Source organism: Boleophthalmus pectinirostris, unplaced genomic scaffold (genome assembly GCF_026225935.1).
Source record: "Boleophthalmus pectinirostris isolate CB_2022bp ecotype Guang Dong unplaced genomic scaffold, ASM2622593v1 HiC_scaffold_4, whole genome shotgun sequence".
In the NCBI taxonomy this organism is placed as follows: Eukaryota; Metazoa; Chordata; class Actinopteri; order Gobiiformes; family Gobiidae; genus Boleophthalmus; species Boleophthalmus pectinirostris.
Window position 1 is genome coordinate 37,756,590 of NW_026571353.1, and position 142,441 is coordinate 37,899,030.

A 142,441-nucleotide genomic window follows, 5' to 3' on the forward strand; every position below is an offset into this window, starting at 1 on the left:
GCTAATGTCATACTAATATTTGATTATCATTTAATTATGGATGTTTCATTATATTTTAATCCAGGCAAACTATGGCCCGTGGGCCAAATGCGGCCCTCAGGCTTCCAGGTGACTTGGCCCAAATGACCTGCATCAATTAAAAATGTACTTTTTACTGAAAGTTTTTTGAAAATCTACCTTGATAAAGCCAATATTTAATATTTAGTGTGTGGTTTTAAGGATCTTAGCGTGAATAAAGACTGACGGATCATTCTAACGTGTTAAACATGCACATATTTAAATTATTCCCTGTGTTGAGCACCAGTCTTCAGCCCTCGATCGGCCCTCTGCTTTGTCTGTGTTTAGATACATGTCCCTTGAAAAAAAAAAAGTTTGGACACCCCTGTTTTAATCCACTTTAGTGTTAGGTGTTTAAATGTTTGTTTTTTTTTATGCACAGCAATAATGTTCAGTTTTTAATGTATTCATAAGGTGGAAGCTTTAATATTACGCTCTTTTGTTTTTTTTTTAATACCTCTTACAGCACCTACTTTATCTAGTGTTTTGTTTTTGTGTGTGTGTGTGTGTTATGTTACACGTGCAAAATACATTAATGATAAAAAAATGTGTGCTGAAAATTTCCACCCTAGAGATATATGTAGAACACCCAGAAAATGATTCTTCTACCACCCAGAAACACAACACAGTAAAGGAAATAAACAGTATATAAAAATAAAAAGACATAAAACAGATCAAGGTTCCAACTGCTCAGAACTTTTATTTGGAGGGCAATGAAAGTTTAAAATTAAATTAAAATATTAACTTTAGATCAACGGGGCCGTTTAAAGGGGAGGGCACAGAAACTCTCCAGGTAAGGAACGTGGAACTAGAAAATGAAGTGTGGGGTTGTCACGTGGGTCGTATAAAAAAGAAAAAAGGGGGAGATGCAGTTAGTTTTTCGACCCCCACCCCCTTCGAAGTGTCCTCATACTCAGTGCTGGCTCTCTCTCGCCGCCCTGCTGGACGTTTGGGCTAATTTCACACAAGCGTCGCCATTCTGTCGTAATGTAACAATCTTTCCTGCAGTTTTTGAAAAAGTAAACAAAAATCCTTCAAAAATAAAATGTCGCAACCACATTTAATATTCTACTATTACATATACAGTATATATATATAAATACATAAATATCTTACATGTACAACCAATTTCAAAAGGGGCAAAGGGAGAACCCAAAAGACTTATGAGGACTGGGGGTGGGGGGAGAGGCCGCGGTGAAGGAGCAGCCTCTTTGGTGGAGGAGAGAGGTGAACTCCGTGGCGATGCTCAGTTGGTCCAGTAGGGGGAGTTAGCGTAGCTGGACTTGCTGCCTTGGGATTTCTGTTGCATGCTGCCGGACTGACTGCGCTGTCCTGGACCCCCCTGAAAACACACAACAGCAGAACGGCGTTACAACTAAATTAAACTAAACACTTTGAGCTTTGGAGATGTAGACAGACTAAATAAATAAGGACTTCTCAAAAATGTGTGAATGATACAAAACTCAGAATGTTTTTCAGGAGGTAACAACACTTAACATGGCTTAAAGCTCAGCTCAGTTTTGCATAATATGAGACCTTTATGGGTGCACCATGTACATTTTTTGTTGGAGGGTCCGCAAAACTTGGGTCTCGATGGAGATGTTTTTACCTGGAATGTTCCACAGTATGGCATTTTGGCATTATGGCAACTTAAAGAAGTTTCTGTTGCCAGCCGTGAAAACTTACTGTGAGCAGGATCACCCCATGGATCTATTAAAAAAAAAAACTGGAGGGTGTTGCTGCTTGTTGCTGCCTCCAGTTGATGCAGTGACACTCACTGGAACTTCAGCGAAAAAAAAAATCTCCTGGGCTGAGACAGGGCAATGTAAACACAACCTGCTCGTGTTCGGCTGACAGGGCACCTACAACTTTCAAAAATGTAAAATTTGTTGGAGATTTTTACATCATAAACTTTTTCTCTGCTCATAATCCTTCAGTTGTCTTAAAAAAACACTTTATAATCGTTTGCTCCGGCTCCGCTCTATCTCCTCTCACTCTGATTAGTCAAAGAAGAGCAATACTGCACATGCTCAATCAGCCCAGAGCCACCTGAAGAACCTCGCCGGGCTAAAGGTGAATCTGGACTCATGCGCCGTCGAGCTCGACCACTGATTGACTGGGCGCACATTTTGAAACCCCAGGGCTTGGATCACCCTGGTCACATCACTTTGTCTCCATTGAGATAGACAACTTTAAAGTCATACTGCGGAATATTCCAGGCAAAGCAAGAACATCTCCATGGAATCTCCACCAGAAAATTTACACTGTGCACATTTAATATTTGGTATTGGGGAAAAAAAAACAAAAACAAACAAACTGCATAGGGATTTGTAAGACCTGATTTCAATGGTCTAGAACAGACCTAGAACAGGCAATGTCCAGCTCCTGGGCCACATACGGCCCGTTTAAGATCATTTGTAATTACAAAATAAACATTTTATAATTTTACCTCATACATGGACTAAAGCTGCATTGCTTTTATTTTAGAGGTGTTTTTTTAAATGACATTTTTTGTAAAGCATCCTCACTTTTTCATCGTTTAGTCATAACAAACTCCCACCAGTCTGACCAGCTTGTCAAAACAATGATATTTACTGCTTTTTTTTTTTTTTAATAAAGAAATACAATTAATATTACACCGAATTGAGTTAAGCATTTTGGCCCGACCTTCCACAATATTTTCTGTTTCTCATGTGGCCCCATGGAAAAAATGATTTCTCACCCCTGGTCTAGTGAATTAAAACACTGCAAGATTTATCTTTAATATTCTTCTTCTCATATGACTCTACAGTCTGATATTTGACATGAAGTAGTAGTCAGTAGTAACAGTATCAGATGAACAGTGTTCCTGAGCTCTACAGACTGTGGTGTGAGTGAGCAGAAAGCGTCACCTGTCCGTCCTGGGCGAGGTGGTGGTGCAGCAGCTGGGAGTGTGGCTGTTGATGAGGGGGGAGGATGTGGAGGAAGGGGGCCGGGGCGTAACCGGGGGCACCGCCCGGGTTCAGGGGCCCAGTGCCCCCCAGAGCAGAGGGCAGGCTGAAGGGAGGGGGCGTGCCCGTGTGGAAGCCCTGCTTGTCAAAAGACTGCACAGGAAAAGAACAATTATTAGAAAAATACAGACATTAAAGCGAGAAGTATGTTACAGTTTTGATTCATGGCCTGAGCCTGATGCTGCGCTCCAGTCAGGTCGGAAAAACAATGACTAGTATTTAGTATTTATTATTTGTTATTATTATTATTTGTTATTATTATTATTATTATTATTATTATTATTATTTTAAGATTGGGAGTGAGGAACACAATTTCAGTTCTTCATGTTTCATATGAAAACTAAGAAACTTTTTTAATTTAGTATTTTACAATAACCATTTCAAACTAATGCTAAGAATCAAGTCAGTCAATATAAAACAAACAGGTAATAAATTAACAGAGATAATTTTAATGTGATCTACAGTTAAAGCAACGTCTGAGTGTCTTTTTTTTGTTTTGTTTTGGTCGTCATTAGTGTTGTGTAACCATTAGCACAACACAATTAAATGGGGAAAATGAAATGAGTAAAACAAGTATTTTTGCTGTTCTCAAAGCATCAGCACCAAACAAGTAGAAATCCCAAGATGGAAGTTCAAACCCAGTTCGAATTTCAGAACCAGAAAAATGCGACATTCAAGAACAACAACTGGGACGCACCATGAAAACTGATGAACCCAAATTTCCCTGTGTGTCGTCAGGCTCATCGGCTCAAAGTGCTTTTGTACTTTAATCAGACATAATGGTGTATTTTTATTCACTGTTGACTGTAGTCACCTGTGTTTTGCTGTAGATGGACCCTCCCATGTCAGGGACTCCCGCACTGGACCCTGAGGCGGAGAGACCTGGAGCTGCTGAGGGGAAAGCGGGAACGAGAGGGGGGGTGGAAACAGAGAAAGAACATATAAAATGTACTCTGGATTTAACAACAAAGATCTCACAATGACAGTGAAAATACAGCTACACACATTTTCAAGCTTCTGTAAATGCATTTTTGAAGCAGCATAGCGGGAACTACACTGACCATGATGCTTTGCTCTGTTTCTGTGCAGTCAACATGAGGAAATTACTCTCTGTACACAGAGACTTTTGACATTATTTAAACTAAATCCTAATCCTTTCCACTGCAGGTTTGTCTTAAAAAAAACCTACAATTTTACAGTTTTGACTCAATATTACACATTCTCGTCATGATTCGGGTTCAGTTACACCCCTAAAATGCGGCGTGTCACCACAGATTTATAGATTTATACTTCAGCACCGTTTGTTGATATGCAGTTAGTAATGTGCAGCCACAGAAAAGCAGATGCAGAGCTCCGCCCCACACACACATGCACGACACAGCGGCTCTTCTGAGGATCTGAGAGAGAGTGGACGTGTGCTGGGCCTGACTCCGTGGTTCGACATTTTTCAGCTTCAGTGTTCGTCGTAATTTACCTTTTATTTGCACTAGTGGGGAATCTGAAGTGTTGAGGACCGAAACGTTTTACTTTTACCATTTATTTCAAGCTTAAAGGGCCCGTATTACGCCATTTTCTGAAAACGTACCTGGAGTCGTGTTGCGTTTTGTTTCATTCACACATTTTTAACGCTCTGGAACTGCTCATCTCGTCACATTTTGAGCTTTGGAGATGGAAACAGACTAAAAAATAAAATGTGTGAATGAAATAAAACAACTCCAGGTTTGTTTTTGAGGCGATAACGACATTAAAACACGTCTTAAATCCTGCAAGAGTCAATTTTGCGTAATATATGATATTTAAATTTACAATATGATTTATTTTTAAAAAAAGAGTTCACTGGGAATTTCCTGATGTAGAGTTACTGTGTGACAGATGAACATTACTCCAGTCTGTAAGCAGATTTATAAATGAAAGGATAGAGAGATGAAATAATTAAACGGGCACTATGTACATTCTTAAGTAAAGGGTCTAAAATCTTTTCGTCTGCATGTTTTTGCCTGGAATGTTTCACAAAATGTCATTCCCTGTAATCTCTAGAGACAAGTAGGTGACGAAATTGAAAGCTTTTTGGCAATACAACCATTTGGAAGTTGATAAGTGACTGAAAAAAAAAAAAGACTGTCCGAAAAACTCCCTAGATCCAGATACAGTTCAATAAAAATAAAGTTTAAATCATGTGTGTGATACTAAAAGTCTTTGTTAAACCACTTCTTGTGCAAATTTCATATGAAACACAAACATTTTAATCCTCAAAACAGTGAAAATGTCAAATGCGAAGTTTTCTTCCTCTGAACAAACAAAATAATTTAGTAAAATATACCAAAAAATACTCTTGGTCATATATCGATACAGCAGCCCACAATATCGATACTGTATCATCACATTAAGAGATACGATATATCGATATTTCAATATTTTTGCACACCCCTACTGCTCAGTACTTTTCGGGAAATTTTGAGTGCACATTATCACTCATAGGACATTCGGACACTGCTAAAAATGGTTAAAGTAGCGCCCAAAAGGAGGGATTAGTGTTGACATTCGGACAAATTCATACCACACTGCGCAACATTCCAGGCAAAAGACAAGCAGACGACAGACCCTCCACGAGAAAAGCTACATATCGCACCTTTAATCTTTAAAAACTAAACAAAAAAAAGCCCTGAATGCCCTTGTTCTCCGGGTGGTGTCAGAGTGTGGGGGTGAGTGTGGGTACCTTTGCCTGGACCGCTGCCCGCTGCCTTGGCCTGTGTCTGGGCAGAGCCTCCGTACCCTCCCTTACTGTAGTCCCCAGCGTGGGCTTGGGACAGGTCGTCAAAGGCTGGAGGAGGCAGAGGCGATGGGGGGGCAGAGCGGGCACAGAGAGGGGTGAAGAGGAGGAGGAGGAGGAAGAGGAGGAGGAAGAGGAAGAGGAGGAGAGGCAGTGAGGTCACCTGTCTAAAGATGGAGGGCGCCTGTACACTGAGCAGGGGACCGGAGCCTGAGAAGCGTCACAAACCCAGAACACGCATGCCCCAATCCACATGCAACTCGTGTGCAAACGCCCCAACCGCAAACCATCAGAAACACACAAGGCAGTGGCCAAAATCACCCAGTCTAATAATAAAAAGTGTTTACGTGGATATTTAAGAGTATTTTCGACATAAAGCAGTGGCACTATTTGATTGTGGGGAAAAAAAAACTGGCCCAGAATCTCTTATGCATCATGTTTTAACTTTACTTTTTATGGAGGCAGTTTTGTTTCCATGGAATAAAAACTATAACAGTAACTAATAATAAATAAAAACAAAATATAATAACAAAAAAAATTAATCTGTGGATCTTTTTTTTTTTAATTGTTGATATGAGAAAAAATGATCTGACGAAGGCTTTTTGGCCGAAACGTTATTTAAAAATGAAAAAATCTTTGTGTGCTATGCATTTTTACACTTTTATTTTACCGTTCGTTTGTATTTGCAGTTCTACAAGAACCTTGGAGTACGTTTTCTGTTTCATTTAATATATGTTTTCTAACACTGCCCCACCCATTCCCAGGTCCGGAAGCAAATTTTCAATTAATTTTCCCCACAGACTTTCCAAAAAAAATAATTAGAACTTTGAAAGCTTATATTAAGTTTATGCAGGTCATGGTTTAAAAAATAAATCATGTTAAAATGTATTTGGTTCTTAAAAATATTTCGCAGAATATCAAGTGAATATCAAGAAATCATTGATTATCATGTGTATAGCAAATTATCGGGTTGTGAGCAATGAATCGTACTAAATTGGATTGTCTTCAGGGACCCTGTGATTCTCTAGTCAGGCAGGCGCCACCTAGTGCCTCCAATCAATTTCATTTCTCTTCAGCAACTAGGTCAGGAATCAGAATACACTAGCCGGTTCGCAAAAACCCTGGAAGTGTGAGTTCAGGCACCAGCCAATCAGCGAAGAGCCATATATTCTGTGTTGTCAACAATTCCCGAGACTGAGGATTTAAAGATGGAACAAAGAGAATGTTTGGTGAATTTTATCAAGGGGAAAGACGTTATTGTCCTTCTTCCTACGGGATTTGGGAAAAACTTAATATATCAGTTAGCTCCATTAGAGGCGCATTACATACGTCACGACCAAATAGCAGCGATTGGTCAAATAAAAACAGTACCTGCCTACTGTCGAGCGAACAAAATCTACGAAACCGGCGGATGAATCAGGCTAGTGACTCTCAGCCCTGTCAGCCAGAAAAGAGTGCACTAATCTAATAAAAATTATTTCTCTGATGCATTTTTGCTTCATTTTGTGATTCTCGGCCCTGTTCTACAACATTATATGACACATTTCAATTTTTTTTTATAGGGAAACAGGCCAAAACTATCATTTTCCAACAGGGGCATAAGGAGTGATTTCAGACAGAGCCCATGTCACTGAGCAGAGACAGCTGTGCCCACATTAGTTTAGCAATCTTCACACCGATGACACTCTAAATGCTGTGAGCTTCTATAAAACACATAGTGTATAATGCAGTGTGGAGGTGGTGGGGTCTTACCGGTGCCATAGGCGTGCTGCCCGTAGCCGCCCTGGTGCTGCTGGTGGTACTGGCTGGAGGGAGTGGCCAGGCCCAGAGCGGGCTGTTTGGCTGAAGCCGGGGGCACGAACACTGTGGGGCCGTACTGGAACGCAGAGGGCACACCGGGCATGCCAGCGTAGTACGGCAGACCTGAGGAAGAGGAAGGGGCACAGGGATATACGGGTGGGTTTGACGTCACAGCAGTTTTCAGGGCTAAATTGTTAAAGAAACTGTATGTATGTAATCTCTACTCTTCAGTTTTAAAAAGGGGACAAAAGCACAAAGCTCAAGCTCAGACAGGACACAAGGACAGCGGACACAAGCTCAGAACCTCCAGAATTGACTGTGACGTTCAGAGGCTGCACTAGCACTGATTTATGATTGGCTGCAGGCGATGAGGTTTTGAGTCCTTTCAGGTTTAACCCAACTGGATCAGCACTGAAACTGGCAACCCAAATGAAAGGCTCATTCTGCTTTGTGATTGTTATAATCTGGTGCTGTGGTTCTCAGAAAAAAAATATCCAAACATGGCAATTATGCTCAATGTGGTTGCAATTAAAAATAAAACAACATTACAGTTGTTATCAGCAAGAGCTATATTTGCTTTAAACATGTTCACCTTGTGTCTGGGGAGTTAGGTCATGTTTGTGTAATTTAAAAATAAAATCTTTTCTTGTAATCAGAGATAAGGCGTACATTGTGACAAGTAAAATGATGTCATGGCAGGTTCCCTCTGTGTGTGACTGCGCTGTACAGATATAAGGCTCCTGTACCTGTGTATCCGTAGCCTGGAGGCAGAGGAGGGTTCAGGAAGGCCTGGTTCTGTCCCTGTTGGCTCTGGGCCTGTCCTTGGCTCTGGCTCTGGGGCTGTGGAGGCTGCTGAGGCTGAGACTGGACTCCCCCAGAGGAGAGGCTGGTGGGAGGGGCCGGGGAAGATGAGTCATTACGCCCGAACTTTGTAGCTTCACCTGCAAAAGAAAATATGAGTTCAATATTCTATGTATACTATGCATATAATAGTATGGAATCATTCAGGGAAAATATATATTTTTGTTTTATAGTTATAGATAATATAGCTATCAATCAATATCACTTTGTTTGTCAATGAGGGGCAATTTGTGTGGCCTGATTTATCAGTCAGTTTCAACTCGTGGAAACAGTCTGACCTCGCAACATTAGAATTCATTCGCTCGACAGTAGGCAGGTACTTTTTCATTTAACCAATCGTGACGTATGTAATGAACCGTTAACGAGGCTAACTGGTATATTAAGCTTTTATCAAATCCCGTAGGAAGAAGGGAAATAACGTCTTTCCCCTTGATAAAATTCACCAAACATTCTTTGTTCTGCATTTAAATCCTCGATCTCGGGAATCATTGTCAACACAGAATGTCTGTCTTTGTCTACATCCATCTCGACGCTTTGTTTACTGTTGTGTTGTACCACAAAAGGGACCTACAGTAGTCATGGCTTCACAGCTCTTCTCTGATTGGCCAGTGTGCAGTCTACAACTTCCGGGGTTTTTGCAGTCTAGTGTATTCTGATTCCTGACCTAGCTGCTGGAGAGAAATGAAGTTGAGAGGAGGCAGTAGGTGGCGCCAGCCTGGCTACAATTTAAGCACACTGAGCAATAAAACACTATAGAAAAGCTCAAACTAAAGCCTGAGTGCAGCTGAACAGACAGGATCATGAGATCTAGGGTCAGTGCAGTTTGAAGCGAAGGACAAAAGAGTCCTGATTGTAATTATATTTGTGTTTCAAGCCAAATCACTGCAGCCCACCATGAATACTCAGACTGATTACCAGAGTATGGGTTGTTGGCCAGGCCGTCTCTTCCAGGCATCGTGGCTGTTGTGCCGGGGAATGTTACACCATAGTAGTCCTAAAGAAGAGGAGGACAGGGATTAAAATTACATAAAAAATAGCATTTACACATATGGCCATAAATTAACTCACCATAGGAAGACGAGACTGCAGCATCTGCAGGTCCTCATATCCATAGATCTGCTGTTGGGACAAGTGTGAGGGTCATGTCTCAATCCAAAACAAACTGGACTTGGGGTTTAGAGTAATAACAGAAACTCTTAATGTAAATGTAACAAGTTTAATACAATTATACTGGGGGTAAAACCAGATCTGACTGGTTAAATATAATTTTTATCTGTGCCAATGTGTACGGCTCTCGTGTTTTTCCATTTTCCTTTTCCTTTTGGACATGTTTTAATGAAAGCACCACCTAAAGAAATAGGGTAAACGGATTCTCGCCCTTATCCACAACTGGGAATATGATATCAAATGACAAAACTTTATAAAGCGTAGTTACCGGGTAAGCTGGGAGCAAGCCACCAGGGCCCATAATGTACTGATTGGCCAGAAGAGGTGGAACTCCCTGGGCCAGGTTTGGAGGAGCTTTTCCTGAAATGACAAAATACAGCGTTTAATGACGACTGACACCTGCCTTTAACACGAGAACTGGTGTAAAACAGTTGGTACCGGAGGAGGTGGTGAGCAGGGGGGCGGTGCGGCTGCCTGCAGCAGACAGAGAGGTGTTTGTGGGGGCGGTGGAGGGCCCGTTGGGGGTGAGTCCTGGAGCTCCAGAGGGATGCAGGCCGTTGGAGCTTGTGGCCAGAGGAACAGAGGCACTGCTGGGGGCGACTGGACCAGAGGACGAGGGGAAGGAGTGGAGACTGCTACTGCTCTCATCACTGCTCATCTGAGGAAACACCACAACATTTAGGTCACCTTTTATTGTTTGGAAAATGCTACATGCTTTTCACTGTTCAGATTTATTGTAAAAGCAGCTCTTAGCAGGGGCGCTGTCTGCATCTAATTTTAAAGAGTTTATCATTCAGGGACCAGGAAGTGCACGTTAGCATGCTTTTGTACTTTACTGTGATGGCAAAACTCCATTCTGGTCGCTCAAAGTTGGGTAAAGTGCTTATAAACTCATCTAGGTGGACAATTAGTTGTGATGACGACATTTATGGCGACCTCAGCTCTCACTGGACACTGCCGTTTTCTAAGTCTGTGCACTTGTTTCTTTTATTACCATAGTTTGTGTATTTTTTGGAAGTCTCACTTTTTTCATGGTTTGGGTGTTTCCTTGACTTATACTCTGGTTCAACTTATGTATTAAAATTTTCTCACTGAAGCAGTGAGAGGCTCTAGTCTTGTGTGTCAGTATCTGCTGCTCCTGTTCCTCCTGTAACTCTGTCACTTGGCTCTAATGCGCATGTCTCCTGCAGAAAGAGCCTCTCTCCTGCTGCAAGTCGTGAAATATTCAGCCGAAAACAAACGGGCAGCAGAAAGAAAGTGTGGAGTGAGAGAGAAACTTGTGACACTGGGAGGATGCACCATGAAACTTTCCTGAAGTCACTGGATGGATGGACAAAGTCTGGACTTCAGTGACACCGAAACCATCCTGTCGGGATTCAGAAAGACCGGAATAATTCTAACTGGAACTGATGCTGAGTCTGACAACAGCGACCCAGAAGATCAAGCGGCGCTCTGTTTACCTCCGGAGGTCGTGGAGTTGCTTAAAAGTCACACCAGTGATGAAGAATTGAATGGATTTAGTGATTTAGAGTGAGATGGAGAGTTTGGTAAACTTGTTCTGTTGTTTGTGTTATAGAATCTGAAGAACTGTTCATGTGACGTTAAAATACCAGACGCCTATTCAGTCTGTTGTTCTCTTTTACATGGTTATTAATATAGCTTGCCTTTCAAGATGAATGTCGTCTCTGAAATAAATTTCCCTCAAAAAGTGTGCCTTACAATCCGGTGTGACATATGTTTTTTCCTTGTTCATTATGCATTTTTTGGCTAGTGAGACTTATAGTCCGGAAAATACACTAAGTTGTTTTTCAATATTTTGACTTAAAATGAGCAACTTATAATACCTGACACAGATTTGAACTTGAGAGCAGACACGAGCACAATATGCCTTTAAAACAAGCGTTAAACTGGACGTACCGTGACAGAGTTTGTGCTGAGTGCAGATCCAGATGAGTGAGAGCTGGTCACGTGACTGAAACAAAACATGATCACATGAAACCATCTGCGCTCTACAGGTCACAGGAGACACTGGTACAGACACTGATTCAGTCTGTGTGTGTCCACACGTGAAGATTGAGACATGTGCTTGTAACCATCATAATCATAAACATATTTGGATATTGATACTTTGCAGCTGATCAACATTCTCTGGGAGAAGTGGAGCTAAACAGATTCACTGCTGTTTGAGGCTCCGATAGTGTTAAATAATGTTCAGATCGAAGTGTCTCTGACCACAAAGAACTGACTTAGCTGGAACTACAACAGGTGAGCTGATTTGTACTATTAATCAAGTTTCTCACACATAACATTACAGCCTTTAGTCACAGGACCATGAGGGCTCACATTGACCACAAGCTTCTGAAAGTGCTGTTTAAATCCATTTTGAGTCAGACTATCTAAAAACTTATTAGGCTGTGTGCTAATATGTGCAACCATTGTAAGTGCTGAACACTGCAGAACCTCCCAGCATGATGTCACTGCAAAGTATCAATAAGTTTCACATTAAAAGGGGGAGGATCTTACCTGCTGAGGGAGGAGATGGGGGTGGAGTGAGAGGGCGTGACCGAGGGGGAGGGCGTGGTGCGAGGGGCCACTGTCGCTGCTCAGGACCGGAGAATCGGGTTTGGATGTTCTTGATGACGCTGAAAAAAGAAAATTGTTAAAAAGAGGTATTTTAATTCTATGAGGTATTAAGTATTTGAGTTTCCCGTCTAGTGATGGGCCAAAAGCGTTGATGCGTCAACACATGTGTCAAGTTCAGCAAGTGACACCTGCCGAGCTGCGTCGCTGTGTATCACTTTAAAACCCTCACACTCTCCTCAGGGTCACATTGACCTGAAGATATATTTTTTTTTCCTTCCCGCTCTCTTGGGTGGGTCAATCAGACCCAAAGCTTTATTTTCTCACCTGGCGAGAAGTTATTTGAAAATAAAGTTTTGGTCTAAAAAAAATTTTTCTTCGGGTCAATGTGTCCCCGAGAAGAGCGTGAGGGTTAAGAAAAATCACGTGACAGATACATCTACTGTATGGTTTGGTGTTGCTTGTGTCGGGAGCACTGAGTGCGTGGGGCTCAAATCCATCGCTGTGTTTCAGTTCGTCACCCCAGAACCACAGAGAAATAGAAGACAGGCCTGTTCAGACTCAGAGTGGGCTCAGTTTGATCAGTCCCAAGTTCTACAGATTTCCTGAAATAGTTACATTATTTTACTATCATTTTCACAGCTATTCACCTCGTCATTTGCCTACTTTATTGTACAGTCACCTGTGATTTGTTTTAATGACATGACATTACTTTTTTGGTCAGTTCTTTCATTTGTTGGACATCAGAGCATCTAAGACAAATGAGCGTTCACGTGTCTGAATGAACGAGCCCTGCGCTCTGTCAGCGCTTCTGTATAGGAGGCAGTTCACTTTTTAAACCACCAGATGGCGATATAGAACGCACCAACACAGTGTTGGAAATATGTTAGAACCTTGAGGTCACTCCCCCTTCGGAGAACAATCACAACATAATCGGCGTGCATCCCGCTAATGAAACTACCGCACATCGCATCAGTTTTGTCAAGTTGTTGTGTACAGTTTTGTATCATGTTTTTCAATATTTATGGAGGATTGTCGTGTGAGAGCTTGTGGGCAAAGTCTTGGACAGGTTCATTCTGCTAAGGAGGGTTCAAATAGGGCCTAGGGGAGCATGGATTTATTCATTTATTTAATGAGACTGGGACAGTGCACAATTTACATTAACTTGAACAGGAGAGATGCACTGTACCAGGTTATAGCACCAGTGCCAATTTCCACCTGTCGTCCCTGGGCAGGTTCATTGATTTATTGTATAAATTGACCTATCTATCACCTGGATGACATCTAAAACCACTTCAGACACGTTTTCAATGAGGGAACAATGTTAGAACATGGTAGAAACCACTGAAAAGTCTATTTGTGGGCATAATAAGTTCTTTAAGTTCACCCTAAATTTAAAAGCTGTGCCACGTAACTAGTGTCACCAGCCTGTCTTCATGGAGATGCTATTACTTTGGAATGTTCCATAGACTGGCATTACGTCTCTGGGGACCAGCGATGATGTCAAGTTAAAGGTCAGATCTATGGAGAGACGACCCTGGCTCATGGTAAGAATAATGTATGCTTTTCAAGGTCAGTAAATTAATACATCCAACGCCATACTGCCAGGTTACGCCATGGCATCTCCTCCACCAGAAAAGTTACATAGTGCACCTTTAAATATTTCAGAAGACTTCCATATTCAGTACAATATTTTATTTTAAATGCACTTGCTGCAAAGAGCGTTTTCTTTAATTAAACTTATAAATAAAAATCACTTCTCAAAAGGGAAAATCTAACTAAAAGTGCTTTTTTTTTTTGCAATTTTAAGGCAAAACTAGCCTGTAAATTGCATGGGATTCTTGTATTAGTTTTAGCATATTTCAGTCTTCTCTCAAATGTCAAATTTCTTAGTCATGTTTGAAAAGTGAGTTGTGAACTAAATCAGATCAAATACTTACTATCGGCTGTGCTTTGTGTCTTCATGTTGCTGTATCCATTCTACAAATAAAAACAGTAACAGTAAGTCAACAACGTCCCGAACTAAAACTAGACTTAAGTAAATGTACTCTGTGGAGATGAGGCACGTACTGTGAGAGCTCCGGAGGTGGAGGAGGGCAGGTCTTTGCTCTGAGAGAAGCCCAGATGAGGAGGCAGGGCTCGGGGGCCGGTGCTGGTCTCTCCCCTGCTCACGGCGGGGCTGGAGGTGGAAGGGGGCTGGCTCAGTCCGCTGGGGAGAGCCATGGAGGGGGAGGCCGTGGCGCTCGGTAAGCCCAGAGACGGAGAGGGGAAGGCGGACTCCGACACGGACGATGGCAGGGTGGCCAGGCTGCTCATGTGCTCACTGGACACAAGGAAAGAAGGAGACAGTCAGGCTACGTTCAAACTCTGAATCAAGATTTTTTTGCCCCTATGCTCCTGTATCTGATCTTCTAATGATAGTCTGAACGAGACAGATCAGATTTTTTCAGTGTGACCCAGGCCACTTGGATATGTGCTCCTAAAGCCGATACATATCTGATCTTTTCACATGTGACTTCAGTCTGAACGACCAGGTCACATTCATTCACCTACACGTCAGGCTCAGAGTCTAGTCAATGGCGGGAAAGTGAAGTTAGTGAATTAATTAATATTTGGGGGGGATTGCTGTATTCAGGCCAAATTGGAGGAGTCTTATCAGAATTGGGCGGTTTTTGAAACGATTGCTAAAGAAATACAGACGGTCTTGGCTCCAATGTAAAAAAAATAAATAAAAGAGCCTGCGAGCCAAATACAAGGAGGATAAAGACTCAAACATACAAAGCGGCCGTGGAAGTGTAACCATTTTAAAAAGAACTGGACTGTATTTTGGGAGACAAGGTCAGTGTTTAGGTGACTTCTATAAACACTGATGTCATCGTGTCCTTCAATGCACATGTGGGACACTTTTGGGATGTTTAAAGTTCACACTGGAGATCACATACAAGTCGCATTTAATTGGAAATGTGAACGACCTCACAAAAAAATTGGATATCACAAATAAATCCGAATTGTGCATTAAGCCCTACAGTCCAAGTATGTTGAGAAACTAATATTTCCCTCCCTCCATTTTCCAAAATAACATTGCACACAGCATCGTTTTCAGAAAAGTTTTCGTTTACATCAATCCGCATAAATACCCCGTCGTATGAGCGACACCTGCTTTAGATTCAAACCTGTAGCATTTATTTTATTACAGTTGTAAGTTTTACTATAAAATACCTTGAAAAACGTGCATTACTGAGCGGGCTCGCCTCTCCACAGATCTGTTAATGAAGTGGCAAAATCACTGACCTCCGAGCTCATTTGTCGCTGGTCATAGACATGAAACATGAGCTGTGTGTGCAAATGAAACATATGGAAAGTGTTTGCAGCAGAAGAAATGCGACTGCTGCTCTCAATTCTTCCATGATAATCATCAGAGCAAAAGAGAAACATTGCTCACACTTTTGGCACATCAGCTCCTAAAACTCTGTTTACACACAAACACCAAACCGTAGTTTTCCAGAATCTCCAGTCTAGCCGGAGTTTTTAGAAAGATATAAGGAGAACACACAAAGGGAAATGTCTCCGTTTTTAAAAATACCTGTGTACATGTAAACAGGGCCTGAATGTACCCTTAGAGATTCAGACAGTTTGAATACTGCAGTCAGTCCTTTCTAATAGCTGCTAATTTGTGAATATTCTAGTATCTTTCAAGAAAGTATCTAACTTTTACTTCAGATAAGACACTACTTTATTGCGTGGACTGTTGTATATATATTGTTTTTTTTCCTTCAAAGGCTCAGCTGAGTGTCGCGTTCTGAAAATCTGTCATCCCTGATAGTTACCTGACTGCACTGGGCTTGGAGAAGAGACTGCTCTGCTGCTGCGTCTGGACCGAGGACGGGGCGGGCATGGACGTGGGCATGGAAGAGGGCATAGAGGAGGGCATGGGGGCGGACAGGGGGGCGGGTGCCTGGTCCCTGGTCCTCTCCGGCTGGGGGGGCATGTCCACTGTAGCTGCGGCCTCAGAGGCAAAGTCCAGAGCTCCAAACTGAACGTTCAGCCCAGAGACGTCTGTGGATCCAGGCATCTCCACGGCCGACGACGGGATCTGGGACAAAAGAAAGAGCGTACATGTGTGTTATTATGATGTATGAGCCACAGACTGTTTATATAACTGATCACAGCTAGACCATTAGTCGACGCATTCCAAATACTACGTGGGCATGGGTGCAATTCGGTGCCATCGAGAAGCTCCAATTCACTTTCTACTGAAAAAGCATGGCCCCTTTCGGTAACTGCTGCTGTAATTTTGCTCTTTAAATGTTTGGATTAACCTGCTCTACTTGGTCCTGGTGTCTTTAGTTCACCATTATTTTTATCTTTAATCAAGATATGAGCATTAATAACAATGATGATACACGTGCTCTGATTTCCAAATATAGTTCCAGGCTGTAGATAAGTCACTATAACTGCTCACCACCATTTACTTCATTTGGCTGGAGCTGAAAGTGTCATGCTCCCTCACTCCTCACTCCATGTATGGAAGATGGGATAGAACTATTATGCATAAATATTATAGTGCTTTCAGATCTTTATTTTCATGTTCACATGCATTCCAGACTGGTGGCGTTTACCTTTGAGGGGGGTGGGACACGGCGTCTGGGGGCTCTCATCTGTCTCTGAGGAGCTTCTGAGGTCTGACCCTCCAGGCCAGACAGCTTCACTCCAGGAGATGCTCCATCACGGGCAGAAGACACCTCATGACCTGCACAGCACCACAACGTCAGAATAAGACAGCTTTGGGTTTTATACATACACTTAAAGAATATATAGAATTATATATGTGTTCTAATGGAGCCATATTTAAAACATTTTAATAAGATTTTAATACATTAGCTACATCAAATGGCCAAGCACCAGTGGAGTAAAATGCTGCAGTCGTACCTGGAGGTGTGGGGACTTGGGGCGCGTGAGGCTGCGTCAGCCCTAAAGACTCAGAGGAGAGGAGCGAGTGCGTCTGCCTCTGGGTCAGCTGACTCAGCACCGCGGACGGCTCCGGCTGAGGCTTCATCTCCACTGCAACACAAACATAGAGACTTTATAAACTGTTCTAAAGGAGATGCTCACACATGTGTATTACAGCAGCACAGGGCCGATACTCACTACAGCAGAAACAAGAGCCCAGTGCAGGGGTAACACTTACAGTGATGAGCGGACAGGGGACCGTTCTCCAGCCGCGGCGCTTTGCTCTCTGCCACTGGGGCAGGCGCAGACAGGGCAGGTGCAGACATGGCAGGCGCAGGTGCAGCCGGGCTGGGCATGTGCCCTGGTCCATTGGTGACTGCAGGACTGTGGCTGCTCCTCTGACTCTGCCGAGGTCCGGGCAGAGGCTCCAGAGGCTTCGACGTGTTCAAGGAGCCAAACCCAGAGCCCAGCACCGACGACTGAGGGACACAAAGAGATTTAGAGACAAAGACAGGACAAGAGAACACACTGCACACGCCCAGCTGCAGTGATGGGGCAGTTTTGTTGTGCTGTGACCCCCACACAGTTATTCTGTTGTAGTCTCCACCTTTGAAGCTGCATGCACCAGACCACCTGTTCATGCCATTTGAGAAAAGGCTTGTGGTTGGCTCCGGCGTCTGGTCAGAATAGACTTCTACAGACTTATCTGAATACCTGTGGCCTCAGCCCTGGAGCTGTGCTGTGTGCAGCCTGAGCTCTGCAACAGCTGAGTGCACTCTGATCAGGCAGATAACAAAAAGCCTATTTTAATTTGTGGCATGAGTACAGTTTAATATGGAAGTCTTTTTCATCTACCCGGACTTCAAACTCAGCGTGTTGCTGTGGGATGCTTTTGTGCCAGTGGAACCACAGAAAAAATAATAATACTAATTCATTTAATATGTAAATGGGTCCCAGTTCACTTAGTGTTGGGCGCTGGGGTAGAAAAGATTAAGAGTTCCTGCTCTGTGTCATGGGAATTTCAGATCAAATAAATGAAATGGTCCTCACCAGTGCGGCGTGTGCGTAGGACGTGGCGGCGTAGCTGGCGGTGCCCGAGGCCGCGTGGGCGTAGCTGTTGGCGGTGGCGTGTGCGTAGCTCTGTGTAGCAGTGCGTCCATTATGATGCGAGTTCGTGAAGACCAGACTCTGACCCAGCTCTTCAGCCGAGGGCCCGTCCACGATCCCCCCCAGGTCTGAGTCCACCGCAGCAGCTCCGGTCTTAGGCAGGAGCTGAGCCAGATCCACACTGAGCACAAGAGACGTATGAGAGGATTTAACCAACACACAGATATCATATGCTTTGTCAGGAGTGCAGTATGAAATAATAAAACATACTAGATGAGCATTATTATCATGTGCAGAATGTAAAATGATGAATTATAGAAATGGGTCTAAGGAAAATCAGAAGCAATGTGGAATTTCAAGGACATGAATCACTAATTACTAATGAGGCCACACCATTATAGCAGGTTTAAAAGCTCATAAAACTATTTTTAATTAATGTCTCCTTGAAGTGGAGCACTTACTTTTGCCCAGGGGACAGGTGGTTCACAGGAGCAGAGGAGGCTGTGAACACTTTGGTCTCAGACAGCTACAAGAGAAGACAAATATTTATCATAAACACACATAACATTAAAAAACATTCTTAAAAGTGCTGAAGGATTTGGGGAAAATATCAAAACATGTTCTGACATTTCAGAACATGTTTTGTGCAGATCTAAACTACAGAGTCAGTAGATTTTGTGCAGAAGACGGGAGATGTTTTTGTTTGTGGAGAAAATCACAGCTCTTAAAGTACAACAAAAATGTCATCCTTTACGATTTGCCGATTGTGTTAATTCAAATTGCCATTTCAATTTGAATGAGATTAATCTTGCAGCCCCATTTCTTAAAATGCATAATTTTACAAGAAAACGCTCTTACATCTTCAGACCAGTCCTCAGAAGTCCAGTCTTCCATGTTGCCTCCCCAGGGTCCTGAGGGACAAGAGCGGCCACGTTAGACTTAAACTTAAAGGGAAATTACTTAAAGGAAAATTTGAACAGAGTCGCTCACAGATACAATATATTATAATAACAAAGAGAAACAATATAAATGGTAATAATAAACTCTAAATAAGTAGCACAAAAGCAAGAGACAGTTCAAATAAAGCATAATTATACAAATGTGTGAGTACAACTAAAAACAGTATTAAAAACTTATCTCATCTATATACAAAGAGGTCATAACGAAAAGTGCAAAGATGATAAAATAACTGACAGGATGTTGAGTCTTTCTAGAGGAAATCATGACTCATGTCACTGTACCTTCTGCAGGTCCGTTGCAGTCTTCCCATGTTTCCCCGCGACCTCCAGAGTTAGCCGTGTAATCAGCAGGATTAAACGTCCTACAGAAACAAAAACAATCACATTATAAAGTAGAAGGACAAACTTTGTGTTAAATCATGCCCTCACTGAACCAGAGGGGTCAGTGTGTGTCCGAGTCTTACCCCATTCCCTGTGAGGAAAACCTGTTTCCAACAGCTGCCCGACCGCGACCACGACCACCTGCTCCTGTGAGAGAACACAACGCTCACATCTGCCCTCTACTGTTCACAACACGTCACTGCAGACTCCTCTTTATACAAGACAATCTGGTCAAGATCCTAGTCCAAATGTGAGTAAAAGGGCAGTACTTTAATGTCTTTAACGACTCAAAAGAACAGACTTCTGCAGAACAAATGTGCGAAGTACTAAAAGCTGTTAAACTGAAGAAAAAGAAATTATATGTTTAAATCTGACTGAAATGAGGCATGAACTACAAATAAACAGCTGTGATTGATCTAAAAACATGATTTGCTGTGTCTGGTCCCAGATGAAAATGGAAGAGGCCGGATAGCCGGGCTAATAGGACCAATAATAGGATAAGCTCTGCTCATAACTCGTTTCATGGCTGGTGCACTCAGGGTTTGGTCTCTGCTCTTCCAGTTTATCTACAGGGTATTATTTGTCATGTAAAATGTCTAAAATACGATCAGAACATCAGATCTGGGAACAAACTTAACTGAGTGAGTTCTCTACGTAACATGTGCTTTGGAAATAAACAACAGGAAATGATACAATATTTAAGCTTTTAGTGCTAGAAAGAAATATTCTCCTATGGACCCATCATTTCTGTGAGGAGAAAGTTAATACTGCAGCACATTCCACTTGACTTTTTGAGATGTCTATTTCACGCCAAGACTCATGTTTTACTACATAAGGAAATCCTACCTGGACTATTCTGAGGAAAATGTGTCCTCCATTTTATCCTGAGCTTTTGTCAATCATTATTAAGTGTTTGTATTTATTTATTTTAAAATTAATGCATTTTTTATGTCTTTATTTGATGATAAAGTGATGGTACTTTGCCTGTGTGAGAATATTTTAAAACTGTAGTATTGCTGAGTGTTAGGGGTGTGCAAAAATATTAAAATAATGATATATCGTATCGTTTAATGTGATGATACAGTATCGATATATCACCAACAGTATTTTTTATTAAATTATTTTGTTACAGTGCTACAATTTTCTTGCTTGTTTAGAGGAAGGAAACAGACATTTTTACTGTTTTGATGATTAAAATGTTTGTGTTTTATATGAACTTTGCACAAGAAGTGGTTTAACAAAGTATTTTAGTATCACAGACCAGATTTAGCCTTTATTTTTTATCAAATCGAATTGAAATATGTCATATTGAATCGAATCGTGAGCTCACTGTATCGAGATATGTATGGTATCGTGGCCTAACGTATCGAGGTATGTATCGTATCGGCAACTTCTTAATTTGAGCTGGTTATCATTAATAAGTTGCCGATTCAATAAATACCTCGATGCATAGGCCACGATAAGATGCATATCTTGATACAGTATATTTCAAATCAATTCAATACGGTTCAATAAAAAAAAATAAAGGTTAAATCGTGGCTCTGATAATAAAAGTCTGTGTTTCATATTCACTTTGCACAAGATGTAGTTAAACAAAAACATTTTAAGTCTTCAAAACAGAGAAAATGTCAAATGTGTTGCATAAACGAGCTTCCTTCCTCTTAACAAGCAACAAAACTATAGCTCTAACAAAATAATTGAGTAAAATATACCAAAAAAAAAATACTCCTGGCGATTTATCGATACTTTCCTCACATTAAACGATACGATATTAATATTTTTGCACACCCCTATTCTTAATGATGCTCAGCCCTAATAAGTGTGTTTTGTTGTTTTAAGAGAAATATTATATACAAGAAAAAAATAAATATACATGACAAAAATAACACCATCACCGTGAGTGCTTACCTCTGCCCCGCCCCCTGCGCCCACGGTCTCCGCCCCTCTCTCCTGGAGCCACATCAAAGCCATTCTCCTCCACTCGACCTGGAACCAAAACAAACCCATGAACATCATTTGAAATCACGCCTGAGCACACGTGAGTCCAGCGTCTAATGTGAACGAGGCACACCTTCCCGGCCCCGGCTGATCCCTCTTCCTCTGCGGTTGGACGCTCCTCTTCCTCGGCTCGGCTCTCGCTCTCCTTTTTTCTCCTTTGTTTCTGGGGCAGATCCGTCTTTTCCGGGGCTCTTCTTCTTCCCCACAGTCTCCCAAGAGTTCTGCTGCAGGTCAAAACACACGCACAGGGGTTATACAAGAAGGAAGTCATGGCATTTATATAAGAGCACAATGTGGATTTTAACAGCATCTTTTCTTGTTGATATTAAACTTCTGATGCATTTCATTACATTCATCTGTTGTACTTTGTGATTAATTACAGTAGTTTCAGTGGTGTTTTTGAAGCTCTGAGCCCCACCTGCATTTGCTCCACGAACTAAGTCACTCCCTCTACAGAGCGCTATCACAACACAATCAGTGTGCGTCCCGCTAATGAAGCTACTGCAAGTCTTTGAAATAATAGATCCTGCTGTAAGATCTAACCGTAAAGAGGGTTTGAATAGGGCCCAAACATGCATGAAAGACATAAAATAAAATCACTTCAGGCAGGCATGTCCAAAGTGCGGCCCTCAGACAAATTTTTCTTGACCCTCAGACTTCCAGGTGAATTGGCCCAAATTATCTTGCATCAATTAAAAACTTTTTACTGCAAGTTTTTTGAAAAGCTACCTTGATAAAGCTCATATTTAATATTTAGTGTGTGGTTTTAAGGATCTTGGCATGAATAAAAGTCCATTTTAATGTGTTAAAAATTTACATATTTTAATTATTCAGTGTATTCAGCACTAGTCTACGGCCCTCGATCGGCCCTCTGCTTCGTCTGTGTTTAGATGTGTGGCCCTTGATGAAAAAAGTTTGGACACCCCTGACTTAAGACATGTTTTTGATCAAGGAACCAGCTTCAAAAAATCTATTTTGCATAATACTGACCTTAAAGTACAGCTGCTCAAAGATATGCATTTAATCTATTCGGGCATGTGCTAATTATAAAGACCATAGACTGTTTATATAAATGGACGTAACTAACCCGCTACGTTCCAAATAGGAAGTATTCATGGGGACACTTCCAGCTCCATCGACTTGGGCTCCAATTGATTTTACATTGAAAAAAGTCACTTCCCTCTAACTGCTGCAATGCGCCTCGTCATTCTGGTCTTAAATGCTCGTATTAACCCTTTCTACATGATCCTGGCATTTTTATTCCAGTCCTTTGTCCGTAAATTCCTATCCTAATACGAAACTCTGCTGCAAACTCACCCCTATAACTGCCACCCTCATTGAACTTCATTTGACTGAAGCTGAACGCTGCGGGTGACGTCACACTCCCTTATGGTAAAGACTGAGCGTAAACATGTGCGCAGTTTTGTAGCATTAAATCTGAGATCTCGTCCCATCACTACCTTCAAATACAGCTAAATAAAGTTCTGCGATTCGCTTGCAATTTTAAATAAACATTACATAGCACAATATGTATTCCTGTATTAAAATAAACTGAAACGTATCCGTACTGTGTCAGAGGGGCTGTCGAGCAGGAAGAGGATGGCTCTGTTTACGTCTCCATTGCAGTCGTGCAGCGCCACCAAGCACTCGTCCTGGGTCTTTCCTGTCACCTCCATCAGCTGAAACAAACAAACACATGTTAAAATTGGAAAAAGTCATTTAAATAAACACATTACATTTAAAAAGGGAAATAAACGTGTACCTGTTGGACCTTGGCTTCAAAGTCTGGATCATTTTTGTCGTAGATCATCTGAGCTAAACGCATCTGTTCTGCTGTGGGCTGAAAAACAAAGATTTACATCAAAACACAAGACAAAAATTTGAGAGTATACAACTATATTCCTGTACTTGTGGGTCATCTTAGTTGTTTCCTAACTGTCTGATAATGAAAAATATTGGATTGATATATCACCTGAATAACATTAGAGGGGTAATCCATAACAAGATTCATTAATTTTGTTTACTTATTTCATTGCATTGATACATAGTGTACCACAGTCTGGGGCCCTTACACTCACCTGTATCTGTTTCTGTGGCTGTGGGGTGTGTGTGTTTGTGGGCAGGGCCTTGTCCCGAGTCCCTCGGGTCTGACTGACCACTGAAGTCATCATATACAGTATATACAAAAATGTATGTACAAAATAGAAAAATCTACAAAGGAAAGAAGAGAACAACTGTTAGAACAGACAAAAGAGCTCCATCATTAGAGCTGCATGATACACTTACTAAACTTACTATTAACCTTTATGGTAATATTCAAAAGGAGCAGTATGTAACATTATTGATGCAGGTTACACCACCCGCTTGTCACCAAAGAGATGTGACTGCTTTGAAAAAAATGCTCCACAGTATGGCATTAAATTTAGCGTACATTTATTCAGTTTCTTGTTTATGAAAAAAGTTACCCAAGTGTCTCCATGGAGATAGATTGGAGGCAAACCAGTGGACACAGGCGGGTGTTGGAGAAAACCGTCAAAAAAGTTACATACTGCCCATTAAAATGTACTTTTTGAGAAACAAAATTTAGTTAAATGAAAACAAAAATATAAATGAAGTCTCATATCATGGCTGAGTAAAAAATAAAAATCATACTATATATCTGTAAGTTTATTTTTAGTTACCTTACTTTAATGCACAACCTTAGTTTTATAGTTATAGTTTTTATAGTTATTTATATAGTTTATATCTTATCTATTATTAGACTTATCCTTAGACAAACTTTATTGATCCACAAGGGAAATTATTTGGACACAGTAGCTCACTCATCACAATATAATATAATAAAATATAAGAAAGAAAAAATATAAATGGTAAATTCTCAGCTTTATACAAGAGGTCATAGGAAGAACATGCACCAATGATGTGATTATTGACAGGACATAAGGTTATCTAAACTATACTGTATACCTGTAAGTCTATTTTTATGGTATCACAGTTTATATCTTATCTGTTATTATGGTTATATGATGCGCCGTAATGTCAAAGCAAGTTCCAAGTTTGTTCAGCAACAATGCAAATAAAACGGATTGTGACTTGATTATTTTAGTGATTTATAACGCAATTCCCGTAGTTTTAAGTTCTACAGTGTTTACTTAGTGCAGAAATAACGTAAACACATGCGTTTGGAGAGCCTGCTGTTGTGAGGCATGCCATGTAAGACCCTCAACCCATCTGTCGCCCCCATCTCACGGTTATATTTAGCGGCGAGGGGCAGTCCGGGTGTCCGCTTACACCCCCCAAGACTCCCACTCGAATACCCAAATGTGTCCGAATACACGCCTATATATGCACGGATTAAAAACACGCTGATCTAACGCGACAACAATGCTTTAAAAAGTGTACGTACCCGGCTTTAAACCTGCGAGAGCCCGTGTGCGTTTTAAAACAGAGCCGTGGTCATGGAAATGTTATGCAAGTGTACGCTCCAAGGTGGATTGGGTTACGCGCGGAGAGCTTGTTGTTGTCATTAGATTTAGCCCGAGTCTTTTCAGGGCAACTGCAAATAAGGCTCGTAAAGCGCAAACGCCGCTGAAATCAAGCACAATCCAAAATCAACCAGACTAAATTTGCACACAAAACAATGCACGTCCAAGACACACGACGACAATGATCAGTGTTTACTATTTACGAGTGACAAAACAAAACACGTGGGCGGTTTCACGTCTGGTGCAGCCCGCAGGTATAACACGTAACCTAAAAAAATCATAGCGTGAACATTTTTTTATGTTGTCTGGAAATACGAGTTCCACCAGCGCCGAGGCTCAAGTGGAGACGGCTAAGCGCTGGTTAGCCTTTTTTTTTTAGCACGGCACCTTAGCCAACCGTGCCTTTGTCTCAAGTGTGACTCAAACATGGCATTCCTGTACATTTCAGAGCACCGCAGCGATATATCTCAAAAACAGCGGGTCTCGAATGTGTTTTAAAGCCCCGCGCCGCGCGTTTGAGCCCGTTCGGAGAGAATTAAATCGATAAAATCACATGTTTTGAGGTGAACACAATAAAACGCTAACGCCTGACACACATTTAGCCGATTAGCCGCGGCACAAAGCAACAAATACACAAGATTTAACGCGAGCGCAGTGACATCTGTGACATCTGACAGCGCTTGCGGTTAAGTGTCGATTTAATCCAAGACAAACCGGTGATGATTTTAGTTTTAGCAGCGTGTTTGTGCCCGGGTTGTAGCTGTAGCTCACGCCGTTAGCCGTTAGCCCGGCATGTGTACGGCCCAAGCTACAGCTACAAAGGCTAATTCGGCTAACCAGCAAAATCCACGCTGAAAATCCGTCGCTCTAATTCCTCCCCACAAACCCGGTGCGGTGTGATCGGTGAACGGGTCGGATTAGAACCGGTCCCGAGCAGGTTTATCCCCGGGACAGGACGTGTTTTTTTGTTTGTTACCTGCTAACACGCTTCGCTCAGCCACAGCAGACTCCGTCACGTGACCCACCGCGCCGTTGTTCTACACGGAGAGAAGCGCGGGCCAATCACAGGGGCTCGGGAGCGGTCACGTGGTAAGGCTGCGTGGTGGTCTGCGTGCGCGCTCCCCCCCGGGACTCTGCGCGGTCCCGTCTTTGTTTTCAGTTTGACAAAAGAAATGCGAAAAAAAATAAATAAATAAATAAAAGACCAACGAGAAAAAGGCAAACCTACGACGGTACGACGGAGTATAAGGGTCAGATTAAAAAAATAAAAAAAAAATGCTGGCGCTACGAGAATAAAGTCGTAACATTTCTACATTAAAGTCGTAATATTATGAGAATAAAGTCGAAGCCAGAAAAAGTCGTAATTTTACGAAAATAAAGTCATATTTTTACGAGAATAAAGTCGTAATTTTACGAGAATAAAGTCGTAAATTTATGAGAATAAAGTAGTAATTTTATGAGAATGAAGTCGTAGTCAAAATAAAGTCGTAATATTATGAGAATCTCGGCTACTCGGAAAGTCTGAACGAGTGGAGGATGGAGAATTTGGAGCATTTTGTAAAGGAGAAGAATCCGTGTATCATTCGTTCATTCGACTGAACAAGGACTGAATCAGGACTAAATCAGGTCCGGAACCAAACCAGAAAGACCAGGATTGAGACCGGGACCAGACCAGGACTGAGGCCGGGGCCGGGGCCTGCGGGACTATTGCACCACATACGGACTGCCAGGACTGAACCAGTACTGAATCGGGACTAAACCAGGACTAAACCGTTTTCAGTCCTGGTCTGGTCCCGGTCTCAGTCCCAGTCTCAGTCCTGGTCCTGTTCCCGGTCTCAATCCTGGTCTCAGTTCTTGTCTGATCTCGGTCTCAGTCTTGGTCCCTGACTCAGTCCTTGTCTAAGTCCTGGTCTCAGTCCCGGTCTGGTCTCGGACTTCGTTTAGTCCTGATTCAGTCCTGGTTCAGTCCGGAGGCGCAAATAATGAAGAAAATTGTTGTTCCTTTTCTTATTTTTGGTTTTATATTGAAAAACAAGGTTCTTCTTCTGCCGCATTTTGGACTTTGACTTTGATTTTATTACGACTTAATTCTCGTAATATTATAACTTTATTCTCATAATATTACGACTTTATTTTAACTTTGAATTTATTGACTTTATTCCTGAAAAATTATGACTTTATTCTCGTAAAATTATGACTTTTTCTGGCTTCGACTTTATTCTCATAATATTACGACTTTAATGTCGAAATGTTATGACTTTATTCTCGTAGCGCCAGCATTTTTTTAAAATCTGACCCTTATACTCCGTCGTAGAAAAGACAGACCAAATAAACAAATGATAATGATAAAAAAAAGAGTAACGAAAAAAAGACAAACGAAAAAAAGACAAAAGAAATACAAATGTTTTATATAATTTTCTGCCTGTTTTGAGGCTATTTAACATTTTGAGCAGCTGGATGGTGTCATCAGCCGAAAATAAAAATGCTAATGTATTAATAATAAATCTTTATTTTTAAAGCACTTTTAGATCTTAGCCAGAGAAAAGCACTGGTTTGAGAGGGGAGTTAAAGAGACTATTTTTGTTAAGAAAGAGACTCCTTCTCTAAATAGAAACGGAGGATTCAGACACCATCTATCATCCTCATCCTATTTACCACTCCATCCTCAAACCTAAATCAAAACAAACAAGAGAACAACAGGGGCAGCCATGTCAGGCCCAGAGGTGTGAAAGCCCCATTATGGCTCTGAATTATTATGCTAATATGACTCCACATTCAGTGCAAGATCAATAAGTCTAGAAACTGTAAACAAGTATTTCACTATTGTTAACCCTTCCCTTCAGGCAGATATAAGTATTCTCACCAGAACTGAAAAAGCAGCTTGGATGAGCTGGGAAACATATTCGACCAAATAAACTTTTGTCCAGATGACTAAATGAATTTCTCCTTTTCCATGTGTATTGCTCTAACAGAATATGAATCATCTCCTGTGTAATACACTGAGCTCACTTCACTGCTGTTTATCCATATTTGTCCATATTCTGCACTGTACATAAGAAGAGTCAGAGTCAATATTGTACATACTATATCACTGTAGCAGATTTTATTTTATTACTACTATCTATGTTATAATATTGGCCTGAAGGAAGACAGAGGTCAGGACCAAACATACCAAAACATTATAACATGGTTTTCAACAGTAAATTTTGTGTAATATAAGACCTTTAAGTCTATTTTGTAATATTGGTTTATTTAGATTTTTTTGTCTTGCCGTTCTTAAACTGTGCATTGCAAAACTAAAATATCCCCAACGTGGCACAAATAAAGTTTCTCTTATATTATCGTCTTGCTGCTCCAAAAGTTATTTCATAATACATTTCATAACAAAAACAATAAATAATTCCAGTATAAAACACTTTTTTCAAATCATACTTTATTAGAAACATGAAAGAAATTGAAACTGTGACTCATTCAGTTTTTGCATAGATTAAATTAATAGCATCATAAATAAATAAATAAATAAACAAACAGGCCTCACAATCTTATCAGTAAACCTTTTTAAATAAATATTTGAAACTCTTTGGAGTAAAATGCATTGTCTTGTTGCAGAAGTAAAAAGCAGAAGGAACCATGACGCTTTGCTCCTTTTCAGAACAGCAAAAATAAAAACACCAAATAAGCGACCTCAATAAAATCAGAGGTCGGTAGTACTTGCGTTTAATTCTCAGAGTAGTTTTAAGACCCCATACTTTTACTCCTACTTGAGTGAGTGTGTATTGCACAGTGTAACAGTATTCTTACTCGAGTAAAAGCTGTGTTTCCTCTTCCCTCTGTGAGCGAGTCTAAAGTGACAAAAGCTTTATGTCAACAATATGAAATGATTTGAACATTTGTGTTTTTTGCAGCGCTCCTTCAGTAGCCGAGTAGCAGTTTCCTCAAATACATTACTCTTACCTTTACTTGAGTGATTTCTTTGATTTCTACTCGGTACTTCTACTTGAGTAATAGTATTTTGAAGTAATAGCCATATTTTCCGGACTATAAGGCACACTTAAAATCCTTTAATTTTCTCAAAAATCGACAATGCGTCTTATAATCCGGAGCACTTTATGTATTAATTCAGGTTGAGTTTACTGAGCTCGTACGACTTTGATAAGCTACGAAACCGCCCCGCTTGATGGATTGTTGGAGCATTACAGCTACTCGCAGAGTAATTGAGTCGTGTCCTTTAGTCCGACCGAAGCTGGCCACATCAGCGCACAAGGAGGGAGCTGTTTTTTCAGTGCTTATAGTTTATGCAAATGAGCCATGTGGTTTTAAGTTTCATTTCTGTAAAACGTAAACAAATGTGCGCAAAGCTGCATTAAACACATTATTACTCAATGTATATTTGAGTCGCCCTCTTAGTAAATAAACCACCCACATTCACATTTATAATCCACATTCGCCAAGACAGTGAGGCAACACCGGGCGAATTACACCACGATCTGCCAATGGATCGTGGACGCCTGGACTAAGGATCAGACTCAAGTGCCGTCTGTTTGTTTAATGCGCTTTATAATCCGGTGCTCCTTATGTATGAAAATAGAGAATTCAACATTATTCATATTGCGCCTTATAGTCTGAAAAATACCGTAATGCCTTCAAAATAGTATGCAATGCTCCTCCAACCTAGCCAGGCTGGTGCCACCTAGTGCCTCTGCTCAATTTCATTTCTCTCTAGTCAGGAATCAGAATACACCAGACATTTCGCAAAAACCCCAGAAGTGTGAGTTCGGGGCACCAGCCAATCAGCGAAGAGCCAAACATTTAGTGTTGTCAACGATTCCCGAGATCGAGGATTTAAAGCCGAAACAAAGAGAGTGTTTGATGAATTTTATCAAGGGGAAAGACGTTATTGTCCTTCTTCCTACGGGATTTGAGAAAAGCTTAATATACCAGTTAACCCCGTTAGTGGCTCATTACATGTGTGATTACTAAATAGCAGCGACTGGTTAAATAAATAAATTACTCGCCCCTGAGTGAGAACATATCATCTGTGTGGGCCTACAAATTTAGTGAAAGGCCCGTCCCCGCAAACTGGGCAAACTGTACTTTTTACCCCTCCAGTCCAACGCCCCTGCATACAACCTCTGGCTACTGTTCACACATCTCGTCACGATATAATAGGGCGAAATCATTATTTGAATAGACGCAATCAACAATTCACAATGGCCGCAATTTTTAGTACCATCATTTCCTCCACAAACAACTAATTCTGTGTTATTCTGCGTAAAAAACTGCTAACCCTGTAGTTTAGATCTGTACAAATCTGTTCTGAAATGTGATTCTTGTATTAGTTTGTCAGTTCAGAATCCTATTATTAAAATATAAATCACAAATCTTATCACAACTGCAATGTTTATCAGAAAAAAATTGCTCATCCCTACTATTAGAATGGATTCTGCATTGCTGGGTTGATCCTTTTAATTCCCTACAACTGCGTTTTGCTCAGTGTGGCTGGTCTTGAGGTAAGTTTGTAGATGTGAGATCAGAGTCCGCACACACAGAGCCTTTCTCATCATGATCTGCTCCAGCTGCTGCACGTACTCCACAAAAGCCTAAAAACACAACACAACACACAGTCCATCAGGGCACTGTTTCTCAAAATGTGCATTTAATTTAGAGACAAATCTGTAATATGTTTATCCTCTTTTGGGTTAATCACAACTTAAAATGGTTTAGACTCATTTCAGACCTGCTTTAGCACTACTGCAGGTCTGAAAAAGTCTAGGTTTAGATCTGGTCGCACTCAGGAAGTCAGATATTATCTTGGCGTCAAAAGTGTGAGAAGCACTACATTGAGGTCTATGACAAATATCAATACTGGACTTGTTTCTGAACTCAAAAACGCATTATCTACAGTAAATGTAATGTTAATCTGAAACATTACATTTACTGTAGATAACACATTAGCTTTAAATCTACATTATATCCTTTAAAGAAAAAAGATGACAGTAAACTATTTATATTTGAAGGTGCTGTAACTTTACTGGTGGAGTCGCCTGCTTGTCACCATGGGGATGTTAGAGCTTTGCCTGGAATGTTCCACAATATAAAGGGAGTCCCAAAAAATTTGACATCATTTCGCAGGCCAAAAATTTTGGCAATTCTTGTTAAAATAACCTCAAATTTTAACAGAATGTACAGAAACAGATCAAGATTTTATATTTAATGTTTTATTTTTGTTCTGTTGTCAGTTTGAGCCGTTCACTCCCAAAGAGAAGTCATCGCTGCTATTTGGTCGTGGCATATGTAACGCACCAAATCTCGTAGGAAGAAAGGCAATAACGTCTTTCCCCTTGATAAAATTCACCAAACTTTCTCTTTGTTCCAGTTTTAAATCCTCGATCTCAGGAATCGTTGCCAACACAGAATGTCTTCGTCTACTTCCATCTCGACGCTTTGTTTACTGTTGTGCTGTTCCACAAAAGGGACACAGACAGGGGCTTGAGTTTGACGTCATGGCTTCACAGCTCTTTGCTGATTGGCCGGTGTGCAGTCTACAACTTCCGGGGTTCTTGCAAACCTTCTAGTGTATTTTGATTCCTGACCTAGTCACCGGAGAGAAATGAAATTGAGTGGAGGCACTAGGTGGCATCAGCCTGACTCAGACTGTGCAGCCTTCAACGCAAAATTTGGAAAAACTTCACCAACTGGCAAACAAATTTGGACTTGGTACCAAAAATGTAAAGAATTCGGCTGATTATGCAGGACTAAAGGATCTGGTACCAACATCAGCATCATCATTGAGCTAGACTTAGTAGTTTTCAACATAATTGCTTTTAAAATGATGTCAGTTTTTTTGGGACACCCTGTAGCATTACATTTATTTATCATCATAGAAGCAGGTGACAGATGCAGATGGCAGACCCTCCACCAGAAAAGTTCCACAGTGCACCTTTAATACTTCCCAGTGCCACCTCAGGTTCTCTAAACCTTCCTCACCATCTGAGGCTGCTGCACCAGGAGAGTCCCTTCTCTGTGGGACAGAAGCTCCATCTGTTTGCGCGTCTCTAAATGAGCCTGGACGACGAGCCTGAAGAGGACAGAGGACAGAGGTCAGGACCAAACACACCAGCACAGGGGGACACATCATGTACAACTACTGGGGTCACATTATTAAGAAATTACACTTCTCAGCAACTTTCAATAATATATTTTACAGTGTAACAGTTCTCTTATGTAAATGTTTTGGTGACTCATTTAACTCATTTTACATTTGGGGGATTTTCAGGTCTATAAATAATGAACTGATTCTGTTTTTTCTAGCCAGTTAATGTTTTATCCTTCTGTGCAGTGTGTAATGTTTCTGGTAGAGAGTCCGTCATCTGCTTGTCTCCATGGAGATGTTATTGCTTTGTTATTGCTTTGCCTTTAATGTTCCACAGTATGGCATTAATCAGACTCAGAATAACTTTTTTTTCCCATGGAGACGAGCTGGTGACTCCAAAGTTCATATTATACCTTCATAACATCTGTAACTAAATAAACACAAATGCCGTACTGTGGAACATTCCAGTCAAAGCCATAACATTTCCATAGAGACAAGCAGGTGGCGCACCCTCAACCTGAAAAGTTACATAGCACTACTTTAACATTTTTGTTCAATACTAGTAATATTGTTTCAAGTAAAGGTTGTCTTCCTTCACTTTTGGCACCGTTATCAAACATCTTTAATTAAACCAAGTATTTTTCTTACTGGTTTCCTCTCATCCACTCCTCAGATGTGCTTTTGTTCTCTCTTCTCTCTTCTCCTCTCTCAGACGGTGGGACCTCAGAGCTGCTGTTCTCGCAGTGACCAGGCGGTGGCACTGTGCCGTTCTGGCTCAGGGGGCAGGAGGTCACGCTGCTGTTGTTGTTGTTGTGGTGAACGTGGGGACTGTTGCGTGTGAGAGCGGAGCTTTTATTAAAGACCGCATCACCTACAGCAGAGACGGGCTGAGCTGTGGGCGCGGCTGGCTGGATGGCGCCCCCTTGTTGTTGTGAGTGGAACCGTATGGCCCAAGGAATCATAGAGGAACCTGGAAAAGATAAAAGAGTGACTTGTAATATTAAATTGTTTTCCTGACATTTCACTGCAGCAAGAAGCAGGTTTTAATTTACGTGATTTAATTGTTGAAAAATGCGTACAGTTTTTTAACCCAACAACAAGTGTGTCACAACGCCTTAAATACAGAACAATACAGGATTATTCAAACCTGCATGAATCTCTAGTGAAGATCTAGTGTTAGCCAACCCCCCAAGATCCTAACATAAGTCAATTGGAGCCGGGGTCAGAAGGAGTGAAAAAAGTGAGCATCAAACCTCCATGTTTGTTTTCCCAGTGGGATGTGTCTATTGTCAAAGCCGATCTTTTCAAGTCTTTTGAACCATATTACTTTTGTTTCTGGTTCTGATATTGTCATATTTTAGTTTTGGGATTCGGACATCGTAATTGTGTGGTTGTTGAATCCTAACAGCGGAAAACAGCTCGAGAAATGGGCTTCAGAAGTTTGCAAACTCCATAACTGCAAAAGTGAATCAGATGTGTGTGACTGCAAACCTCCATTCAAACTGTTTCCATTCCCAAAGGAATTGAAAAATAGTGAAAGGTGAAGGCGATGGGCAGGATTGATCCACAGGAAGGACCAAAAAGGAAACCTTTGGCTGCCTGAGTTTGCAGTGAACATTTTGTATGTGGAGCGTCAACAAAGCGCTCCACATACAAAATCCCTCGCTTAACCTTGGTTACGAATTTAAAAAGTCAACGCCAAAGTGAAAGGTACCAGCTGTTCATCAAGAAACACCTTCCACTGCAAAGAGACCAAGACGTGATGTTGCTGTAAAACCACAAGAACAAGAAAGTGCAGCTCAGTCTGTTTGTCTTCTGCACCTCTCACTTAAACGGGATTTTGCTTTGTTTTTGCTCCACATACAAAATGTTCACTGCAAACTCGGGATAATTTCTTAGGCAGTCAAATGTTTCTTTTTTGGTCCTTCCTGTGGATCAATCCTGCCCATCACCTTCACCTTTCACTATTTTTCTATTCCGTTGGGAAGCGAAACACGGAGGTGTGCAGTTACACAGATCTAATTCGCTTTTGCAGTTATGGAGTTTCCGCTGTTAGGACATTCAACAACCTCACAATTACCACGTCCAAATCCCATAACTATGACAATATCAGAAACAGAAACAAAAGTGATATGGTTCAAAAGACTTGAAAAGATCGGTTTTGACAATAGACACATCCCACTGGGAAAACAAACATGGAGGTTTGATGCTCACTTTTTCGGAGGATCCTTCCCAGTATGAATTGTGCAATGACCAGAAGTTTGAAGTTTGTGATGCATTTATTACAAATGGAAGCTTTAATAAATTTGTTGACGCTTTCTTCTCTGCACCAAAAGTTCTGAGGACTCACCTACTGCTTGAGGCACCTCCAGGTAGCACTCGTCAGCGCCCTCTTCTGGCTCCCACACCGTGCTGCACACAGGTAAAGACGTTTCTAGGTCCCTATCTGAAGTGGTTGGTTTTTGTTGGAGATGCAAAACTGAAGCTGGCTTCTCCAACGTGGACAACCACAGAGGGTCCATTTCTACACTTCGCATTTCTTCCACCATTTGAAATAACGCGCCATGCTTTTCTGTACATTCATTACGCTGGTTGCCTTCATTGGACTTGGGACTATTTGGTATCATTTTGGAAGAGTTCAAATCAGAAAGCGTCAAAAGCGAGTTGCTCTTCTCCGCTGCAGGAGACAGGGGGCGCTCTGCCGGGGCTCGCGGGTCGCACAGTTCAACCGTAAATCCTTGTCTTGGGGTACGATTGTTAATACTTTCGCCTACATTTAAACAAATTCCTGAGATCGCTTCATTGTCCGACACCCAAGCACTTTTCGCGCCGCTATTTTGAGCTGTTTTTGCCTGTTTTGTCCTATTTTTTCTCAGTATCGCATCTGTTTTGTCAACCAAATCTTTGTCAAACACTGCATTCACCTCAGAATCAGGCTCATGTGGCTGCACTCGGTTGATACGAGCTTTAAACTGGCCCAAAATGTCTTCCATGGCCACTGAAGACGCGAGCATGTTTTCGGTAACATGTGAATTCTCTTTCGGGGAGTCAGTGGATGTGTTTTGAGAGAGCAGATCAGAAGACGTCAAAAGTGGATCAAATTGTTGTAACTGTTGGTGATAGAGTTTAAGATGCCTCCTCTTCTCTTGGTCTTCGAAACGTTTACTTGAATCGTTCCATTCGTAACTTTTTTGGCTTTGCGGTGCCATCTTTCTCGGACTAAATTCAAGATTTTGTGGTTGATTTGATGCCTGGTTACGTAGTTTCTCTGCCCTGTGTTCGCCCTCTTCACGGCTCGTTCTTCGTGGAATCTGAACGGGTGAGATCCAGGTAAACCTCCCCCTCCTGTCCTGGTTGTGTTGGTGTTTCTTGGGTGTAGAGCAGAGGAACGTGCTGTCCTCGTGGGTTCTTACGGGTGACGGCGTTGGCGGGGCATTGGAGGTGGTGGTCCTTGGTTTCTTGGGCGGACTGGAGCCTCTGTAACGCCCCCTGCTGGCACCACTGCTCTGGGACAGGTTTTGTTTTGGGGTGGAGGTGTTTTTACCTCGTCTGGCTCTCTGCTGCCCCCTCTGGCCTTTCAGCTCCTTCACACTGTCAAATAAAATAATGAAAAATAAACAGAAAGCAATAGGACTAACTATTAAGACTGTATTTAAAGGTGCACTATGGAACTTTTCTGATGGAGGGTCCAGAATCGGCTTGACTCCATGGAGATTGCATTGTTTTGCCAGAAATGTTCAAGCGAGTGAGAGTCAGGTCTGTGAAGAGGCGATGCTGCTCATAGTAACAACACATGTAGCTAAAGCTTTTAAGATTTAAGCTTAATGCCACATGGAGGAACATTCTAGGTGAATCAGTAATATCTCCATGGACACTACCCATCATAAATGTTCCATAGTGTAGCTTTAAATGTGTCTGTTCTCACCGGTCGGCGTATCGGAGCGTGTTCAGGGTGTGTTCTGTGGAGCAGTGACCGGGGGAGATGTTCGCGATCATACAGGTCAGGGAGTCTCCGATGAACGAGTCCTTCAGCACCTGAACACAGGTCATGAAGTCAGGACAGTTCTTCCTCTCCTTCTCTGCTCCTCTTCTCCTCTTCCTACTCCTTGTCTATCTACCTCTTGTCCTAGTTTTAGTTTAGGTTTTAGGTTTATTTTAACAGGGACCATGTACAAACACATTAATCTCATAAACAAAGAGATGCTGTACACTTCTCTCTTCCTCCTTCTCTTCTAATCCTCCTCCTCTCCCGCAGCCCTCCCTCTGCCTTTAAAGTGCTGGTGTCTCACCTGGGTGAGTTTGCTCTGTCTGAAGGGTGTGTGGCCCTGCTCCTGGTCTAGAGAGCGGATGCACTCCTTTAACTGAAAACAAAGAAAGTTACAAGTGAAGTCAACCATGGAATATTTTCATGTGATACTGTTTAAAATAGATTCATATTAACACTAGCTCAGATATAGTCCTATACACAGTAACTCTATATCCACAAACAGCTGTACCGCGAGTAGGCTCTGGTTGATCTCTGCTCCCTCCACTCGGCTGCGTCTGTCAGAGTCTCTGGAGTCAGACGCTCGCTCACTGCCGGCCAAGTCCACGAACCACATCCTACCACACACAGTAGATTAGATACGTTATATTTATCTAACCCTTTAAACCCTCAGCTTTGACTTCCCTACAGAGCACCCTGGGTCTTTCCCGGGGCCTCTTCCCGTTGGGACAAGAAAAGCTCCCCAGTCCAAGATGCCCTCCATTCAGTTGCTCCTCTCCACGTGGAGGAGCAGCGGCTCTAGTCCGAGCTCCTCACCACTGTCTCTAAGGGAGTCCCCAACCACTCTGCGGAGGAAACTCATTTAATTGCTTGTATCTTCCCTCTTTTTCCTCTCGATTATTACCCAAATCTCATGAGCACAGGTGAGAGTAGAAGAGTAAATTGAGCAGAAAACTCAAGAGTTTTGCCTTTGGACTCAGCTCCTTCTTCACCACAGCAGTCGGATACAGCGACAGCAATACTGCAGATGCTTGTGAACATGAGATACTTAAACTCCTCCACTTGAGGCTCCACCTGTTTATAATATCCTCATCAACAATACTGTTTAAGCCCGTATCAGTGCGAGTGTGAGGGACTGACCGGCCATGCACTTTCTGACACGCCCCTCTTGGCTCCGCTCCTCTCAGTTGGATCTGCAGCAGAGCGTGAGAGCGAGACGACAGTGGGTTGACTCCGCTGCAGCCCTGAGAGCGTTCCTCTGAGCCCCGAGAGATCACCTGACACAGACATGACACATAATAAAGAACATGTAAGATTCAGATGGAGGATGAAGAGTCAGTTATGTGAGGAGCAGAGATCTGTGTCCTTTTAACCTGCAGCAGAGTCTGGACTGACTCCACCCTCCTGTGACACAGCCCCGTGATGTGCACGTTCCTCTGGCCGTCCTCTCGTGCAAACAGCCTGAACACAAAACGTTTAGGGTAAGTTTATTTTCACATCACACAGTCTAATTTAATGTACTCTAAAGTAACAGAGCCACACCTCTTCCTGTGGTCCAGCAGGTCGTACAGCTGTCCACAGTAGATCTCAAAGAAACTGACAAAAACACTGAGGTGGGCGAGGGCGGGGGAGGAGGAGAGGTGAGAGAAGAGGTCCTGAGCGGCCAGAGCGTACAGGCCCGGCTCCCCTCCAAAGCCCCACCTGCCAGACCCGCTGCCTGACCCGCCCTGATCACCCGACCCGCCCAGAGAGGAGCCCAGCATGGTGTGGGTCTTCCCCGCTCCCGTCTGCCCGTACGCGAAACAGGTGGCACTGCCCCTGTAAACACACGATCAGATGGGTCCATTAAGATAAACATTTGTCAAATATAAATGTGACTCTGAGTGTATGTGTGAGCTCACCCCCGGAGCATGTGCTGGACCAGCGGGCAGGCCGTCCTCTGGTACACCTCCTCGTTAGAGCAGTCCTCTCCAAACACGTGGTCAAAGTAAAACTTGTGCTGCAGAAACAGGAGGGAGGGGTCAGTCTGCCCCAGGGCGACTGTGGCGACAGAGCTACTGCTTCTTTTTTTCCTTGGATTTATACAGCACTTTTCAAAACATTCAAAACCCTTTATCCTGTGGTACCAGGATTCAGAGAAAAATATGAAATATCTTTGTAAGGAGTTTTACTTCTACCACCATATCTACGTGTTTTACTCAAATGAACCTGGTAAACAGCAAACATGAATATTTAAACAATTTTGTGCTGCTATTACTGGCCCTGCCCTTTCTACCGACTCCTGAAAAAAAACAGTGTGTTTTTTACCGATCCTTACAAAAAAAAAGGTTGAGGACCGCAATTTTATACTATTCAATCACTGGGCTCTATTCAAGCTTACGTCACACATCAGGAAGACGTTTGGAAAGATATAATTACAACTTCCCAGACCCAGACTTCATCTAAATGTCATTGTAGCGTTCCGTTATGTTTGCCTAATCAACAATTACATGACACACAACTCTGAGCGCACTGGGTACATGCGATTAGAAGAGATGAGGCGCCAAATTCAAGATGATTCCAAACAGCACATACGTCTGCAGTCTTCATTTTACCGCTGATCACATTTACTCCAGTGGGTTTTGATCGCAATCGGTTTTAATAGATCCATGTTAGGCGAGCCCATTGTCGGTAACTACGCCGGAAGTTGTAATCACATCTTTCCAAACGTTTTGGTTTGGAAAGATGCAAAGAACATCCTGGTTTGTGACGTAAGCGTGAAAAGAGCCAATTGACACTCGGTGGTGACTCGTAGAGCACACTGACAGAACTGAGGCTGTCAATCTGTGCCATCGGCCCTTCCCACCATCACCAACACTCACAAACCAGATTTACCCTGCGTTTGATTTTCTTCCGACTCCCAGTTGGACCTTGGATTTGTGTATTGTTATGTTTCGTGTATTGGACTACGTGGAATATGATTATGACTATTCCCTCGTCTTGTAAAAACGCTGTCACTTTTTTATTTTTCTTTTGGAATTTGCACTTTATTTTATGTTATGATTTCTCTTCCGTTACAACCTTAGGGACGTTAATGCCCGTTAAATTAAGTATTTGTTCAATATTGGCATCGCCACAACATCGACTACCAGACCAATATTCAGTGATACAGATACGGTGACGTGTTGCAGTGATACGAGTGACTGAAATTGTCATTTAAACAACCAAAATGTCCAAACACAATGAAAACAGTTCATATTTTGACTCCTTGCTTGGTCTACTTTTTCTGCCACTGTGATCTGAGTCGCGCCGTCCCAGGAAAAGGGGTCTGCCAAACAAGTCGCAACTTCCTCAGAAAACTGATTTGGAGGGATAATCAAACGCAGGGCTATACTAGACACAATGACTTGCCTAAGGACACAACAACAACAGCTTGCACTAGCACCCCCCTGTGGCACCTGGTATTCCCAACGGTCTCCCATCGAAGTACTACCTAGGTCCTACTCAGCTTCAGAGCTCGGATCAGGCTTTGTTCAGGAGGTTCAGACATGGAGCTGACATCATCGTCTGTAGACACTCACCTGCAGCTCGTAGTGTGTCAGGTCCACGGCCGCTCTGCTCTCGTGCACCACACAGCTCTGACCAGCAGAGGTCACCGCGTCTGTCTCCTGTCTCCTCTCCTCCGCAGGGGTCAGGGGTCGCTTCCTCACGCACACCCAGATCCGAGGCTCCCCTGATCGTCTGCGCACAAAGACTAAGCAGTTTCACTTTTGCTTGAGTTACTTTCACGGTGTCACTAATCTAGAATAATCTTGATATCATGACATTCCTACTCCCACATTTCCATATAAGGGACTTTTCCTGTTACCTGTTGCTGGGAGTGGGCGGGGCTCTGGTTTGGGGCAGTCCGTAGTTGTACGCTGACGGATTGGACTGGTGCACTGGTGTCCTCGTGTTTTCTGCATTCACGGTTGTTTTGCTGGTTTTCCTTCTCAATGATTTTTTACAATTCTGTTTTGGTTTCATATCTGCAACGGGTTTTTCTAGTGAACTATCTAACTTTCCACAATCTCGTCTGAAACTAGTATTGGCAGATGGATTTTCAAATGATTCCTCAGACGGCTCACTTGCTGTTTCTGAACTAAAATCAAGCTGCCTGCAAAGTGAGGACAAACCACTCCATGGTTTAATATCATCTGGACGAGAATTTGGGGTAACAGCGTGGCTTTCCTGGAGTGTCCTTTGGGGGTAGCTGCTCTCCTCGTCTGCCCCAGCCTGGTGCAGCGTTTGCGGGTCCAGAGTTCGGAGCTGTTGGACCAGGTGGAAGAGGCGGGTCCGGTCCTCCATGGATCTGATGCCCAAAAGAGGGAAGTCGTCCAGGGTGAGGACTGTGAGGTGAGCCAGGCTTCGCACGCCCACCGAGCTCAAACTGAAGGAGATTACAGTGGAGGAAATAAGTATCTGATCTCTTGCTGATTTTGTACGTTTGTCCACTTACGAACAAATGAACAGTGTATAATGTTAAGGGTTAGGGTTAGGGTTAGGGTAGGTTTGTCCACTGACGAACAAATGAACAGTGTATAATTTTAATGGTAGGTTTATTTTAACATTACGAGACAGAATATCAAAAAAAAAAAAAAATCCAGAAAATCACATTATAGGAAATATATTTTGATTGATTTGCATTTGAGTATGCAGGTATAACATAACAATAAAAAAACACACTTGATAAAAAGTAAAGTAAATAAAAAGTCCCCATCTCTGGATAGGGCTGTGCAAAAATATCTAAATATCGATATATCATATCGTTTAATGTGATGATACAGTATCGATATCGTGGACTGCTGTATCGATATATCACCAAGAGTATTTTTGGTATATTTTACTAAATTATTTTGTCACAGCTACAGTTTTGTTGTTTGTTCAGAGGAACGAAACTCGTTTATGCTACACATCTGACATTTTCACTGTTTTTGTGAATTAAAATGTTTCATATGAACTTTGCACAAGAAGTGGTTTAACAAAGACTTTTAGTGTCACAGTCACGCTTTTTATTTTTTATTGAACCATATTGAATCGATTTGAAACTTTGACATTGTTTAAATCCAGACTCAAAATAGTTCTGTTTAGCTGCATATGACTGAAAGGTTTTCATTCCGCACTCTTCTCTCTAATTTATGTAATTAGCGTGTTTTTCGGACTATAAGTCGTGCATTTTTCATGGTTTGGGTGTTTCCTGTGACTTATACTCTGGTGCGATTTATATATTAAAATTTTCAGACTGAAGCTGTGAGAGGCTCTAGTCTTGTGTGTCAATATCTAGTACGACTATTACTCATGTACCACTGTCACTTCGCTCTACTGCGCATGTCTCCTGTAGAAAAAGTCGCTGTATTGCTGCAAATAGTGAAATATTCAGCCGAAAATGGTAATCGAGCAGCAGAAAGAAAGTTTGGAGTAAACGAGAAACTTGTGAGGTACTGGGGGAAAGCGGGGATGGAGAACACAGCTTTACGGCAACCGGGCAGGGTGCGCCATGAAACTTTCCTAAAGTCACTGGATGAATTGACAAAGCCTGAGCTTCAATGACAATCGAAACCATCCTGTCGGGATTCAGAAAGGCTGGAATAATTCTAACTGAACTGATGCTGAGTCTGACGACAGCGACACAGAAGAGGAAGCGGCGCTCTGTTTACATCATGGATCTATGGTTTATCTCAGGAGGTTGAGCAGAAGTGACACCGAGGATGAAAAACTGAATGGATTTAGTGATTTGGAGCGAGATGGAGAGTTTGTTAAACTTATATTCTGTTGTTTACGCTATAATTATCTGAATAACTGTTCATATGTTACGTTAACATATTAACGCCTTTTCAGTCTGTTGTTCTATTTTTATTACTTTAACTTTCATTTCAAGATGAAATGTTGGTTCCTGGTCTCTGATTTTACAAAATACATTTCCCCAAAAAGTGCAACGTCTATATGTTTTTTTCTTCTTCATTGCGCATTTTTTGGCTGGTGCAACTTATACTCCAGAGTGACTTATAGTCTGGAAAAATGTTTTTCTTATTCTGTAAAGCACTTTGAATTACTTTGTGTATGAATTGTGCTGTACAAATAAACTTGCCTTGCCGTGAAATATATCAGATCTTATTATAATCGAAAGCTCACTGTATCGAGATATGTATCGTATTGTGGCCTATATATTGAGGTCTGTATCGTATCGGCAACTTCTGAAAGATACCCAGCCCTAGAGTTTGAAATGATAAAAGATACTCGATACTCTGGTCACGACAAGATAACATGATGATATTGCGGCATGAGAACTGATTTATCACACATGATATTCTACAAAATGTCAGTCTTTAAAACGATACAAGTGTAAAACCTGAGCGTGAGTTTACCTGTCATAGTGATGCTGCAGCCCCACAGCCCTCAGACTCTCGTACAGGCACCGGGACATGCTCCTGTCTGCTCCTGCCTGCTCCTGTCTGCGGTCTCGTGGTGTATATATGTTGCCCGCAGAGGAGACCGGAGGAAACCCGAGCCGCTCCTCTGCACACGGCCGGGCGCTGTGGAACCTGCCACACATTCACAACAGAAATATGATAAAAATAGAGACGGACGAGCAGCAGCCGCATAACTGAGCTATAACGTACGCTGACATGGCATCTGATTTAATCCAGGGTGCAAAGTAAAGCAGTAAAAGTACTTTGTGACTTGACTTAAAGCTGAACTGAGGCTATGTTCAGACTGCAGGGCTTAATGCTCAGTTTGGATTTTTTTGTGAAATCTGATGTTTCTGCGAGGTCGTTCACATTTCCAATTAAATGTGAACTTGTATGTGATCTCCAGTGTGAACTTTAAACGCCCCAAAACTGTCCCGCATCCGCATCGAAGGACACAACGACGTCACACGCAGCGAGTGCTTTGTGCTCGGTGTTTACGGAAGTAGCCTTAACATGGACGCGAGCATTGAGCACCTCGAGATTTTAAAGTTGCTGTCATACCGGAGCCAGAACATGTACAGTTTATTTGTTTGAAGGAGGAGATTGAGAAGGAGAAGGAGAAGGTTTTTGGCCCTGGTGTTTTGTGGGGCAGTGGCAGCAACGTCCGTAGAAAGGAAAGTGTAAGTGCAGAGTCGCAGCCAAGAGTAGTGGGATTGTTATGTGCTTCACTCCTTCACTGACACAGAGTTCATACACAATTTTCATCTGACAAGAAGAACGTCTGTGTACATTTGTGACGTGCAGTTTGGATGAATGTGACCTGGCCGTTCACACTGAAGTCACATGTCAAAAGATCTGATATGTATCGGTTTTATGAGCACATATCCAAGTGGCCTGGGTCACTTTTGAAAAAATTGGATCTGTGTCATTGAGACTGTCATTAAAAGATCAGATACAGGTCACATAGGCTGCATTCAGACTGCAGCCTGATGTGACCCCAAATCCGATTTTTTGGCCTCTATGTTCCTGTATCTGATCTTTTAATGACAGTCTGAACCACACAGATCCGATTTTTTCAAATGTGACCCAGGACACTTGGATATGTGCTCCTGAAACCGATACATATCTGATCTTTTGACGTGCGACTTCAGTCTGAACGGTCAAATCGCATTCATCCACCTACACGTTATCAACAAGACACAAACGTCACTATTCTGGAAAGTAGGAGAAAATTGTTAATGAACTCCATGTCACTGAAGCGAAGCACATCACCACTCACCACTCTTGGCTACATCTCCACATCCACACGTTCCTTTCAACGGACGTCGCCCCACAAAACGTCACGGCCAAAAACCTCGTCCTTCTCCTTCTCAATCTCCTCCTTAAAACAAGTAAGTTGTTCATGTTCTGGCTCTGGTACGAGAGGAACTTTAAAATCTCCAGGTGCTCAACGCTCGCGTCCATGTTTGGACAACTTCCGTAAACACAGAGCACGCTCGCTGCGGTTGACGTTGTCGTGTCTCCAGTGTCACATGTGGGACACTTTTGGGCCGTTTAATGTTCACACTGGAGTCACACACAAGTCACATTTAATTGGAAATGGGAACAACCTCGCAAACACATTGTATTTCACAAAAAAATTGAGCATTGAGCGGAATTGAGCATTAAGCCCTGCAGTCTGAACGTAGCCATAGGGGCCAAACAATCGGATTTGGGTCACTTCAGGCTACAGTGTGAACATAGCCTTTGCCACAGAAAACCATTAACCGGAAGTTAATCGCAAACCTAAAGCGGAGCCCGTTATGAAAAGGGTCAATTAGGCCTGGAAAAACCTTGGGGGGAAACACACAAACATTCTTACAGTGAAAGGAATCATGCCTGATTGTCTCCAGAGATATTCACTATAATTCAATATTGTGGAATATTTCAGTCAAAACAGTTACATCTCCATGGAGACAAGCAGTTATCAAACCCCCGCTAGAAAGTTACGTAGTGCACCAAAGATTTTAGGTATTTTTATAATTTAAACTTTACTTGGGCTACTTGTTGTGAATTTGAACGTTGCCTTCATTTTATTTTAAAGCAAATAGTTGTAGCTTACTTTGGCGTTGGCTCTTTGGAGAGATTTTTTTACTTACTTTTGGTTTACGTGCTGCTAAAATGACAGCTCCTAGCATTAGCATCTCAAAGAAAACATCACATTCTGCACCACTGATAGTCTACAACGTGTTTAGACTATTTCCACACGTAACAACACCATGGAATAAACCGTAAATGTCGCATAAAGATGTTGTCATTTTAAAGTGTCAGTGAAACTTCTCACCTGATGCACGAGGGGCGATTTGAAACTTGTTTTTTCACCAGACTTCGACCTAAACAAACGCATTAAATTTGCAACAAACTTCAGATGGCGGCGTCAGTATCACTATTTCCGTACACAGTCAGGTTTCCATGGCGACGAGGAACAGCCAAGAACCGCGTGCTGTTCCGTTTCCCCCGCTCCTGTGCGCTTTCTGTGCGCTTTCTCTCCGCTTTCTGTTTGTTTTATGCGCTCTTGTCCGCTTTTTATTTGTTTTGTGCGCTCCTGTACGCTTTCTATCCGCTCCTGTGCGCTTTTTGTTAGTTTTGTGCGCTCCTGCACGCTTTCTATCCGCTTCTGTTCGCCTCTGTGCGCTCTTGAACGCTTTCTTTTTGTTTTAATGCGATCCTGTACGCTTTCTGTCCACTCCTGTACGCTTCCTGTCCTGTTTTATTTATTTTTATTATTATTTATTAGTTTTGTGCGCTCCTGTACGCTTTCTATCAGCTTCTGTTCGCCTCTGTGCGCTCCTGTACGCTTTCTATTCGCTCCAGTGCACTTTCTGTTTGTTTTATGCGCTCCTGTCCGCTTTCTGTTTGTTGGGTGCGCTCATGTACGCTTTCTGTTCGCCTCTGTCCGCTCCTGTCCGCTTTCTGTTTGTTTTGTGCGCTCCTGTCCGCTTTCTGTCCGCTTCTGTTCGCTCCTGTCCGCCTCTGTCCGCTTTCTGTCCGCTTTTCTCCGTTTCCTGTGCGCTTTCTCTCCGCTTTCTGTTCGCTCCCGTTCTCTTCTGCACGCGTCTCCTTACTTTTTTCCCCCGCCGTCTGTCCGCTTCGGTCCTCTTCTGCAGGTGCAAATATGAAAAGCGAGCTCCTCTAAAACACCCGGTGCATTTGGTCTGATCGTAAACGAGACAGATAATCCTAATCTTTGGGGGTTAATGCCTTCTAACAACCCCCCAGGCAGAAACCTAAACCTCCGGGGCAAGAACATATAGGCTCCGTCTCATCACATGTCACAAAAGCGTTATAAGCAGTGTTGGGAAGGTGACTTTTAAAATGTAATCCCCTATAGATTACAGATTACATACCCCAAAATGTAGTTTGTAACGTAATCCATTAAATTATTTAAAGTGAGTAACGTAATCTGAATACTTTGGATTACTTGATTTGCTGTAGAGAAGCAAAGACGAGGAAATCTTCACATAAGATGTTTTGTCTGTTAAAAGAAAATAAAAAGCCCAGACTTTACTTAACCAAATTAATCCTGTTAAATCCTGTTTTAGTCCTGGTTTAGATCTAGTTTAGATCTAGTTTAGACCTGGTTTTAGTCCAGGTTTTAGACCTGGTTTTAGACCTGGTTTAGACCTGGTTTTAGACCTGGTTTTAGACCTGGCTTAGACCTGGTTTAGTCCTGGTTTTAGACCTGGTTTAGACCTGGTTTAGATCTAGTTTAGATCTGGTTTAGACCTGGTTTTAGACCTGGTTTAGTCCTGGTTTTAGACCTGGTTTTAGACCTGGCTTAGACCTGGTTTAGTCCTGGTTTTAGACCTGGTTTAGACCTGGTTTAGATCTAGTTTAGATCTAGTTCAGCGGCAATGAATGGAATTACCGAAAAAAAAGGTGGATATGGCCCAAAATGTGAAAACAGGAAAATATCGCATTGTAATCCATTTATTTCAACAAAGTAACTGTAATCTAATTACCACTCACTGAAACAGTAACTGTAACTGAATACAGTTACTCATAATTTGTACTCTGATTACTTAACTCCGGTACATGTAATCTGTTACTCCCCGACACTGGTTATAAGTGACATTAAACTGTATTTTCTAACCCTAACCCTTGCTTATTTCTCTAGTAAAATAAAATAAATGAATGAATGAAATAAACTGGAGGGATAATTGAGAACATTTCCTGCGTTTGTTGTCTGTGTCCACACGGGGGCGCTGCGCATCAGTCTTCTAAACTACACGTGCGTTTTGTAAAATTGGCGCTTAATTTTCTGAGTAAAAATCCGTCCAGATCCGCTCAAATGGCTTCTGTTCAGAAAGTGAACTCCAAATTGGCTCGTTTTGAATGTTTTTGTTCGTGTTTGTTGAGTGTTTTGTTGTCACCGCCATTTTGCAAATTCCTGTGTTTTGTCAAGTCACAGAGGTGAGGAGAACTTTATATAAACAGACTGCAGTGTTGGGAAGGTTATTTTTAAAATGTATTCCCCTACAGATTACAATTACATACCCCAAAATGTAGTTTGTAACGTAATCCGTTAAATTACTTAGAGAAATTATTTTTATATGAGATCACTGCTGCTTTAAATTATGTCCACCTACTGTTTAGACCTGGTTTAGTCTTGGTTTAGTCCTGGTTTAGTCCTGGTTTATACCTGGTTTTAGTCCTGGTTTAGTCCTGGTTTAGACCTGGTTTATACCTGGTTTAGACCTGTTTTTAGACCTGGTTTTAGACCTGGTTTAGTCCTGGTTTAAACCTGGTTTTATTCCTGGTTTAGACGTGGTTTAGTCTGGGTTCAGTCCCGGTTTATACCTGGTTTTAGTCCTGGTTTAGTCCTGCTTTAGTCCTGGTTTAGACCTGGTTTTAGTCCTTGTTTAGTCCTGGTTTAGTTCTGGTTTAGACGTGGTTTAGTCCTGGTTTAGACGTGGTTTAGTCCGGGTTCAGTCCTGGTTTAGACCTGATTTTAGTCCTGGTTTAGATGTGGTTTAGTCCTGGTTTAGACCTGGTTTAGACCTGGTTTAGACCTGGTTTAGTACTAATTTTATCCCTGGTTTAGTCCTGGTTTAGACCTGGTTTAGTCCTGGTTTAGTCCTGATTTAGACCTGGTTTAGTCCTGGTTTAGACCTGGTTTAGACCTGGTTTAGTCCTAATTTTAGTCCTGGTTTAGACCTGGTTTAGACCTGGTTTAGTCCTGGTTTAGTCTTGGTTTAGACCTGGTTTAATCCTAGTTTAGCCCAAAATGTGAAAACAGGAAAATACCGCCGTGTAATCCATTTATTTCAACAAAGTAACTGTAATCCAATTACCACTCACTGAAACAGTAACTGTAACCGAATACAGTTACTCATAAACTGTACTCTAATCTGTTACTCCCCAACACTGACATTCTCTGGTCGTACTTTCAAATACTGTGTCTCCATGACAAACAGGTGGCATTTTTGGCTAAACAAATGACAATATATTTCCTCTTCACTGTTGCCCGGGATCAGATCGGTCCAGAATATTCTCCTGAGACCCAGTCCATTCATTTGTGTCCTTTATAATGGACGCTGAGTTAACCACTTTATCTTTTAAGTGTTTTGAGACAGACTCTTAATGGGGGGACTAGATTCCTCTGCCTAAATAGTGCTGGGGGATTATAGGCACTGTCATGTCCAGGATAAAAGGAGTTAGTTTGTGGTGGCACTATGATATATTTTTTTTAAATCAAGAAAAGGGAGTCTAAAAACGTTTCGAGGTGACTGTAGAAGCTTGTCAAAAAGTTGATCACCAAAACTCTCCCGTGTTACAAAATTATAAATAAAAATAAAATGAAAAAAAAAAAATCTGAAAGCTAAGGTGTTCATTTACCTCCAAATAGACAGAAAAATCACAAAAAATATATATTGCAATACACTTTTTTTTCTTTGGGTCCAAGGAGGATATGGACACTCGGGACATTTTTGTATAAAATTGGGACAAATCTATCCACCGAGTGTCTCCGCTCTATTTCATTTCTCTCCAGCGACTACGTCAGGAATGGGAATACACTAGACGGTTCGCAAAAACCCCGGAAGTGTGAGTTCGGGCACCAGCCAATCAGCAAAGAGACATATATTCAGTGTTGTCAACGATTCCCGAGATCGAGGATTTAAACCTGGAACAAAGAGAATGTTTGGTGAATTTTATCAAAGGGAAAGACGTTATTGTCCTTCTTCCTATGGGATTTAGGAAAAGCTTAATATACCAGTTAACCCGGTTAGCGGCGCATTACATACGTCCAGACTAGGGATGGGCATGCGATGAAATTTTCTTAATCGATCGTCGGAAGAATTAACGATCAATTATCAATTAATCATTAACATTTTGATATTAAAATAATCATCATTATTATTACTATCTGCACTACTAATCTGCATAAATAAATTCAACTTTACGACATATAAACCGTAACGACTCTAGAGCCACATCAGCTGTTTGACATTATAATGTGTTTAATTCAATTTGTGCAACTCTCACAGAAACAAAACTTAAAACCACATCACCAATTTGCATAAACTAAGCGAAGATAAAACTACAGCTTTTGTGTCACTGATGTGGTTCAATTTCTGTCAGATTAAAAGACACGACTCAGTGGAATACAGGTTAGTGTGACCAGATTTGCGTTTGTCAAAACCAGGACACCGTACGGGGGGAGGGAGGTGGGGACTCGTCATTGACATTGAGCAACTCTCACCTGGTAAAACTTTTTCCCACTGGACACCGAAACAGATGTGCTGCTTTATACACTGTGCACATGGACTCACACTTGTCCCGAACGCAACGGAAAGCGTGGAATTTCTTGTACAAATCATCGTTAAACACACATTTGTGCTTCAGTACGTTGCAGACTGACCAAATGTTTCTGAGTGCAGAGAGCTACATGTACAGACCCCTGTTTGGTCACACTACGCACATCAACCTACATTCAGTTTGTCGATTAAAATTAACGTAATCGATAAAATTCTTAAAGATCAATTATCGATTAATGGATTAATCATGCCCATCCCTAGTCACGACCAAATAGCAGCGATTGGTTAAATGATAAAAAGTACCTGCCTACTGTCGAGCGAACGAATCCTAACACTGCAAGGTCAGACGGTTTCTACGAAGTGAAACCGGCTGATCAATCAGGCTAGGACAAATCACTAGTTATGTACCGTATTTAAGCTTCCAACCAAATCAAAAAACGACTGCGCGCACAGTCCAGAGCGCCCTATACACGAATCCACTCGGGTGTCCCAGCACGACTTCAGTAAACTACAAAGCCACAAAAACACACACGGAGCAGACAGCGACCGCACGGTGAAAAACACCCGCGGACACACTCATCACTCCACGCCGACGAGGAACGGAACGAAAAAACAAACTGAAAAAGCGAGTGCGATGTGCCACTTCTAGACAATTGAGTCACTGCGAACATGCCGACAATCCAGCGGTCCCAGACAGCACCCTCCCAAACAAAGCCCAGCAGTCACCGTGAACGCGCCAAACAAACAAAACCACTGACCCATCCAACTGTTGTGTTTCCTTTAAAGTCCCACGCGGTTTATTTGTGGAAAAAAGTTCGAAAATAGACCATTCAATGACAGTGCGCCTTATCATCCAGAGCGCCTAATAGTGTGGAAAATACGGTATAAATGCAGGGACAGAGGACACAGGGCTCAAAACTGGACCGATCCCAGGAGAACGGGGACTTCTGGTCACTCTAGAGGAGACAATCTAAAGTGTTGACATGACTTTTACTCCTCACAAACTGAAATACACAAGTCAAATATAGGATTATATTATTATGACACAGTTTGAGTTTAAATCTTTGTGGTTCCTTGACAGTCAAACCGCAGCATCCCGGACTCACGTGCTCCTCCGTTCAAGGTCCCCCCCTCAGACGCGGGACCTGGACCAGTCTTGGATCAGGTCCGGGTCTCGGATCAGATTCTCTCAGACCTTTCTCAGACAGCTGCGGTGAGGTAAGTGTGAAAATGACTAGACATTTAACACGAAACAATCTGCCCCCATTAAAGCAATAACACAGAGAGCACAGGCACGCCCCTCACAGAAATCTAACCCACAACCTCCTTATACTGAGAAGACACAGGCTAACCACTCTGCCACTGTGACACAGAGAGGACAGGCGCACTCCTCAAAGGAATCTAACCCACAACCTCCTTATAGTGACACAAAGAGGACAGCCACACCCACTTAGGCCTGTCACAATAACACATTTTTACATATGATTTATCACTGAAGTAAATATAGACGATAAATGAAAATACTGCAACTAATTAATACAACTAACATAAAAAGCTACAAAAACTATTCTAAAATAAAAAAAAAAACAACAACCCCACAAGCTTAAATAAATAATAATAAATAATTTCTGTAACGCAGTCATGTTACGGCATTACAGGGAAAGAGTAGTAATATTTTACTCTGTACAAATGTGAGTAACGTGTGTCACAATGTATTTTTAACCTGGATTGAAGTGGTGGGTTTTTCGTTTTTCTTCATACAAATTCGCTAAAATCACAGCGATCAGCAGCAGTGAAACAACATTGTTACGGTTACAAATGTCGGGACGGGCCCGGACGTGCGCCCGTGTAGACCGTCGGGTGACCATGAGCGAAAGGATCGATGCAGAACTCCACGCTCAATGGGGCGATTTGCAGCCGACGCCCGATCGAGCTCTGCGGACGCCCTGTTCCACGGGCTCTGGGTTCTCTCAGGGGCGGTCCTAGATCAAATAAAAACAAATCAAACTTTATTTATAGAGTGCTTTTCTTACAAAAATGCAACGCAAAGAGCTTCCAAGAGATTCCATGTCCTAGTCCAAGATTAGTAATGGTTTGGTCCTGGTTTAGTCCCTGTTTAGGCTTGACTCAGCCCTGGTTCCGTGCTGGTTCAGCTCTAGTTTAGTCCTGGTTTAGACCTGACTGAGTCCTGGGTCAGTCCTTGGTTCAGTCCTGGTTTAGTCCTGGTTTTGTCCTGGTTTTGTCCTGGTTCAGTCCTGGTTCAGCTCTAGTTTAGTCCTGGTTTAGACCTGACTGAGTCCTGGTTCAGTCCTTGGTTCAATCCTAGTTTAGTCCTGGTTTAGACCTGGTTTAGTCCTGATTCAATCCTGGTTCAGCTCTGGTTTAGTCCTAGTTTACACAAGGTTCAGTCCTGGTTCAGTTCTGGTTCAGCTTTGGTTTAGACCTGATTCAGTCCTGGTTTAGCTCTGGTTTAGACCTGGTTTAGACCTGATTCAGTCCTGGTTTAGCTCTGGTTTAGACCTGGTTTAGTTCTGATTCACAGAAGTTTTTCATTCAGCCTTTCACATCATAAATCTTATTTAAAAAAAATTAAAAACATTTCATAGTACTGTTTAAAAAAAAAAAAAAAAGTACACACAATAAATACTGACCTGAAAATATATTACTGCGGCTGTCATATATTAAAGTTGACAGGCACACGCTCGCTCAGAGAAAGTCTAACCCACCGCCTCCTTATACTGAGAGTACTACGATGTACTTCAGGTATGCAGTAGTATAGTGTGTACGGAGTATCTGGTGCTCGTAATAAAACACAGTCTATTAATAATGTCATTCACACCTCTCAGCGCTTTATGATCGCACCGAGCAGCCAATAAATCAGGATACCACAACTACACCGCTTCTACTTCTGTTATTATTATTATTAGTTAAAGATGGAACTTGGAACCACCTGCTCGTTTCCATGGAGATCTTGTTCCACAGCCTCTCTGCGGATCTGACTTGTAACTTGGATCCCGCATGCTTTTGTCTAGATAAGTTTATAATGTCGTCAGTGGGGTCATTAGAGGTGCGTAGTACTCAGTTACATTTACTCGAGTAACATTTTAAAGATATTGTACTTTTCGAGCAGCATACTAATTTTTTTGTCCTTCAAATTATAAATCCATTGTTACTTGGGTAGTACTTTTATCAAAAACAGGGAGTCCCAAAGAATCTGACATCATTTCGCAGGTCAGTAATTTTGGCAGTTCTTGTTGAAATAACCTACATTTTTTACAGAATCTATAGAAACAGATCAAGATTTTATATTTAATGTTTTATTACCTGATCTCCGAAGGGTTGAGCAGGTTTTGTATTCACCCTGTGTGTGTGTCTGTCCACCCATGATAATTTCGCCATTTATGGACCGATTGTCACCAAATTTGGTACGTGGGTCAAGCCCCTGCGCCTGATGCAACAAAAAAAGTTTGGTGATGATCCGAGGTCATTTGAGGTCACACGGTTCAATTGAACGGTCATGCCATTATAAAGGATCGGCAATTTCGGCAATTTTTGAACCATCTGCGGACTAAAATATTCACCCAATCATCACTCAAGTCGGCACACACATCACCAGGGTACACTGGATGTTACAGGTTGAAACCGGTCACTTGAAGGTCAAGGTAACCAAGGTCAAATATGCGTTTTTGGTCATAACTCCGTGAAGGATCGAGCGAGAGCAACGGGAGTGTTTCAAAATCTCAGAAAAATTATTATCTATTTATAATTCTATGCATTTGTATAGTAAAATATTAATAGTTTTTGAGATAATCACTAATTATAACAGTTCTTTTCTCTTTCAGTGTAGCTGTTAAAATTCTAATTGTATCGAAAATAATTTCCATTTCTTGTTTTTCTGGTGATACACAACACACTGATCTACACTCACACAACTAACACATACACAACTCATGAAAAATGACATTTTGGTTACACACCAGTGAACACAGACATTCTCATGTGTGACCAATATCACACAAATGTTCATGGGCCTGTACGATGTGATATAAGCTCATAAGCTGCTTCTGTGGTGATGAACTGACCCCACTGATGCTTCATGGGGACCAGGTTGTGTCTCTGATTGCGCTTGTTTCTGTTATGTTTTCAGTTTGAGCCGTTCACTTCCAAACAGAAGTCATTTTGCATCTTGGAATCTGCTGCACACACTCACCCGAGACTGTGCAGCCTTCAATGCAAAATTTGGAAAAAACTTCACTGACTGGCGAACAAATTTGGGCTTGGTACCAAAAATGTAAAGAAGAAAGCTGATTATGCAGGACTAAAGGATCTGTTTCGCCAAACCGTCAATTGAGGAATCTGGGTTTCCAAGCTTGTTCTCCTTATGGACTTCTTGGGGCTACGCAAGAGTTTTTCACAATCTTCTCAACCTTCTCTTTTGATGTTGATGATGGTCTAACAGATCCTCCAGTCCTGCATAACCAGCCTTCCTCTTTAAATAAAAATGTTTTGGTACTTTGTCCTTGCATCAAGTGGAGGAGTTCAAGTATCTCGGTGTCTTGTTCACGAGTGAGGGGAGGATGGAGTGTGAGATTGACAGGTGGATCAGTGCAGTGTCGTGTGTGATGCGGTCGCTGTAACCATTATTATTAGTTTGTATGACCATAGTATTTTGCGATATGTAAATATTTGTAAAGGTTCATGATCAATGTACATAAAAAAACACCACATTATTTTTGAAACTATATCATGAATAGAGGCGGGTTAATATAACTTTTTTTCTTCTTCCCGCTCCTTTTTGAGAAATGTGCTTTTCTGTTGTTTACAATGTTTATGTATTATGATTATTGTATATGTAGTATAATTACTGTTTCTCATTCAGAACAGAAATAATTCAGATTTAAAAGTGCTTAATAACAGTTATTTTACAATGTATTCTGCACTGAAATGGAAGGATCAGGTTCTATGTAGTTCCCTCTGTTTTACTGTATTGCACTCTATATTACTGTATTGCAGTGTATTGTACTGTATTGCACTGTATTGTACTGTATTGCACTGTATTGCACTGTATTGTACTGTATTGCACTGTATAGCACTGTATTGCATTTTATTGCACTGTATTGCATTTTATTGCACTGTATTGTACTGTATTGCACTGTATATTACTGTATTGCACTGTATTGCACTGTATTGTACTGTATTGCACTCTATATTACTGTATTGCACCGTATTGTACCGTATTGCACTGTATAGCACTGTATTACACTGTATTGCACTGCACTGTATATTACTGTATATTACTGTATTGCACTGTATTGTTCGGTATATTACTGTATTGTACTTTATTGTACTGTATATTACTATATTGCACCGTATTGTACTGTATTGCACTGTATTCACTGTACTGCACTGTATATTACTATATTGTACTTTATTGTACTGTATTGTACTGTATATTACTGTATTCTAATGTATATTATTGTATTGTATTGTATTGTACTGTCTGTTACTGCACTGTACTATATATTACTGTAGTACATTTGAGTATCAAAGTACTTCAGTTCCATCCAAAGTAACAAACAGAAGTGGGAGCAACATGTTCCAGTTTGTTCCTGTAAAATTCAGATCTGCATTTATCAACTGTGAAAAGATATATATATATATATACACATACATACACATATATATATAATTTATATTTTAGGAGCAGCATCAAGTTTTCTCAAGTCATGGGGCTCAAGTCCGAGTCAAGCCCCTAGTCATTGACCTTCAAGTCCAAGTCGAGTCCCAAGTCTTTGTTTATTTAATCAAGTCTCAAGTCCTAAAAATAGTGACTCAAGTCTGACTCGAGTCCAAGTCATGAATTCCAAGGTGGATCCGAGCATTTTGAGCTTTAGAGACAAACTAAAAGATTTACTCAAACATGTGAATGAAACAAAACACTCTGTTTTTGATGATGTAACAGCTTTATAATGTGTTTTGAATCTCACAGTTGTTCATTTTTGCGTAACATAAAACCTTTAAAGCCCATGTTACACAACAGGACCTCACAGCGTGGTTTTATTGGGTGGTACCTGTGAGCGGATTAGAGTCTCGTCTTCTTGTGGGTGTGGACTCGTGATGTTAAACTCTTCTGCCTCTCTGAGCTCCAGTCTGTCCTGGACCCCGCTCCACTCCACAGGCAGAGGTGAGTGCAGCTTCACTTCACTTTACACGCGACGATTTTATGCTGATCCCAAGATAAACGGCGAATAAGAGACAGATTTTCATATTGAACGCTTTGTACTTTTGTCATGAAATCTCCAAAATGTTGAACCAGATCTTTTCTATTAGTTTCTAAAGCCAAATACTCACTGTTTTATAACCAAAACAACAAATCTAGAATCTTTTTTTACTGCTCCCGTCTGTATTAAAAGTCCAAAAGTGACTCTTTATTTTTTTCGGTTTTGGTTTTTCTATTCTTAATGGTTTTTAACACTGCATGAGTTGTGTGGTCCTCTGTGTCTTTTATTTATTATTAATTTAATTTATTTATTGCTATTCTATGGTTTTTGCTCTCGTTTTACTATTTTAAGACTAGTATGGTTAAATCTGAGCGCTTATTTTATCATTATATTTTTATTATTATGTATTTTTGCAGCACGTTGGAAATAAATTGTATTGGATGGAGTTGTTTTGTTTCATTTACACACGTTTGAGTAACTTTTTATTCTTAGTGCGTCCTCTCCAAACCTCAAAATGCTCTGTTCCACCTTCCGATGTCATGAAGTGGTAGTTTTCAAGTTAGTAGCTGCCTTTTTGTTCAGTAGAGAATTCCAAGACTAAACGCATCCGAATAATCCAAAAAAGCGTAGTGACTCAGCCTAAATGTGCAGGGTTTGTGTGAATGAAACAAAACACAACTCCAGGTCTGTTTCTGATGAGGAAATTATAACACAGATCAGAAAATACTAGTGTAAAATTGGGAACTTTACGTAATTTTTGTCTGTAGAATCTTGCGATGTCGTCTGAAACGCAGTCAGATCTGAATTTCAAGTTTCTGTTTCAAATATATATGTTATTATCTGCACTTATAGGTTTTGTTTTTTCATTTTTTTATGTAATTCCCTCGATCTGATGTTGAAAATGTATTGACGATAACAGTAAGACAAAAAATCGAAGTCGAATATCAGCCAGAAAAATCAGTTTTGGATCGCAAATATGCATTCTGAAGACTAACTTTGAGTAATTGTAATCTGGTAACTGTATTCTTTATTTTCTTACATTCATACATCCGTGTGTCATTCGTTCATTCGTTTTTCAAAATAAAATCAAAAATAAGAAAATGAAAAAAACAACAATTTTCTTCATTATTTGTCTCCAAAACCAAAATGAAAAAATGGATAACAATTCATTTTTTCAGTTTTCAAATTTTGTGTTTAAATGAAAAATTGAAAAAAAACAAAAACAGATACCAGCCTTTTCCTGTTTACGTGACTTAAACTGCGATGCCGAACTGAACCAGGACTAAACTGGTCTCAGTCCTGGTCTCAGTCCCAGTCTCAGTCGGTCTCAGTCCTGGTCTGGTCCCGGTCTGGTCCCGGTCTCAGTCCTGGTTTAGTCCTGGTTCAGTCCTGGTTCAGTCCCAGTCTGGTCCCGGTCTTGTCCCAATCGGGTCCCGGTCTCAGTCCTGGTTCAGTCCTGGTTCAGTCCCAGTCTTGTCCCGGTCTGGTCCCGGTCTTGTCCCAGTCTGGTCCCGGTCTCAGTCCTGGTCTGTGTCCTGGTCTCCATCCCGTTATCAGTCCTGGTCTCCGTCCCGGTCTCAGTCCTGGTCTCCGTCCCGGTCTCAGTCCTGGTCTCCGTCCTGGTCTGGTCCTGGTCTGGATCTCAGTCCTGATCACCTGACAGTCTACGCGGGCGCACCTCCGGGCCTGTCCCGACACTACTGGTTCAGTCCTGGTTTAGTCCTGGTGTAGTCCTGTTTTAGTCCTGATTCAGTTCTGGTTCAGTCCTGGTCTCAGTCCGGTCTTGTCCCGGTTTGGTCCTGGTATGGTCCCGGTACGGTCTCGGTCTGGTCCCGGTCTGGTCCCAATCTCAGTCCTGGTCTCAGTCCCGGTCTGGTTCCGGTCTGGTCCCGATTTCAGTCTTGGTCTCAGTCTGGTCTTGTCCCAGTTTGGTCCCTGTCTGGTCCCGGTATGGTTCTGATCTCAATCCTGGTCTCAGTCCCGGTCTTGTCCCGGTCTGGTCCCGGTCTGGTCCCGGTCCGGTCTCGATCTCAGTCCTGGTCTCAGTCCGGTCAGTCCCGGTCTGGTCCCAGTCTGGTCCCGGTCTCAGTCCTGGTCTCAGTCCGGTCTTGTCCCGGTTTGGTCCCGATATGGTCCCGGTATGGTCTCGGTCTGGTCCTGGTCTAGTCCCGGTATGGTCTCGGTCTGGTCCCGGTCTGGTCCCGATCTCAGTCCTGGTCTCAGTCTCGGTCTGGTCCTGATCTCAATCCTGGTCTCAGTCTCGGTCTGGTCCCGGTCTCAGTTCTGATCACCCAACAGTCTACGCGGACACATCTCCGGGCCCATCCCAACACTCAGTCCTGGTTCAGTCCTGGTTCAGTCCTGGTTCAGTCCTGGTTCAGTTCGGCTTTGCAGTTTAAGTCCTGTAAAAGGGAAACGTCCATTATCCATTTTTTCCGTTTTTCATTTAAACACAAAATCAAAAACTGAAAAAACAAATCTTTATCCGTTTTTTCATTTTGGTTTTGGAGACATATAATGAAGAACATTTTTGGTTTTATTTTGAAAAACAAATAAACGAATGACACACGGGCTGCAGCGCTTACACTGTGTGAACGTGTGATTTTTTTAGTTTCTCCGTGGACATAAACAAACAGTGCAACAAAAATAAAGCTGTTTGTAATTATATGACATGTTTTTTTTACTGTATAATACAATACTACTCAGTGTAAAAGTATTGAGAGTATTCAAAACATAGTACTTTGATTGGCCCATGTAACAGAACACATTATAAAGTATATTTTTAATTCAGGTATTCAGTGTTTTGTAACTAAATACATTTTCACTGCACATTTGAACTCGAATGGGACACGTGATGCAACCTCAGCTTTTACCGAAAATATGTAATAAAAGCGTAAAAGTTCTGTTTTTGTTTGATGTGTTAAACCCACAGTATGTCACTTTTTAGCCAAAAAATTGACTCGAGTAAAGTTCTTTTTTGTTTTCATTTCTTTCATTTCAGGATGTTTTTATTTGTGCTGAAAAACTGTGAGCGGGCTCGCATCTCCATAAACCTGCCTCTTCCTGCTTGTTCCCATGGCAATGTTGTTCCATTGCCTATAATGTCCTAGTCCGTTTCATCAGACGGTTTCACTTTGTGGAAACCGTCTGACCTTGCGGCATTAGGATTTGTTCGCTCAACAGTAGGCGGGTACTTTTTTAATTTAACCAATCGCTGCTGTTTGGCAGTGATGTTTGTAATGCGCCAAATCCCGAAGCAAAAACGTCTGTCAAAGTGGTGTAAGGATATCCAAGTCTCACAATACGATATCATCACGGTACGATATTTATTGTGATATCGCAGTAACGCTCACGATATTGTGAGGAGACTCACGATTAGGGATGTAACAATATCCAAATCTCTCTGTACGATATTTTCACAATATACATCTCATTGTACAATATTTATTGTGATATTTTGTGGAGGCAACAAAACTGTTAAGATGCGACTTTTTCCTCTTAAAATGCCTCGACAAGACTTAATCCAAAGAACTAAGACTTAAAAGTGCTTAAACTGTTATTTCTTCTTGTAGTCTGCACTGAAATGGCGCAAAGGATCATGGTCTATGTAGTTTCCTCTGTTTGTTTTTTTTTTTAGCTTTTGCTGCACCATAACTCTTAATTTAAGCAAAGAGACTTTAATTTGATATATTGTGATGGTCCACGATGTTATTGTGAGAATTTTGATGATACAATATCACAATATTTTGATTATTGTTGCATCACAAGTTTTTCCCCTTGATAAAATTCACCAAACATTCTCTTTGTTCCGGGTTTAAATCCTCGATCTCGGGAATCGTTGACAACATTAAATGTATGACTCTTTGTTGATTGGCTGGTGCCCGAACTCACACTTCTGGGTTTTTGTGAACCATCTAGTGCAGGGGTGTCAAACATACGGCCCGGGGGCCTGATCTGGCCCTCCAAGACCTTTAATCTGGCCCTTGGCTGATTTTCTACTAAAATATTTTAATTATATTTTCTATTAAAATATTGTTAATTTCCTGTGGTGCTTAGCACAGCAGCGTCTCCAGTGTCTCTGTACGTGGCCCCTCCCACCAGAGCAGCACAAATGAAGACTTGTCTCTTTCCAAACGCTCTTAAAGGACGATCGTTTTGACTGTTGACCGTGACACCCTCATCAACAAAATGTCCAAAACGAGAAAAGTGGAGCCGAGTGCAGGATTTTCCAACAAAAATGGACTTAATCCTATTTACATACAAGTTAATGTTAAAACATTGGAGTGGAAATTGCATTTTTCTTAAAGTTTCAGGTTGTTCATAATATTATAATATTTTGTAAAAGAAAGAGTTCATCAATTAAAAAAGATTTCTGTAATAGATTTGTGTTTTTCTGCACAAATATTTGAACTTATTGTTATTTTTGGGGTTTATATGACATGAGTTTTCTGATCTGCCCCTTGGGATCAAAGTAGGTTGGATACGGCCCCCGGACCAAAATGAGTTTGACACCCCTGCTGGTGACATGCCCCCTCCATGAAAGTGACATACTGTACCCTAAACGCGGAACAGTACATACAGTAGTTTGAATTATATAATATGTTTTGTGTTTTATTTGCGTGTCTGTTATTTTTGGCTCTGCTTTCTGTGATGATAGATCCACGGGCTAAACCTGCTGCGTTGTGTTTCAGATGAACTTGGCTCTGGTCCACGATCGGCTGCACATCAAGTCCTTTTGGGAGAAGAGGATCAACGATGACACTGAGCACGCCCAGACCGAGGAGCAGAGGAGGAACCAGAGCGCACTCGGAAAGTACGAACCTAACCCCAAACCTGCTCACTGTTGACAGGTTTGGTGCTTCAGCCCTCCTCCTCTTCCTCTCTGTTCTCTCTTTGCTTGTACCCTTTTGTGGTGAGGTTAGATTAGATCAGGTCTTCAGCTGTCCTCGTAACTCTGTGTATGTGTGTGCACTGCAAAAAGCTTGGCCAAAATTTAAGATAAAAACACTTAAATCTATCAGAAAATGACTGAAAAGTAGTGAAGTTATCTGTTATCTTAAAATAAACGACCTCTAGACTAGAATGAAGCATCTCAGAACAAGTAAGTAAGAAATAAATCTGAAAACGAGATGAATAACCTGATATACATTTTAAAATCTTGGCCAGGCCAGAGACATTTGCAGTGTGCGTGCTTGTGTGTGTCTGCGTGTGTGTGTGTTGTTTACATGAGTGTGAGTAAATTCGTGAGAGATGACATCATGTTTATGTGTCCTTGAGTCCTCCTGAGGCATTCTAATTAGGTCTGCTCGGGCCCTCGTCGGCATTTCCTGTGGTATACTTGAAGACGGTGATATCTATAAAATACCTCCAGGCAAAACGTGTTGAGAAGTGTATTTATTCTAAAAGCCCAGCAGTGGGCGCTAGGACTGCACCTGTCAACACAGTGAAATAAAGAGCAGCTTGTGTCAGGTTACATTAACTTAGACTTATACTTGGACTTGGACAAACTTTATTGATCCACAAGGAAAATTATTTGGACACAATAATTCACACATCACAATATAATAAAATAACAAAGAGTAAAAATATAAAATGTAATATTCATCTATTTTCTTTCGCTTATCCGGGTCGTGGGGGCAGCAGTCTAAGCAGGGACTCCCAGACTTCCTTCGCCCCGGACACTTCCTCCAGCTCCTCCAGGGGACCCCTGTGGAGTTCCCAGGTCAGCCCAGAGACATAGTCCCTCCAGTGTGTCCTGGGTCTTCCCCGTGCCCTCCATCCGGTGGGATATACCTGGAACACCTCCAGCAGGAGGCGTCCAAGAGGCATCAGAACAGATGCCCGAGCCTCAACTGGCTCCTCTCGACGTGGAGGAGCAGCGGCTCTACTCCGAGCTCCTCCCGTGTGACTGAGCTCCTCACCCTATCTCTAAGGGAGCGTCCAGCCACCCTGCGGAGGAAACTCATTTCAGGCGCTTGTATCCGCGATCTCGTCCTTTCAGTCATTACCCAGAGCTCATGACCACAGGTGAAGGGAGGAACACAGATTAAGCAGTAAATCAAAAGCTTTGCCTTTAGGCTCAGCTCCCTCTTCACCACAACGGTCCGATACAGCGACCGCATCACTGTGGTATAAGGTAATAATAAATTCTAAATAAGTAGCAAAAAAGAGCAAGAGACATGTGTCAAATAAGACATAATTATATAAATGTAAATGTACTAGTCAAAAAAAAAAATAGAAAGATAAATAATAAAATATAAAATCACAGCTTTATACAAGAGGTCACAGGAAAACAACGCAACAATGATATAATGATTGACAGGACATAGGGTTATCTGTTACATAAGGCTGAGTTGTTGTACAGTTGTAGGGAGTATTATCTGTTACATAAGGCTGAGTTGTTGTACAGTTGTAGGGAGTATTATCTGTTACATAAGGCTGAGTTGTTGTACAGTTGTAGGGAGTATTATCTGTTACATAAGGCTGAATTGTTGTACAGTTGTAGGGAGTATTATCTGTTACATAAGGCTGAGTTGTTGTACAGTTGTAGGGAGTATTATCTGTTACATAAGGCTGAATTGTTGTACAAATTGTAGGGAGTATTATCTATTATAACGAGTTCATCTGTGCTTCATGGATCACACTGTGCCACGGTACACCAGTGGGGGGCAGTGTTCTGAGCCGTACAGCGCTCAGGGATCTTGGTCTAGTCTTGGTCAGGACCACTTCAGCTGGAGGATTTGACCTTTAGGCTCTACTCCTGTTTACGTCACAAACCAGGAAGATGTTTGAAAATTTCCTTTGGGCTCTGTTCGTGGTTGTAAATCTGTCAAAATCTAGGAAAAATGAGAAAACAGAACAGTCTGGACTCTTGTAGTTTTAACACAGCTGAGTCTTGGTGTGTTCGCTCAGTTGTGATCAGACCTTCTTTAAACCGGAGTGCAGGGCACATACTGTTCCTGTAGACCTGGTTGAGTTCTAATTCAGTCCAAATCATTTTGCGCTCATGTGCATTCTTCCAATTTATAAACTATTCCTGGTCCAACTGAAGCCCTTTAAAGCGAGTCTCCCATGGCCACATTATCAGGCAGTGGTGGCGTCATAACGAGCCGCTGGGACCCGTCGTGAGCCCAGAGGGATCTACAGGGGCCCGAGAGGGACAATTACACTCTCATTAGACATTCCAATCAAAGCACGGCTCAAGAGGCCATTCTATATTACTGCTGCTCTCACATAACATCCCCCTTGGCCCCTCTGACCCTCCTCTGCCCCCTCTGATCCTCCTCTGCCCTCTCTGACTCTCCTCATGGATCTATAATAAAAACTGGATAAGACACTCCTGCTCTGTCCGACTCGTGGCTACTCCAAGTGAAGTGAAGCTCTTCACAGATGAATGTGCGGAAGCCGAGGGGACTCACAACATACGTACATATGTCACAAAGAAACTTTACAGATCACGACTCATTCACTCCACACTCTGTGGTGGGAAACTACTATTTTAGCCACAGCTGCCCTGAGGCAGATTGACAAAAGCAACGTTGCCAAACAGCGCCATCGGTCCCTCCGACCACCATCATCACTCACACACCACTGTCATACTAGGCAATGTGTGTTAAGTGCCTTGCCTAAGGACACAACAACAGTTTTTACCACTGCCACCCCCCTGTGGCTCCTGATTGTCCCACTGTCTCCCGTCCAAGTCCTGAGCTTCTGAGATCTGACGGGATCAGGCTTTGACAGGACGGTGTGGCCGCTCCAGGTACTGCAGCTCCCGGGAACTTGGGCACATCAAGATTTCCCCCACAGAAGCACAAAGTATTTTTTGTGAATTCAAACTGCCCATGTTCAGACAGGACATCGACAACTTTCACAAAGGTTGGATTTTGTAGGGATTCTTTTCTATTTTCACAATATAAACATTTTAAAATGTTTAAACCTCAAAGTGCCTAAAATTTAGGTTTGTCAGACTGAGCCTCGCCGCTCTGATCCACTCCAGCAACTCTCACTCTGATTGGTCCAAGAGCTCCACGCCGTGCACAGATGCTCCACGCCGTGCACGTTACAGACGTCAAACGGGTGGGAGAGAGAGAAAATTATTTTTGGGCCAATGAGCCAATAAGCACAGGCCACTGAAAACAACACAACGCCATCTTAGATTAATTTTCTATATTTTATTATAGTTTTATGCCCTCCTCTGCACCATCTGACCCTCCTCAGTACCCTCTAACCCTCCTCTAACCCTCCTCTGACCCTCTGATCCTCCTCTGACCCTCTGATGGTCCTCTGACCCTCCTCTGACCCTCCTCTGCACTCCCTGATCCTCTCCCTTGCATTTTGTACTCCTGTCTGCTCCTGCCTGCTCCTGTCAGCTCTTATCTGCTCCTCTGGCTTTGTTCCTGCCTGCTCCTGCCTGCTCCTGTCTGCTCCTATCTGCTCCTGTCTGCTCCTGTCTGCTCCTGTCTGCTCCTGTCTGCTCCTGTCTGCTCCTGTCTGCTCCTGTCAGCTCCTGCCTTCTCCTGTCTTTTCCTGTCTGCTCCTGTCTAACCATCCGAAGCGTCTCCTGAGCGTGTCCCGTGTCCTTCTCTGGGCTCCGTTGTTCTGGCTCTCGCTGGGAGCTGCTTGTCGCGTTTGTGGATTATAACATTTGTGCTTTCAGCAGCTGTAAATCCGGATGACCTCAGCGGATCCACGTGGGGCCGGTCTTAGTCCTGGTTTAGTTCTGGTTCTGGCCCCGGTCTTTGCGAGTCCAGACCTGGTGATGACAGAAGAGCAGCGAGTCTGTGCACACCTCAGGATTAAAAACACAGCCAAAATAGATTCAGGGGAGTCGTTACAATCTGAAGAGTTAGACCTGGATCATAACTGGACTGCAACAGGACCTGAGCCAGACCAAGACCAGACCGGGATCAGAGCCAGACCAGGACCACAGCCAGACCAAGACCAGACTGGGATCAGAGCCAGACCAAGACCAGACCGGGACTATAGCCAGACCAGGCCCACAGCCAGACCAAGACCAGATCAGAACCAGACCAGGACCAGACCGGGACCAGACCGGGACCAGAGCCAGAGCAAAACCAGACTGGGACCAGATCCAGACTAGGACCGGAGCCAGTCAAGGACCAGACTTGGTCTAGATCTGGACTGTGATAGGAGGTTTCATTTGAATGTTTTTGTGAGATTTCAAAATAATGTCCATAAAATAAAATTTTAAAAAATCTAAGAAATTATGTGCAAATTTGTAATTTGGACTAAACCAGGACTAGGTCAGAAGTAAACTAGGACTAAACCAGGACTAATCCAGGACTGAACCAGGACTAGAGACTGCCTCAAGACCTCTGGTCTGGGTGTAGGTTTCTTCACGTCCCAAAGCAGAGGTGCTAATCCCCACACTGATGGATGAAGGACTGGACCTCCGACTAAACCTGCTCCTAATGAGGACTAGATCTAAACCTGGACTAAATCCTGTCTAAACCTTGACTACAACAGGTCTAAACTAGGACTAAGACAGGTAAACCTGGACAGGCTGGACTAAAACACTAAAACAGTAACACTAAAACCAAAACTAAAACCTGGAATAAAACAGGTCTAAACAAGGTCTAAACCTGGATTAAAACAGGTCTAAACTAGGACTAAAACAGGTCTAAATCTGGACTAAAATACATCTAAACTAGGACTAAAACAGGTCTAAATTTGTATTAAAACAGATCTAAACTAGGACTAAAACAGGTCTAAACTAGGACTAAAACAGGTCTAAACTAGGACTAAAACAGGTCTAAACCTGGACTAAAACAGGTCTAAATTAGGACTAAAACAGGTCTAAACTTGTATTAAAACAGGTCTAAACCTGGATTAAAACAGGTCTAAACTAGGACTAAAACAGGTCTAAACTAGGACTAAAACAGGTCTAAACTAGGACTAAAACAGGTCTAAACTAGGACTAAAACAGGTCTAAACTAGGACTAAAACAGGTCTAAACTAGGACTAAAACAGGTCTAAACTGGACTAAAACAGGTCTAAACTAGGACTAAAACAGGTCTAAACCTGGACTAAAACAGGTCTAAACTAGGACTAAAACAGGTCTAAACTTGTATTAAAACAGGTCTAAACCTGGACTAAAACAGGTCTAAACTAGGACTAAAACAGGTCTAAACCTGGACTAAAACAGGTCTAAACTAGGACTAAAACAGGTCTAAACTTGTATTAAAACAGGTCTAAACCTGGACTAAAACAGGTCTAAACCTGTATTAAAAGAGGTCTTAACAAGGTCTAAACCTGGACTAAACAGAACTAATCAAGGTCTAAACTAGGACTAAACCAAGTCTAAACCAGATCTTAACAAGGTCTACGCACAGAATAAATAAGGGCTGAACCAAATCTAAACCAAAACTATGGCAGGACTAAAACAGTACTAAACAGGGTCTGACAGGTTTAACCCAGAGAGACTGATCAAATCGGGTCAAATGCAGAGGACACATTTACGTACGGGAACAGGAAAGTGCAAATCAGTCAAAACATTAATAGATTCTCTCTGGGTGAGTTTGGTCCAGGTTTATGGTCTTGGTTAAGGAACTGTGTGTAAGAATTATATTTTAAATTCCATAAACATGTTTCAAAATATGAGGTAAACACGTTCGTATCACTTTTCCTGACAATAAATGCAATGCTGATCTGATTAGAATTTACAGTTTTGGTTCTTAAGATAATTCTCCCATCAGAACGCAGAACGAGCTTCACTCTTTTGGGTTACCAGGTTCAGTGTTGATTTAATTTTAATTTTAATGTTAATGTGTCAGGTTCTGTCTACGATCTAATGAAAGCGAATCTCCAAATATTCTACCTGAAGGAATAACACTCATCCCAAAAAGATCTCCCAGAATAGCGCTTCGTAAAAACAGTTATTTAAGATGTTTTTCTTGAGAAGTGTCGGGTCCAGGTTTGGTCCTGGCTTGGTCCGGGTCCCGCAGCTGTCGACACTTAATCCTGGTTCTGATCCCAACTAAATCCTGGTTAAGTCCGGCTGAGATCCTTTTCTGCTGAACGGACTCAAGAGCAATTTTACTGTCCCACAAAGTCCACCTGTGAACACGTGTCTGCGGACCTCTGCAGACACTTCACCTGTCCGTGTCTCTGTGTGTGTGTGTGTGTGTGTGTGTGCGTGGACAGGGACTCTTCACCTGTCTGTGTGTGTGTGTGGACAGGTACACCTCACCTGTCCGTGTCTTTGTGGTTTCAGGTTGAGGGGAGAGTGGTTGGTTCGGTTGGAGGCTCGAAACAAACATCTGAAAACGCTGAACGACAACTTCTTGAAGAAACCCAAGACAGAATCCACGGACCAGAACCAGACCTGAACCGGGACTAGACCAGGACTATGCCAAGATTAGACCAAGACCAGACCAGGAGTAGACCAGGACTAGATTAGAATTAAACCTGCACTAAACCAGGACTAAACGTGCACTAAACTTGGGCTAAATCAGGACGAAACATGGACTAAACCGGGACTAAATCAGGACTAAACCAGGACTAAACCAGGACTAACCCAGATGGATGTGTGTAAGTGTATTGTAAGTCCCCTGTAAAGGACTTGAGTTGGTTTCTTGTATGTCATAGTGGAGATTCATGTTGATTAAACGCTGTAATTTCTCTAAATAAATAAAAAAATGCTTTGTGACACTTGATTTCTTTTTTCTCATTGGTCGACAGAAGCGTAATCTGCCTAGCAACAAAACAACCAGCCAAAAAAAAAAGCCTATAAAAACTTAAGATTGATTTCACTGAAGCTCTTACATGCACTTTCAGAATAAAACATAAAATATTTTCAGAATAAAAGCCAAATTCAAAACTATAGAGCTAATATTTACATTTAAATGAAAGTTTATGCTGCACTTTACTATGAAAACAGTGAAAGTGACCATGTTATGTTCACTGTGTATCTCTGGTGAAAGGTGCGCCACCTGCTTGTCACCATGGAGATTTTATTGCTTTGAATATTCCACATTATGACTTTAAACATACCGTATCTACTATATCTTCCATTTATTCCGTTAAACGTGATTTCTTTGCTGTAAACTACTTTGAAAAACGTTGGGGGTAGGGGGGCTCACCGCTCCACAGACCTGACCTGTAGCTCGGTCTGGTGTCGTCGCCTGCTTGTTGCCATGGAGATGGATAATGCTATACTGCGGAACATTCCAGAGAGAGGAGGAGAGCGAGCAGGTAAATAATAATAAACAAAAGCGTTATAGACAGTTGTAGATTTTCCAGATTGTTTTTATTTATTGGCAATTTACATGCTTTTATTAGCAACAATACATTTAATACTACTACTACTACTACTACTACTACTAATAATAATAATAATAATAAACTTAATAACAGAACAGAACAAGGTCAGACAAAACAAGTATGTGAGGAGCAGTCGTGTGTGGGTTACAGTCTCTGAGGAAAAGCTGATTTTGGAGCAGTTTTTCATTTCGTTTTGAAGGCAATTTGAAATAATTTCAACATAATTTGATTTACATTTGAATGACTGCACAACTCACGCATAATTTACTGAGAAAGTGGCACCTAAGGACACGCGTACAACATTTTAAACGATTCTAACGACACACTACCACCAAGAGGTCACATCAGGAACTACAGGTGGAACTGACAGACAACATTTACATCACTTTTACAACTTTTTTTTTTATTGTTACCTTCTCAAAAACATATCTGGAGTTGTGTTTTGTTTCATTTACACCTATCATTAGTCTGTCTACATCTCCAAAGCTCAAAATACTCTAGAAAGAACTAAAATGTGGCTGTTTGCTGCAGGTGTTCCAATCAGTGGGAGCAGGTAGAGGACGCTCTCGGAAAAAGGATCAAAACTCAAACACAACAGGACTCCAGACATTCCAAAGAAGAAAAAAAAAAAAAGGTAAAAATCACACGAGGAAAAATATAGTAAAAGGCCAAAGCCAACATGTTTCGACCTTAACTGGTCTTCATCAGGGCTTAATTAAAAAACAGAGCCTGGACATGGACTTTAAGTACAACACACCAACCAATAGTAGACTGGAGTTGATTGGAGGCAAATAAAACACGTGCACAATCAGCAGCACAGGACGTGGCACAGGCAAAAAAATATATGTATACACAATACCCATATTTAAATGCGCATAGGCATTCACACTAATATAATGAAGAAAAAAAAAACATAAAACAACAACAACATTATTATCATCATAATACAGCCTACAGTGGTCATAAATGTAACATTTATAAAAAAAAAAAAAAAAGGACAGATCAAAGTCCTCATTCAAACCTGGATGCTCACATGCTCTTAGTTTATGAATCCAGAAAGCTTCTCTTTGATTTAATTTCTGAAGTCTGTCTCCACCTCTTGCCAGTAGTTTCACATGTTCAGTACCTTCAGTGTGAAGCAGAGTGTCATTGCTATTATGATTTTCACAAAAATGGTGAACGATTGGGTAGTCCTGGTCCTTAACCCTAATCACATATTTGTGCTCGGCTAAGCGATCTCTCAAAATGCTCTGTTACACCTTGGGAGGTCATGAAGTGGTAGTTTTCGGGTTAACGGCTACATTTTACCTTTAGTTCAGCAGAGATGGGCAATTCCAGGGCTGAAATTGTCGAAATGATTCTATTGAAAGTGTATGGAGTTTAAAAACACAATAATATTTCCTGGTTTACCACATGACATCACAAGGTGGAGAGAAGAACTTTGGATTTATGTGTTAAAGATAGACTGAAAAGTAACAGTCTTAAAGAAATGTAAATGGATAATGTACACTGCAATATGTAAAAAATCATTTATATAAACCATATACAGAAAAATTACAGACTAACTTGTAAAGCTGTACAGAAAAATGCTTTAGGAAAATATGGAAATCTCCAAACTTCTGATCCACAAACTTTATCACATTTATTTGAATTTGCATTAATGTTCACTGAGTTTAAACTATGCTATAATAAATAGCTCATTGTTAACTAAGTTGTATTTTCAATGATTTCTACATGTTTGTTTAATCGTTTATTGTCGTGCATTTGAGGCTTAAGCGCTGAGAAAATTCCAGTTTTCACCTACCCCCTATCCCCACTAGTCAGGCTGGTGCCACCTAGTGTCTCCACTCAATTTCATTTCTCTCCAGCGACTAAATCAGGAATCAAAATACACTTAGACAGTTCGCAAAAACCCCTAAAGTGCCATACATTCAGTATTGTCAACGATTCCTGAGATTGAGGATTTAAAGCCGAAACAAAAAGAATGTTTAGTGAATTTCATCAAGAGGAAAGACGTTATTGTCCTTCTTCCTACGGGATTCGGGAAAAGCTTAATATACCAGTTAGACCCGTTAGTGGCGCATTACATATGTCACGACCAAATAGCAGCGATTGGTTAAATAAAAAAAGTACCTGCCTACTGTTGAGCGAACGAATCCTAATGCTGCGAGGTCAGATGGTTTCTACGAAGTGAAACCGGCTGATGAATCAGGGTATATCCTCACTGCTCTGAGCTGTTGAACTTGAGGACTCAGAAGTATATCAGTTGAATATTTGCAAGGTGAATTTTTCATTTAGAATTTTGAGAAAAATGAGAAAAGCAGGTTGCAAATGTGCAAAATGTAAGGTACATTATGGTAAAAACAAACAAACATAATAATAAAAAATCTGAATGATGATCTAAATGATTTCTTGTGTCTCGTCTCGTGAAAAGTCTGTCTCGCCTCAGCCCTAACAAACGTGTGTGGATTAAATCTGTTTAAAGTGCACAGGAGCCATGTGTTGGCTCCACAGTGTGATCTGAAGCTAAGCCTCTTGTGGTCAGTGGAGCGGTTTTACACAAATTCTGTCCTGAAGTAAATATCCAACATGCTAGTCTGCTCCTCGGACTCACAGCCAAAAATCGAATGAACTGCGTCGTGACCAAGGGACTTCATCTGCTTCCATCATATCAAATACATCATATTCCATCATATCAAATGCACTCGGCATCCTCCTGAGCGGCTCTCCACGACGCTCGCACAGAGACACTGACACACGGTGGTTTAGGCTCAACCCAAGAAACAGTGGCTCTGTGAATGTGGAGCAGAACGTGTGGAGATGGGACAGTTTTCCATCAGAAAGAACTCGATAGAAGGACAAAGAACCTGCCTCTGAGTCCAGGAACACGCCCACTCTACCTGAAGGGCTGAAGGGGCTGTGGGGGAGGGAGGAGCTGTGGGGGATGACGAGACTTCGTTTGTCATTGTGATAAAATGAGAATCTGTCAACACAAACCCTCAGACTCCAGAACTCAGAATAACTTCCAAAAATCCTGTCTTCTCTGTGCACTTGACCCTTGTAACCCACTGCTATAACAGCACAATCATCAATGGTTGCATACTTAAATCTCCTAGAACCATGTACCTTCCTTTCGGCACACTCCCAATCCACCTCCCAGTAACAGCGCCCGGTCAGTCCCGTGGAACACAACACAATGTGTTCTGAGTGAGAATCTTGTTTATGCATCATTTGTCTTTTGTCAGCCGAAGGATCACTCAGAAATCGACGATTCTTCTTAAAGCTGTACAGAAGTGTCACGTTCTTGCAGTCTTCAGATATTCTGAGTATTGGGTCTGGAATATCTCGATCCAGAGTGAGCTCACAGAAATCTGAGCAACAACAGACAAATGAGGTGACTTTAGTCAATTTTTGTTTTTAGAAATAAAATAAAAAAAACATAGAATGAAGTTAAGTAAAAATTTAACTCACACTTCTTCAGTCCAGGGACCATCCAACGTTCACCTGCAGGATCCAACCTGAAACACACAAAACTCTCTCACAAATGGACTGCAGGGGGCAGTGTGGTCTCACCTGACAGACTGCAGGGGGCAGTGTGGTCTCACCTGACAGACTGCAGGGGGCAGTGTGGTCTCACCTGACAGACAGCAGGGGGCAGTGTGGTCTCACCTGACAGACTGCAGGGGGCAGTGTGGTCTCACCTGACAGACTGCAGGGGGCAGTGTGGTCTCACCTGACAGACAGCAGGGGGTGTGGTCTCACCTGACAGACAGCAGGGGGCAGTGTGGTCTCACCTGACAGACAGCAGGGGCAGTGTGGTCTCACCTGACAGACAGCAGGGGGCGTTGGTCCCGTAGAGCGGTCAGGAGCTCTGCTGAGGGTCCTGGATGGTTGTAGCTCAGGTCTAACTCTCTGAGGTGGGAGGCGGCGGAGCTCAGAGCTGAGGCCAGAGCGGCCCCGCCCCTCTCTGAGACCAGACATCCAGACAGCCTAAAGACACAGAATTACACTCATGTGGACACAAGGGGGCAGAGTGCGCCATGAAAGACTCTCACCTGAGTGTCTCCAGTCTGCAGGGGGTGCGCTTGAGTCCATCACACAGCAGCTTCACTCCTAAGTCCTGGAGGTCGTTGTGACTGAGATCCAGATGTGTGAGACTGGAGGAGCTGAGGACTGAGGCCAGAGGAGCACAGCTGTCAGGGGACAGGCCACAGCCAGAGAGACTGAGGACAGAGGAAGTAAGGAAGTAAGTTTTTATCTAAATAGCACTTTTCACAGACTTATGTCACAAAGACGCGTTACAGATGGGACATAATGACTATTGCCATGTGTTAAGATCCAGGATTCAAGGACGGGGCGGCAGTAGCTCAGTTGGTAGAGCATTCGCCCACTCGAATCCAGCTCTCGACATAAACATCACAGGTTGAGCGGTCAGATCCACTGACCCACAGGTTGGCTGGTGTGATTCCAGCTCCCACAGATGAATGCTGTTGTTGTGTCCTTGGGCAAGACACTTAACCCACCTTGCCCACAGTGTCTGCGTACACTGGTGTGTGAATGTGTGTGTGAATGGGTGAGTGGTTCCGTGTTGTAAAGTGCTTTGAGTGACTTGAAGGTGGAAAAGCGCTATAGAAAAATGTGACCATTTACCATGTGACTAATTGTCATTGTTACAGTGAAATGACAAAGAATTAAACAGAAAGTGTGGCTTTGGTGCAAACATTAGTGTGTTTCATAAAGTGCAGATACTAAAATGTAAACATATAAACTACTGTAAACTAAGAATGCAACAACTTGTCACAGTAGAAATATCACCATAAGTCAGTGTAAGTGTATGGGCTGATAAATCTGCTGTTGTCTGAGGGCTTCACAAAGAACGATACCTTAAATACCTTAAATAGAGAATATGAATAATACTGATGATTAATGAACTTGGTTTAAAGGGCTTCATGGCACCTGCCACTATTATTTAGTATTACAACAAAAATAACAAAAACCTGAACACTATTGCAAAAAAAAAAAAATTCTTCCTGCTTTCATGTATTGCATATGATAAGTTGTGTAAGTTGTGAATACACTAAGAGTATAAAGAGTAGGGATGTAACGATATCCAAATTTCTTGGTACAATATTTTCACAATACATCACAATACGATATTTATTGTGATATTTGGTGGAGGTTAACAAAACTGTGAATATGCTACTTTTTCTCTTAAATGCACTGAAACGGAGCCAAGGATCATGGTTTATCTTGTTCCCACCATAACTATTCATAAATCATTAAGTGAAGAGACTTGTAATTCGATATAGAGTGATGGTCTGCGATATTATTGTGAGGCTATTGACAATACAATATCACAATATTTTGGTTATTTTTACATACTTAATAAAGAGGGGTGCAAGTTCTTTGCTCTTGGGAGTTTGGAGGAGATCTGAGCACCACAGAAATCTATTTTTTATCATGGATGAATTTATGAATTTTGAAATTGGATGATAAAGACTTGACATTGAATTCAAAAATGCAAGCGTGAATATTTTTAGAAGTAATTAGTATTAAAAACTGTTCATTCTATTCGATAAGTTTCACATTGTGTCAATAACCTCCCAGCAGAAAAGGAGATGCTATTTAAACTGTTTGTGTGATAAAAATATTGTATATTATTGATTATTTTACTTACATGGATTTGGTGGAGGATTTAACGCTCAGCAGTAGCTTCAGGAGAGCTTCTTCTGAGCCACCGTTTCTCCTCAGGTCAAACTCATCCCAGCCTGAGGACAGTAAGAGAAAGGACCTCTCAAAGAGATGTCCCTCTGTCATGTATCTCGGTATCTCCACAAGACTGTGGTCGTTCAGCTCGTTCAGACAGTGGAGCAGGTTCAGGTTTGCCTGTGCAGACAAACCCTTTTCATTCATCTTCTGTTTGATGTAATGTACTGTCTCCTGATTGGTCCATTCACTTCCTGTCTGAGTCAGCAGACCATGCAGCAGCCTCTGATTGGTCGGCAGAGACAGCCCCAGGAGGAAACGCAGGAACAGGTCCAAGTGTCCGTTTGGACTCTGTAAGGCCTGGTCTACAGCAGAGCAGTAGAATTCTGCCTCTCTTGTTGGCATTTTGAACAATCCAAGATGCATCATCCTAAGTTTTGATCCAAGCCTCTCAGAGGAGTGTGGTGGCTTCAGCAGGTTCTCTCCAGAGCTGAAGAAGGTCTGATGGACGTGAAGAGCAGCCAGAAACTCCTGCACACTCAGATGGATGAAGCAGTAGACCTTATCCTGGTACAGGCCTGGCTCCTCTCTAAAGACCTGTGTGAACACTCCGGAGTACACTGAGGCCGCTGCAGCGTCCAGCCCACACTCGCTCAGGTCACTCTCGTAGAAGATCCGGTTTCCTTTCTGCAGCTGCTCAAAGGCCAGTTTCCCCAGAGACCGCACCATCTCCCTGGTCTCTGGAATCCAGTGAAGGTCTGGCCCTGATCCCTGGTGATACTTGATGTTCTTGACTTTAGCCTGCACGACCAGGAAGTGGACATACACCTGTGTGAGAGTCCGAGGCAGCTCTGGTTTCTCTGTTTGTTCCAGAAGCTTCTGTAGAACTGTGGAGAGGATCCAGCAGAAGACTGGGATGCTGCACATGATGTGGAGGCATCTGTTTGCTTTGATGTGGGAGATGATAACTGTGGCCTGGTCTCTAAACCTCTTCCTGAAGTACTGCTCCTTCTGCGGGTTGGTGAACCCTCTGACCTCTGTCACCATGGAGACGCACTCAGCAGGGATCTGATTGGCCGCGGCGGGGCGCGTGGTTATCCAGAGGCGAGCGGAGGGAAGCAGGCTCCCCCTGATGAGGTTCACCAGCAGCACGTGCACTGAGGTGGACTCTGTGGGGTCGGTCAGGACCCGGGTTTGGCTGAAGTCCAGCGGAAGTCTGCACTCGTCCAGACCGTCAAAGATGAACAGCGCGCGGAGATGTTGGAAGCTGCAGAGACCTTTGGATGGACTGAAGAAGTGGTGCAGCAGCTCCACCAGGCTGAACTGTGAGTCTCTGAGCACATTGAGCTCTCTGAAAGTGAACGGGAACAGCAGATGAAAGTCCTGATGGGCCCGGCCTTCAGCCCAGTCCAGACTGAACTTCTGAGTCAGCACTGTTTTCCCCACGCCGGCCACACCCGTCGTCAACACAAATCTGACTGGCTGTGGTGGTTGTGGGTGGGCTCTAAAGAGGTCTTCACATGGGACGGTGATCTCTGGAGTGGCCGGTCTGCTGGACATGGCCTCCATGTGTCTTACCTCATGTTCCTGGTTGACCTCTGAGGCTCCGCCCTCTGTGATGTAGAGTTCTGTATAAATCTGGGTCAGGGAGGCGGAGTCTCCTGCTTTAGCCACGCCCTCAAACACACGGCTGTACCTCTGCAGCAGATTCACCTTCAGTTTATCTTTGCAAACTCCAAAACTTCCTGAAAACAAACACAAAAAATTATTACATAAAGATTTACCTTTTGTAAATCACCAAATCAGTGGCTAAGGTAATCCTGTGTGAAGGAAATTCATTCATGCTGCACACTGTTTCTTCAACTCTACTGGCGCGCTGCTGGTCATCCAATGACTGCATGCATCCAAGGACGAGCCGGTCCCAGGTCCCAATCATTCCAAGCACTTTGGAAGGAAGTTCCTCAAGCAGTCCGCTTTGGACCCCTCAGGGTTCTCGCGGTTCTGTTCTGTACCGGCCCTATGAACACGAGACTTATGGGCCTCTGATTTCCACTGCCTGTGTTTGGCAGGCAGATTTACCAACCAATCTGCTCTATAGTCCTTTCAAACTCTTCTCTGACTCCAGTGCATCCAGAACTCTGCCGCCCACCTCCTCATGTGAACACATCACCTCAGTCCTTAGAGACCTCCACCGGCTGCCCACCCCCAGCACAGCCCACATGGACGTGTTTTCTCTCCTCTCCTGCCCTTATCTCTTCTCTGCTTTGCCTCTCTGTCTCGTCTAGCGTTTTATACTTTTGAGAGACTCTCTCCGCTCTGCTCTCTGAACATAAATTAACTATGGATTTGATAAGTTGATCTCTAAATGCAACTGACACCATTTTCTCAACAAGAAACTCAGGCTCGGACGAACCTGGGTGCCCCCCCCCGGAACTTTCATGGTGGGCTACACGATGGACGACTGGATCCAGATGTCTGCCTGTCTATGTTGGTTCAACTCCACCCCCCCACCCTCCCCAGTCGCAAGTCTAGTCATAGCGCCTGTACTGTGTTTTGACTGTGTGCTGATGTCGTGGAGGTGTTTTGTGTGTGTGTGTGTGTGCTGTTTCCATATTAAGCCCCGTCAGGAGCATGGTCTGGGGGCTGTTTTTCTCCTCCCCCCTATCCTCATGTTATGTTGTGGTGTTTCTTCCTCTGCTACCTGTCTTCCGGTCCTGTCCATGTCTAGTACCCCCATGTTATATGTGTTTATAAATGCACAGATGGAGTGACAGGTCCCATTTTGATTCCTTTGTGCATGTGAAGAAATTGATACATAAATGCATTCATTCATACATTTCTAGTGCCTCATCATTCTGTATAAGTCCCTCCATAGCCATAACACTGTAAATATCAAAAGTATAAAGGTATAAAATGTATAAAGGTACACTGTCTAAACCAGACTTCCATGAGTTTGTCTCCAGTAGGTTAAACTACTGTAATGGCTTTCTCACTGGTCTCTTCAAATGAGTTGTAAGACAACTGCGGTATATCCAGAAAGCTGCTGGGTTAGCTCCACCTAAAACACCTCCGTGACCTCAGCATGCACACCCCCACACTCACATGCACACAGTTGGCTCTTCTCTTTTAAAGCTCACCTACTCTGCAAAATGCACTTTTCAGAGCCTCGAACCATGTTATGGTAGTTTCTTCACATTGACCCTCAGAAGTTTTAATTGGAGTAACTCGTGCATCTTTGAGTCATGTTTAATCGTTTATTTTCAAGACGCCATATTTGACTGATCAACTGCTAGCTCCACCGGTACACGCCCACTTCGCTGTACTTACTACATTCTCCAGTTTTATTTTCTTAATCAGTGATAGTAGAAAGTCCCATGAGATTGTTGTCTCTGATGCTTCCAGGCACCTTACGCCGGCAGCTCTGTTCTGGGAGGAGGCCTGAGTCGTATTTTAACCCTTTATTTTAGGTGTCTCTTGAGTGTAGTTTATGTCTCCTGTAAATCTTTAGGAACTAGCTCCATATTCACAAGTGGAACTCAAACAGGGCCACCCTGACCAATCACAGCAAGAGTAGCTAGAGCAGAGTGAACCGAAACTAACAAAGCTGTTTTTAAGAAGACAACTGAAGGATTTTTTGCTGAGAAAAGGTTTATGAGCTGTGAATAAGCCAAAATCACCACAAAATCCAAACTTCGTGAAAACTGTAGGTCCCTGTCAGCCAAACGCGAGCAGTGAAATTACATTGGGCTCTGTGGAAGAAAAAAAATTCTAGGCCACAGAAGATTTTTTTTCACTGTAGTAACAATGCACTGGCCGCTAGTCCAATTCATGAGCTATACCCTAGTTCAATATGATAAGAGATCCCAGCAGTCTGCTCCTGAGGCTCTGTTTCATCAGCTGATGGAGAAGCTGTGATGTTTATATGAAGATGATTTTTATGGTTACAGTTTCACAGAGCAGAGCGTGTCTCTTCTGCCTAAAACTAAATAGCACCACTTATAATGGAAGTACATAGTCAAATGGTATTATCATTGTTATTGATATAAGCATATTTAGTTTATATTTAGTGGGGACTAATGGAAAAGGCATGTTACTGTTTAGCAGGCGCTGGGCCAGATGCTCCTGGTTCATCCTCTTCAGGAAGTCCAGGGTGATGTTAAGAACCGCCTCTCTGCTGCTCAGTTCCTCTTCTTCAACCTCGGAGAATTCTGGGTAATCTGAGGCCAGTAGCCTGTGGAGCCTTTGCAGCTGCTGTTGGACAAAACTCAGGACCTGCTGCTCCAGAATCTGTAACAGAGAGAACAATGAGCCCAACAGACCAGATAAGGTTTATCTGAGCACAATTTATACACACCATGCTGATTATGAGTAAATAAACCATGTGACCTGTGACCTGACTGTAGTGAGCTGTGTGTCCATGAATGAGTGTACTTCTAGTGCAGGGTGTTAGCTCTAACCTGCCTCACAGCTAGGGGGCCCTACAGCTCCTTTTACACTTGTCACATGCCTGGATGTTATGAGAGAGTCACTGTTTTTGCAGTGCACAAGAACATGGTGGTGACTGAATAAATCTGCCTGAACTAAACCTAGAGTTATTATTTATACTAACACAGGGCTGTGGAGTAAATGAGGAGTTACAGACTGGGCTTGAGCATTCATATAAAAATAAGGAAATACAATCACAACTGAACCTGTGTTGCCAGTGTCTTATCCTGCAGATAAATGACACATACTAGTACAAGTCTGTCTCATTCTCAGTTTATGGACAAGCCTCATGTGAAAGCTCAGAACCTTCAGAATTCCCTCCCTGAGCTGCAGAGGCTGCACTAGCACTGGTTCATGACTGGCAGCAGGTGCTGGGGTTTAGGCAGTGACCAAAATGCACTGGACGCCTCTAGTTGGACACCTTTGCATTTGTGTTTAGACGCCCCTGACGCTCATCTTGAATGCCACGGATGAACGGGAGAAAAATACTTGATGTGCGTCCAGAGCGTCTGTTGCCATGGAAACAACTGCCGTTTCCTGGACAGACCAGGCTGAGAGAGACTTTAGAGTATTTATCACATAAAACCATCAGCGCAGGTGATCAGCTTGACGGCTGCGGTGTATATATATTTATACTCTGCTAATGACACTAGTTAAGTCCTGGTTTAGTCCTGGTCCAGTCCTGGTTTAGTCCTGGTCCAGTCCTGGTCCAGTCCTGGTTTAGTCCTGGTTTAGTCCTGAACATAGGAAAGGGCAGACTTACCCTGAATATGGCATCCAGTTCAGTGAGAGTAGGCCCTCCCTTTAGGCTCTCATCTCTGAACAAATCACAAACATTAAATATTAAAAACACCAAACACAAAATAAGGCAGAAATTACTTAACATAATTGAAACATAGTTAGAATGGCAATATATTGAGGTCAGTGTTTAGTTTCCAGTGGTGGATCATTTTGTTCTTTTTCTGACTGATTGTTATTTAAAGACACAGTACGTATGAGTATGAGGTGAGGGACGACATTACGAGGACAGAGGACCACTTAATGGAGACCCATGGGTGTTTGTTTGTTGTGTTTGTTGTGTCTGTGCTTACAGTGGAGCTGGTAGTTCACTGAAGACAGGAGGCAGACCTTTAGAGTCATTACTCTTCAACGACAATGTAGAACTGTAAAATAAAAAAAGGTTCATGGTGTATCTGACATGTATAATCCTGTTCTTTAAGGTGCACACTGTCTGTGTCCAGTAAACACTTTTTAACTATGCTATAATCCCTAAATGAAACATAAGATGCATCTGCAGTTTAAGCATAGTCACCTCTCCGATTTAGCCAGGTTATGTCACCTGCTTGTCTCTATGGAGATTATTATTATTATATTTCCCTGAGGGCTGAATACATTCACACAGATGAACCACCATTCTGAGTCTATTAAAACTTCTCTGACAGTTTACTACAGCTTTAATGAAATACATTTTAAGAACACAACACATAAAAATGTCCTACAGTCCCCAGAAAACTTGGCAAACTACCCAACTGTGACATGAAACTGTCAGAGGGATGTAAAGAACCTGCCATGTTTAAGCAGAAGAAAGTAGAAATCCAGTAAAAGAGGTAGAGCAGTGTAAGTATGAGATGAGTGAGGACATTAGGAGGACAGGGGGACACCTAATGGACACCCATGAGAACTGATGTTTGATCTTACGGTGGTTCTCTGAAGACTGGAGGCAGACCTTTAGAGTCATCACTCTTCAAGGTCAATGTAGACCTATAAAATAAAAATGGTTCAACATTCCGTGTGTGTGTCCAGTAAGTAAACATTTTTTCTAAATATACTATATTCTGTAAATTTGAAAAACAAATGAAATGAAATACAGTCTCCACAGAACAGACCTGTGAACTGGGCCAGGTTATGTCACCTGCTTGTCTCCATGGAGAAGGTAAAGTTTAATGCTGTACAGTGAAACATTCCAGATAAAGCTATAACATCTCTATGGAAATGTTTAGTAATTTGATTAGCTTTGTCAGACTTTGATTTCTAATTTTCTTGGATGGAAATCAGATTTCCAAGTACCACCAGATCTAAACACCTAATGGACACCCATGGGTACTGAAACATTCCAGATAAACCTCTAACATCTCTATGGAAACAAGCAGGAACCAAACCCTTCAACAGAAAAGTTACACAGTGCACCTTTTCAAAAAAACATAAAAAAAAAGTGTTGCTTTTATGTAAGAATTTTTACACAAGGTTTTCAAAACCTACACTTTTTGTCTGGTGCCATAACACAGTTATAGCATTAGAAATAACCATAAACTGCAGGTCCTACTCAAATGTTAGTCTCATTGTTTTTACCGTGGGTCAATGAAATCACTGAAAACTGGGGGCAGTCCTTTGGAGTCATCACTCCTCACAGACTCTGCTGATCGTCTCCTGGAACATAACACAGAGGTCAGGCTAAAGCAAACACTGACTACAGACACATGCACACTCAAACTCTGACTATTCTCTGATTTTGATGTTATAAAATGACAACAACAAAATCATCTGATTTCTTTCTGATCATGACCCCTCAGATCAGATTTAGCAGATTTTAAATAATCTTAAAGATCCTGAAATCAGATAATAATCAGATTTCGGTGTGTATGTGAACAAGGCCACTGATCAAACCTACAGCTCTTTACATATTTATAACAGAGGAACAACAAAAACTCTCTGCACCGACTAAAGCAGCAGGGGACGCTCCAGAGCCTAGTGTCGACACAATATTCAAATTCTACACTTAATGTTGTTACTACCAATGTAGATAGTACAAGGATTTAAATATTCCTTACTACTCCAGGCCATTTCTTTAAAAAGTTTCCTTTAAAAGCAGACCAGAGGCTAATCTGCATGATAATACTAAAAATAGGAACAATACAGTATGTTTATCAAGCTTCATTTTTTGTTGTTGTTTTTTTCCAATAAAATTTGATTAGCTTTGTCAGACTTTGATTTCTAATTTTCTTGGATGGAAATCAGATTTCCAAGTACCACCAGATCTAAACCAGGTCTACAACAGGACTATTCCAAACCTGAAGAGCTTCACTTCTGAGAGGTCAAGATCAAGCAATGTAGCAAAAAAACAATAATATCTGAAAATATCAGAAATGTTATGTGCTAGAAATAACCTTAACTACAGGTCCTACTCAAATGTTTAGTCTCATTGTTTTTACCATGGGTCAATGAAATCACTGAAAACTGGGGGCAGTCCTTTGGAGTCATCACTCCTCACAGACTCTGCTGATCGTCTCCTGGAACATAACACAGAGGTCAGGTTAAAGCAAACACTGACTACAGACACATGCACACTCAAACTCTGACTATTCTCTGATTTTGAAGTTATAAAATTATGAAAATGACAACAGTAAAATCATCTGATTTCTTTCTGATCATGACCCCTCAGATCACATTTAGCAGATTTTAAATAATCTTAAAGATCCTGAAATCAGACAATAATCAGATTTCGGTGTGTATGTGAACAAGGCCACTGATCAAACCTACAGCTCTTTACATATTTATAACAGAGGAACAACAAAAACTCTCTGCACTGACTAAAGCAGCATGTCAAACATGCACACAAGCACGTGAGGACCATACAAGACATTGAGAAACATTCTGAGTTGCAGAAATTACATTTTGGCAAAATGGACTGGACACATCATTATTTTACTTTGATTTTCCGAGTGTCTATAAAATGAAGCCCTCTGTATGCTGAAAATATTACTTCCATAAAAAGAGGTGACATTCCTTTGTTCCTAAGACACTGTCCTGTCCATATTTGTATAAATATCCAGCATATTTTTTCACATTGAAATCTGATGTGTTTTAATATTGTTCCTTTAATTTTTTTTGCAGTACATATTTATACAGTCTATTATTCAGACGTGAAAGCTTGTTGTATTTCCCATTTTGAGTCTTAAAACTTCTCTGAGCAGTTTACTACAGCTTTAATGAAATATGTTTTAAGACCACAACACATAAAAATGTCCTACAGCCCCCCAAAAACTCTTGGCAATCTACCTAACCACAACATGAAACTGTCAGAGGGATGTAAAGAATCTGCCACGTTTAAGCAGGAGAAAGTAGAAATCCAGTAAAAGAGGTAGAGCAGTGTAGTGTAAGTATGAGATGAGTGAGGACATTAGGAGGACAGGAGGACACCCATGGGTACTGAAACATTCCAGATAAACCTCTAACATCTCTATGGAAACAAGCAGGAACCAAACCCTTCAACAGAAAAGTTACACAGTGCACCTTTTCAAAAAAACATTAAAAAAAAGTGTTGCTTTTATGTAAGAATTTTTACACAAGGTTTTCAAAACCTACACTTTTTGTCTGGTGCCATAACACAGTTACAGCATTAGAAATAACCATAAACTGCAGGTCCTACTCAAATGTTTAGTCTCATTGTTTTTACCGTGGGTCAATGAAATCACTGAAAACTGGGGGCAGTCCTTTGGAGTCATCACTCCTCACAGACTCTGCTGATCGTCTCCTGGAACATAACACAGAGGTCAGGCTAAAGCAAACACTGACTACAGACACATGCACACTCAAAATCTGACTATTCTCTGATTTTGATGTTATAAAATGACAACAACAAAATCATCTGATTTCTTTCTGATCATGACCCCTCAGATCAGATTTAGCAGATTTTAAATAATCTTAAAGATCCTGAAATCAGATAATAATCAGATTTCGGTGTGTATGTGAACAAGGCCACTGATCAAACCTACAGCTCTTTACATATTTATAACAGAGGAACAGCAAAAACTCTCTGCACCGACTAAAGCAGCAGGGGACGCTCCAGAGCCTAGTGTCGACACAATATTCAAATTCTACACTTAATGTTGTTACTACCAATGTAGATAGTACAAGGATTTAAATATTCCTTACTACTCCAGGCCATTTCTTTAAAAGTTTCCTTTAAAAGCAGACCAGAGGCTAATCTGCATGATAATACTAAAAATAGGAACAATACAGTATGTTTATCAAGCTTCAGTTTTTTTTTTTTTTTTTTTCCAATAAAATTTGATTAGCTTTGTCAGACTTTGATTTCTAATTTTCTTGGATGGAAATCAGATTTCCAAGTACCACCAGATCTAAACCAGGTCTACAACAGGACTATTCCAAACCTGAAGAGCTTCACTTCTGAGAGGTCAAGATCAAGCAATGTAGCAAAAAAACAATAATATTTGAAAATATCAGAAATGTTACGTGTGCTAGAAATAACCTTAACTACAGGTCCTACTCAAATGTTTAGTCTCATTGTTTTTACCGTGGGTCAATGAATTCACTGAAAACTGGGGGCAGTCCTTTGGAGTCATCACTCCTCACAGACTCTGCTGATCGTCTCCTGGAACATAACACAGAGGTCAGGTTAAAGCAAACACTGACTACAGACACATGCACACTCAAACTCTGACTATTCTCTGATTTTGAAGTTATAAAAATTATGAAAATGACAACAGTAAAATCATCTGATTTCTTTCTGATCATGACCCCTCAGATCACATTTAGCAGATTTTAAATAATCTTAAAGATCCTGAAATCAGACAATAATCAGATTTCGGTGTGTATGTGAACAAAGCCACTGATCAAACCTACAGCTCTTTACATATTTATAACAGAGGAACAACAAAAACTCTCTGCACTGACTAAAGCAGCATGTCAAACATGCACACAAGCACGTGAGGACCATACAAGACATTGAGAAACATTCTGAGTTGCAGAAATTACATTTTGGCAAAATGGACTGGACACATCATTATTTTACTTTGATTTTCTGAGTGTCTATGAAATGAAGCCCTCTGTATGCTGAAAATATTACTTCCATTAAAAGAGGTGACATTCTTTTGTTCCTAAGACACTGTCCTGTCCATATTTGTATAAATATCCAGCATATTTTTTCACATTGAAATCTGATGTGTTTTAATATTGTTCCTTTAATTTTTTTTAACAGTACATATTTATACAGTCTATGATTCAGACGTGAAAGCTTGTTGTATTTCCCATTTTGAGTCTTAAAACTTCTCTGAGCAGTTTACTACAGCTTTAATGAAATATGTTTTAAGACCACAACACATAAAAATGTCCTACAGCCCCCCAAAAACTCTTGGCAATCTACCTAACCACAACATGAAACTGTCAGAGGGATGTAAAGAATCTGCCACGTTTAAGCAGGAGAAAGTAGAAATCCAGTAAAAGAGGTAGAGCAGTGTAAGTATGAGATGAGTGAGGACATTAGGAGGACAGGAGGACACCCATGGGTACTGAAACATTCCAGATAAACCTCTAACATCTCTATGGAAACAAGCAGGAACCAAACCCTTCAACAGAAAAGTTACACAGTGCACCTTTTCAAAAAAACATTAAAAAAAAAGTGTTGCTTTTATGTAAGAATTTTTACACAAGGTTTTCAAAACCTACACTTTTTGTCTGGTGCCATAACACAGTTACAGCATTAGAAATAACCATAAACTGCAGGTCCTACTCAAATGTTAGTCTCATTGTTTTTACCGTGGGTCAATGAAATCACTGAAAACTGGGGGCAGTCCTTTGGAGTCATCACTCCTCACAGACTCTGCTGATCGTCTCCTGGAACATAACACAGAGGTCAGGCTAAAGCAAACACTGACTACAGACACATGCACACTCAAAATCTGACTATTCTCTGATTTTGAAGTTATAAAATTATGAAAATGACAACAGCAAAATCATCTGATTTCTTTCTGATCATGACCCCTCAGATCAGATTTAGCAGATTTTAAATAATCTTAAAGATCCTGAAATCAGATAATAATCAGATTTCGGTGTGTATGTGAACAAAGCCACTGATCAAACCTACAGCTCTTTACATATTTATAACAGAGGAACAACAAAAACTCTCTGCACCGACTAAAGCAGCAGGGGACGCTCCAGAGCCTAGTGTCGACACAATATTCAAATTCTACACTTAATGTTGTTACTACCAATGTAGATAGTACAAGGATTTAAATATTCCTTACTACTCCAGGCCATTTCTTTAAAAAGTTTCCTTTAAAAGCAGACCAGAGGCTAATCTGCATGATAATACTAAAAATAGGAACAATACAGTATGTTTATCAAGCTTCAGTTTTTTTTTTTTTTTTTTCCAATAAAATTTGATTAGCTTTGTCAAATTTTGATTTCTAATTTTCTTGGATGGAAATCAGATTTCTAAGTACCACCAGATCTAAACCAGGTCTACAACAGGACTATTCCAAACCTGAAGATCTTAGAATATTAGAAATGTTACGTGCTAGAAATAACCTTAACTACAGGTCCTACTCAAATGTTTAGTCTCATTGTTTTTACCGTGGGTCAATGAAATCACTGAAAACTGGGGGCAGTCCTTTGGAGTCATCACTCCTCACAGACTCTGCTGATTGTCTCCTGGAACATAACACAGAGGTCAGGCTAAAGTGAACACTGGCTATGGACACATGCACAAAATGCCTTTTCAGTTTTTTCCAGGCAAGGATTTTGGCATCTTAAACACACCTGCTGTTTAAATCCTAAACTGAATTTTGTTACTTGTTGTTAGGAAAACAACAAGGTGTTTGTTGAAAATACAAAAAAATGTGAAACAATGTGAACAGTGTGTGTTTGTCATGTTACAGATACATGTTTTCCAATAAAATCTGATTAGTTTATATCAGTTTCATTTCTAATCTTCTTGGATGTATTTGAGACTTGTACTTCTGGAACCAGAGGTGTTCAGCTCTGTAGCAACGTAGCAATATTCTGAACTTACTTTTTATTTGAATCCATTTCCTTTCAGCACGTGACAGTGTATGAAGTCCTATAAAAAACAACAGAATATCTTTAGAATAGTCAGCCACCCAAGTGAGGAAACAAACAAGCACGTGTTTCGCAATAAAGATGGCGTGAGGCGTGCAATCTTATTCTAAAGGTAAGGGTTGTCTAGCCAATCAGCGAAGACACTGTTGGTCACCAGCCAATCAGAGACCGTGGTTCCCCTGCGCCCTGCCAAAAATAAAGTCTTATTGGACACAACATATGTTTTTTGATCAGGGATGTGCATGATTATAGAGGAGCAGCAACATGTGTGCATATTTATTTTCGGTTCTTTTCTCTCATGAATTCTGGTGCTCGTACTTGGTTTTAGCCACGCATTAAGAGGTCTGCTACCCTTAGCTGCTTCCTGGCGCTCATTCTCCTTCCTTTTCTGTATCCTTCCTGTTTTTGGTAGAGTGCTGCAGGCATAATCAACAAGATTCAAGTTTCAAACACAGATAACCCACAGCTTATATCCAGAGAATTTAAATTACTATATTATTTTTCATTTCATTTTATTTATTTTATTTGTTTGAGCCAGGTACAACAAAATTCAAAAACAATAATAAAAACAGTGATATGGACATGAACATATTTGGGACCTGGTGCTCAAAAGGAGTAGGATGAAGTTTAAAAAACTAATGGATTCCTACCCCAATTGTTTTACATAATCACGTGTTTTTTTTTTTTAATATCACCTTTGGAGTGCTTACAAAAATATATCCACACATACATACATACATATGCATGTACACACACTTATACACACACATATGTACATACATACATACATATACGCATCATAGATATCTAGTACGTATACTCAATATAAATGTTTATACACATATGCATAACACACATATACATACATGCACAAACATATTTTCGTTTATGGTTGTACAATAATTATTATTATGATTGTGATTATTATTACTTTATTTTACAGACTCGGGGTCCAAACTGTACACAGACACACACCCACAATACACTACATTCATATATAAACCCACCAGCACACACACACACACACACACACACACACACACACACACACACACACACACACACAAACAACCTACAGTTACGTAAGGTCAGATAGAATTAAAATACATACAGCTGGCTCTTCCAACATTTCTAGATGTCAGTAATATTATTGGTTGTCACTTTAACCTACACATAAATTTATACGTGAGGTTCCTCGTTAGAGCCTGGAACATGGGAATATTTGCAGTAACAAACAAAGCACTCGCACTTTCCCACCTTGGAGTCTTTAGAGAGCATCATTAAATGGCACCTTAATCTTATTCATCTTTGCTTTGCTGTAATTTATTATTATTATTATTATTATTATTATGTTAGTAGTAGCAGAGTCACAGTACATTTTATATCTAAACCTCAGACCTGTACTTCAGACCTGTAGTGAGGCCTTTATTGTCATTATAGAATAGCATAACGAAATTCAGAGAAATTCCTATCGGTTGTAGCGAATATTAAAGTCAATTTTACGTACAAGATGCAAAAACACACACACAAAAATCATAAAAAAGGAGCAGACATACTGAAGCCGCTGCGTCTTTGCGCGCCGTTTTATTTTGTATTAAACACACGATTTCCTGTCCCGCTGTTGTTGTGCAGTGTCACGTGATGTGCACTGAGTGAAATGACGCGTGTAATGTAGGTAAATCGAGAACAATGTAAACAAGAAGTAGGAACAGAATGTTATGAACGTTCAGCCTTAGATTTTTGAAGCTGCCACGTTATGGAAATGGGTGGAGCATGACATGGTTAAACGGTGTTAAATGTTTGTGATTTCATAACATAGCGTCTCATCACTTGTATAATAATCAGACGGTATCTCAAACGTGTGATCTACTTTATAATGTGGTGTCAAATACTGTGGTGAATTTTTTGTCAAAGAAAAGTAACAAACACAAGCGGTGAGTGAACTCAGAAATAAATGTAACTCAAATAATCACTTTTGAGCACCATGGGTTTGTGGTTTACGCAGTGACAAAAAAACAAAAAACAAACAAATCAATACACCTGCTGCCTCTCCTGTCGACTGGTGAAAACCATAAACCCACCCAAGTGTCCACTGGTCTACGTGGCCCACCCTCTTTTATCCCCTAGGTGACCCAGATTAAAAGAAAAACAAAAAAGGTGCTAACGTAAATAATATCAACGTATACCAATACCAAACATAATATTAACAATAAAATAATAAACACATTTTAGAATCAACAAAATAAGCAAATAGCTCCTAGAAATACAAATTATAAGTGTAGTTTTTCTGAACACTGCAAGTGCGCAGTCCGACCTCAGCCTCGTGAAGGGGAGTCCGAGAGGATCGAGAGGAGTAAGAAAAATGTATCGACGTCACCATAATCACAACCCACAAGCAGACCCGACACACGCGGGACAGTGAGCAGGGCACGGAAGGGCAAAAACAATAAAACCCTGGCTAAAGTTACTCACTGCGTCATTGCAGCAGTCTTACAAAATGGACTCTCGTCTTTTGTGAAGTTACTTTCGCTTTCGTTTTACATCACGTGCAAACCCTTCCTCTCTCCCTCCTCGTTCCTCCCGTAGTCGTCACAATCACAAGGCTGTGTAAAATATGAATGGAATTAATTTGTTTTGTAAAAGCATCATCCTCTTTTAGAGCTGTAATTTGTTTATTACATAGAATCAGCATCAGAGGTGGTAATGCAGCCAAAAATGCACTTATGTAATAAATCTAAATCTATCTATTTATCTGTCTGTCACTTAAGTAGAAGTTCAAAGTAGTAGTCCAAGTAAATAAGAGTAAAAAGATTGGGAAAAGTACTACTCAAGTAAGATAGCTGTTTTTTTTTGTTTTGGTTTGGTTTTTTTGAGTGAATACTTTTGCACATTCTGCTTCTTCAGTTCTGGTCAGACACTGGTGAACACTGCCTTAAATATGTTTGAAGGAGGAGCTAGCTGCACTGAAACAGCACCGTATTTGTTAAGAGTTTCTGTCTGTGAGCAAAGTTAATCATCTCCAGTTTAACTTTCACTTGTATCTCTACATCAGCAGCGGTGGAGACATCAAGGAGGAGACTACTGCAGGATACTGAGCTAGAAGAGAGGACCAAACTTTCACCTTTAGGCCAACTGCTGGAAATGTGTTTATTCAGTTCAGAGGAAACTTCTACAGGCAAATCCACAGCTGTGCCCTGGGCTCACTGCTCTCTCCTATCATTGCAAACTTGTATATGAGCCTGGTCAAGCAGAAGTAAACAGCAAGGCCAAAAATTCAAGTTAATGCATCTGATATAAAAATGTATTGAACAGATACATATGTACTCTAGTTTATGAAACTGTTTAACTTTTTTCTGTAACATTTTTGGTTCTAAAGTTCCATCCGTTTTAAACAGACCATGTATGAAACATGGAACAAAAATTATTTCCCAAATTTCAAAGACCTGCAAATCATGTAAATAAATTTCATCATATCTTGTGTTATTCGATCTTTGAACTGCTGATGAAGGTACAGGATTTTAAAAAAAAAAATGTATTTAAAATGATAAAAATTTGCTTGGAAGAACTGACATATTTTATAGAAATAGTTTCCTTTCATTTTGAAGTAATATTAAAGTATTCAGAAGAAAGAAGTTGACAAATTATGTAAAATCCTGCACCTTCTACTTGTTTGCACAATTTTCCCTCCGTTACTTTTCCCTCCGTTACCATGACCTTTCTTAATAAAAAATCTCATTACTCAAAAAGTAAGAGGTTTTTCAACCTAATCTTGTACCATATGGTAGAAAACTATATGAAGCAAATATTCAAACCAGTTTGTTAAGGATATGTAAGTGAGAACCAAGAGTTATCACTGTTTGTATTTATTGCCCAAAAAGTGCTGCATATTTCATTCCCTCCGTTACCGACATGAGTTTTTTAAATTTTTTGTCAACAACTTGAAAGAATATCACAGGTTTAACTTTACCCTGTTAGAGTGTTAACTCTTTCCTACATTCTGATACCTTACTTATTTCAATAGTCCCTCTAGTTTCTGAATAAGAGACATTTGAATGTAAAAAATCTGACCCTGTTTCCCTCCGTTACATCTTGACCGGACCCATATGGAACAATTTGAACAGAGTGCCTTGGCCTCTTATCCAGGAACTCCACCCACACATTGGTATCGTTTATGTTGATGATAACTTTTATAAAATGAAAATGCACGATTTGAAACCTTTTACAGCTGCTGTAGATCCAAACATCAAATTCACTCATGGAGACGCCAAGGAGAAAACATTGGCTTTCTTAGATCTTGCAGTAACGACAGAAGAAGACCAGCGACTCCAGGAGGTCTTCAGGAAGTCCACACACACTGACCAATACCAGCTTTTTGATTCACACCATCTACTGCAGTGCCCACTTAGTGCAGTTCAACACACCTATCTAACAAACAAAAACTGTAAACGAGTAGGTGTTAGTTTCAGAGTAATTTCAGTGTGTTTCAATCAAACTTTTGTCCAATTCACTGAATCAGATTTCTCCTTTGCTATGGATCCTACCCGGGAGACTGAGGGATTTCACGAACACTCAAATATTCAGGACGTACCATCTGATTTATAGCGAATGTAATTTGAAGAACAAAACATGAAATAGAATCAAATTTCCAAAGGACAGACACAAAAATGAGACAAACAAAATCATATCTGAAGAAGTGGTGCAAGAAACAGAAAAGTTCAAATCGTTTCATATTGTCAATTTTTTACTCACAGTGGGACGAGGAACCACAGCTTTTAGACAAGTAAAAGTACTGTTACTTCAATAAAAATATTACTCAAGCAGGAGTAAAGTCTGCTGCTGGAAAAGTATTCCGAAAAGTACAATTTCTTTCAAAGGTTACTCGAGTAAATGTAACTGAGTACTTACCTAACATTTGAATTTGTTGGTATAAAACATAAATTAAGGAATTGTCGAGCACATATATTATTTCAGATAAGTATCAGTTTATATACTCTGTTATCATAATAAATAATACAACCGTTTTTAAGTACCGATAGCAAAAACATTAAAACATTTGCATTTAAACATTAAAATTGCTCATTCATAGTACGTTTGTCTTCAATAATGGAATATATTGAAACGTAAACTCAGTGAATAACCCTGTTTTACTGCTGCTACACTCGGGTATTACATTTCTACGGGGTATTAACATTTAAATCACCACGTTACCTCTTATTGTTTTGAAAATGGGTGGGACGTTTTCATGTTCTTCCCGTGCCTGTGTAGCCTACCACTAAAAACACTTACAATATGGGGCCAGGACTCTCCTCAAAAAGAGATTCTTAATGTCTGGTTAAATAAAGTATTAATAAAATAAACAACAAATGCTATAATCGCTAAAAACAACATATTCAAATTGTTAATTGTTTCAGTTTCTTTTTTGACGCTGAGCACCGCCTCCTTTTACTCTCCATGTTAAGTCACTCCCCTGCGTGTACAGTTTTCTATTATGTTTTTGTATATTTATGGAGAATTGTTGTATAAGAGCATGGGTGATGTAGAGCTGTGGGCGGGGCCGAGCACAGAATATTACAGCTAAACGTGAGGAGGGTTTGAATAGGGCGAGGGAGAGATTGCTAAATTACTCAAACAACCATGGATGAAAACGTCTTCAGGCAAGTTTTTGATGAGGGAACAGCATTATAATATGGTAGAAAGCTAAAAATATATATATATATTTTACATAATAATCCGTGTATTATTCGCTTATTTGTTTTTTCAGAATAAAACCAAAAGTAAGAAAATAAAAAAAGCAACTATTTTGTTCAAAATTTGTCTCCAAAACTAAGATGAAAAAACAGATAACGATTTGTTTTTTCAGTTTTCGCTTTTGTGTTTAAAAAAAAAAATTGGAAAAAAATGGGTAACGGCCGTTTACGTGACGTAAACTGTGATGCGGGACTTTTGCGCCGCATATGGACTGAACCAGGACTGAGCAGTTTTTCAGTCCTGGTCTGGTCCCAGTCTGAGTCCAGGTTTCCGTCCCGGTCTGGTCCCAGTTTGGTCCCGGTTTCAGTCCTGGTCTGGTCCTGGTTTCAGTCCCAGTCTCAGTCCTGGTCTGGTCCCAGTTTGGTCCCGATCTCAGTCCTGGTCTGGTCCCGGTCTCAGTCCCAGTCTCAGTCCCGATCTCAGTCCTGGTCTGATCCCGCTTTGGTCCCGGTCTCAGTCCTGGTGTCAGTCCCGGTCTGGTCGGACCTGATTCAGTCCTGGTTCAGTCCAGCATCACAGTTTAAGTCACGTAAACGGCCGTTATCCGTTGTTTCCATTTTTCATTTAAACACAAAATCGAAAACTGAAAAACGAATCATTATCCGTTTTCTCATTTTGGTTTTGGAGACAAATAATGAAGAAAATTGTTGTTCTTTTCGTTTTCTTATTTTTGGTTTTATACTGAAAAACGAGTGAACGAATGATACACAGATTCATAATACCCTCTCTTTAAGCTTCAGTGATGATATTAAAGTGGAGTCGACTCATAGGCTACGTTCAGACTGCAGCCTGAAGTGACCCAAATCCGATTTTTTCGCTTTTATGCTCCTGTATCTGATCTTTTAATGACAGTCTGAACGACACAGATCCAATTTTTGTTTCAGATGTGACTCAGGACACTTGGATATGTGTTCCTAAAACCGATACATATCTGATCTTTTGACATGCGACTTCAGTCTGAACGGGCAGGTCACATTCACCCCACCTACACGTCAGGCTCGGAGTCCAGTCAACGGAGAAAAAGCGAGGTTAGAGAGTTTATTAATATTTGGGGGGATCGCTGTATTCAGGCAAAATTGGAGGATTTAAATGATTGTCAAAGAAATGTCCGAGCATGGCTACAGACGGTCCTGGCTCCAATGTCAACGAAAAATAAAGAGCCTACGAATCAATTACAAGGAGACTAAAGATCCTAACAAACGAAGCGGCCATGGACATATAACCTGAACATTTTACCAAGAACTGGACCATATTTTGTTAAGGCGACTTCCGTAAACACTGAACACGCTCGCGTTGTGTGACGTCGTCGTGTCCTCCAGTGCACATGTGGGACACTTTTGGGGCGTTTTATTTAATTTAAACATTTAATTGGAAACGTGAAAAAAAATCTGATTTCACAAAAAAAATCAGTATTGAGCATTAAGCCCTGCAGTCTGAACGTAGCCATAGTTTCCTCGACTGGTACAGTACAAATACATACAACAGTATTCATGCACTCATAGTACAAGCTGTGCAGTGGTCCATAGGGGGCGCTCTCTTCTGTACATGCTGTGCAGTGGTCTGTATAGTCCATAGGGGGCGCTCTCCTCAGTACAGGCTGTGCAGTGGGAGGATGGCTGTGTTTTTGAGCTTCAGCAGCAGCTTGTCCTTTAGTTCAATGCTCTGGATTTCGTACCAAATGTATCGAGGATTCTCAATCTGAAAAAGAGAAAATATCAGGTACAAGAAAATGAGTTAAGTCTGGTTTTAATCCTGTTTAGTCCTGGTTATTTAGTTTCAGTTTTGTCCAAATATCTCGGGGTTGGGGTCTTGTTCTCGAGTGAGGGGAGCATGGAGCGTGAGATTGACAGGTGGATCGGTGCAGCGTCGGCAGTGATGTGGTCGCTGTATCGGACCATTGTGGTGAAGAGGGAGCTGAGCTGAAAGGCGAAGCTCTCGATTTACTGGTCAGTCTTCGTTCCTACTCTCACCTATGGTCATGAGCTCTGGGTAATGACCGAAAGGACGAGATCGCGGATACAAGAGAACGAAATTAGTTTCCTCCACAGGGTGTCTGGGAGCTCCCTTAGAGATAGAGTGAGGAGCTCAGTCACACGGGAGGAGCTCGGAGTAGAGCTGCTGCTCCTCCACATTAAGAGGAGCAGCTGAGGCTCGGGCATCTGCTCCGGATCACTCCTGGACGTTTCACTCAGGGGGTGTTCCGGGCATGTCCCACCGGGAGGAGGCCCCGGGGAAGACCCAGGACACGCTGGAGGGACTATGCTTCTGAGCTGGCCTGGGAACACCTCAGGGTCCCCCCCAGAGGAGATGAAGGACATGTCTGGGAGTCCCTGCTTAGACTGCTGCCCCCGCGACCTGGCCCCGGATAAGTGGAAGAAAATGGATGGATGGATGAATATTTAGTTTCAAGTTGAGTTTTTAAACTTCTCTCAAGAATGGGAGGGCATCTTGTTTGTTTTTAAAGCTTTGAATGGACTGGCCCCACAGTACGTCTCGGACCTCCTCCAAATTTACATCCCAGCGTGTGTTTTGAGGTCTGAAGGCCAGTTCTAGCTCGTGGGGCCTAAATCAAGACTTAAAACGAAGAGGAATAGTACCTTCTCTGCAGCTGGACTCAAAATCTAGAACGCTCTGCCCCCCCACGTCTGAAAAGCCCCACAGAGAGAGAGTTTTAAGTCTCACTTTTAAGAGTCTTACATTTTAAGACTCATTTTAAGACCCACTTTTATTCTCTGGCTTTTAACACTGAGTTGTGTGTCCTCTGTGTCTTTTATGTATTTTTAATTTTTAATTTTATTGGTTTTGTTTTGCTATTCTATGGTTTTTGCTCTTACTTTAATTTACTGGTTTTATTGTTTTCAGATTAGTATGATTAAAACTGAGCATTTATTTGATCATTTTATTACACTTGTTATTATTAAGTATTTGTGCAGCACTTTGGAAACAGTTTGTTCATGAAATGTGGTATAGAAATAAAGTGGATTGGATCGGATCAGACACACAGGAGGATGGTGCAGTGGTGGCTGTGACCTGCGGGGGGCGCTCTGTGTTGGCCGGGGGCAGTTTGAGTCCATCTTCGTCTCTTTGTGGTGGTTCGGGCACCAGCCTCACGAGTGTGTTCAGACAGACGCCGTCGCTGTGCCCGTTCTCGCGCCCGCTGTGCTGCAGGGACATCACGCCCACAGTGTTCACATCATGGTCGTAATAGGACGAGGGGAGGGCATCCTGCACAATCAGAAAAAGTTTGGTTGACTTTTGTTATTCATAAACAGGGAGTATTTTGATTATTATTAGGTACTGTAATAGTAATAATTGATCGTTTGCAGCTGCTCTCGTCAACATTCTAACTAAAAGCACTCAAAATCAAAAACCGGGACACTCTCAAATCCATGTATCATTTGTTCATTTGTTTTTCAAAATAAAACCAAAAATAAAAGAACGAGAAACAATTTTCTTCATTATCTGTCGCCAAAACCAAAATGAAAAAACGATAATGATTCTTTTTTTCAGTTTTCGATTTTGTGTTTAAATGAATAATGGGAAAAACGTTTCCCATTTCCGTAACTTAAACTGTGATGCCGGACTAAACCAGGACTGAACCAGGACTAAACCAGGACTGAACCAGGACTAAACAAGGACTGAACCAGGACAAAGCCAGGTCCGGGACCAGATCAGAACCAGACCAGGACTGAGACCAGGCTGAGACCGGGAACAGAACCGGGACTGAAAATGCTTTAGTCCTGTTTTAGTCCTGGTTCAGTCCTGGATTAGTCCTGTTTTAGTCCTGTTTTAGTCCTGGTTCAGTCCTGTTTTAGTCCTGTTTTAGTCCTGGTTCAGTCCTGTTTTAGTCCTGTTTTAGTCCTGGTTCAGTCCTGTTTCAGTCCTGGTTCAGTCCTGTTTTAGTCCTGGTTCAGTCCTGGTTTTAGTCCTGGTCCTGTTCAGTCCTGTTTTAGTCCTGTTTCCTGTTTCAGTCCTGGTTTAGTCCTGGGGTTCAGTCCTGGTTCAGTCCTGGTTTAGTCGGGGTTCAGTCCTGGTTCAGTCCTGTTTTAGTCCCGGTTTAGTCTCCAACACTCTGGCAAACAAATTAAAATTTATCCCTCTCTTTACTGTTGGTGGGTAATAATTTGGTCAAAAATAGGGACAACTGGGACATTTCTTGTATAAAATCAACTGGGACTGTCCCGGGTAAATAGAGACGTCTGGTCACACTATCCTAAACAGGACCATGAACGATCGTTTAGATAAAGTTAGTGCAGATAACTGAATCGTACCTGGACCACCATGCTGGCCCCCCACGAGATCGCATGAGTCCAGATTGCGGCAACGACAGGCAGGTGGGCAAAGGGCGCTGAGGAAGAGACAAGATTATGCAGGGATTAAAACCAGGACTAGACCAGGCCTAATACAGGGAATAAACCAGGACTAGAGCAGGACTAAAGCAGGATTAAACCACGTCTGAACCAGGACTAAACCAGGGCTAAACCAGGACAAATTAGGACTAAGATTGGGACTAAACCAGGATTATACAAGGTGAGAACCAGGACTAAACCAGGACTAAACCAGGACTGAACCAGGAGTGAACTAGGACTAAACTAGAACTGAACCAGGCCTAAACCAGGACTAAACCAGGGCTGAACCAGGACTAAACCAGGACTGAACCAAGACTGAACAGCGATTAATGACTAATGACTAATACAATGACTAAACCAGGATTCATCTAGGACTGAACTGAAGAATGAACCAGGACTGAAGCAGGTCTAACCTCTTAAGACCAGGACCCAGACTTGGTCCTTGGTGTTGGTGTAAAGCAGGACGGGTCTCTGGACCACGTGCTGACAGCTCAGGTCTATGGGCCGGACGGGAGGATAGGCAGGATCCCCACGGTACCTGAACGCAACACACACAGATACAAAAAAAAAACATTCACCATTTAAAACCAAAGAAAAAGTGACGTGTTAGAAAATGTCAGTGTGATTCATACATGATTTGTATTATTGACTCTGTAACTGTAAGCTTCCCCTCTGAGTGACACGGTGTTGGAGACTGCAGAGGGGAACCAGTGCCTGATATGTGGAGACATATTAATTAAGACTTTATATGTTAGGGTGAGCAAGCGTCCGTTTTTCCCCGGACATGTCTGTTTTTCACGTTCTGTCCTGGCCATCCGGGTTTTTTTTTTTTTAATAAAGTGATGCAAATGGCCGGGTTTTCATTATCTTTCATTGGGCCATTAAATTGAGCGGCTGTCATAGCTCTCTGCACTCAGAAGGAGCGAGCAGACACAAAAAGTCGGTCAGTCTGCAACATGCCGAATCGCAACTGCACATTTAACAATGACTTGTACAAGAAATTCCCCGCTTTTTGTCTTGGTCGGGACAAGTGGGAGGCCATATGCATAGTGTACAAAGCAGCACATATGTTTCAGTGTCCGGGGGGCTCAAAGCACCAGGACACCGAAAAACATTAAAAAGCTTTGCCAGGTGAGAGTAGCTCAATGTTAATGAGGAGGCCCCACCTCCCACCCCCCGTACAGGTGTCCTGGTTATGACAAATGGAAATATAGTCACCCTATTATATGTTTATCACAGGAATAAAGCAGACTGACTCTACACTGTGTCCTGTTCTTTGTATACGGCCTGACGAAGATTCCACAACATTATACATGACCCAGACCAAAATGACCACCAGCAGGCGTCATTGTGTAGTAGAAACTACCAGCCTGGCACAGCCATCCACAATTAAGTACTCTATCAACACATAATTCCTGACACATATTTGTTTATCGTTACTAGCTGTTCTTACTAGTGTCATTAACTAGTCTTTAACTGCACTATAGAACTGTGCACGTGCGTCGACTGTCACGGTTTGATCTCGAGCTTGTCAGGTGACAAAAACTCGGTGGCAAAAGTAAATACGTCATATAATTATTTAAATATAAATACGTCATATAAATGTAATTTTTTTATTGAAAAAAAATCAACAAAATATAAGATGCAGATGTCTTATTATCTTCCAAAAAGTAATTTTAAAATGACAATTTTTGAGGATTGACTCATAGGGGCAGTTCAAGTGATGGGGGCAAAGGGGCTGAGGGGCCGGTCAAAGAGGCATGGTGGGCCGTGGTAGTTTGAAGATCCCTGGTCTAGAATCTATCACAAGGGAGACAAGCAGATTACAGCTCTACGCTACCTTACAACTCCGATCTGTGGAGAGTCACCCCTATTCACAGAAGGAATTGTAGTATTTTTGAGCAACAGAAATACCTGTAATGAATAAATGTTTAATGTCATACAGTCCTGGTCCAGTCCTGGTTTAGTCCCTCTTTAGTCCTTCCTGTGCGTGACATGATGAGTGTTTTCAGTTTTGAGAGAGGAACTCAACCTAAATCTGCAGGGTCTGAGTTTTAAACATGTGAATGAAACAAAACACAACTCCAGGTCTGTTTGTGATGAGGAAAGAGGATTAGAACATGCTGTAGATCAGAAAACAGCGTGATGAACTGATAAACATGAGACGTACTTGAGGCCGGAGTCGATGAGGCGGAGGATGTCTCGGCCCCTCAGGTTCAGGGGGCTGTGTCTGTCCCACCAACAGGCCTGAAGAGACTCCTGATCAGCCCCGGACAGAGTCTTCAAGCGCCCCCCTGCACAGAACACAGATTTACACAATGCTTTTTATAAAGGCCGTTGAAAGAGCAAATTATTTAAACTTTATTACAACACTTAAATTACAATTCCAGGCACTTCAAATGCAGTATATGAACAACAAACATTCAGAACATTCCGAGTCTGTAATATTTTATGTCATTAAAGAAATATTTTTTAATAAATATATGAGCAAGGGACACTTCAGTATTTTGGGAGGTGAATAATGAAACAGGGGTGGGATGATTTAAAGGTGGAGGGTCCATCAGCGGCTTGTCTCCATGGAATTTTTATTGCTTTGTCTAGAATGTTCCACAGTATAAATTAAACCTGCAGCTCTAGAGCAGCATGTGGCTCTTTTATCCTTCTGTTGTGGCTCCCCGTGACTTTGGAAAATAAAAAATTTGTATTTAATTACAATGTATTTTTATTTTAGTTTGATCGCTTTTAAATGTAATTCTAAATTTGTAGATAATGGTAATCTTGTAACACTAAAATAAAAGTTTTTAATATTTATTGCTCAAAATATGCATCACACCCTACAGCAGGACAAAGCGTACAAAGGCCAAGATGAGCTCAAACTGAACCAAATCAGGACAAATTTGAACACACCCTAAGTAATAATGACAAAGTAATAAACTAGGCCTTTTAAAGCAGAGTCACTGGGTGAAGTCTGACCTGTGACTGAAGCCAGAAAAATGAATCTGATCCACTGAGGGCCCTGCTCCTGGATCAGCAGCAACGAGATGGGCTCACAGTCGAAGCCAGACTCCTCTTTGACCTGTGAGGGAGGGAGGAGGGGAGAGAGGGAAAGAGGGAGAGGGAGGAAGAAGGGAGGGGGCAGAGAAGGAGGCAGAGAAGGGACGGGGAGAGGAGGGAAAGACAAGGAGTGGGACAGAGGGGAGGGCACATTACAATAGTTTAGTTAAGTTAAGTTTAGTTTAGTTTATTTATTTAATGAGACAGAGACAGAGTACAATATACATTAACCTTAACAGGTGAGATTTTCCACCTGTCGTCTCTGGGCAGGTTGATGTTATAGTTCATAAAATCAAACATACAAAGAGAATGTCTTTATAATGACTGGAACATCATAACAATTCTGTAACATCATTCACACCCAGTTCTCTAAGCACCTTAAAATCCTCATCCTTTATCAGTATCATCATTCAGTTCATTCACTCCAGAACATCAGACTCTCTCCAGACACTCATCTGTTCACATTATGGGCGCAGGTTTGGTTTGAGAGGAGCCACTGTTTTGCCAGGCCAGAGAATGCGTTGTACTTTCTCCATATGACCATGGCCCATCAAGATCAAAATCAAATCGAGACCATCTTTGTCATTTTCGACACTTATTTGTATTTTACAGTTATTTTATATATCAATGTTTTTATAAATCTCTTTCCATTGTGTCACTCGTCGAGTGTCAGACCTCAAGACCAAGACAAAACCGAGTCCAAATGCAGTCAAGTCCAAGACCAAGACTGGTCTCAAGTACTACGACACTACTGTTACGCATAAGAAATAAGAAATATTGTAATGTGATGTTTTTTGTTTTTTAACTGAAGCACGTTCATGTTCATATTTCAATGCAAATATCCGGCTCTCACCTCTCTCTTGAGCGCCTCCTCCAGACTCTCTCCCACCTCTACACGACCGGCCGGCAGGTACCACTGTTTATAGCACTCAGACTTAGCCTCCTGCACCATCAGGACCTCCTCCTGGTGAACAAATAAATCAAATATAACAGATATAACAATACACATCCTCACAGAGGAAATAAGCCAGGATCAAACCCAGTCTAAACCAGATCTAAACCAGGCCTAAACTAGGACGCAATCAGATCTAAATCAGGTCTACCACTCAAATCTTTATTCACTAAACCTAACTATCTTATAAAAGGCAAGTAAAACTGTTACATCTGTTCTGCCTCTTTGACCTGTGAGGGCACACAATAATATTACCAGAAAGATGCTTTATAAACCCTAAATATGAATCAAAGGCATTTTCTGTTTTATTCACATTAAGAGTGAAGGAGATCAGATCTAAAACTAAGAAGTAAAACTAGGGGTGTGATCTTGGTTTAGTCCTGGCTTTGTCCATGTTTCGTTCCAGGTTTAGTTCTGGTTTCAAGTGTGTGAATGCTGCCCAAACCAAACAGGCCTAGAACATTATGCAGTACCTTGTCGTTGAAAATGACCGCACCCACGATGTAGGTGACGTTTTTCCGGAGTGTGGCCGGTTTACTCTGGTCCAAACCCACATCACAACCCGTCACCTCTGCCCCCTCTCCTTCAAGCAGCCTCTCCACCTGCTCCTCCAGCTCCTCCATCACCTCCATCACTGAAACAAAAAGAAAAAACACTTGAGGGTTTAGTTCAGCTTTAATGCTGCTTTAGTCCTGTTTTAGCCCTGGTTCAGTACTGATTTATCCTGTTTTAGTTCAAGCATAGTCCTGGTGCAGTCCTGCATTAGTCCTGGTTAAACCCTCATTTATTAAGTTAAGTTAGGGTGACCAGACGTTCCTATTTACTCGGTAAAGTCCCAGTTTTGAGCCCTGTGTCCCCTGTCCCAGCAGATTTATCCAAAACCAGTGATTTGTCCCAGTTTTATACACAAAATGTCCCAGGTGTCCCTATTTTTGACCAATCTCATACCTGTCAACAGTAAAGAGAGGCATAAATTGTCATTTGTTCAGTTAAAATATAGAAAAGATTCTTAAAAATGACCAAAACACAATGAAAATATAACTATACTGACTCACATTAGTGCCAAGTGCAGAACAGTTTTCCTTAATTACGCACTCGTTTCACAATTTTATTTATGCCAACCACTCTAAACCAGGGATGTTCAAGATTTGTATTTTGAAAATCTGGTCAAGTCCTAGTTTAGTCTTGGTTCAGCCCTTGTAGAATCCTGGTTGAGTCCTGTTTCAGTCCTTGTAGAATCCTGGTTTAGTCTTGGTTCAGTCCTTGTAGAATCCTGGTTTAGTCCTGTTTCAGAATTCTGGTTGAGTCCTGGTTCAAGTCTGATTTAGTCCTGTTTCCTGAACCAAACCTCCAATAATTAAGCCCTAAAGCTTAGTAAACATTAAGTAAACATCATATATAACACTATTCCTATTTAAAATTACTTTATTAAGTGGCCTGTACAAAAAGAGTCACAAAAAGCAAAACGTTTAAGGAAACAGTGGAAGTAAATGTCATGGGTAAGCAGTGTTGGGGAGTAACAGATTACATGTACCAGAGTTACGTAATCAGAGTTCAAATTATGAGTAACTGTATTCAGTTACAGTTACTGTTTCCATGAGTGGTAATTGGATTACAGTTACTTTGTTGAAATAAATGGATTACACGGTGGTATTTTCCTGTTTTCACATTTTGGGCTATATCCCTTTTTTTTTTTCCAGTAATTCCACTCATTGCTGTAAACTAAACGAGGTCTAAACTAGATCTAAACCAGGTCTAAACCAGGACTAAAACCAGGTCTAAACTAGATCTAAAACATGTCTAAAACAGGTCTAAAACCAGGACTAAATCAGGACAAACCAGGACTAAAACCAAGTCTAAACTAAATCTAAACTAGAGCTAAACCAGGACTAAAACCAGGTCTAAACTAGATCTAAATTAGTTCTAAACCAGGTCTAAACCAGGACTAAAACCAGGTCTAAACTAGATCTAAACTAGATCTAAAACAGGTCTAAAACAGGTCTAAAACCAGGACTAAATCAGGACTAAACCAGGAATACAACAGGTCTACACCAGGACTAAAACCGAGTCTAAACTAAATCTAAACTAGAGCTAAACCAGGACTAATACAGGACTAAAACCAGGTCTAAACTAGATCTAAACTAGATCTAAACCAGGTCTAAAACCAGGTCTAAACCAGGACTAAAACCAGGTCTAAACTAGATCTAAAACAGGTCTAAAACCAGGACTAAATCAGGACTAAACCAGGAATAAAACAGGTCTACACCAGGACTAAAACCGAGTCTAAACTAAATCTAAATTAGAGCTAAACCAGGACTAATACAGGACTAAAACCAGGTCTAATCTAGATCTAAACCAGGTCTAAAACCAGGACTAAACCAGGACTAAAACAGGACTAAAACAGGATTTAACCGTGTCTCCTCCTCTTCTATCAATAATATTTTTAATACGGTTAAGTAAAGACTGGGCTTTTTATTGTCTTTTATCAGACAAAACATCTTAGGTGAAGAAATCTGAGTCTTTGCGTCTCTACAGCAAATCAAGTAATCCAAAGTATTCAGATTACGTTACTCACTTTAAGTAATTTAATGGATTACGTTACAAACTACATTTTGGGGTATGTAATCTGTAATCTGTAGGGGAATACATTTTAAAAGTCACCTTCCCAACACTGTGGGTAAGTAACTAGTTATTATCCCTGAAAAGCCCTGTCAGTGGCCATTAGCAGATTAGCATGTTCTTCAAAACGACAGAAACATTCAACATCTGTGACATAAATTTATTTTATATGAAAGAACACTTTAAGTAGTATCTGTGAGTGTCATTCTGAGCTAATATAAACGCATTTTAACCCGAACCTGAGCGCTTTTTCCAGCTAATCCCCGCATCCACTGGGTTTGTTGTGATATTTGACGCTTACGTGCACAGGCGGAACTGCGTCATCACGTAAGCAAGCAAGACGTTCTATTTTTATTATTATTATTTTATTTTATTTTTTTTTTGTTATATATTAATATTCCTTAACAGTAGGGACTTAAATTGCATAAAGTGTTAAGCATTATAATAATAATAATGAATAACCCGGAAGTGTGTGTTTGGTGAATCGGCCGCTGCTTCCGCCGTTGGGTAAGGTCGTGTTTACATCAGACTCAAAGGACACACGTGAAGAGTTTTGGACTTAAACATCTGCTCGACACGGGCATTTATCCATCTATTTCACAAAGGTACCTTATATATATTTCCTTTGTTCTTTTCCCGAACTAAAGCAATAACATTTTGTGAGCTTGTCCATTCATTTTCACCCAAAACTACTCCTTTTGGTTTTATAATGCATCTATAATAGCTCACGATTTTCAGATTTTTTTGTGCCAAATTAAGTTAGGACATGAATTTATCCTTTATAACGAAGCAGTGCAACGAGGCAGTATTGTTCTTTCAATGAAAATACAAGAAATTATGACACCTCTAGTCTGTGGTGGTTGGTAATAATAAAATTGTTCAGCACTTGGACCATTCACGACTAATATGTGAGTCAGTTTAGTCACATTTTCTCTGTGTTTTGGCCATTTTTCAGCAGATTTTCTATATTTTACCTCAGCAAATGTCAATTTATGCCTCTCTTTAGAGATTCAGATTGGTCCAAAATAGGGACACCTGGGACATTTCTTGTATAAAACTGGGAAAAATCAATGGTTTTGGATAAATCTGCTGGGACAGGGGACACAGGGCTCAAAACTGGGGTTGTCCCTGGTCTGGTCACCTTATTCTTCCATCTTTAAATAGTTAACACCTCCTCATCTGTCCTTAAAAACATTAGTTCTTTCCTCCAGTATTGTCGCTTATTTTCTAGATATTTAATCTGTGAGCAGTTGTTTTTATCCTAGAATTGTTACTAGGTGCGTAATGATAAAAGAATGGGCTACAAAGTGTGATTTTGTGATGCCAGCGTGTAGTGTAACTTATTTTTAGACTGTTTAGACTGAATTTTAGACTTGGTCAGTTCACGTTTGCATAAACCATGGTCTTAACTTGGGCTAAATCTGGAACTGAACCTTGACTGACTAAACTGGGCTCAAGCCAAGACCAAAAATAGGTAGTGTATGTGCAAAAAATAACACAAAATAATACATTGGTTTCTGAGCCACCACAACAGCATAAGGAAAATTAAATGTATATTGCCAAATCCAAATTACTCATATTATTAAATTTTTTTATTAGAGGAGCCCCAGATATTTCCATAGATTTCCATAAGATGCCTTTTAACATTGTTTATCTTCTTTCTGTTTTAGCAGGTTCAAAATTGTTTGGTCACAATCACACCTGGAGCCGATAAACTACAGAACACCGTTTAAGGATGCTCTCTCTTCCTGTCTGCGTGAGAATTTCACAATAAGAGCCTTGTGCGTCTACCTCCACTGAACCATGTCCCGCCACAGTAAACTCCAGAAGCAGGTGCTCTCTCTGTATCGCCAGTTTCTCCGCGCGGGAAAGTCCAAACCAGGATTTGTCCCCAGGATTAAGGACGAATTCAAAGAAAATGCTAAAATCAAGAAATCCGACGTGATGCACATTGAGTATCTGTACAGGAGAGGACAGAGGCAGCTGGAGCAACTCAAAGACCACAACACCAAACAGCTGGGAACGTTCTCCAAGAAGAACGAAGAAAGCAGCTGACACAGACTGAGCCGGGGGAGAGGAAAACGGATTCAGATTTATCAGCCAGACTTCTCTGTGGTGCTTATATTTAAGGAGCAACGTAAAGCAACGTCTTTAAAATCATGGGACTAAGCAGCTAAACTCCACCCACAACTGCATTTTCATATAGTGCTACTAAACTGGGCAGTGCCTGGAGGACTAAAGGGGAGAGAGACAGAGGGGAGAGGGGGTCTGGAGGACTAAAGGGTCCTGGTTTATTCCTGGTTCAGTCCTCGTTTATTGGCCGGTTTATTCCTGGTTTAGTCCTGTTTCAGTCCTAGTTTAGTCCTGGCTTAGTCCTGGTTCAGTCCTGGTTCAGTCCTGGTTTCCTGGTTCAGTTGGTTTAGTCCTGATTCAGTCCTGGTTCAGTCCTAGTTCAGTCCTGGTTCAGTCCTGGCTTAGTCCTGGTTTATTCTAGGGTTATTCCTGGTTTAGTCCTGGTTCAGTCCTGGTTTAGTCCTGGTTCAGTCCTGTTTTGGTCCTGGTTCAGTCCTGTCTTAGTCCTGGTTCAGTTCTGGTTTAGTCCTGATTCAGTCCTGGTTTAGTCCTAGTTCAGTCCTGGTTCAGTCCTGGTTCAGTCCTGGCTTAGTCCTGGTTCAGTCCTGGTTCAGTCCTGTCTTAGTCCTGTCTTAGTCCTGGTTCAGTCCTGGTTCAGTCCTGGCTTAGTCCGGGTTCAGCCCTGGTTCAGCCCTGGTTCAGTCCTGGTTCAGTCCTGGTTCAGTCCTGGTTCAGTCCTGTCTTAGTCCTGTCTTAGTCCTGGTTCAGTCCTGGTTCAGTCCTGGTTCAGTCCTGGCTTAGTCCGGGTTCAGCCCTGGTTCAGTCCTGGTTTAGTCCTGATTCAGTCCAGGTTTAGTCCTGGTTTAATCCTGGTTTATTCCTGGTTCAGTCCTGTTGTTTTGTGTGACTAATAGAAAGACTGACAGATGTGTTAAAGTCTCGTCTTCCTGTCTCTATTTCTTCTGGATTATTTTGAGGAGAGGTCGACTTCGTCACTACCTCAGCACAGGAACATCATATGGACCAAGTACTTGAATATCACAGTAACATTTTGAACCCCTCCCTGTGGAATAATGTGACAAACTGGTAAATGACTCTGTCTAACTCTGGGCCACTGGATAAAATAACCATGATATTACATTTTTAGTGGCTCTGACCTGTTGCCAATTTGAAGAGATGTTCAACGCAACTTTATCCATTTCCCCCGCACTTTAACTTCTACTGCAACTTCTACTTCTGCTGTGATTATAATAAAAGGTCCTCTGTAACACAAAACTGACTCTTGTGAGCTTTAAACCATATTAGTACAGAGTAAAACACTGTTCTTGATACAAATGTGTGCTCACTGTCTGTAACTGACACCACGGTAGGAAAAGTTTGTGCTCTTTTCCAACAGGAGGTTACGTCTGTGCCCTCTGCTGTTTTCTACTGAGAAATTTTGTCCCTCACACTTTATGGGAAAAAGGATGGACTGTGAATCAAAAATGTATAATAAATAATCAAATGAGGGATGTCGCCTTTAAACTTATGCACAAAATTTACCTACTAATAAATTTATGCTAAATATATTAAAACAATTGACCCTAACTGCATTTTTTGTAAAGAATATCCCGAAACAATAAGTCATCTTTTTTGGAAATGCACTATTACCAAAACTTTTGGAAAGGGTCAATATTCCTAACATTTCATTAAAATTGTAACATATTATTATATATGAAAATAATATAGACACAGATAAAAAATGGCAATTGACTGAATTATTATTTTTGGCAAATCTTAAATTCATAAATGTAAATTCTCTTATACCTCTTAGTTTTTTCCTGCTTTATTTAAGCAATTAGAACTCCACCTATCCATTATTTCTAAAAGCAGAAACAAAAAAGACATATTGACATATGAAATATGAATATCTTTGTACAATGTCATGGCATATGTTCTGTATGTTGTCTTTTGTTATATAAGAAAAAAAAGAAAAAGCATTCTGTGCACTGATTGGCTACTCTGAATGCAGAATGCACTCTGCTCACAGGAGCTGCTGCTACTCCAGAAATGTACTTCTTTCTGGCTGTTTTTTTTTTTTTTTTTTTTCATATCTAAATTCTTAACTTTTTCGCCTGGGCCTGGAAACAACTGCCTTTCTCTTTAATACAGCTATTTTTAAGATTTAAAAGTGTGAAAATGAGCTGAAATGTGAGTTAAAGTTAAACCATAGACTGTGATAATAATAAAATCACATTTTATTCTTAATAAAAAAACACACACACACAAAACTATATCTACATAAACAAAGAACAGAAATAGATGCAGCTGTTTTTGTGGGTGATAAAGCAGAAGCCAAAAGTGAGGAACAATATTTGATTACAAGTATAACATAGTCAATTATGATTAAAACTTAAAATGATTAAATTAATATGTCAGTTAAAGGATCAGCCAGCATGTCACATGTTCAGTCTAGGCCCAGGTCTCATGGGGATCTCATCAGGTCTAACTCCAGAACCTCTGAGGTCCTCACTCTAGCGCCCCTTCTGGCCCGGACCTGAAACAGCAGGACACAGCACATCCACAGGTCACAAAACCAAGTCTAATCCAGACCTCAAACCAGCACTGAACCAGGTCTAAACCAGGACTTAACTAGGTCTAAACCAGGTCTAAAGGTTAGTACCTTGCAGTAGCAGTAGGACATTGGGAGGATGTACAGGAGCATCAACAGAAGCATCACCACAACTCTGATGATCAGGTCTGAGTCTGACTCTGCAACACAAAAGAACCCAGATCAGACCAGGACCAGGACTGGACCAGGACTGAGACTAAGACCAGGACCAGGACCTGGACAAAGAACAGGACTAAGACCTCTACAGGAATAAACAGAAGAAAGTCCACCTGCAGGGGGCGATGCAACAGCTGGAGGTCAAATCAGGATTCTCTGGAACAGAACGGAACAAACGACAGGGCAGAGGGCACAGAGGGGGCAGAGGGCACAGAGGGGGCAGAGGGCACAAAGGGCATAGAGAGAGCAGAGGGCACTGAGAGAGGAGAGGGGGTATTGTGGGAATGGGACAGAGATATTGAATATACTTGTTCAAAGTGTGTGTGTAGATTGTATATGGGTTTATTGTTTATGTGTGTATTGTGTATTATGTTTGTTGTGTGTTTTGTCACACACAGACACACACTAGAGCTTCATTCAGTCGTGTTGTGTCAAGTTAAACATGTGTCTCTGAACGACTCTCCCAGTGCATTGTGGTCTATACTGACCACTCTATACTCTATACTGACCCTCTATACTCGATCTATAGTTCCTCACATCCTGTAGGTCCTCACAGCTGACTGGTTCGCTCAGATGGGGTGAAACCATAGACTGTATATATAAATGGACAGAGCTAACGCACTAGCCACCGCGTTCCAAACAGGAAGTTCACATGTGGCTCTTCCGGCTCCTTCTGACTATGGCTCCCATTGACTTACACTGGAATATTGTGGCTCCTCTCTCTGTAACTGCCGCTGTGAGCCTCGCCATTTTGGTCTTAAAATGTTGTTCCGCTACATGATCCTGTTATTATTTTTTTTCACACTATTTTTCATTTAATTTTTCATTCATCTGAGTGGAGCTGAACTCTGTGGGTGACATCACACTTGCTCAGTCCACTTCTTTATACATTATATGAGGCTGTAGCTGGACGTACCTCCCAGAAAGAGCTGGAGGCTGGGGCTCTGAGAGGAGAAGCTGTGGTCGAACACCTGCAGGAGGTAAACACAGGTGTAGTTTCCTTTGTGGGCGTGGTCAGTGTCAGAGAACAGGAAGTGGGCGGAGTGACTGACGGCGGGCAGGGTGCGGTTCTGAGTGGGGGGTGCGGTGGGAGAGAGGAGCCGGAAGGAGCCTCCCGGGTACTGTGGCTCCACAGAGCATTTGACCCTGAACTTTGAGCCCAGCTGCACCCGCACCCCCTGAGGCTGGACCTCAGACGCCCCTTCAGACACAGACACTGAGATGATTGGACGATTCAGTAAGTCTGTGGAGAGACATGACTGGACCGATTAGTCTGTAGAGACGAAAGTGTGTGAGATACACTCCTCTGGAGCAACTAGAAAAAACATCTGAGAGACATAAAAATGTAAGATCAGACTTTTACCTGAACACACCACCTCCAGACCCGAGGATGAGGAGGATGACTCAGAGGCACATTCTCTCAGTGAAAACTTCTTCACACAGTTAGCTGAGACCAACACCACAAGACTCTGTGAAAAATTAGCTCTCTCTTTTCCATAAACAGCAGAACCACAGTTCAGGTCTCTGCACACAGCAGCTGTGTCCTCCTGGTCCCAGAATCCAGAGGGATACACCCGTCTCCACTCTCCTCCATGTTTCACCTCCACAGTCCCAGCACAGCGACTGGCCCCTCCCGCCAACCTGAGCGGCTCTGAACAGACAAGAGACAGAGTGAAGCCACGCCCCTTTACCTGAGCAGTGAGGCCCCGCCCCTTTACCTGAGCAGGTGAGGTTGACAGTGGCTCCAGAGGAGCAGGTCCTTGAGCCAGAGCGGGGACAGTCCATCAGAGCAGATTCATGGCCCTCACAGTGGAACGTCTGCCCCAGAGGAGAGAGCGCCCCCTGGAGGAGAGAAGGAGCCCCACACCCCAGCTCCCTGCACAGCACCTCTGCCCCCTGCTGGTCCAAGTCCCCGTCACAGACCCCAGTCCAGGACCCGTCCCAGAACTGCACTAATCCTGAGCACAGACCAGACCCTGAGACCAACCGCACCGAGTCTGTGGACACACCACAGACTGTATAAAGAAGTGGACTAAGTGAGTGTGACATCACTCATAGTGTTCAGCGCCGCTCAAATGAGGCTCGAGATGCTCACGGTTACAAGAGCCAATCTGGAGCCAGAATCTATTATGTATTCTGTTATGAATAGGATATTTTGACAGACAAAATAGCAAAAAAAAAAATAAAAAATCATGTAGAGCGGGTAAATACAAACATTTTAAGACCAAAATGACAAAGTTCACAGCTGCAGGTACAGAGAGAGGAGCCACCAGATCCTAATGTAAGTCAATTGGAGCCAGAGTCACAAGGAGCCAGAAGAGCGTCCTGGTGAACTTCCTATTTGGCACGCGGCGGCTAACGCATTAGCTCTGTCCACTCATATATACAGTCTATGGGACACAAAAAACATCTGAGAGACATAAAAATGTAAAATCAGACTTTTACCTGAACACACCACCTCCACACGCTGAGGAGAGGAGGGGGATGAATCAAAGACACATCCTCTCATTGAAGACTTCTTCACACAGTCAGCTGAGACCCTCCACACAGGACTCTGTGGAAAATCACCTCTCTCTTCTCCATAAAGAGTTGAGCCACAGTCCAGGTCTCTGCACACAGCAGCTGTGTTCTCCTGGTCCCAGAGTCCAAATGGCCACACCCGTCTCCACTCTCCTCTGAATTTCACCTCCACAGTCCCAGAACAGCGACTGGCCCCTCCCACAAGCCTGAGCTCTGAACGGAGAAGAGACAGAGTGAAGCCCCGCCCCTTTACCTGAGCAGGTGAGGCCCCGCCCCTTTACCTGAGCAGTGAGGCCCCGCCCCTTTACCTGAGCAGGTGAGGTTGACAGTGGCTCCAGAGGAGCAGGTCCTTGAGCCAGAGCGGGGACAGTCCATCAGAGCAGATTCATGGCCCTCACAGTGGAACGTCTGCCCCAGAGGAGAGAGCGCCCCCTGGAGGAGAGAAGGAGCCCCACACCCCAGCTCCCTGCACAGCACCTCTGCCCCCTGCTGGTCCAAGTCCCCATCACAGACCCCAGTCCAGGACCCGTCCCAGAACTGCACTAATCCTGAGCACAGACCAGACCCTGAGACCAACCGCACCGACTCTGTGGACACAAGTGTGACATCACCGCTGTAGTGCAGTTCTATATCTGTGGTGTATATATAGATATATATATATATCTATATATATCTATATATATATCTATATATATATATATATATATATATATATATATATCTATATATATATATATATATATAGTGTGTGTGTGTATATATATGTGTGTGTGTATATATATATATATATATATATATATATATATATATATATATATATATATATATATATATATATATATATATATATATATATATATATACCACCAAAATCAGACTTTTACCTGAACAGTTCACCTCCACACCTGAGGGAGAGGAAAGCTCTGAGCCATAGAGACATCCTCCCATTGAAGACTTCTTCACACAGTCAGATGAGATGCTCCACACACGACTCTGTGGAAAATCATCTCTTTCTTCTCCATAAAGAGCAGAGCCACAGTCCAGGTTTCTGCACACAGCAGCTGTGTTCTCCTGGTACCAGAATCCAACGGACCTCATCCGTTTCCACTCTCCGCCGAGTTTCACCTCCACAATCCCAGCACAGCGACTGGCCCCTCCCACCAGCCTGAACAGCTCTGAACAGATGAGAGACAGAGTGAAGCCACGCCCCTTTACTTGAATACCTTGTATTTCTGTGGCAGAGTGGTTAGCCTGGTGTGAGTGTCTTTACCTGAGCTGTCTTCTGCCAGGACCCCTGCACACAAGAGTCATGTCACAAAATGGATTCTGTTGGTCACACAACCCAGAGCTTCACACACTCACACACACACACGTGTACACACACATGCACACACACACACACACACACACACACGTGCACACACACACACACACGTGCACACACACACACATGTGTACACACACATGCACACACCCACACACACACACACGTGCACACACACACACACACATGTGGGCACACACACACACAGACACACACGCACACACACATGCACACACGTGCACACACACACACACGTGCGCACACACCCACGCACACACACACACACGTGCGCACACACGCACACGTACACATGCATACACGCACGCACACACACACGCACACGTACACATGCATACACACACACACACACACACACACACACACACACACTGCTCAGTACTTTACACTGTTAAAAGTCCTGTATAAAATCCTGCACAGAGAGCAGTGTTTAACATTCACACTGTTTGAGAGTTTGTTGGAGATAAGAACACGCAGCTGCAGTACTGCAGTACCACTGTGTGTGTACTGCAGTACTGCTGTGTGCGTACTGCTGTACTGCTGTGTGAGTACTGCAGTACTGCTGTGTGTGTACTGCAGTACTGCTGTGTGTGTACTGCTATACTGCTGTGTGAGTACTGCAGTACCGCTGTGTGTGTACTGCTATACTGCTGTGTGAGTACTGCAGTACCGTTGTATGTGTACTGCAGTACCGTTGTGTGTGTACTGCAGTACTGCTGTGTGAGTCTGTTCAGGTGTGTGTTTGTGTCTTTTTATTTATTTATTTAATAAAATCTAAAAAGAATATGGAGATAGATGAGTGTCTTTATTATCAAATAAATATCAGGCCATTCACAAATACAATGACATTCACAAATATAATTCATGACACAAATAAATGTAAGAACATTCACAAAAGCATTTCTTGACTCAAAAGAAAATGTTACACTATTCACAAAAGTGCAGTTACATTTACTTGCAAAATGATGAACCTGCATTTACAAACCACCGTACATTTTTGTGTCTATCCCTACATTTATTTGTGGATTTTTGAGACCTTCCTGACACTGTTTTATGTACAAATGTTTTTGTTTTTTTTAAAACAGCCAATCATATCAGCTGAAGTCCGAGTGGCTGTTTAAAAAAAATAAAAATAAAAATTTGTGCATGGAACAGTGTCAGGAAGGTCTCAAAAATCCACAAATAAATGCAGGGATAGACACAAATATGTATGGTGATTTGTAAATGCAGGTTCATCACTTTGCAAATAAATAAACTGCCCTGACATTTGTGAATCGTGTAACATTTTCTTTTGAGTCGAGAATGTTCTTATATTTCTTATATTTATTTGTGTCATGAATTATATTTGTGAACGTTGTTGTATTTGTGAATGGCCTGATATTTATTTGATAATGAAGACGCTCATCTACCTCCATACAAAAATTCACTCACCCGTGTTGTAGAAGGACCAGAGCAGGAGCAGTCCTCTGAGGGCCATAACCCGGACCGAACCAGGACCGGACCAAGACTGAACCAGAAGCAAACCAGGACCAAACCAAGGCTGAACTATGACTGAACCAGGACTGAACTGAACTGAACCAGAAGCAAACCAGGACCGAACCAGGACTGAACCAGAACCAAACCAGGACCGAACCAGGACTGAACCAGAACCAAACCAGGACCGAACCAAGACTGAACCAGAAGCAAACCAGGACCGCACCAGGTCTGAGGCTGGTCTTTGAGGGTTTCATGCTTTAGACACATTTTTATCTCTTCATCGATTGTGGTTTTTCTCACTTAAAACAAAAAAAATATATAAAAAATTTGCCATAATCAGATGTTTCTTCAGACTCTAATCTGTGTTTGAATCTTCACATTTTAAAACCAAGACAAAACTAAAGTGTATGTAATCTTTACTTCAAAAAGCGTTTCCCTAAATCGGTCTGTTTATAAAACGGTCAGTAAGAGGATTTCAGCTCCTCCGTCACACAAACGGACTCTTGTAACTTTTAAGACATGTTATACGATTGTTTTATATAATTCTGCATTATTTTGTGTTATTTTTGCTCCTTATTTAGAATGTATTATTACTACTTGTGTTTTTTTACTCTTTGTTATTGTAATATATTGTGATTTGTGAGTTTCTGTGTCCGAGTCATTTCCCTCTGGATCAGTAAAGTCTCTCTAAGTCTGAGTTAGTCCTAGTTTAGTCCTGGTTTTAGTCCTAGTTTAGTCCAAGTTTAGTCCAAGTTTAGTCCAAGTTTAGTCCTGGTTTAGACCTGGTTTAGACCTGGTTTTAGTCCTGGTTTTAGTCCTGATTTAGTCCTGGTTTAGTCCTTGTTTTAGATCTTCTTTAGTCCTGGTTTAGACCTTGTTTAGACCTGGTTTAGTCCTGGTTTACTCCTGGTTTAGACCTGGTTTAGACCTGGTTTTAGTCCTGGTTTTAGTCCTGATTTAGTCCTGGTTTAGTCCTTGTTTTAGATCTTCTTTAGTCCTGGTTTAGACCTGGTTTAGTCCTGGTTTTAGTCCTGGTTTTAGTCCTGGTTTAGTCCTGGTTTTAGATATTCTTTAGTCCTGGTTTAGTCCTGGTTTAGACCTCCTTTAGTCCTGGTTTAGTCCTGGTTTTAGATATTCTTTAGTCCTGGTTTAGTCCTGGTTTTAGTCCTGGTTTAGTCCTGGTTTTAGATATTCTTTAATCCTGGTTTAGGCCTGGTTTAGTCCTGGTTTTAGATATTCTTTAGTCCTGGTTTAGTCCTGGTTTAGACCTCCTTTAGTCCTGGTTTAGTCCTGGTTTTAGATATTCTTTAGTCCTGGTTTAGACCTGCTTTAGTCCTGGTTTAGTCCTGGTTTTAGATATTCTTTAGTCCTGGTTTAGTCCTGGTTTAGACCTCCTTTAGTCCTGGTTTTAGATATTCTTTAGTCCTGGTTTAGTCCTGGTTTAGACCTCCTTTAGTCCTGGTTTTAGATATTCTTTAGTCCTGGTTTAGTCCTGGTTTAGACCTCCTTTAGTCCTGGTTTTAGATATTCTTTAGTCCTGGTTTAGTCCTGGTTTAGACCTCCTTTAGTCCTGGTTTTAGATATTCTTTAGTCCTGGTTTAGACCTCCTTTAGTCCTGGTTTTAGATATTCTTTAGTCCTAGTTTAGTCCTGGTTTTAGATCTTCTTTAGTCCTGGTTTTAGTCCTGGTTTAGACCTGGTTTAGTCCTGGTTCAGTCCTGGTTTAGTCCTGGTTCAGCCCAAAATGTGAAAACTGGAAAATACCGCCGTGTAATCCATTTATTTCAACAAAGTAACTGTAATCCAATTACCACTCATGGAAACAGTAACTGTAACCGAATATATTTACTCATAATTTGTACTCTGATTACATAACGCCGGTACATGTAATCTGTTACTCCCCAACACTGTTAGTAGAGATCACTCAGTTCATTCAGGTTAGGTTGCATTTGATATTAAAAAAAAAACAAAAAACGTGCAAGTGAGAAGATGAACAGATGAGATGAGGAGATGAGGAGATGAACAGAACTCACCACAGATGAACCACTGCACGAACACTTGTGTGACGAGCTGATGATGGGATCTTTACTCTAAACTGGAGATGGAGCGATAGCCAAAGCTCTCAGTTCGATATTTACGACAAGACTTTTCTGTCCTAATTCAAATAAGTACATTTTAAAGTGCTCAATAACAGTGACTTCACAGTGTAGCTTGGACTGAAACAGCAAAGGATCATGGTCTATGTAGTTCTCTCTGTTTTTAGCTGACACTGCAGGAAAATTAAACCTATGACATTTGTAAAGGTTTATATTATTGAGCTGAGGCTTTATAAACCTTAAAATGCACTGGCACGTGACAAACTGCACAGAGTCTCTTCAAAACGTTCGTGGGGAGGCAGAGTCGGGGTCAGAGCACATCGACTGGAGGGGCGTGGGTTGTTGAGGCTGTGACAGACGATCAGTGTTGGGGAGTAACGGATTACATGTACCGGAGTTACGTAATCAGAGTACAAAGTATGAGTAACTGTATTCAGTTACAGTTACTGTTTCAGTGAGTGGTAATTGGATTACAGTTACTTTGTTGAAATAATTGGATTACACAGCGGTATTTTCCTGTTTTCACATTTTGGGCTATTCCCTTTTTTTTTTTTTTCTCGGTAATTCCACTCATTACCGGACACTAAACCAGGTCCAAACCAGGTCTAAACCCAGGTCCAAAACAATTCTAAACCTGGTCTAAAACCAAGTATAAACTAGGTCTAATCCAGGACTAAACCAGGACTAAAACCAGGTCCAAGCCAGGTCTAAACCAAGTCTAAAACCAGGTCTAAACTAGGTCTAAACTAGGTCTAAACCAGGACAAAACCAGGATTAAACCAGGTGTAAACCAAGACTAAACCAGGTCTAAACAGGATTTAACAGGACTAAACCATGCTGTTTGGACCATGTCTCCTCTTCTTCTATCAATAATATTTTTTATTTGGTTCAGTAAAGTCTGGGCTTTTCATTTTTTTTTTAGCAGACAAAACATTTTATGTGAAGATTTCCTCGTCTTTGCTTCTCTACAGCAAATCAAGTAATCTAAAGTATTCAGATTACATTACTCACTTTCAGTAATTTAATGGATTATGTTACATTTTGGGGTATGTAATCTGTAATCTGTAAGGGAATACATTTTAAAAGTCACCTGTAGACGATACACACACAAGACGATGATAAAAGGTTGAGTTTTTTTTTTTTTTTTTTTTTAAATCAATAACGCCTGCCACTGGTTGTAAACATTAAACAACAGCCTCTTGTCAAAAACAAATGTGAAAACCGGAGCTACTGGCAGTGGTGGAAACAACCTGCACAGGCTCATGATATCTGCTCTACTGTCCTAGAGACCTGAGACATGAGGGACCAGGGTGTTCAAACTACCCCCTTCAAAAATTACCCCCTCTGTTTTCAGATTACCCCCCATCTTGATCAATACTTAAAAGAATATATTTGATACAGTGTTTTATAGCTTTATACTGCTTTATTGCTTCATATCACACACATTATAAAGAGAATACAATCAGCATAATATATAAAGTGCAGGGGCAAAGTCTTTATTGTGCACAATCAAATTTATTACATCAACAACAAACTCACAGAACCAGTACAATAAATGAAATCATCAAAGCAAAGTCTTTATTGTGCACAGCCTTTATCATGAAATCATTACAACGTTTTCTTCTTTATTTTTGAAACCGTATCCTACTTTTTCCATGAAATCATTCAAACCTTTTCTTTTTCTGAAATCTTATCCATTTTGACCATACATCTGGTACGCTGGCATAGTACATTTACAAGTTCAGACGCCGCGAAAGTTAAGTCAGACGGGCAGTACCACACACTATGCTGGGGTATCAGACGTATGGTGCAGAATACTTTGCAAGTTCCGTATATATACAGACAATTAAATTCTTTGTAGTACTAATCGCAATCTTCATTTCTTGAGTAAATCATAGTGTTGTACTCAATGGAGTGCATATTTTCTTTAATCTATTTAACTAATTACTACACTGAAAAAAAGGTCCGAGAGGGGTTGCTCAAATTGCAAAAACTAATTTGACAACAATAACTTGACTTTTTTATGTTTCTCTGTCCAGCATGTTTAAATCTTACAAAGGTCGCTTGATTGTGGCCGATGTGAGATCTGCATCAATCAGGTTGAGGAAACATGACTTTATTATAATCTCTGGTGAGGCTCCTCCCTCTGGAATTCTCCTCCCCAAAACTTTTGGAGGGAAAATTCAAACGTAACATGACACAGGAGAGTTCCAGGAGCAGAGGACACACAGTGTGGAGCAGGAGGATTATCAGAGCTGATCTGGAGGTAAAACTTTTCAAAGATTTTATATGTTTCTCTGGCCTAGAATGACGTCATTGTTAAAACATGTTTGTGGTGTTTTATTTGAAATTAGAGTTAATGTAAGGACTGTTTCCATGAAACAAATTGTATTTGACTGTCCATCTACAAGACTGTGACAGTTGAACTCAGATTTGAATGTGTTTGTTCCAGAGTCGTCTACAAACACAGAGTGACGTCCAGGTTCTGCTGGAGCTGTGGGGAGGTTCATGAATGTTATAGCTGATGTTTCAGGAAAAAGGAAGATGTTTAAGAACCAACAAAACACAGACCACAGATGAACAAAGTAAGTAACTCAACTAAAATTATTTTAAAATAATTTTTCAAAATTAACTTCCTATTGAAACTGTTATCGTACTTGTACAAGGTGATGTGGCACTAGGAGACTTTATACCAGATGCCCTCCCTGTTACTGCATTTAGAAGAAGAAACGCAACACACAGTGAGTTTAGTTTCTGCAGATACAGTTCTAATGTTCTTGTGATTCTGTTCTGGTCCATTATTGTAGTAGAAGTACTTTAAATGTATTTGAACATATACAACACAGTAGATCATCAGAATGTGATCATCATGTGTTATTCTGTGTCCACAGAGACCAGAGCTTCTTCACTGGAATAAATCTTCACACTGTCCAGCTCCAAACTGTGTGTCTCTGTACTTGTGTCTCTCTGTGTGTTTGATTCTGTTTAAGACAATACAGAACTGTGGAAAACTAAAGACTGTTTTTGTATTATTTTACAGAATTAGATCAATTAAATTAAATTATACATACTTATAAATTTCACGATAAGGTAACATAAGATAAATATGCATATTCAGCAAGATTTGATCAAATTTCATCAACATCATGTTCTGAGAAACATTTGCGTAAAGGAGATCGAAATAAGTTTCAAAGCCTAAACATAATTTTATTGCATGCAACCGCTTTCCATAACTTTTTTACGCACATCCAGCAACCTTTTTTTGAGTGTATTTAATTTAACTAATTAATTTAACTATTAATTTTACAATTTAACTAATTATTATCTAAATACACAACTCTTTAAACATACAGTAGGTGTTCAGTCATTGTAGAAAAAATAAAACTTCATTGTAAATTAAATAAATGCATGTAAAAACCGTTTTCAAATTACCAGGGGGTAATTTTGTAGTTTGAAACTTTTACACCGGGACTAAACCAGGACTGAACCAGGACTAAAGCAGGACTAAAACAGGACCAGCGTAAAAGTAATTTTATTTCTCTATGGGGAGAAATAAAATTACTTTTACGCTCATTTGTGAAACTTTGCAGAACATTCACTGACATGCTCCTGATCATTAAAGGAAATGAGCCTTATGTCCTGGTTTTTACACTTTTGCCTCTAGAATCATTTCACTTTTGAGAAATTTAAAGGCACACTACGTAACTTTTCTGGTGGAGGATGTGTTTTCATGCACAGTCTTAGTGTGACAGTGCTCTTGACCATTAAAGTCACGTGACCTGTGGCTTAGTTTCTATACTCTGCCTCTAGAATCATTCACTTTATCCAATATAAAAGGTACACTATGTAATTTTTCTATTGGACGAGCTGTCGGCTTTAAATTTTAATTATTTGTACTTGGTTTGGTCGGATGGCACTTGTGGTGAATATTTATCATAGTTTTACATCAGTTTTGTGTTAGTTTCTGGAGAAAAGTTGAAAAGAAAAGCACAAAAATCAAGGATGTAGTGGTTCTAAAAAGGAATACATCTGTTAAAACTTTCAAATGCAGGGATAATTGAACTATTGTGTCATTTAGGCAAATCTTGACCCCTTTTCCACAGGTAAAATTTATGAAATTGTCTCTGTATCTGCTGTCCATATTCAACCAGGAAACAAAATGAGTAGAAATTGCTGACATGCCATATGCACTTTAAAATATCGACTGTACCAACTTAAATCTGTGTTTTATCTTGCAGCTTTAATAAGTTATTTTTAGGGTTAAGGTTAGGGTCCTGCTGCTAGAATAAAAAGTAAATCTGTAAACTATTCTGTAAATATCGTAATGTTGAATAAAATGTAATGTGTGTAGAATTTAGAAAGAACAACAAAAAAACAAAAAAATCTCAAAATTATGACTTTATACTTTTAGAGTTTTTACTTTTGACTGAGTTTTACAGAGGAAAACCAAAAAACCAAGTCCACAGAGCAGTTGCACCATCTGCTGGAAAAGAAATAAAAGACCCAGACCTCCGGATTCACAATATTTAAACACAGAACAAACAGAAATCCGCTGTTAACAAAGTACATTGCATTTTTTTTTTTTTTTTTGCCCATAAACTGTCCTTTTTTGATGACCGTGACCAGATTTGTGATTCATTGAAATTTCAGATCAATTTAAATTGCCTTTGATTTCACTGTTCTTTATTTTTAAATAAGTTGAAAACGACAGAATGAAGGTTTTTCTTTACTAAGTCCCACTTGATTGTTTTATGGGATAGGCTATAGTTTTTTGGGGTTTTTTTTCTGAAAAGCCATAAACCTGTCCCACCTCGGTCAGCTGACACAGATCCCGTTGCTATGGTAACCTGTCTTACATTATCAGGTTTTTTTCTGTCATGTTATTTGTTAAACGTGTTGTGATATTCAGATAATAAATTCAGGTTCAGCTTCAGGAAAGATTCAGTTCTGTCCTGTGAATGTGGCTTTTGTAGTATCGATTCTGCTCAAATGAGTATCTAGTTTTGATAGTGGCTTTAGTATCAGTTAGTATCAGTATTTTGACAGCCCTAGACCATAATTAGGATTAACCCAATAATGTGGACACCCTGAGGGACTGGCCCCTCTCCTCCTCTGGACTACAGCGGGCGTCACGTCTCTGCTCTTCCACAGCAGCACCAGGGCCCAGGAGCTGAGCGTGGCCCCACTGCAGAGCCTCTGTCGGGGGGTGATCCGCAGAGCGCCGAGACCCTGGCCTCTGGAGCCTAAGGTCTGGACCCTGGACTTACCCGTCGCCCTCAAGGACTACCTCCTGCTGAGCGAGCTGTGGCCCGTCCTAACAGTGCGCTAAGACTTCCCCGTATACCACAGTCAGATCTAAAAACATTACTCAAGTAAATGTAACAGAGCACTGCCCTCCTCTGTTGAGCAGACTCTTACCTCAACTTACTGAATTTGTGTTATAGTGTTGTTACAATACAGAAAAAACTGGAACTGGATTTGGATTTTGATACTAAGGAATAGACACAATAAAACATGAGACACAAACACAATACAGCCGTCCAGTTCTCAGACATGTTACAAACACAAATGAATTCACTGAAACACTCTAATGTGCCGTTTCTTCCAGGCTTTACACAGAAATAATGCCAATTTATTAATATTAGAATTAAACCACCATTTCATCTTAACATCATCATTACACCAGGACATGTCAGAGCACTGGGTGAACATTTCATAAAAACAAAAGACTTTCATCATAAAAAGGAGAATACAACAAAAAAACTGGCTTCACTTTCTCCTTCTCCCAACTCACTTCTATCTGTGTCGTCCTCAGTGGTCCATGGGTTTATACTAGTCTGTGTGCTCTTATACTTGCTCTGACACAGCTCAAGATCATTCTAAAACTGTTCAAGAAAGGTTCATTTCTCAAGTTAACCAGTTGATTGTGAATGATTTTCTTCCCTAATGCCCACAGAAAATCAACCCCAGTTTAAACACGTTCTCTGCTGTTCGCATGTGTGACCTGTTCCTCTCTACAGCAGCTTTGTGACCTACAGAAACCCCGGCTGAGGTGGATCCTGAGGATGCACTGTCTGTAAAGTTTTCCCTTTTAACCACACAGTTCTTATGGGCCTGTGAGTTTGTATATTTGTCCAGTACACAGTGTTTTCCTCTTATTTACTCTCCTTTCAAAAGAGTCCTCCACAGAGCTGTCACTCTGGAACAGAAATGAGTCTTTGTTTACAGAGTACTCTACCCAGGAATATGTATAATAAAATGTTTAAAATCATCATCATCATCATCACCATCACCGACTCATGGTCCATTTTTAAAACAGACAGGGACAGTTACAATACAAAACAATAAACATTTATGTTTTTAAAAGACAACCACACCAGTGTCTCCACATGTTGGACTGAGATTTTATTGCTCTGAATCTCATATTTGTGAGTGACATTTATTATTTCATTGTCTGATTTGTTCAGTCTGCAGATAAAACTGTACATTAAAGTTCTAAGTGCTGCTTGCAGAGTGTTCACTTGTGCAGTAACAAACATTTCAGTCGCGCTCGTCCATCGTGGCTCCTCGAAAGCTCCGTAAAGCGTCACTGTAGACACCTGCAAACTGGCTTTTTTATAATGAGTCCAGAGGTGAGCTGTGTACAACGGTGAACAATATGATCTAAACAAAAACAACTTTACATCATTTATACAAGAACCAAACTTACACATAAGAGTATTTACCTGAGCACAGATTGTCCTACACTGTCTGTACATGTCATCAGACTCCTGATCAGATATTGGGATGACACGGTCCTGGTGTCGCTGCTTTCAGGATCTGAGGGAAATCATGGTCCTGCGCTGGAGCAGTTTGTCCAGTGGTGTGAGGACAACTACCTGGATTTGAACGTTGCCAAAACTAAGGACATGGTAATTGATTTTAGACGTGCACCTTCCAACAGTGTTAGTGTCATCCACGGTGATGATGTTGAAATAGTGGATAAATATCTGGGCACCGTGATGGACAATAAACTGAAATTTGACCCAAACACTGAAATCATCTTCAAATGAGGGCAGTAAAGATTATATTTGTTGAGGAAACTTATTGTTCTTTTATCGAAAGTCTTCTTACTTTTTCTTTTATTTGCTGGTTTCAATCCTTGTCTGTGAAGGATAAAAACAAACTTCAGAACATTGTTAAAACCTGCTCAAAAATCACAGGGGTCAAACTGAGGGAGCTGCACTCTTTGTGGGAGGAGCAGGTGCTGAGCTAAAGCCAAGTGTCTCCTGGCTCAGCCGCTCCATCCTCTGGCTCCTGATTTTATCCTGATGCCTTCAGGGCGTTGGTTTTATGCTCCGATATGAAAGACTAACCGGTTTTCTAATTCTTTTGTGCCCTCTGCTATTAAGTTGTTAAATTCTAAGGGTACAGTTTTTCTGAATGTTACGCACTGTAATTTGTAGTTTATTACTTGAGTTCCACTGGTGGACTGTAATGGACTGACCCACTGTGTGTGTTTGTGTTTGTGTGTGTGAGAAGTGAGAACTGCTCAGATGCTGCTAATGAATTGCCTTATGGGATCAATAAAGTTTTCTTGAATCTGAATCATCATCTGTCATGTCCACACTGATGATCTGCCCAAGATATTTAATTTTTGTTGTAACAGACAACACAACATTGGACAGGCAAAAGTCAGGAAATCTCATGTGCTTATCTTCTTTGGTCCTACAGATCATGACCACTCTCTTTGTTGCATTATACTTTATATCATGCTCCACACCGTAAACTGAACACGTGTTGAGTTATTATCTTATCTCATCTTATTATTTGCTGTTGACGCTCCACCTGCCTGTTTGTCTGGGGGTGGCCAGTCGACACGAGCTGATTCACGACAGCATTGAAACCCAAGACCCAAGCAACAGCAGTGTGTAAAACTGATCTGAGCTCAATGCTGAGACACTTTCCGTTGGTTTCAGTCCATCTACTCCACTTTCACTCTTTGGACCAAACTGTGTGAATGTGCAGAAACCAGCGTCTGCAGCTGAAACTGAAGCGGGGGTCAAACCTGAAGTGCAGAGGCCGACTGCTTTCACATCTACAGCTCCGAGTCGTCCAGGTTTAATCTGGTTTCGCATGACACCACAACGTTCTGTAGACTCATCACAATCAAGACACATGAGGCAGCAGCTCAACTAATACTGTTAAATGCTGATTCTTGTTGGAATTCTTGTTAAGTTTTTGGTTCTAGTCAATAGTGTAGTCACGATACTAACATTTTAAACTCAATTTTGATACCACAGACAGACTCAATACTGTTTTGATATCACGATGACAATACAAAAACACTCTTTATTTAGACAACAGAATGTGATTTTCAGTATTAAATGTTCGAACTTTCTTTTCTATTCTCATGTGTCTTATATCCAGTGTTGGGAGTAACATGTTATAAAAGTAATGAATTACTGTAATGTTTTGCTTTTTGCTGTAACGCAGTAATGTGGCATTACAGGGACAAAAATATAATATTTTACTCAGTACAAATGTGAGTATCGCGCGTTGCTGGGAGGAAAAATATTAAAGGACCAGACCAGACGAACATAATCTGTGCATCATTCATTCATTCGGTTTTTAATATAAAACCAAAAGTTAGAAAAAAAAAAACAAACAAAAAAACCCCAACACCTATTTTCTTGATTATTTGTCTCCAAAACCAAAAATGAAAAAACAGATAACATCCGTTTCCCATTTATGCCACTTAAACTGCAATGCTGGACAGAACCAGGACTAAACCAGGACTAAATTGTTCTCAGTCCTGGTCTGGACCCAGCCTCAATCCTGGTCTGGTCACAGTCTGGTCCCAGTCTCAGTCCTGGTCTCAGTTTCGGTCTCAGTCCTGGTCTGGTCCCGGTCTCAGTCCCGGTCTGATCCCGGTCTCAGTCCCGGTCTGATCCCGGTCTCAGTCCTGGTCTGTCCTGGTCTGGTCCTGGTCTGGTCCCGGGCCTCAGTCCTGGTCCTGTTCTCGGTCTCAATCCTGGTCTCAGTTCTGGTCCTGGTCCCGGTTTAAGTCCTAGTCTCAGTCCTGGTCTCACTTCTGGTCCTGGTCCCGGTCTAAATCCTGGTCTCAGTCCTGGTCTGGTCCTGGACCTGGTTTAGTCCTGGTCTCAGTCCTGGTCCTGTTCTCGGTCTCAATCCTGGTCTCAGTTCTGGTCCTGGTCCTGGCCTGGTCCCGGTCTCAATCCTGGTCTCAGTCCTGGTCCTGTTCTCGATCTCAATCCTGGTCTCAGTCTGGTCCCGGACCTGGTTCAGTCCTGGTTCAGTTCGGCATCGCAGACACGGAAGTCACGTAATCCTTTTTTTCATTTTTCATTTAAACACAAAATCGAAAAACTGTAAAAACGAATCATTATCCATTTTTTCATTTAGATTTTGGAGCCAAATAATGAAGAAAATTTTTGTTTTTTTCGTTTTCTTATTTTTGGTTTTATTTTGAAAAACGAATGAACGAATGACACACGGATTAAAAACACAGTAGAACCTGTGGCACATCGAGACACAACCTCACCAACATTTCAACTTTAAGCTCGTTAAAATTGACAAAAATCACCTCATATTTCTCAGTTTGACTCACAGAAGCATAAGTCTGACTTTCATCACGCGTGTTGTCACTTTATCCGAACGTGACCTCTTATTTTTGTGTGTTTTAATCGTCTTTTTTACTTTGACTTCCTCCGTTTTTCGCTGCTCCACAACCTTTTCCAACCTGTTCTACCTAGCAACACGTGACTCTATTTTCTGATTGGTCCGAAAACGTGACGTCACAGTTGCCTATATAAACTCGCGTCTGAGTCGAGTCCGCAGACAGAGACAGAGACAGAGAGAGAGAGAGACACAGACACAGGAGACATTTTTATTTACATTTTTGATTTGATTTTCAACATGAACTCGTGTGCGCTGCTCCTGCTCCTGGGGACACTGCTACACGGAGCCACAGCCAGTGAGTAAAGCTGTTTTTGTGCGTTCACTTGTCCAAGAAGAAGCAAGAAACGTGGATTTAGTAAAGCACAAATAGAGTTATCATAGTGTTTACTGCGTCCGTGTTCAGTTTAGTGTTCAGCTTTAATGAGATTCTACAGGGTTTTTGTGTGTTCAGTCTGGGTTTTGTGCAGTCGTGATTGCGCAGTTAAAATAAAAATACTTTCACTTTCCAATTTGAGACGCAGAATAACAACAGTTTAAATTGAACAGAAAATCTAAAATATTGTTTAATCCACTTAAATTCGATTAAAGTTGGTCATATAAAGGATAATGAGCTGTTAATATTGTTCTTGTTCACTCTTTAGTTGGACTAGTTCATGGGCTCGTTACGCAGGGAAATGTTTTGGCCTCCATGTCCCATTGGAATTGTTCAGTCTAGTTAATGACATGTTGAGCTGTGACAGAATTATCCAATCCACGTTATTTATATAAAATATTTCATAAACAAAACAGTTTCCAAAGTGCTGCACAATACAAATAAAACATATCCAAAAGAAGTATAAAATAAAGCTCGACTTAACTCCACTAGTCTTCATTAAAACAATAAAACTAGTCAAATAAGAGCAAGAATACCAATAAATAATAAAAAACATGAAAATAAAAGACACAGAGATTATACCTCTTTACTCACCATAGATGAATTTAACGACAAAAAATGTTCAAATAAAATATTAAGAAACATTATTACTACCAAATTGTATCTTCTCCCATTAAAAAGAATTAGTGCACTTAAAAACTTTCCAGTTAATATCATAAAAAAAAATAAAAAATTACCTCTTATTTCCAGTTTCTCCTAAAGTCAAAGAAACTCACTTTAAAATGTTAAATAATATTTATCCCTGCAATGATTTTTTGAAGAGTTGTTTTAATTTGGAGACCAATAAGTTCACATTTTGTACCAGTGAAATAGAAACTGTTGAACATTTGTTCTTTTATTGTGGCTGTATTAGAACGATTTGGGACTCGTTCCAAATGTGGATGGTGGAAAATGACACAGATTTAACCAAATGTCACCAAGAAGAAGGTAAAATATGGAGTCATTTTACAAGACAACAAAAAGGAACTTTTCTATAATTCTTGTTTATTACCAGAGCAACAGTTTATTCATAAATGTAAATTCTCAAATATAAAACCTTTGTTCCAAATTTATCTTAATGGATTTTTGTAATTTAAGAGTCTTGTGTCATATTAAATCTAAACAAACTGTTGTAATGAATCATTTTATGCAGATGTGAAAGACTCTTTCTAAGACTGTGCAGTTCATTGAATTTTCATCGGGATTTTGATTTTTGTGTCAAACGATCTCAAACTCATATCATCAATTTGAAACAATTTAACTTAACAAAGTTTATTTTGGGATATTTTTTATATAAATAAGTATATTTATTTTATTTTTAAATATGGAAACAGCTGGATATATAGTTTATTTTTTATACATTTATGTTTTTCTGCCTTTTTTCATGTTCAAAGTTTATTTTATTCATTTTATGTTTTATACATCACAAAACTGCTCTAAGGTTCATATTTCCTGTATTTATTTTCAATTTGAAAGTTTTGCTTAAATTATCAGTAACAAAGTGTTGTTTTTGAGAGAGAAATGCTTGTTACGACCCGGGTGGATCAAACATATTAAAGAGGACACAGGAGATGAAAAGGTTACAACAGTAAAAGTTATTTTTATTTTTAAGTAAATTTTAATTTACTTTAAAACGTGCTAAAAACCGTGTCCAAAGTATCAACAGAAAGGTGGACCTGGTGAGCACCAAACAGAACAAAAGGATGTGGCACCGGGTCAACCCCGTACAGGGCCGTAGGAGCCGGTACCGACATCACTAAACTAAAGGAAAAAAATGTCCCCAAAACTAACTTCACCAAACAAAAGATGAAAACAGAACAGACGGTCCCACCAGGTCAAACACAAAAAGACTCACAGCAGCGAACAGGCAGGTGCGGTCTGCGCATGCGCCGAGCAGCCAAGACAAGGGAGCGCGCAAAGCGACGAGCGCGCGCCCAGGTGCGCGGAGGGCGAGGCCGCGCGCAGCGAGAGCGCAGGAGCAAGAGCACGCGCCACTGATAGGCGGCCTATTTATACCCGGACAACCACGCCACAAAACACACATAAATATAAGAATACACGCAATAGATGCGCAATACACGCAAAGGCAGATGCGCAAGCACACATGCAATGCAAAAAACATGCTGAATAAAATATGTAAAAAGAATGAATCGTTTAAATAATCGTAATTGATTCAAATAAGACCATGAATCAGTGATAAATTTTTCCATAATCACGCAATGCTAACTGCTGAATTGCTCTGTAACTTCAATAATCGTGATTTCATTTGACAAAATAATCGTATAATGATTTTTTCCATAATAGCAGCTCTGCCTCTTGCACTGCATTTTGTATTAATCATATTTTATTATTATTTATTTAGTTTATTATTGTGAAAAATAAAGTATTGAACTTAGTTGCACCTTTGACATTGTTGAACAATGTATTTTGTGTTGCCAGCGTTGATTTAAAATAAAGAAAAATTAAATATTTTGGCCGCCATCTTAATGTTCTAATGTTGTTTCCTCCTCAAAAACACCTGGAATTTTAGTTTTGTTTCATTCACACATGTTTTAGTAATCATTTATTATTAGTCTGTCTACTTCTAAAAGCTCAAAATGCTCTGTTCCACCTTGTGATGTCATGAAGTGGTAGTTTTCATCCACATGTTTAACTTTTGTTCAGTAGAGATGGTCAAAGGCTGAAATCATCACAGTGATTCTAGTGAAGGTGCATAGAGTCACTAAATGTGCAGGTTTGTGTGTTAAACTTGTGTGAATGAAACAAAACACAAGTCCAGGTCTGTTTGTGACGAGGAAACAACATTAGAACAAAGATCAGACAATAGTGTAATATTTAAGGTTGCTTTAAGGTTGTAGGTGTTTTATTTTATTTTAATCTAAACTCAGCAATAAAACAAATTACGATCAATACTACTTAGTGTTTCCATGAATATATTTTTCATATTGATCAGATTCAGTTGTATTTTGTCTCTTTAAAACAAATACAAACGTCTTTAATCTTAATTTGAATAAATATAAACAATACAGACTTTTAATCAGTTCCATTTAACACCAAAAATCTCCATTAAAAACACACAGTCTGATCATTGAGGATTAGAAATGACTGAATATCGGTTCGATTAATCGCACAGCCCTTTTTGTAACGGATCGTCCAGTTTGTTTTTGGAGTAAAAGGCAGAAAATCAGAGGGTGGCTCTTCTATATTATTGGAAACTCAACTGCTTTGTAAATTCATCTCAAAACTTTTGCAGAGTTCATTGAAATTAACGTGATTAATAATATTCACTAAGAATCTTAACTGTCATTTACACTGAGTTCTGAAATGGTTGTTTTGTTTTCACAGCGGTTCACACTTTGAAATATTTTGACACTTCTTCATCTCAAGTCCCAAACTTCCCAGAGTTCATTGCAGTTGGATATGTGGACGACCTCCAGATCACTCACTACGACAGTTTCACAAAGAAATTTGTCCCCAAACAGGAGTGGATGAACAAACTCACAGAGGAGGATCCTCAGTACTGGGAGAGGAACACTCAGATCAATTTGGGGAATGAGCAGGTGGGAAAAGTCCCAAATAGAAATTGAGAAACGACGTCCTCAACGTGACTGGAGGTTTGTGTGATCTGAACTTTTCAGATGATCATTTAACATCTTTTTATGAATGAAACACATTTAGTGTGAAATATTTATGGACAGTTTCTTTGTCCTTGTAATGAAAGTAGAAAAAAGTAGTTTTGATGTAAATCTTTGTGTGTGTTTGCAGCAGTGGAGTTTTGTTGGTCAGGGATCAGGACTGTGTTACGTTCACTTGTTTTCCAGATTCTGTTCTATCACTTTTTGTACAGAGCCAAAAATCACAACACCAGTTTCCTCCCAGAGCTTCACACAGTTGTAGATTTAACACAAACAACAATGAAACAGTCGAGAAAAGACACACACAGACCAACTGAAGCTGTAAAATGGAAATATTTCATTCCTAAATACAAGTTGTGATTTATAGAAATGAAATAGAAACATAAATGTCCCTGAAGAAGTTTGAATCTTTTAAACTGTTTTGTTTCTGTTTCAGATCAACATCTTGATCAGTGGATGTACGGCTGTGACTGGGACGATGAAACTAATGAGATCAAAGGATATGATCAACGTGCTTTTGATGGAGAAGATTTTATTTCTTTTGATTTTGAGACTGAAACTTTTGTGGCTGCAAAACAACAGGCCTTTGTCACCAAACAGAAATGGGAGAGCAGTGGAGTTGCTGCTCAAAAGAAAAACTACATCATTCACATCTGTGCTGATTATCTGAAGAAACATGTGCACAACGGAGAGAGCGCTCTGAAGAGGACAGGTAACAGACGAGTTGTTTTAAAACACTGTAACAGATCTTTATTTTGTGTCTCCTGTAATTCACTCTGGAGGGAATAAAACAATAAAAACTACAGGAGGATGGAAAATATTTGTGTGATTTTCTCTCTTAAATTTGTTTGTTGTATCTGATGTCTTCTAATGAATTGTCCAAACTGTTCATGGATGTTAGTTTTCTACATATTTGTTGTATATTGTGTAACTGTTGTGCTGCTGTGTAGAGCTCCCCCTGGTGTCCCTGCTGCAGAAGTCCTCTTCAGCCCCAGTCACGTGCCACGCCACACGCTTCTACCCCGACAGAGCCATGCTGTTCTGGACCAAAGACGGAGTGGAGGTGACGGAGGACGTGGACCCTGGAGAGATCCTGCCCAACGGAGACGGGACCTTCCAGACCAGTGTGTCCCTGGACCTGTCCTCTGTCCCCCCTGAGGACTGGGACAAGTTCAACTGTGTGTTCCAGCTGTCCGGGGTCAAAGACGACTATGTGACCAGACTGGACCGGACCAAGATCCTGACCAACGGTGAGAGCAGCTTTTTTAAATCTTTCTCTCATGTTATAACGTTGTTCCCTCATCAAAAACATGTCTGAACAGGTTTTAGATCATCCATGACATAAAAAAGGGACTTTTGACTCTGTTTTAATCTTGCATTTTACCAGCAAATTTTATATTTTCAAAACAATAAAAGACGACATGATAAAAACAGATGAAAACACTTTATATCCAGATTTACCATTTAGAGTAAAAGATGAATTAAAGTTATATTTTTTTAGTTTTTACCATTATATTGTGACCTGTATTTAGTCAAACTCTGCAGCCCTGTTACGCTGCAGTCGATGTTCTTGATATCGACCATTTAACTCAGTTATTCCAGGACGATTTTAGAAAACTGGATAAACCAGATAATGACAGAAATTGGTCAGTGACGTTTTGCAATTTTCAAATGCTCAAAAAATTAAAATATAATGACATGCAAAATGTGTAGATTTTTTGGGTTTATTTAAGTGTATATTTTATCCTTTTTGCCTCTTGAAAATGTATTTAAAGCCAAAGACGTCTTCAAAATGTCATTCAGTGCAACAGACATATTGTTAAAATTTAATTAGATTTAAAATAAATTATAGTTTTGAAAATGATGAAAAACACGTGAGATCTACAAATAAACAGTAGGCCAGTTTTTTTTTTTTTTTCTTAAAGTTTTGGAGAATTTCACAATTTGCCCAAATAATTAACTCTTGACTCTGGAACCAATTTTTATTTTAATTTTTTTCATAAAAAGAGTAAAACACTTTAAAACTGGATAAAACTTAAGCATGTTAGCACTTTCCCTCTTTAAAAGTTCTTGTAAAGTTCTTACTTAAATTTATTTATTTTTTTTATGTCAAAACAGACTTTTAAAAATACATTTCATTATAATATCACAATTTTACTGAATAACGGTTCAACTGAAATATAAAAAAAGTCCTTTTGTTTGAAACTAACTTGATAAAAAATCAACCAAATCTCACAAATATTTGTACATTTAATATATTTATTGTCCATTTGCATTTTGAATTATTACTCATGAATGTACCAAACCTAATTTCCTTTATTTATGTGATTATTTTACATTTTAAATGAAAATTATGACTCTAATATAGTAACATCTATAGTTTTATTTGAATAGTAAATAATACAAATAAAATTGTAAAGAAAATGCAGATATTTTTGAGTTAAATGTTTAATAAATGAAATTTTTCACAACACATTTTTCATACATTTTCATTCTAAACTGGTTTATACTTTCTCCATCAAAGAGAAACACAAGCATCAGTGTCGACTGTTCACACCAATATCAGATTTATTTTTGAAATTATAACAGTTTTAAACACATTTTGAACGTTGCACCAAATGTCGTCCAAAACTGTGGCTTTTGTATTTCTCGTGACAAAAGTGTCACCAGCAAAAACTAAGAGACAAATCTGAATCTTGTTTCCACTTGAGAGTCCTGCAGGGTCCACACAGTGATGTCATCAGGTGATACATGAGGAAAGATCTCAGATTATTGTTCAAATTGGCCTTTTAACACATTGACATTGATAAAATAGACTTTATTTAATACATTAAAAGTTGTTCTTTGTGTTCATTTTGAAAATAATTTCAAATGTTGATGCCGAGGCTTTTAAAATTATGCCACAAAGAAAAGTTTATGATTTTGTCAATATTTATAATTTGTGCAAATAGTGACCCATTTCACTGAATGACATTTTAAGACTTTAAATCTATAAAATTCTTTCAAATTTGTTTTTTCTTCATCCAAATGTTTATTTGTACAAATGAAACAAATACATATACATACATATACATACAATACAAATACATATAAACAAATACATTTAAACAGTTTAAACCTTTAGATATTAATAACTAGAAAAATGCCAACGTCACATCATTTACCCAAAAATAAAATAATCGTTTATGTGTCTGTGTGTGTGTGTTTTATCATGACTGACGTGTTGTGTGTGTGTGTGTTTTATCATGACTGACGTGTTGTGTGTGTGTGTTTTATCATGACTGACGTGTTGTGTGTGTGTGTTTTATCATGACTGATGTGTTGTGTGTGTGTGTGTTTTATCATGACTGACGTGTTGTGTGTGTGTGTGTTTTATCATGACTGACGTGTTGTGTGTGTGTGTTTTATCATGACTGACGTGTTGTGTGTGTGTGTGTGTTTTATCATGACTGACGTGTTGTGTGTGTGTGTGTGTTTTATCATGACTGACGTGTTGTGTGTGTGTGTGTTTTATCATGACTGACGTGTTGTGTGTGTGTGTGTTTTTATCATGACTGACGTGTTGTGTGTGTGTGTTTTATCATGACTGACGTGTTGTGTGTGTGTGTGTGTGTTTTATCATGACTGACGTGTTGTGTGTGTGTGTGTGTGTTTTATCATGACTGACGTGTTGTGTGTGTGTGTGTTTATCATGACTGACGTGTGTGTGTGTGTGTGTGTGTGTTTTATCATGACTGACGTGTTGTGTGTGTGTGTGTGTTTTATCATGACTGACGTGTTGTGTGTGTGTGTGTGTGTTTTATCATGACTGACGTGTTGTGTGTGTGTGTGTTTTATCATGACTGACGTGTTGTGTGTGTGTGTGTGTTTTATCATGACTGACGTGTTGTGTGTGTGTGTGTTTTATCATGACTGACGTGTTGTGTGTGTGTGTGTTTTTATCATGACTGACGTGTTGTGTGTGTGTGTGTTTTATCATGACTGACGTGTTGTGTGTGTGTGTGTGTTTTATCATGACTGACGTGTTGTGTGTGTGTGTGTTTTATCATGACTGACGTGTTGTGTGTGTGTGTGTTTTATCATGACTGACGTGTTGTGTGTGTGTGTTTTATCATGACTGACGTGTTGTGTGTGTGTGTTTTATCATGACTGACGTGTTGTGTGTGTGTGTTTTATCATGACTGACGTGTTGTGTGTGTGTGTGTTTTATCATGACTGACGTGTTGTGTGTGTGTGTGTGTTTTATCATGACTGACGTGTGTGTGTGTGTGTGTTTTATCATGACTGACGTGTTGTGTGTGTGTGTGTGTTTTATCATGACTGACGTGTTGTGTGTGTGTGTGTGTTTTTATCATGACTGACGTGTTGTGTGTGTGTGTTTTATCATGACTGACGTGTTGTGTGTGTGTGTGTGTTTTATCATGACTGACGTGTTGTGTGTGTGTGTGTGTTTTATCATGACTGACGTGTTGTGTGTGTGTGTGTTTTATCATGACTGACGTGTTGTGTGTGTGTGTGTGTTTTTTATCATGACTGACGTGTTGTGTGTGTGTGTGTTTTATCATGACTGACGTGTTGTGTGTGTGTGTGTGTTTTATCATGACTGACGTGTTGTGTGTGTGTGTGTGTTTTATCATGACTGACGTGTTGTGTGTGTGTGTGTGTTTTATCATGACTGACGTGTTGTGTGTGTGTGTGTTTTATCATGACTGACGTGTTGTGTGTGTGTGTGTTTTATCATGACTGACGTGTTGTGTGTGTGTGTGTTTTATCATGACTGACGTGTTGTGTGTGTGTGTGTTTTATCATGACTGACGTGTTGTGTGTGTGTGTGTGTTTTATCATGACTGACGTGTTGTGTGTGTGTGTGTTTTATCATGACTGACGTGTTGTGTGTGTGTGTGTTTTATCATGACTGACGTGTTGTGTGTGTGTGTGTTTTATCATGACTGACGTGTTGTGTGTGTGTGTGTTTTTTATCATGACTGACGTGTTGTGTGTGTGTGTGTTTTATCATGACTGACGTGTTGTGTGTGTGTGTGTGTTTTATCATGACTGACGTGTTGTGTGTGTGTGTGTGTTTTATCATGACTGACGTGTTGTGGTGTTGTCCTCTGTCTGTCACAGAGAAGAGTCACACAGTTCTCATCTCTGTTGCGTCTGTTGTTCTCGCTGCTGTTGTCCTCGCTGTGGTGCCTTCGTCTTGTACTGGAGATTTAGAGGTAACACAACATCGAGTCATGTGCTTCTCATTTTGGACAAACTTCAAACATTAAACTAACAGTTTTTTTTTGTTTCTGTTTCAGACAAACAGCCCTCGCCTCGTAAGTAACACTTTCATTTACTGCTCCTAATACTGCGACTATTACAGGACTGTGACGACTAGAAGTTAGAAATGGTGTTTAGTTGATTTCCAGAATAGATTTTTCTTCTTTCTCTGGAGTTCACAGAGTAAAACTAGAAGCAGAAGCAGTGTTTGATTGTGTGTAATGAGCTGTACTTTTGTGTTGTAGCTCCGAGTGAGAAGGAGGTGCTGCAGGAGTTGAACCCTCAGCCACGGTGAGTCTAACACTTTACTCTGTGTTTATCATCTGCTCCAAACCTGCTCCTTTAAGTCTACAGAAGTGTCTTGCTCAAAGTGACGTCCATGTGACGTCAGGTGCTTGTTACCGCACAACAGCCGCCTACTTCAACGCAGAATAGTGACGTTTGTGTCTTGTTGATAACGTGTAGGTGGATGAATGCACTTTGACCGTTCAGACTGAAGTCGCATGTCAAAAGATCAGATATGTATCGGTTTTAGGAGCACATATCCAAGTGTCCTGGGTCACATTTGAAAAAAAATCGGATCTGTGTGGTTCAGACTGTCATTAAAAGATCAGATACAGGAGCATAGGGGCCAAAAAATCGGTGCCTGTGTTATATTACACAGAAATGTCTCAGACCATTTTCTGAGTAAAACATATGAGATAGAGTGAGAAATAGTCACTTCTGGTGTGCATGTACATTCAATTCAAGCTGATTCTAACTCACAGGTGTCAAACATAAGGCCCGGGGGCCAGATCCGGCCCTCCAACACCTTTAATCTGGCCCTCGGCTGATGTTCTACTAAAATATTTTAATTATATTTTCTATTAAAATCTTGTTAATTTTCTGTGGTGTTTATCACAGCAGCGTCTCCAGCGTCTCTGTACGTGGCCCCTCCCACCAGAGCAGCACAAATGAAGACTTGTCTCTTTCCAAACGCTCTTAAAGGACGATCGTTTTGACTGTTGACCGTGACACCCTCATCAGAAAAATGTCAAACATGAGAAAAGTGGAGCCGAGTGCAGAATTTTACAAGAAAAATTGATTTATTCCTATTTACATACAAGTTCTTGTTAAAACATTGTGTTGAAATTACATTTTTCTTAAAGTTTCAGGTTGTTCATAATATATGTTAAAAAAAAATAAATAAAAAAATAAGAGTTCATCAATTAAAAAAGATTTCTGTAATAGATTTGTGTTTCTCTGCAAAAATATTTGAACTTATTGTTATTTTTGGGGTTTATCTAACATGAGTTTTCTGATCCGGCCCCTTGGGGATCAAAGTCGGTTGGATACGGCCCCCGGACCAAAATGAGTTTGACACCCCTGTTCTAAAGTGTTTAAAAGTGAATATCTTTGTCATTCGTGGGTCTATCAACGTAAAATAAAAAGTGACTGAAACATAAAACCCTCCTCTGTTAGAATATTTCAGCTATAAATCCCTATAAATGACAGTGGGCATGGAGCGACACGTGTATCGAAAGAACACGTGGACTGAATTTTGAGACCAGTATCGAACGATTCAATATTATATCGAATATCGTTGCATCCCTAGTGACCTGTATTTCTGCTTCTGACTCTTGTGTTTGTTCACAGGTGACATTCACTCGGACAAATCGGACAAATCAGCGCTCCGTCCTGACGCTTCATGGGTTTTCTCGCTTTCATATGAAATCCAAACTTTCTCCTTGTTAAATCTTATAAATGTGACATTATTGTGTGGCAGAGTGGTTAGCACTGCTCTTGGCTCAGATCTAGAATGTGTTTGTGTTCTCCACACCAGGATCCTGACAGGTTTAACCCAGAGACACTGAAGGATGGGTCAAATGCAGAGGACACGTTTCTTTCCTTGGACTTTTCCTGGAGCGGTTGTTTAAAGGCCTCATTCATGTTAAAGTTAAACCTGGGGACAGGGCGGGGCATCAGGTTCTTCATGATCTCTGCTCTTTTGCTTTGGGGCTGATGTGAAATGTGGAAGAGATTTGGAAAGATCGCAGCAAATTTCAACCCGTGTGTCGTTCGTTTATTCTTTTTTCAATATAAAACCAAAAATAAGAAAACCAAAAAAAACAACTATTTTCTTCATTATTTGTCTCCAAAACTAAAATGAGAAAAAAACAGATAATGATTCGTTTTTTCAGTTTTCGATTTTGTGTTTAAATGAAAAATGGAAAAAATGGATAATGGACTTTTGCACCGCATACGGACTGAACCAGGACTGAACAGTTTTCAGTCCTGGTTTGGTCCCAGTCCAGGTCTCTGTCTGGTCCTGGTCTGGTCCAGGTCTGGTTCCGGTCTCAGTCCCTTTCTGGTTCCAGTCTGGTCTCAGTCCCAGTCTGGTTCTGGTCTCAATCCCGGTCTCAATCCCGGTCTGGTTCCAGTCTGAGTCCCGGTCTCGGTCCCGGTCTCGGTTCCGGTCTCAGTCCTGGTCTGGTTCCAGTCTGGTTCTGGTCTCAGTTCCGGTCTCAATCCCGGCCTGGTTCCAATCTGGTTCCGGTCTCAGTCCTGGTCCTGGTCCCGCACTCAGTCCCGGTCTCAAATCACAGACTGGTCCTGATCTGATCTCAGTCCTGGTCTCAGTCCTGGTCTCAGTCCTAGTCTCAGTCCTAGTCTGGTTCCGGTCTCAGTCCTGATCACCTAACAGTCTGTGTAGATGCACCTCCGGGTCCGTCCCAACACTCAGTCCTGGTTTAGTCCTGGTTTAGTCCTGGTTCAAGTCCTGGTTTAGTCGCGTAAACGGGAAACAGCCGTGATTCATTTTTTCATTTTGGTTTTGGAAACAAATAATGAAGAAAATAGTTGTTTTATTTCATTTTCTTATTTTTGGTTTTATTTTGAAAAACGAATGAACAAATGACACACGTATTTCCTGAAAATTTGCTCTTTAAATCCATTTTGTTTTATTTTTTTCTTGAGTTTTCACACCGTTTAAAATCTTTCTCGACAGTGTTTGCTGATGTGTGCGTTGTGTCACCACGGTAACCGCTGAACATTCCACCATAGACATCCATGCGTCATCAGTCGTCAATGCTGTTTTTCTCCGTTGTGAAAAAGTTGTGATTTTCTTTTTTAATTTATTTCAAAATCGTTGTGATCAGTTTGTGGGTTTTATTTTATTCTGGTTTATTTTTGTGTGATTTGTTTAAACTTTTGTGAAGGTTCATTTACTTATTAACTGTAGACGCTGTTTGAACTCATCTGTGCATTTTTGCTTTTCAATAAAATGTGTTTGGGTGAAAAAGATCGTCTCCAAACATCTGTGATTAACGCTGGACACAACGACTCGTATCACGTGAAAATGACCTGAGTCAGCAGAGCCATCGAGTCCAGATGTCACTTTATGATGTAAAGATTTATCCACACGACCAGACCAGGACTAGACCAGGACTAGACCAGAACTAGACCAGAACTAGACCAGGACTAGACCAGACCAGGACTAGACCAGAGACTAGACCAGAACTAGACCAGGACTAGACCAGGACTAGACCAGGACTAGACCAGGACTAGACTAGACCAGAACTAGACCAGGACTAGACTAGACCAGGACTAGACCAGGAACTAGACCAGGACTAGACCAGAACTAGACCAGGACTAGACCAGGACCAGACTAGACTAGACCAGGACTAGACCAGGACTAGACTAGACCAGGACTAGACCAGACTAGGGACTAGACCAGGACTAGACCAGAACTAGACTAGACCAGGACTAGACCAGAACTAGACCAGGACTAGACCAGAACTAGACCAGACTAGACCAGGACTAGAGCAGGACTAGACCAGGATTAGACCAGGACTAGAGCAATACTAGACCAGGACTAAACCAGAACTAGACCAGACTAGACCAGGACTAGATCAGAACTATACCAGGACTAGACCAGGACTAGAGCAGTATTAGACCAGGACTAGACCAGGACTAGAGCCAGATTAGGCCAGGACTAGACCAGGACTTAGACCAGGACTAGAGCAGGACTAGACCAGGACTAAACCAGAACTAGACCAGGATTAGAGCAGGACTAGAGCCGGACTAGAGCCAGATTAGATCAGGACTACACCAGGACTAGAGCCAGATTAGACCAGTACTCGATTAGGACTAGAGCCGGATTAAAACAGGACTAGAGCTGGACTAGACCAGGACTAGACCAGATCTAGATCGGGACTAGACCAGGACTAGACTAGGACTAGAGCAAGACTAGACCAAGACTAAACCAAAACTAGAGAAGAATTAGACCAGGACTATACCAGAACTAGATCAGGATTAGACCAGAACTAGACCAGAATTAAACCAGGACTAAACCGGAACTAGACCAGGATTAGACCAGAACTAGACCAGAATTAAACCAGGACTAAACCAGAACGAGACCAGGAATAGACCAGGACTACACCAGAACTAGATCAGGACTAGACCAGAACTAGACTAGACCAGGATTAGACCAGGACTAGACCAAGACTAAACCAGAACTAGATCAGGACTAAAGACAGACTAGACCAGAATTAAACCAGGACTGGACCAGAACTAGACAAAGACTAGACCAGGCCATAACCAGCATTAGACCGCGAGTAGATCAGGACTAAACCAGGGTTGAAACAGGACCAAACAAGGACTACGCCAGGACCAGACCAGAAGTAAACCAGGACTAGACCAAGACTATGCCAGAACTAAACCAGGACTAGACCAGGACTAAACCAGGACTAGAACAGAACTAGATCAGGACTAAAACAGGGCTGAAGAAGGACCGAACCAAGACTACAACAGTACTGGACCTGGACTGAACCATTACTAGACCAGAACCAGACAAAGACCAGACCAAACCTGAACCAGGATTAGACCGAGATTAGATCAGGACGAAACCAGGGCTGAACCGGGACCAAACCAGGACTAGACCAGGACAGAACCAGGACTAGGACTCGAACAGCACTAGACCAGGACTAGACCAGAACTAGACCAAGACTGAACCAGCCAAAGAGTTCTCCGTGAGGTAAAACAGTCCAGATCAAGTCCTGAACCGTGAAAAGATTCGTCTGAGGAGGTCATTTAGCGACGGGACCAGTAAGAGGAGCGTTTGAAAGAGAAAAGGTGGAAGAAAATCGACTTTAAGATCATTAAAGTTGAAGAAAATAACGTCACATTTCACTGTTTGACTCACAACAGCAGAAGTCTGACTTTCATAACGTGTGCAAGGACTTTATCCAAACATGAATTACATTTACTTGAGTCAGTTTTAAAAGAAATTGTACTTTTCTAGCAGCATACTTGAGTAATATTTTAACTGGAGTAACAGTATTCTTACTCGAGTAAAAGTTGTGCTTCCTCTTCCCACTGTGAGTGAGTCTGAAGTGACAAAAGCTTCATGTGACAATATGAAATGATTTGAACATTCACTTTAAATTATAAATCAGATGTTACGTCCAGACAGTTACTCTTTAAGTTACTTTTACTTGAGTAGTGCTTTACCCAAATATATTTTTACTTCTTACTTGAGTGATTTTCAGCCCACTACTTTGCACTTCTACTTGAGTAATATTATTTTGAAGTAACATTACAGGAGAATTTTTGCCTCCTGTACGACCTCTGCTTTTTACTTTCACTTTCTCTACAACCTTTTCCAGTCTCTTCTACCTAGTAACACATGACGCTGCCTCTCGTTGCTATTTTCTGATTGGTTTAAAACCGCGAGGGAGAAACGAGTGAGAATNTTTTACTCAGTACAAATGTGAGTATCGCGCGTTGCTGGGAGGAAAAATATTAAAGGACCAGACCAGACGAACATAATCTGTGCATCATTCGTTTATTTGTTTTTTTAATATAAAACCAAAAGTTAGAAAAAATAACAAACAAAAAAAACCCAACACCTATTTTCTTGATTATTTGTCTCCAAAACCAAAAATGAAAAAACAGATAACGTCCGTTTCCCATTTATGCCACTTAAACTGCAATGCTGGACAGAACCAGGACTAAACCAGGACTAAATTGTTCTCAGTCCTGGTCTGGACCCAGCCTCAATCCTGGTCTGGTCACAGTCTGGTCCCAGTCTCAGTCCTGGTCTCAGTTTCGGTCTCAGTCCCGGTCTGGTCCCGGTCTCAGTCCCGGTCTGATCCCGGTCTCAGTCCCGGTCTGGTCCTGGTTTCAATCACGGTCTGGTCCTGGTCTGGTCCCGGGCCTCAGTCCTGGTCCTGTTCTCGGTCTCAATCCTGGTCTCAGTTCTGGTCCTGGTCCCGGTTTAAGTCCTAGTCTCAGTCCTGGTCACATTTCTGGTCCTAGTCCCGGTCTAAATCCTGGTCTCAGTCCTGGTCTGGTCCTGGACCTGGTTTAGTCCTGGTCTCAGTCCTGGTCCTGTTCTCGGTCTCAATCCTGGTGTCAGTTCTGGTCCTGGTCCTGGCCTGGTCCCGGTCTCAATCCTGGTCTCAGTCCTGGTCCTGTTCTCGATCTCAATCCTGGTCTCAGTCTGGTCCCGGACCTGGTTCAGTCCTGGTTCAGTTCGAAATCGCAGACACAGGAAGTCACGTAATCCTTTTTTTTTTTTTTCATTTTTTCATTTAAACACAAAATCGAAAAACTGTAAAACGAATCATTATCCATTTTTTCATTTAGATTTTGGAGCCAAATAATGAAGAAAATTTTTGTTTTTTTCGTTTTCTTACTTTTGGTTTTATTTTGAAAAACGAATGAACGAATGACACACGGATTAAAAACACAGTAGAACCTGTGGCACATCGAGACACAACCTCACCAACATTTCAACTTTAAGCTCGTTAAAAATTGACAAAAATCACCTCATATTTCTCAGTTTGACTCACAGAAGCATAAGTCTGACTTTCATCACGCGTGTTGTCACTTTATCCGAACGTGACCTCTTATTTTTGTGTGTTTTAATCGTCTTTTTTACTTTGACTTCCTCCGTTTTTCGCTGCTCCACAACCTTTTCCAACCTGTTCTACCTAGCAACACGTGACTCTATTTTCTGATTGGTCCGAAAACGTGACGTCACAGTTGCCTATATAAACCCGTGTCTGAGTCGAGCCCGCAGACAGAGACAGAGACAGAGAGAGAGACACAGACACAGGAGACATTTTTATTTACATTTTTGATTTGATTTTCAACATGAACTCGTGTGCGCTGCTCCTGCTCCTGGGGACACTGCTACACGGAGCCACAGCCAGTGAGTAAAGCTGTTTTTGTGCGTTCACTTGTCCAAGAAGAAGCAAGAAACGTGGATTTAGAAAAGCACAAATAGAGTTATCATAGTGTTTACTGCGTCCGTGTTCAGTTTAGTGTTCAGCTTTAATGAGATTCTACAGGGTTTTTGTGTGTTCAGTCTGGGTTTTGTGCAGTCGTGATTGCGCAGTTAAAATAAAAATACTTTCACTTTCCAATTTGAGACGCAGAATAACAACAGTTTAAATTGAACAGAAAACTAAATATATTTGTTTATTCAACTTAAATTTGATTAAAATTGTTCATATAAAGGATAATGGGCTGTTAATATTGTTCTTGTTCACTCTTTAGTTGGACTAGTTCATGGGCTCGTTACGCAGGGAAATGTTTTGGCCTCCATGTCCCATTGGAATTGTTCAGTCTAGTTAATGACATGTTGAGCTGTGACAGAATTATCCAATCCACGTTATTTATATAAAATATTTCATAAACAAAACAGTTTCCAAAGTGCTGCACAATACAAATAAAACATATCCAAAAGAAGTATGAAATAAAGCTCGACTTAACTCCACTAGTCTTCATTAAAACAATAAAACTAGTCAAATAAGAGCAAGAATACCAATAAATAATAAAAAGGTAAAAAAAAAAAGACACAGAGATTATACCAAAATTCTCTTCACTCACCATAGATGAATTTAACGACAAAAAAATGTTCAAATAAAATATTAAGAAACATTATTACTACCAAATTGTGTCTTCTCCCATTAAAAAGAATTAGTGCACTTAAAAACTTTCCAGTTAATATCATAAAAAAGAACAAATTACCTCTTATTTCCAGTTTCTCCTAAAGTCAAAGAAACTCACTTTAAAATGTTAAATAATATTTATCCCTGCAATGATTTTTTGAAGAGTTGTTTTAATTTGGAGACCAATAAGTTCACATTTTGTACCAGTGAAATAGAAACTGTTGAACATTTGTTCTTTTATTGTGGCTGTATTAGAACGATTTGGGACTCGTTCCAAATGTGGATGGTGGAAAATGACACAGATTTAACCAAATGTCACCAAGAAGAAGGTAAAATATGGAGTCATTTTACAAGACAACAAAAAGGAACTTTTCTATAATTCTTGTTTATTACCAGAGCAACAGTTTATTCATAAATGTAAATTCTCAAATATAAAACCCTTGTTCCAAATTTATCTTAATGGATTTTTGTAATTTAAGAGTCTTGTGTCATATTAAATCTAAACAAACTGTTGTAATGAATCATTTTATGCAGATGTGAAAGACTCTTTCTAA

General features: G+C 41.0%; 10 protein-coding genes across 42 annotated transcripts in view; 5 read left to right on the forward strand and 5 right to left on the reverse strand.

The window, feature by feature from the left end:
• Nucleotides 1-733: 733 nt before the first annotated feature.
• On the reverse strand, nt 734-26,235 carry LOC110162073 (ubiquitin-associated protein 2). The gene is given in 30 exon segments (XM_020926941.2): nt 734-1,399; nt 2,949-3,140; nt 3,862-3,938; nt 5,764-5,868; nt 7,570-7,740; nt 8,364-8,558; nt 9,394-9,472; nt 9,547-9,597; nt 9,914-10,005; nt 10,084-10,303; nt 11,563-11,617; nt 12,169-12,222; nt 12,224-12,287; nt 14,166-14,205; nt 14,296-14,548; nt 16,053-16,318; nt 16,845-16,975; nt 17,155-17,286; nt 17,414-17,654; nt 18,226-18,463; nt 18,744-18,808; nt 19,141-19,193; nt 19,524-19,603; nt 19,706-19,769; nt 21,531-21,608; nt 21,694-21,844; nt 23,189-23,299; nt 23,383-23,460; nt 23,699-23,831; nt 26,082-26,235. Coding segments are annotated over 29 exon segments (3,525 nt in total). The 5' UTR covers nt 23,792-23,831; nt 26,082-26,235; the 3' UTR covers nt 734-1,303.
• A 3,754-nt stretch (nt 26,236-29,989) lies between these two features.
• Nucleotides 29,990-45,017, reverse strand: LOC129411334 (uncharacterized). Its single transcript, XM_055161971.1, has 14 exons — nt 44,935-45,017; nt 42,567-42,743; nt 39,744-39,903; nt 38,085-38,182; nt 37,726-38,001; nt 37,557-37,644; nt 37,324-37,460; nt 36,695-36,800; nt 36,488-36,559; nt 36,124-36,233; nt 34,549-35,789; nt 32,847-33,168; nt 32,093-32,183; nt 29,990-30,705 (listed from the first exon to the last, which is right to left on the reverse strand). Exons 2-14 carry the CDS (start codon nt 42,623-42,625, stop codon nt 30,571-30,573), a joined length of 2,895 nt encoding a protein of 964 aa, XP_055017946.1. The 5' UTR covers nt 42,626-42,743; nt 44,935-45,017; the 3' UTR covers nt 29,990-30,570.
• Nucleotides 45,018-55,570: 10,553 nt separating this feature from the next.
• Nucleotides 55,571-67,167, forward strand: LOC110162072 (protein FAM240B). Its single transcript, XM_020926940.2, has 3 exons — nt 55,571-55,592; nt 60,321-60,442; nt 66,863-67,167. The coding sequence occupies exons 2-3, from the start codon at nt 60,321-60,323 to the stop codon at nt 66,975-66,977; spliced, it is 237 nt and encodes a 78-aa protein (XP_020782599.1). The 5' UTR covers nt 55,571-55,592; the 3' UTR covers nt 66,978-67,167.
• A 708-nt stretch (nt 67,168-67,875) lies between these two features.
• Nucleotides 67,876-88,537, reverse strand: LOC110162090 (NACHT, LRR and PYD domains-containing protein 3-like). 31 transcript variants are annotated; one of them, XM_055161230.1, is made up of 17 exons: nt 88,432-88,530; nt 85,913-85,960; nt 85,474-85,551; nt 84,658-84,735; nt 83,417-83,494; nt 82,556-82,633; nt 81,312-81,389; nt 80,452-80,529; nt 79,801-79,863; nt 79,194-79,265; nt 78,866-78,920; nt 77,712-77,904; nt 73,589-75,362; nt 71,967-72,134; nt 71,737-71,901; nt 71,383-71,429; nt 67,876-71,282 (listed from the first exon to the last, which is right to left on the reverse strand). In XM_055161230.1, exons 2-17 carry the CDS (start codon nt 85,927-85,929, stop codon nt 70,522-70,524), a joined length of 3,783 nt encoding a protein of 1,260 aa, XP_055017205.1. In that variant the 5' UTR covers nt 85,930-85,960; nt 88,432-88,530; the 3' UTR covers nt 67,876-70,521. The 31 variants fall into 31 exon arrangements, with proteins under 31 accessions (XP_055017205.1, XP_055017206.1, XP_055017207.1 ...); XM_055161231.1 differs by lacking the exon at nt 88,432-88,530 and adding an exon at nt 88,274-88,424; XM_055161232.1 differs by lacking the exon at nt 88,432-88,530 and adding an exon at nt 86,311-87,317.
• Nucleotides 88,538-90,921: 2,384 nt separating this feature from the next.
• On the reverse strand, nt 90,922-102,991 carry nudt18 (nudix (nucleoside diphosphate linked moiety X)-type motif 18). Its single transcript, XM_020926967.2, has 9 exons — nt 102,921-102,991; nt 100,536-100,696; nt 99,964-100,074; nt 99,030-99,132; nt 98,227-98,350; nt 96,470-96,594; nt 95,979-96,055; nt 94,738-94,932; nt 90,922-93,405 (listed from the first exon to the last, which is right to left on the reverse strand). The coding sequence occupies exons 2-9, from the start codon at nt 100,692-100,694 to the stop codon at nt 93,295-93,297; spliced, it is 1,005 nt and encodes a 334-aa protein (XP_020782626.1). The 5' UTR covers nt 100,695-100,696; nt 102,921-102,991; the 3' UTR covers nt 90,922-93,294.
• Nucleotides 102,992-103,171: 180 nt separating this feature from the next.
• Nucleotides 103,172-105,079, forward strand: sdhaf1 (succinate dehydrogenase complex assembly factor 1). Of its 2 annotated transcripts, none has more exons than XM_055161266.1 (2): nt 103,172-103,286; nt 104,352-105,079. In XM_055161266.1, the coding sequence occupies exon 2, from the start codon at nt 104,485-104,487 to the stop codon at nt 104,734-104,736; it is 252 nt and encodes an 83-aa protein (XP_055017241.1). In that variant the 5' UTR covers nt 103,172-103,286; nt 104,352-104,484; the 3' UTR covers nt 104,737-105,079. The 2 variants fall into 2 exon arrangements, with proteins under 2 accessions (XP_055017241.1, XP_055017242.1); XM_055161267.1 differs by having other exon boundaries at nt 103,188-103,286; nt 104,355-105,079.
• A 2,139-nt stretch (nt 105,080-107,218) lies between these two features.
• Nucleotides 107,219-112,860, reverse strand: LOC129411335 (scavenger receptor cysteine-rich type 1 protein M130-like). The gene is made up of 11 exons (XM_055161972.1): nt 112,815-112,860; nt 111,312-111,335; nt 111,079-111,216; nt 110,926-110,946; nt 110,350-110,628; nt 109,967-110,254; nt 109,240-109,518; nt 108,885-109,172; nt 108,438-108,764; nt 107,417-107,505; nt 107,219-107,290 (listed from the first exon to the last, which is right to left on the reverse strand). Exons 1-11 carry the CDS (start codon nt 112,858-112,860, stop codon nt 107,219-107,221), a joined length of 1,851 nt encoding a protein of 616 aa, XP_055017947.1.
• Nucleotides 112,861-124,782: 11,922 nt separating this feature from the next.
• Nucleotides 124,783-128,650, forward strand: LOC129411214 (H-2 class I histocompatibility antigen, K-K alpha chain-like). Its single transcript, XM_055161265.1, has 2 exons — nt 124,783-124,930; nt 128,393-128,650. The coding sequence occupies exons 1-2, from the start codon at nt 124,873-124,875 to the stop codon at nt 128,632-128,634; spliced, it is 300 nt and encodes a 99-aa protein (XP_055017240.1). The 5' UTR covers nt 124,783-124,872; the 3' UTR covers nt 128,635-128,650.
• A 44-nt stretch (nt 128,651-128,694) lies between these two features.
• LOC129411213 (class I histocompatibility antigen, F10 alpha chain-like) lies at nt 128,695-137,230 on the forward strand. Of its 2 annotated transcripts, XM_055161263.1 has the most exons (6): nt 128,695-129,394; nt 129,633-129,932; nt 133,810-133,904; nt 133,989-134,006; nt 134,196-134,241; nt 135,586-137,230. In XM_055161263.1, the coding sequence occupies exons 1-5, from the start codon at nt 129,139-129,141 to the stop codon at nt 134,226-134,228; spliced, it is 702 nt and encodes a 233-aa protein (XP_055017238.1). In that variant the 5' UTR covers nt 128,695-129,138; the 3' UTR covers nt 134,229-134,241; nt 135,586-137,230. The 2 variants fall into 2 exon arrangements, with proteins under 2 accessions (XP_055017238.1, XP_055017239.1); XM_055161264.1 differs by lacking the exon at nt 133,810-133,904.
• Nucleotides 137,231-141,020: 3,790 nt separating this feature from the next.
• Nucleotides 141,021-142,441, forward strand: part of LOC110162098 (class I histocompatibility antigen, F10 alpha chain) — a 10,263-nt gene continuing 8,842 nt past the window's right edge. Inside the window, exon 1 of the mRNA XM_055161262.1 lies at nt 141,021-141,145. Coding sequence (XP_055017237.1) covers nt 141,088-141,145 — 58 coding nt within the window. The 5' untranslated portion in view covers nt 141,021-141,087. The remainder of the gene's footprint in view (nt 141,146-142,441) is intronic.

Coding starts and splice junctions, on each gene's coding strand:
- LOC129411334 (XM_055161971.1), bottom strand. CDS start 42,625: ATGTCCCGGTGCCTGTACGAGAGTCTGAGGGCTGTGGGGCTGCAGCAT. Junction 36,560..36,694: donor TCAACCAGAGCCTACTCGCG/GTACAGCTGTTT, acceptor CTTTGTTTTCAG/TTAAAGGAGTGCATCCGCTC. Junction 36,234..36,487: donor GACAGAGCAAACTCACCCAG/GTGAGACACCAG, acceptor ACCTGTGTTCAG/GTGCTGAAGGACTCGTTCAT.
- LOC110162072 (XM_020926940.2), top strand. CDS start 60,321: ATGAACTTGGCTCTGGTCCACGATCGGCTGCACATCAAGTCCTTTTGG. Junction 60,443..66,862: donor AACCAGAGCGCACTCGGAAA/GTACGAACCTAA, acceptor TTGTGGTTTCAG/GTTGAGGGGAGAGTGGTTGG.
- LOC110162090 (XM_055161230.1), bottom strand. Junction 71,902..71,966: donor TGCAGACTGGAGACACTCAG/GTGAGAGTCTTT, acceptor CTGTGTCTTTAG/GCTGTCTGGATGTCTGGTCT. Junction 71,430..71,736: donor CGCCCCCTGCTGTCTGTCAG/GTGAGACCACAC, acceptor TGTGTGTTTCAG/GTTGGATCCTGCAGGTGAAC.
- nudt18 (XM_020926967.2), bottom strand. CDS start 100,694: ATGGAGGTGATGGAGGAGCTGGAGGAGCAGGTGGAGAGGCTGCTTGAA. Junction 98,351..99,029: donor TTTTCTGGCTTCAGTCACAG/GTCAGACTTCAC, acceptor TGTTCTGTGCAG/GGGGGCGCTTGAAGACTCTG. Junction 96,595..98,226: donor CTCATCGACTCCGGCCTCAA/GTACGTCTCATG, acceptor TGTTGCGTTCAG/GTACCGTGGGGATCCTGCCT.
- sdhaf1 (XM_055161266.1), top strand. CDS start 104,485: ATGTCCCGCCACAGTAAACTCCAGAAGCAGGTGCTCTCTCTGTATCGC.
- LOC129411335 (XM_055161972.1), bottom strand. CDS start 112,860: ATGGCCCTCAGAGGACTGCTCCTGCTCTGGTCCTTCTACAACACGG. Junction 110,629..110,925: donor TGTGGAGGTGAACTGTTCAG/GTAAAAGTCTGA, acceptor TTGTGTCCACAG/AGTCGGTGCGGTTGGTCTCA. Junction 109,519..109,966: donor TGTGGAGGTGGTGTGTTCAG/GTAAAAGTCTGA, acceptor GTGTGTCCACAG/ACTCGGTGCGGTTGGTCTCA.
- LOC129411214 (XM_055161265.1), top strand. CDS start 124,873: ATGAACTCGTGTGCGCTGCTCCTGCTCCTGGGGACACTGCTACACGGA. Junction 124,931..128,392: donor GCTACACGGAGCCACAGCCA/GTGAGTAAAGCT, acceptor TTGTTTTCACAG/CGGTTCACACTTTGAAATAT.
- LOC129411213 (XM_055161263.1), top strand. CDS start 129,139: ATGTACGGCTGTGACTGGGACGATGAAACTAATGAGATCAAAGGATAT. Junction 129,395..129,632: donor GAGCGCTCTGAAGAGGACAG/GTAACAGACGAG, acceptor GCTGCTGTGTAG/AGCTCCCCCTGGTGTCCCTG. Junction 129,933..133,809: donor GACCAAGATCCTGACCAACG/GTGAGAGCAGCT, acceptor TGTCTGTCACAG/AGAAGAGTCACACAGTTCTC.